Here is a 144,179-nt window from a genome sequence, read left to right as displayed (position 1 = left end):
GCATTGATGCTAACCACCATGCTACCGTGAGGCCCTAACAATTGTTGTACTAACAATGACCACTGTCGAATCTGAGTGATTCAAGCAAACAAAGGTTTCATTTGAGCATATGCAAGGGGGAGAGAATCTCAGTCACCCAAGGCATCTCTCAGTGATTCCAAGTTTGGCTACACCAAAGTCCCAGTGATCTAGGCTGGGGCTGAAACCACCATCTCGTTAGATAGAAAAATCTTCATTAATGTTTCCAATTTTCAGATTCTCTGGGAGGGGGTGTCGGTTGCAATGAAAACCAGGGTTCATCCTTTATTGGCCAACATTACTGTCTGCACCCCTTGGAATACCATTAGTTTCTGATAGCAACAAACGCAGAGACTGAAGAACAGAATGGCAATAGATGCAAGGCCGCTGCCCTCCTCCCTACATCCCACCAGTTATGTTGCATTCTTAGCATTTTGTTTCAGTTGTTGACCAAGTCATTCAATTTCCTCGCCATTCTCGTAACAAGTTTCACCTGCACCCTTCCCCTCATGATTGCACGACAGCTTTGCTGTAGAAATCTCTTGGTCGTGGCCAGGGCCCTTTCCACCACAAGCCAGGGATGAACGTGAATCCAGTGAGGATCCTGTCTGGAAGAAGGAGGTCCCCCATAGTAAAGGAGCCAGTGATATGGAGGTGTTGTCGCACTCCATTCCTCCATATAAGAACCTTGCACCGCTGTGCAGAGGAAGTTTGTACTGCCTCAAAGGCTCTTTCAGGAGGACTAACCAATATCATTATGGCAGAATCGACTCTGGTGGCTTTCAGGATATTACAGGGGCAGATAATGGAATGCCGTGTGTGACTCAGAACAACATTCTCACGTTATCTGAAGGATGCCATTCAAAGCTGGAACTATGAACCCCCCAGGATCCCTTCTTTTGCACCAACTCATCCCTTTTCACTCCGAGGGATTTAAATTTATATCCCCCTGAATAACTTACATTTGCATGTTCTTTTTGCAAAATCATCAGAACTTAATTGTATGTTAACTCTATATTAATTATGTTGTACATGAAATACAACGACTACATAAATTATTCATCCCTGTCTGGCACAAAAAGAAAAGACAAAAGGTGGCTCAACCAAGGCTTACAAAATAAATCAGGGATAATGTTAAATCCAAACATTAAAGCAGACATTGAAAGTTGCCAGAAAAAAACAGCAAGACTGCAGATTGGGGAAATTTTAGAATTCAGCAAAAGTCAAAAAATGTGATCAAGAGGGGACAAATAAAATACGAATAAAATTGCAGGATCATAGAAACTGACCCTAAAAGCTTCTATACATATATGAAGAGAAAAAGATTAGTAAAGACCAAAGTAGGTCCTTTACAGTTAGAAGCCAGGAAAATTATAATGGAGAACAGAAAAAATGGCAGAAGAATTGAACACATACTTTGGTCTTCATAAAAGAGGACACAAATAACCTCCCAGAAATTTTAGGGAACCAAGTGACAGAGTGAAATTGAAGGAGAAATTAATGTGTTTAAAGGCTGACAAATCACCAGGACCTACATCCAAGAAAACATTAAACAAAGTCATCCTGGAAATATTCGATGCATTGGTGGTCATCTTCCAAAATTCTATAGACTCTCGAGTAATTCCTACAGATTAGAGGGCGGCAAATGTAACCTTACTATTTAAAAAGGGGGGGGGGGGGGGGAGAGAAATACATAAGAGTATTGGAGAGCAGTTAGCCTGACATCAGTAGTGGGAAAGATGCTGGAGTCTATTATGCCGTGGGCGGCATGGTAGCAGAGTGGTTAGCACTGTTGCTTCACAGTGCCATAGTCCCAGGTTCGATTCCCGGCTTAGTTTACTGGTCTGTGTGGAGTCTGCACGTTCTCATGTCTGTGTGGGTTTCCTCCGGGTGCTCTGGTTTCCTCCCACAAGTCCTGAAAAATGTGATGTTAGGTAATTTGGACATTCTGAATTCTCCCTCTGTGTACCCAAACAGGTGCTGGAATGTGGCGACCAGGGGCTTTGCACAGGAACTTCATTGCAGTGTTAATGGAAACTTCCTTGTGCCAATAAAGATTATTATATTATAAAGATGTGATAAAGAACATTTGGAAAGCATTAAAGGGATTGGAATAAGACAGCATGGGTTTATGAAAGGCAAAGCATGCTTAACAAATCTACCAGAGTTCTTTTAAGGATGTAGCTAGCCGAATAGATAAGTAAAAACCAGAGGATGTGAAGGTTTTTGATCAGGTCCCTCATAAGAAGTTAGTGGGCAAAATGAAAGCATGTGAAGGAGGGTAATGTATTGGCATGGATCGAAAATTGGTTGACAGACAGGAAGCAGAGAGTGGGAACAGTACTGCAGGGATCAGGGCTTAGGCCCCAGCTGTTCACGATCCATATAAATGACTTGGGTGAGGCAACCAAATGTAACATTTCTAAGTTTGCTGACCACTCAAAGCTGGGCGGAATTCTGAGTTGTGAGGAGGATGCAAGGAGGCTTCATGATGATTTAGACAAGTTGAGTGCGCGGGCAAACACATGGCAGATGCAGTACAACGTGACTAAATGTGAAGTTATATACTTTGGTGTGAGAAACAGAAAGGGAAAATATTATTGAAATGTTGATACATTGGAAGGTGTGGGTGTACAAAGGGATCTGGGTGTCCTTGTATACCAGTCAAAGAAAGTGGAGAGGCAGGTGCAACAAGCGATTAGGAAGGCAAATGGTATGTGGGTCTTCATTGCAAGATAATTGAAATTCAGAAGTAGGGATGTCTTACTGCAGTTTTACAGGTCCTTGGTGAGACCACACCTGGAGTATTGTATGTAGTTTTGGTCTCCCTGCATAAGAAAGGATATACTTTCTGTAGAGGGAGTGCAGCAGACAATGGCGGACTGGCCAGGGTGTCAGCTTGCCCGATGGCAAGTGGGCCCCTGATGAAGTGGGCCCCCTATATCAAATAAAAATGCAATAAAGAAACAAACACAGACAACTGTTTTAGTAATAAAAAGGAATAAGAACAAAAAGAGAACAGGACACAAATAAGCAGTGCATGAAAAGGAACAAAGCAGGGGAGCATCCTTCCAAAGAGTGGAAGGATGTGGAATAGGGGGGCCCGGGTCGGGCATAATTAAGGAAATTCCATGTTTTCAGCAAGAGTGTGTGAATTTAAAGATAAAATTACAATTCGTGATTTGAGATGGTCGGCAACTTCAAAGGATATCAAGCAGTAGTCTTGGTTCAGCCGGTACATCGGTCCGGGGCCCGGAGAGCCAAGAAGGGGCCCGTGAATCTCTGAAGGGCCCTTAAAAATTATAATTAATTAGATAAATAAATCTCCAACTTCTTTCCTGAGATTTGTATTCTAACTTAATAAAATGTAATTGTTTTTATAAAGAGCAATACCAAATAAAAATGCAATAAAGAAACAAACAAATAATCACTCAGTGTATGAAGGAACGAAGCAGTGTTAAATGGATGTGAAAAGGAGTGGGGGGGGGGGGGGGGGGGGGGGCTGGTTCCCCCGGGTCGGACATAGTTGGAAATCCACGTTTTCAGCAAGAGTGTGTGAATTTAAAGATAAAGTTACAGTTCGTGATTTGAGATGGTCGGCAACTTGAAAGGATATCAAGCAGTACATAGGGTTGTGAGGTCACTGAAAAGGAGAAGCGGTACCTTTGACCGTGAATCATGAGGTCAAAGATATTGAAGTGATAAGCCATGATCGGTAAACTCAAAGGGTTGCGACTTGTAACACTACACTGGTATCAAACTGGACATGTTAACTTTGGTCGTGGGACCATTCTTAATGTCTTACTATAGTCGGACCAAACTTCTAAGTTTCAACAGTTGTCTCAGTTTCTTGCTGGTGTGAACACTGGACAGTGGATTGTCTCCTCTTCTGAAGCTGCATAGGCCACAGAGTATTGACTAATGAACATAGCCTATTGAAGTGTAAGTAAGTTATTTTATATTTTTTATCAAGTAGGGGTTTATCTGGCGTTCCTTCAAGTTATTCTTGCAATCATCAATATTCCTTTTTCCCAATGTGGGCTATTTTTAATTGGGTTTGTATTTCAGGAATATTACCCCTACCAGCATGGAAAAGAAAATGCATAAATCTGGGTCACTAAAACACAAAGAACAAAAAGAAGCAGAAAGGAAGGAATCAGCCAAGCGATGCAGGCCTATTACAGAGTTTATAATACCACAAGCACAATCCACATCAATATCCAGTTCTGCAACAAATAATCAAGAAGCAAGAAACAGTGATCATGGTGATGATGCAATGACATGCGAGTTACAAGAACAGAGAAGAGCTACTTTGAATGTAGAGACAAATACAAGTGCATCCATTACTAATCAACCCAGGCCCAATATTTCTTCTGGCTTCCTTGTTCCGGTATCTGTACTGCCTGTAGTTGCAACATCTGAACACATAGCTTCAACTAGTGACAGGGAATCAGATATTCCTTCAAGCATAAATGACTTGGTTTCTGAAGCACATCCTGTAAATGAACCTATGCAAGAAAATGAAAGATCAATTACTGGAATCTTCCAATATCCATCACGAGCAAAGCTAGAACAGTTTTTTGCTGAACATCCACTTCAGCCACTTGATGATCTGCCATTTGATGCTCGTTTGTATGAGAGGAAAATTATTAGTGACTAAGTCCCAAGAAAATGGCTAACATATAACAAAGAAAATAGATGCTTATATTGTTCATACTGCTTAGCCTTTGAGTTTCCCAACACTTGTAATCCATCACCCTTTGTACGTGGCTTTAGTGACTACAGGCGTATTAGCCAGAGCTTGACTTTACATGAATCAACAACAACACATGTCAGAAATGCTCAGCAATATATCAGTGTGGTTAATGATGGCACCTTAGATAAATTTTTTGCAGCATCACTAGTTAAAAGGAAAGAAGTATTGAAGCAGAGAAGCATTGTCATGAGGATTATAGACATCATAAAGATGTTAGGCAAGCAAGCACTTCCTTTTCGAGGTCACAGAAATGAATTGGCCTACACTCTAGATAATGAGGTTCTGAATCATGGTAATTTTTTAGCTACAGTGCAGTTGATGGCAAAATATGACCCCATTATGGCAGCTCACGTTTCTGCAGTGCAAAACAAGTCTAAACAAAGAATCAAACAATTAGAGCAACAAGGAAAGGCTCAAAGCAAAGGCCGTGGTGGACTTGTTACATACCTGAGTAAAACAACTATAAACATGTTAATCAAAATTATGAAGAATATGATACAAGAAAGAATTAGTCATGAAGTTTCGCAAGCAAAATATTATTCTATTCAGGTTGATTCAACACAAGATAATTCATCCATCGATCAGTTTAGCATTATTATTCGGTATGTGCTTAAAGGTATTATCTGTGAGCGACTACTTTCAGTTGTGCCAAGTAATGATGGTAGAGGACAGGGACTTTTTGATCTATTGATTGAAACATTACAGCATCTTAAAATTGACCCCCAAAAATGTTTATCTGATAGCACAGATGGTGCTGCAAGCTACCATGGCCAGTATAATGGTTTACAAAGTAAAATTGCTGATGTGGCTGATCAACATGTTCATATATGGTGCTATGCCCATGTCTTGAATTTGGTGATAACTAAAACAACAAAATGTTGTGTGCCTGCAGTTTCTTTTTTCAATTTGCTCCAGAATATAGCAACTTTTGTGAAAGCATCATACAAGAAAATGGCTGTATGGATAGAAGTTGTTGGAAAACATCTAGGACAAGAAAAAAATGAAATGATTAAAGCTAATTGGTGAGACCAGATGGTCAGGAAAATTCAATCCAGCAACAACTATATTTGGACGTTTTGATGATGCCGCTGCCAGCACTTTTGTAAATCTATTGACATGCTTATCAATGATACAAGATTCAGAAAAGTTTGATGCAAAAACAAAACATGAAGCAAATGTTTTACTTCAAAGTCTTCTAAAGTTTGAAACGATATTGACAGCATTTACTTACTTGTATATATTTGAAACTGCAACCCCTTTATCAAGTTATCTACAGACAAATGGTTTAGATATGTTTACTGCATGGAGTTTGGTAGATTCAGCTACAACAAAGTTGAAGGAACAGACAAGAACATTTGATAACATTCACAGCAAGGCTTTGGAATTGGTAAATAAATGTAATGACAGGATTTCACAGATGAATATGGATGAAAATCAAACATTGGAAATTGATGCGTTGGAAACAGCATTGCCAGTTAAGAGGCAGAGGAAGAAGAAAAGAATGGCAGATGAGCTTATTGATGATGAAAGAAATTCCTCAGATTCTCTAGCTGATTTTCGAGTAAATGTGTTTAACCTAATAATGGATCGCATTGTCCAGTCACTAGAATCACGCTTTGTACAACACAAACAGTTGTATAAAGATTTGTCCTGCTTGGACCCAGAAAAGTTTAAAACTATTGCAGAGAAGGGCCTTGAAGATGAAGCATTGGAAGGTATTATTAAGCTGTTTCCACAAATCAGCAAAGATCAAGTAATATTGGAATTGTTTTCTTTTGCTTCAAACTTTGATGTATTAAAGCTATTGCTTAATGATGGTGAGAATATGGATTCCAGTTGCAACAATTGTAAAATTTGCAGCACTTGCCCATCGTGTGTACTAAAAATTTTGGCATCCAACAGACTTCATGACAAGGCATATGATAACCTTTATGAACTTTATAAAGTCATCTGCACACTATCAGTTACTCAAGTCCAATGTGAGAGGACATTTTCAAAGCTAAAGATCATAAAGACAAGGTTAAGAAATTCGCTATCTGAGGAGAATTTGGAATCATACATGTTGCTATCTATTGAAAAGGAATTGTTAGATGAATTGGATGCAGAAGCAATTATTGGCAGATTCGCACAATCATCTAGCGAACACAAACGATTGCTCTTAATATAGTGGACTGCATGCAATGCTCTATTGTGCTTTTGAACTATCTGTTAATGTGTAAATTGTGCAGTAAACTATTTAAAAATATCAACCAATTACTTAAATTCAAAACAAAAATTAAAAATTCAATTATAACATTCCGTATTTACATTTGGTATCTACTGCCAGTAATATGTACAGTACATGTACACTGTAATTACTAAGAAATACACATTTTTTCCACAAAAATTTTAATTGTATCCTTTTTTCCATATGTATTTTTTGAAAATTTTATTTATTTGTTATGAAAATTAAATGATAGCATTGTAGTTGTGGGTGGGCCCCCTTTGTCTCCTGGCAACCAATATTTTTAGACCCAGTCCGCCACTGGCAGCAGAGGTTCACTAGGCTGATACCGGGGTTGGTGGGACAGTCCTATGAGAAGAGATTGGTTGGAATGGGCCTCTATTCACTAGAGTTTGAAAGGATGAGAGGAGATTTGAGTGAAACATAATATTGTAACAGGGCTGGATGGACTAGATGCAGGGAGGATGTTTTCCCTGGTTTGGGGATCTAGAACCAGGAGACACAGTCTCAGAATACGGGGTAAAGTATTTAGGACTAAAATGTGGAAAACCTTCTTCACTCAAAGGGTAGGAAACATAGGGGCTGGTTTAGCACAGCTGGCTTTTAAAGCAGACCAAGGCAGGCCAACAGCACTGTTCAATTCCCGTACCAGCCTCCCCGAACAGGCACAGGAATGTGGCGACTAGGGGCTTTTCACAGTAACTTCATTTGAAGCCTACTTGTGACAATAGCGATTTTCATTTCATTTCATAGGAAATTGTCTACCACAGAAGGCCGTGGAGGCCATGTCACTGAATATATTGAAGAAAGAGATAGATAATTTTTTCGATTTGAATGACAAGGGGTATGGGGAAAAAGCAGGATGGGGCAATGAGATAGAGGATCAGCCATGGTCATATTGAATGGCAGAGCAGGCTCGAAGGGCCGAAGGGCCTATTCCTACTCCTAGCTTCTATGTTTCTATGTTCATTCCACTCCCCCCATTATAGGCTATGTAACGGCCAGTTCCTTTCATTCTTCATGTAAATGAATAAGGTCCAGTCTTTTCACAGCCTGATGTATATATTGAGGCATTGTAGCAAATCTTATATCCTCAATATCTGACCTGACATTATCTATCAACTCCCAAGCCAACATATTATGTATCCTTCCCTTAGACTGTGAGTACGCCCTACTTCTGGCATGTTCTGGGGGAGATATTTCCCTCACTCCTTCCCCAGTCCACGATCTCCTGCTGCTGTCACTCCTCGGACCTCAATTCCATAAGCTGCCTTCACAACTCTACAATATACCTTCTTATCCCATCTTTCAATGCCCACTTCTGGTGCAATGTTTCTCTATCATTACCTTTTAACCTCTAACTGTTGAGTATCGAGTTAACTGGCACACAATATTACAACTGCCTTCTCCTCTCTATCCTTCGACTGCTTATCCCACCATACCTTTTGTTGTCCCGGCCCACTCAGTATTCCAACCTTTCTTAGTACTTTTACTGAAAGCCTTCTTATTCCAAGTGCTTGACTGCCATGTCTAATGTTCGTAGTCTGACTATTGTCATCCTCCTGTGGGAAATGTTTTTCTGGCGTGTTTTACCCTCAAGCTGTTTATTATTTCACCTGATTTACTCTGACAACAATACTTCCTCCTCGTTTAGCCAGGGAGTTGCGAGCCAGGTACCGTGCCATCTTTGGCCTGCCCTATCTAATGGGTGGTAAAATAAACGATTCACTCAGCCTCCATTATCAACATTCGATTTGGCACCGGTAACTGGGCCACAACGATTCTGCTGACTATCCAGTTGTTGTGGTAACAATGTCACGTCTGAGTGATTCAAGCAAACAAAGATTTTATTTTAGCAAACGTAAGGGGGAGAGAATGTTAGTCCCCGAATATGCCTCTCAATGATTCCAAGTTTACCATACATATTTATGTAGTTCTCCTCTTCCTGTTTTCACTACAATGTTCTGGGACAGTCATTAATCCTTAACTGTACTCCATCAGTGAGCTGGATCATTCAGGCACAACAAATGTTTCGTTTATCACAACCTTCAGCCTTGGGCCTGCTCATTTCCATAGTGACTGGAGCATCTTGTATGGCCTTTGGTCCCCTTATCTCCTTCCTCTGTATAGCAATGTATAGAATGTTTATCCAGGCTGTTAAGGCTGTTTTGCTAGCCACTGAGCCAGCATCCCCAGTGCCACATTTAGTCAAGTATCCCATCATGCCCAGGAAAGTAACCCTCATAATTACAGTGCTCATTTTAAGATAAGTAAGGGCTTTTAATATTTACCGTACTGGTATAAGTCACCTGGTCCCTACTGCAGCCCCCTAATCTCCCCACAATTACAAACTTCCCACAATTGCCTCACCCTCCCTTTCTGCTCTACTTTTCAGCTGTGCCGTTTTGCCATAAGCTTTCTTGCTTGTCAATCATTGTGTCTTATCAATCAGTTTGTCAATCAGTGTGTCAGTCAGCGTGTCAAACAGTTTATCAACCAGACTGTCAATCAGTTTATCAATCTGTCAATCAGTATATCAGTCAGCTAATCAATCAGTTAATAAATCCCTGTGTTAGTCAGTCTGTCAATCAGCTGATAGAATAATAGAATGCCTACAGTGAAGAAGGAGGCCGTTCGGCCCATCGAGTTTGCACCAACTCTAGAGCACTCCACCCAAACACACTTCTCCGTCCTATCCCAATAACCCCTTAACCTAACCTACACATCCCCAGCCATGAAGAGGCAATTTAGCATGGCCAATCAACCTAACCTGTATATCTTTGGCCTGCAGGAGGAAACCGGAGCACCCAGAAAATCCACGCAGACAAGGGGAGAAAGTGCAAACCCCACACAGTCACCAAAGGCCAGAATCAAACCCTGTCATTGTGAGGCAGTAGTGCTAACCACTGTGTCACTATGCCTCCCATATCAGTAGGTTTATCAATCAGTATATCAATCAGTGAATCAATAAGTGTGTCAATCAGCTAATCAATCAGTTTATCAATCAGCTAATCAATAAATGTGTCAATCAGCTAATCAATCAGTTCATCAATCAGCTAATTAATAGGTTTATGAATCAGCCTGTCAATCAGTTTATCAATCAGCTAATTAATCAGTGTGTCAATCAGCTAACCAATCAGTGTGTCAATCAGTTTATCAATCAGCTATCAATCCGTTAATCAATCAGTTTATCAATTAACTAATCATTCAGTTTATCAATCAGTTTATCAATTAACTAATTGTTCAGTTCATCAATCAGTTTATCAATCCACGAATTAATCACCTAATCAATCAGTTTATCAATCAGTTATCAATCCGTTAATCAGTTTATCAATCAGTCTGTCAATCAGCCTGGTTGTTAAACAGGATCTGTGGCCATTAGCACCCAGTTTCCCTGGGCTTCTGTGGCTATGACTCATCTTTCATTCTCACTCCACAGTATAAATATTTCCCACTTTCTCTGCCTCTTAGCTTTGACAAAGAGTCATCGGACTCGAAACGTTAGCTCTTTTCCCTCCCTGCCAGACTTGCTGAGATTTTCCAGCATTTTCTCTTTTATTAAGCAGGAAACCTGGTTTGACCAATTACCTGCCGTTAAGCCTTCAGATATCCCAGAGACTCACAATTCTGGGTTCTCCATCCAAAACGCTTTCCTGATATCCCTTAAATCCTTCCCCAAACTATGGGGGCTAATTATTCCGACCAACCTTAGATCGTCTCTGCCATATTGTCACTTAATACTTTTCTCTAATGACACTTATCCCAGTTTCTCTGGTCTAGCCTTATAACTAAAGCCATTGATCGCGAGGATCATACCAGCGTATCTTTGGCACTCTCTCCATGCCCGAATTTAATAGGAACATGAAGCGAAATTTCACAAACTGTTGGTGTTGCAGAAAGTCCCAGTCTCTCCAGAAGGTGGCAGTACATGTCCATGGAATGAACTTGGAGAGGATCAAGGAACCAGGAACAGATCGTAATTCTGATCCATTGTCAAAAGCATCATTAATTTTCCTTTCAATGACAGCGCCACGTTACATTTCACTGCTTTCCAGCTCCAAAATCAATCTATTTTGAACCATTGTAAATTTATGACCTGTTGAACCTGTATTGATTTCCTGCTCACTATTTTGATTCTATAATGATCTGCAAGTTAATGGTGTGTGTGTTCGTGAACACCAACAGGTGGCACCACCATCCTGCATTGTCTGACATTTCTTAATTCTACTCAAAAGGCATTAAATTGAACATGGTCAATCGGTTAATCATGGATGCACTTGCTGTCTGTAGCTTGTGAAATGTTGCGCTAGTCCCCGCTCAAGCCCTTAAGTGAACCGGTTGCATAAAGTTTCAGGGCTGCGGTGACCTTCACGGCTATGGGGAGTGAGTGTCCTCCTCCTCCACGGGCTGCCAAGTTTGTGAGGACATGGCACAAGTGCCGCATTGAGAAGGAGTCTCCTGCGGCACATGCTGTCCATCACCTTCTTGAAAGACCAACGACACGGGTACACCTTGAGCCATCACTGGCGTCCCTCTTTGGGTTCCTCCTGAGCCTGATGGGTGACCGGGTCTTCAGGGTGTGCAATGGCCCCCTGCATATTGGGTGCCGCCTCCAGCCTACGCTTACACTGTTGTCTTCTCTGATGACTGGCCGTCTGGTCTTCCACCAGCACCGTGAGGGCATTCTCTGTGGGACCAACACCACCATCCATTTTGGTATCTGTAAGGAATTGGAGAAGACGAAAACTTGACAATCAGTTAGGGCTTCCACCCTGCAACCCTCAAATCCCCCAAGCCTCCCCCACCCTTACATGGCCCGCCTTCTCTCAGACTGTCATTCAGCGAGCCGGTTGTTCTGGAAACCCTCGCTCTGCACCCTCGCCCCCAGCCACAGCAAAGCCCCTAGACCCCAGACCCCTGCTGGGAACATTAGGGAGTACGTGCTCAGGTAGCCTCCTCTGATCCACACACTCACCAGTGCTGAAGTCCCGCTTTTGCGCACCTGATTGTTGGCTGCTGCCTCTATGATGCTGACTAGGGTTCAGGCAAAGTGTTCAGGCTTAAAAGTTTGGTTTAAATGCATTGCAATAGGCATCATCTGAGACTTGGCACATGTGCCCGCGAGAAGCCACTTTTGTTTATTAGACGGTCAACAGTAAGAAAGATTTGAAAATCAACTATGTAACATTCCACATATGACACTAACAATTAAACAAGGAACCTTCACCGTTCCATACTGCCAATACAAAGCTACATCAGTTCAGTTTCACAAACAAAACAATCACCTCTCACAGATTCCTCTACAGAAACAGAGGAGAAGCCTGGAAATATGTTATCAGGTCCAGAACTTTGCCGTCGAAATGATCTGACCATCAATATGTGACTTGTTCCACATACCAGTCCCATTCTCCATCCCAGATCTGCAGCTGTGCAGCCCTCCCACAAGGCCCAATTTCACTGGAACCAATTCCTGACATCTACATATTCCAGTGGCACTCAAGGTTAAGTTGAACATCCTTGATTTCCAGCATATTTAACCCAAGGTGAAGTGCCAGTTACATACCGCACTCACCACACCAACAAACAAAAGTATCAGCAATTTGCATTAGCAGGTGGCTCATTTGGAACAATGTGGCACACCAGGTCCCTTAGTGTCTTCTTGCTGCAAACCGGATTGCTTTCTAGACTCATATGTCCCCTGCATCCGGTGTTGCAGGACCCAGGTACCTTAGAGATAAATGTCCTTCTCCCTGGCTACAGAAAAGGAAGGAAACAGCAACAGCAGCCTCCAGGCATCTGCAGCCACCAGCAGGAGCAAGCAGCAAAGACAACCTGTAACTGGGAAGTGCTCTCAAACTAACAATGGCAATTCCTTATTAGCAATAGTCTTCAGCTGTGAAGCTAGAGGTTGCTCACAGTCAAAGGAAGTTAAGGTGACCTTTAATACATAACCAAGAGCACGGTTTTGTCCTGCAAGTTTTTGGTAGGACAGACAGGCAGTGGCTGTAGTTGCCCCTACAATGGGTATCCACAATGTTTAAAGATGGCTTGAAGGCCTCACGGACGAAAAGCCCTTCACACTCCCGGCCCAGCGGTGACCCCCCGAACTGGAATGCTTCAGCCCCCTGATCAAGCCCAACCCTCTGAGGGGTCCCCCTTGAGGGATGCCCCCTGAGGGTCCGTTACCCCCCCCCCCCCCCGCCACCCCCCACGCACTGGGGTAGCAGCTCCCGTGCCCTTGCATGATGGAAAATGGAAGTGGCTTCTCAACTCCTCAGTTCCCCTCAGCAGCCATTAGTCCAGCTTCACGTTTTTTTTTAGAAAAGTACTAAACAACGGCCACATGATTTCTCGTTGGGGAGCCGGTTCATTCCCGGGAGGCCGTTACATTCGACTTCAATCTCACTAATAAGATGGAAATGCATGCAAATTAGGGTTAATGACATGTTCGCCCTATTTGAACATGATTCTATACTCACCATCAGGAGCAGTACAGTTAGATAGCAAACTGATTTGCAAACCTTGATTTTCATCTTTCCCACTATCTAACCGGCGTGCCCAGATCTGTGCCAGGCACAACACGATGGTTAAATCACGCCTTCAACCTTCAATTCCACTGACTTCAGTACAAGCTAATATTAGACCAATGTATTTGCATCTGATCCATGTTCAATGTCACTCTAGAGTGTTTCTTGTTACTGTTTTGTTAATTATATTGTTAAGATTCACAGATGATGGGCTTTGTTTAAATAAGTACTCTGAGCACTTATAAATAGGGGATTACGATTTGTTTTTGTTTTATGCAGTGTGTCTTTAAGGGTCTCCTCTCTCGATTTGTCCCTTAGTTTGTTTAGTGTAGTTTAATTGGTTATGCTAAAAGACTATAAAAAGGGGTTAAATGCCCTCTGTGCCTTTTAGTACTGCACGGAGGGGTTTCCCAGCTGCCACCGCACACCCTGCCCTTGCCTCGGCATACTTTGTTGCCGTATGGTGGCAGAGGTCCCTTGTAGAGGTCCCTCTACGGAGGAGTCCTTCCCTTTAACATTGGGACCGTGGGTGAAAGGTTTTGCACACAGCAATCTCATACAACATAGAATGCGTTGGTTCACAGACTCCCAAGAGGCCTGCATCTTTGCAGCCTTGAGGAGTCCCTGCACCTCGTGTACATAAGTTGCGATAGACTGCACCCCCATTTCTTTCATGTGGAAAACATTTTGTTACAGTTTTGTGAGCCCCATGCTCTTGATCTATGGGCACCCGATGTGGAGAGGGGTTGGAAAGGAGGAGGATGTCCTCATGAACCTGTTCTGGGCCTGGCAAAACCTGCCATCGACAGGTCCAGGCAGCAGGCGATCGAGGGGGACCGTCTGCCCCTTTACCGCACCTATTTTCACAGCTGGGTGGCCTTGAAGAGGGAGCACGTGGAGCCTGCCGGCATGATCAATAGCTCATGGTGACCGGGGTGTTTTATTGCACCCCCTTTAATCACCTTTCGTTTTAATGTTTTAAGATTTCCAAGACATTCTGTTTCTTTTGATGTAGTACGTCTCTAAGGAGCGGCTCTTTTAATTTGTCTCTTAGTTTGTTGAATTTAGTTTAATTGCTTTTTTCCCCCAAGTAGACTATAAATAGGGGATCATGTACTGTGGAGTAGGGAGAGCAGTGGGGAGGATCCCCTCATAGGTTCCTGGGCCTGGCCAGACTTGCCATAAATAGATCCAAGCAGCGAGCAATGGAATGGGTTGTCTGGCTCGACTGTCTGGCCCCCTAGTGCAGCCTGGTGTCCCTGGAGACGGAGCACGCAATTTCCACTGGTATGATCGAGCCCTTCCATGTTCGGTGAGCAACACAGGGATTGGGGTGTTCTATTGACTCCTTTAATCCATGCCGTACCGTGGGGCGGCACGGTAGCACAGTGGTTAGCACTGTTGCTTCACAGCGCCAAGGTCCCAGGTTCGATTCCCGGCTTGGGTCACTGTCTGTGCGGAGTCTGCCCCGTGTCTGCTTGGATTTCCTCCGGGTGCTCTGGTTTCCTTCCACAAGCACCAAAAAAATGTGCTTGTTGGGTGAATTGGACATTCTGAATTCTCCCTCTGTGTACCCGAACAGGTGCCGGAGCGTGGCGACTAGGGGATTTTCACAGTAACTTCATTGCAGTGTTAGCCTACTTGTAACAATAATAAAGTTTATTATTAATCACATTTTGATTTGATGTTTTAAGTTTTCTTTGCCATTTGTTTTATTTTTCATGCAGTGTCACCTTAAGAGCCCGCTGCCTTAATTTGTCCCTCAGTTTGTTTAACTGATTCATCCTAAAATAGTATAAATAGGAGGATTAGCTGATGGGAAGGGGGGGGGGGGAGAGGAGGGGGAGAGGAGGAACCCACTGTCTGCCCATTCACGGCTGGATGGGGAGCACATAGTGTCTGCTGGCATGATCGAGACTTTCCGTGCCTGGCGGGCTCCACGGTGACCGGATGTTATATCACCACCCCCCCATTAAAAATCTTTTTAAAATTTAGAGTACCCAATTAATTTTTTCCAATTAAGGGGCAATTTAGCATGTTCAATCCACCTACCTTGCACATCTTTGGGTTGTGGGGGCAAAACCCACGCAAACACAGAGAGAATGTGTAAACTCCACACGGACAGTGACCTAGAGCCGGGATTGAGCCTGGGACCTTGGCGCCGTGAGACTGCAGTGCTACCACTGCGCCACCGTGCTGCCCTACACCCCCCCCCCCCCTCCCCCCTCCTTAATATCCTTTTGTTTTAATGTTTTACATTTCCCTTGTGATTTGTTTTTTTGGTTGATGCAGTATCACTTTAAGAGTCTGCTGCTCCTTTAATTTGCCCTTCAGCTTGTTTAATTTAGTTTAATTGGCAGATTTGTTAGCTCAAAATAGGATAGAGGATCACCCGGTGTGGAGGGGGCAGACAGTGTAGCCATCTGGGATGGCCACTTCCAGAATACAAAGTGGATGATCGCAATGACTGCAGGGAAATATGGAGAATGTTAGGAAAGCAAGCAGGCACAGAACCTGTATGCATATTGAGAAGGCAACTCCTAGACGAGACTGAAACTGTAGGTCAATTAGCATATTGATGGCCCATCTCCGGGAACAAAGGTAAGACGCTCAAGCAACCAATCTAGCTCCAGACACCCCGGCGCCAGTTCCCCAAACTGAAAGCGTAAACAAAGCCAGGCCAATGGCCACCTAGGACAGGCAGCCATCAGGGCACCCACCCCTTTATTGGTCAAGATCAATACCAGTGATCAAGATGCGGCCCAATTAAACGGGGTCAAGTTCAAGGCCCGCCCAAAAGCATGCGCAGCCCCTTCGCGTATAAGAAGAAACCCCCGAGAGAGAATCGCTCTCTTGGAATTGGCTCTCAAAGCATAGAGACCCGTCCACCAGCTGCACCAGAAGCAAGTAAGTCCAAGGTCAACGCTCGCTACCAGACGGACAACCTTAGCTGTTCTCCTGTTACCTCTTCGTAACCAACAGCCTCAGATCCGAACAGCGGCCATTGTTCCTCTGACTGAGTGGGAACCCAAAGTTAAGTATAGGCGTTAGCGTTAGAGACAGTTTAGTTTGTGGTATTTTGTGCATGAGTTGATATTATTGTGTGTATAAATAAATAGTATTGACTCTGAACTAACTAACTGGTGCATTGGTTCTTTGATCAGTATTCGGGTTTGAACCTTGTGGCGGTATCGAAAGATACCTGGCAACTCTAGAGCAAACATAATTAGGATTAAGGAAGGCAACCATATTGACTGCCACATTTATAACCAGATAAATATAGCAACATTTACTGGCGACATCTGATGGGACTTGACCTAGAAGTGGCCTAGTCACTCCGAGAGAACCCAACATTTGAATTAGAATCCAATTGGAAACAGAAAAAAGCATAAGTGTAAGACCAATACTGATCAAACCATCAAAATTCGGAAGTGTGTTATTTGCATGCGTACTGACAAGGATAGAAGGTAAACCTGAAAGATTTTGTTGCGTAAAACTGTCGGGAGTTTTGTAGGTCGGAAATTAGCGTCAGCCGTACCCGTGTTTACATCGCCACTTTATCACCCCCTGTCCCAAATTCAGTAAACCCCAGAGATAGTGAGAGAAAAATGCCAATGAAGGCAATGGAACCCCTTATGAACCCCCAAGAATTCGAGGTCGCAGTGACCAGTAGAGTAGGACAGTGTCCCGTATGGGAAGAAGAAATCAGAAAGTACCTCAAAGGGAAAGGATGGCCCCTTTGGAGCGAATTCTGCGCGAATAATGAAACAGGTCCCGGAAGTATAGGGCATACTTGGTGGGAGAACCTGACAGAGATTCATAAGAAGAGCTTAGGGAAAGCTCGCAAGCCGATGGCAATCGTGTCCTGCTTGGCACAATTGCGAGGCACAGAGGAGGTCGTTAGGACGCTCCGTAGAGAGATTGAGGAGAGAGACAGGAATAGTGAAGGAAATGTGAGAGAGAGAACAGGGAACTGGGAGAGCAGTTAGCGGCGAGGGACAAGGAGGTGGCTGATGCCAAGCGGGCACACCAATCTTGTCTCGCCCATTTGAGCAGTTTTCAGTCCCAATATGACAAAGCCTGCCAAGACACGCAACGCGTGGTCTTGGTAAGACAGGAAACAGAACAAGTTGAGCAGTTACAAAAACAGTGTAATGACTTAAAAGCAGCCCTACAAGCACTCCACACTTCCAAGACGGAACAAAGGCAGAGCTCGGTAGATCACGCATAGCTCTGTGTCTTGTTTCCAGCTTCACCCAGCAGCTCGAATCCTATTGACCATTCTACTGTCCCTTCATCCCTACTTTTAGCATTTTGTTCATCTGCTTAATATTGTCCTTTATTAATATTGTGCATCCTCCTTTCTTATAGCATGAAAACCTTATAGCATGAAAACTGTAGCTTCTATTCAGACTGTGCTTGTTAGTAAGTCTCTATTCTGGTTTCTGTGTTACATCTTTTAATTGTCTGTTGTGGTTTAGTGGGTATCATTTGTGCTTTTGAATCAGGAAATCGTTGGCTCTGGTTCCACACCAGAGACTTGAGAGCATAATCCAAGTTGACACTAATGGAACACTGCCTTGTCAGAGGTGCTATGTTTCAGACGGAATGTTAAATCAAGATCCAATTTGTCATCTCAGGTGGATGCAAAATATCCCATATCACTGTTTTGAACAAGAGCAAGGGAGTATTCCCAGGCCAATATTTATCCCTCTACAATTATCTGGCCATCATCTCATTGCTGTTTGTGGGATATGGCTGTTTGCTAATTTTCTGTCACATTTGCCACTTTACAACAGGGACGAGATTCAAGAGAACCACATTGGCTCTGGAAGCACTTTGGAAAATCATGATGTCCAGAATGGCCCTACAGAAATGCAATTCTTTTTAATGCCCATCCTTAGTTACCCCAAACTGAGAGTCACACGAGAGGATAGTACAGAGTCAACAATATTGATATGGGCATGGGGGTGGGGGGTCACATCTCATGTATATCCATAAGGATGACAGGCGTCCCTCCCTTATGAGTGGCAGGGAACCCGTTGCATTTTTATGGCTTCAAGGTCATTTTTTTAACCCAAACCAAGCTCCTGTAATCCAGGTTTAAAAAAAAAACAATTTCAAATTCTCCAACTCCCATAGTGGATTTTGAACTCACATTCTCGGGGTTATTTGTCCAGCCACATAAACGCAGAGGACTCCCTTTTCTCATTCAGCTCGGTTTTCAAAGACCAACAATTTTAATTTTGAGGCAGCCCGGATTTGTTGAGGTGCAAGGGAAAGAGCCACTGAGAAAGGAAACGAAGTCGGCAACGGGTGATGGAGCGTAACATTTCAAAGATTGTTTCTTGGGAGGTTTAGAAGTTAGGCCGAAAGGTGTTAGTCTTTAGACACAGCGAGCTCAAGAATAGGGTCAAGGCAGCTGAGAGACGGAGGACCTAGTTAATTTGTCTCAATTCATCTTCCCAGCCCCAGAGTGACTTTAAACTCAAATGAAAGGCAGCATTTATGTCCCAGTGATACTGCTCTTTATCACATCAGAAGCCCGTGCTGGAGAGATCTTGCTGCTGTTTGCTGTCTTTTCCTTCAGCTAACACTGTATGCAGGGCGTTAGTGAGTATGAGGCGAGAGGTGGGAACAGAACTCCAACTACCTAAAGCAGGTTCAGTGTTTTGAAGATCTATCGGTATAATGGAAATAACAATTACTGCTACACACATCGAGGAATCTCCCAAAACCACAGCCCTCAAGTGAATTAAAATAGATGCTGTGCAAATGACTGAGTAGCAATCTCCAGACTGAGGAAAATGGAGAATTTCTTCATCATTAGAATAACAGGAGCAAGTGAGATAAACTCAGCAATTACAGGCCAATCGGCCTGATGTGAGGGAACATTGAGAGATATGGGGTGGGATTCTCCAATAATGGGGCTATGTCCCCACCCCGGCGTGAAAAGCGGCGCCAACCACTCCGGCGTCAACGGTCTCCAATAATGGGGAAGGCTCCCCTTCCTAGGGCGCAGAACGGCCGGCGAAAGTTCGCACATGCGCGGAACAGCTGGCGTATTTCTGTGCATCTGCGTAACGGCCGGCGTATTTCCGTGCATGTGCGTAACGGCCGGCGTATTTCCGTGCATGTGCGTAACGGCCGGCGTATTTCCGTGCATGTGCGTAACGGCTGGCGTATTTCTGTGCATGTGCGTAACGGCCGGCGTATTTCCGTGCATGTGCGTAACGGCTGGCGTATTTCCGTGCATGCACGCTATTGCAGGTGTAATTCCGCGCATGTGCGGGGGTTCCTTTCTCTGCGCCGGCCCCCGGGCAATATGGTGGAGCCCTACAGGGACCTGGCGCGGAGAAACATAGGCCCCAGGGCCGGCTCAAGGCACCGGCAACTCGGGCAGTCGCCCGGGGCGCCATGTGCTAGGGGGCGCCAGAGACTCGGGTCCCGCGCATGCGCAGTTGGGCCGGTGCCAACCAGCGCATGCGCGGTGGCCGCCCTCCCCAGGGCGGCCCCCCCCCTCGGACCGCCCCCCCGCTCGGTCCGCTCCCCCCCCCTCGGTCCCCCCCCGCCCCCCCTCGGGTCCGCCCCCGCCCCCCCCTCGGGTCCGCCCCCCCGCCCCCCTCCTCGGGTCCTCCCCCCCGCCCCCCCCTCGGGTCCTCCCCCCCCGCCCCCCCTCGGGTCCTCCCCCCCCCGCCCCCCCTCGGGTCCTCCCCCCGCCCCCCCCCTCGGGTCCTCCCCCCCGCCCCCCCCTCGGGTCCTCCCCCCCGCCCCCCCCTCGGGTCCTCCCCCCCGCCCCCCCCTCGGGTCCTCCCCCCCGCCCCCCCCCTCGGGTCCTCCCCTCCCCCCCGCCCCCCCCCTCGGGTCCTCCCCACACCCCCCCAAGGGCGCCGAAGTTCAGCTTGCCCGGGGCGCCAGCAACCCTAGGGCCGGCGCTGATAGGCCCCCACGGAAATAGCCTGCCCACCGATCGGTAGGCCCCAATCGCGCACCAGGCCACCATGGAGGTCCCCCCCCACACCATGGTCGGAACCCCCAGCCACCCGCCCCCCCCTCCTCCAGGATGGCCTCTGCACACTCACCTTCCAGGTCCCGCCGTGTGGGACCTGAGTAACCCACACCGGTGGGACTCGGCCGAACCCGTCGGCTACTCGGCCCATCGGGGCCTGGAGAATCGCGGGGGGGGGGATGGAGGGGACGCTTTCAATGGCCCTCGACCGGCGCGGCGGGAATCCTGCAGGTGCCCGAGAATGGGCTGGGGAGGATCGGGAAGCCAATGTTGGGTGGCGGGGCGCGTTTCCCACGTCCCCCGGGGATTTTCTGACCCGGCACGGGGTCGGAGAATCCCAGCCATTAATCGGGGACTTAATTTATTGGCACTTGGAAAAATATAAGTTGATGAATGGAAGAGCTTGGGTTTATTCAAGGCAAAACGTGTTTGACAGGCCTGATAGAATTTGTTGATGAAGTAAAAGAGGGGCTGGTGAGGGAAATGTGGCTGCTGTTGTGTTTACGGAATTTCAAAAGGTGCTTGCCACATAACAGACTAGTTGGCCAAATTAATGGCCACAGTATTGAAGGAACAGAGTCTGTGTGGACATGAAGTTGGGTCAGGGAGAGTAAACAGAGAGTAGATGAATGGTGGTTCTTCAGGCTTGTGGGAGCTACAGAGTGAGGGTTTCTCAGTATTCACACCATTGCTCCTCTGATGTACATTAATGATTTCGACCTGGATATACAGGACATAGCTGCAAAGTTTGCAACTGCCATGAAACTTAGAGATATTGCAAACAAAGAAGAGAATGGCTAAATCGCTGGTTTTGAAAGCAGACCAAGGCAGGCCAGCAGCTCGGTTCAATTCAAGTACCAGCCTCGCCGAACAGGCGCCGGAATGTGGCGACTAGGGGCTTTCCACAGTAACTTCATTTGAAGCCTACTTGTGACAATAAGCGATTTTCATTTCATTTCATTTCAATTGACTTCAGGAAGCCATCGACAGGCTGGTGAGGTGGGAAGATACATAACCGATGAAATTAAATGTGGAGAATAATGAAGAGTTACATCTTGGTAGGAGAACCTTGACAACTGGAGTAATCCGGCCAATATAAACTAAATGGTATAAATTTAAAGTGGGTGCAGGTACAGAGAAACCTGTGAGATTAGGTTGAAAAATCTTTAGAGGTAGCAGAACAAGCCGAGGGAGCTGTCAAAAGAGCACACACGGTCCTTAACTTTAATAATAGAGGACTTCGGATCAAAAGCAAGGAAATTATCATAAACCTTTAATTATCGGTGACTAGGCCTCAGCTGCAGCAGTGTGTCTCGTTCTGGGCTCCACACTTTCGGAAGGATGTTAAGGCCTTGGAGAGAGATTTGTTCAGAATGGTTCCAAGAATGAAGGACATCAGCTATGAGGAGAGACTGGAGAAGCTGGGATTGTTCTCCTGAGAGTAGAGACGGTTAAGAGGAGATTTAATAGAAGCGTTCAGATTATAAGGAGTTAGGTGAGAATAAATAGGAAAAATTGTTTCAAGTGCGGCACAGTAGCACAGTGGTTAGCACTGTTGCTTCACAGTGCAAGGGACCCAGATTCGATTCCCGGCTTGTGTCACTGTCTTTGTGGAGTCTGCACGTTCTCCCAGTGTCTGCGTGGGTTTCCTCCGGGTGCTCCGGTTTCCTCCCACAAGTCCCGAAAGACTGTTAGGTAATTTGGATATTCTAAATTCTCCCTCTGTGTACCCGAACAGGCGCCGGAGTGTGGCAACTAGGGGCTTTTCACAGTAACTTCATTGCAGTGTTAATGTAAGCCGACCTGTGACAATAAAGATTATTATTATTATTATTAAGTGGCAGGAGGGTCTGCAACAAGAGGAAAATGATTTAAGGTGATCGACAAAAGAACCAGAGGTGACATGAAAAGAAACGTGGGGTTACGGGGTTAGAGCGGGGAAGTGGGCCTATGTCGGGTGCTCTTTTGGCGTGTCGGTGCAGACTCAATGGGCCGAATGGCCTCCTTCCTGGTTCTATAAAGAGCAAGTTGTTGTGATCTGGAGTGTGTCGCCTGAAAGGGGGGAGGAAGCAGATTCAACAGAAATTTTCAAACAAAAGTGAATTGGATAAACCTGGAAAAGGAAAAGTTTCAAGGATGTAGGAAAGAACAGGGAAGTGGGACTATTTGAGTGATCTTTCAAAGAACTAGCACTGGCACAATGGGCCAAACGGCCTTATTATTCTATGATTGAATAATTCACATGGCGAGTCTGTTGACTTGTCTGGATGACATAGTTGAGAAAGATTGGGCTTCAGGTCCCAGCTGTGACAGGTGTAACAGTTAGTCAACCATGTGGAGTTCACTGAGGATGCAGTCCCAACCTCTGCACATTTCTAAATCTGGTTTGATGCTTTTAACCCCATTCTAAATGGAGAAATTGGGGCACAGAAGAATTCCTTTCAGAAGGGGGAACCTATAAACTTCCCTTGATTCAGGAATCTATCCCAGGTTCAGGGAAGTCAGGGAATCTTCCAGAAAGTTTGATGATGTCAGCAACGAGTACTTCTATGGTTCAGGGTCAAGGGTTCACTCTGTTTTCCTGCCTCTTTTCCATGGTCTTATCTGTGCCCAGGTGACCCTGAAGAGGGAGTGTGGTGATCTTCGGGCTTCTGTGATTAGTGGGCACTTCATGGAGTAGAATCTCTTTTAGGTACACATAGATGGAATCCTATGTTTCCTCATGTGCAGCCCACAGCCTGTCTACTGCCAACCTGCACATCCCTGACCTGTCCCCATTTTACAGGGGCAGGCGGAGACAATTAATGGCAACTGAGGTGCTTCAACTAACCCCTGCCACAAGGATGAGAGTTCATTCTATGGGGGTCCCCTGTGTCCATCAAATGCATTCCCCCCCCTAAGGTCATAGCCCACCCCCCCAACCTCCCCCCGACCACCCTTACTCCCCTCATGGAGGCCTGCTAGCCAGGACTTGCTTATCTTCAGTCCGGCCTTCACTTGATCCTCTTTTCCGGGGATTGGCTGTAGTCCGTACGGTAATCACCCTTGAACCACTACAGAGCCGCCAGCAAATCCGAGTCGCCCTGAGCCAATTAACACCCCACTGAACATTAAATGGTGGCAGGACACCTGATACAAATATCAGGGTGGCGGGGGGGGGGGGGAATGCATTCCCCACCAACTCTTCAGGTGACAGGGTGGGCAACCCCACCATCTGAAACATCCTGTGCGTGATAATCTCCTTACATAAAATGACCGAATATTTACAGCTCACCAGAATAGTAAATGAGGAGGGAGAGATGGAGAGACAGAGATACTTACAGAGGGAATTATAGAACTTCTGGCAGCTGAAGTAATAGAAATCGAGGTTGCTGACGAGGCCGGAATTGGAGTAATGCAGAGATATGAAAAGGGGAAGAAAAGAAAGATTTTCATTGACAACGCTTTTTACAATCACCAGATGCCTCAAAACACATTGCAGGCAGTGAACTACTTCTGAAGTGTAGTCATTCTGGTAATGTAGAAAATCTTGGTTATTTTGTTTCAGAATGCAATGCTCTTGTTAATAAATGTAGGGGCTCATTGCGTTAATGCAGAGAGAGAGAACAGCTCAAAACCGCATACATAAAAGCACACATCATTCTGAAATGAGGAACTGACTTATTTCACAATGTTATAAACACTGGACTTTACAAAACACATACTTTTAAAATTTCTCTTTTAACTTCTTTTCTAAATAATTTTATTCTCCTCGTTTTTCACATTTTCTCCCAAATTTACACCCACCAACAATAAATAATAAGCAGTAACGAATGCAATGTCAATCCCCATATCAACAACAGCAATCCTATCCTCCCACCAAACCCCAAACAGCAGCCCGCATGTTAACATAAATAAATAACAAAAAGGAATCAGGAATCACCCATAGTCACTATTAACACATACAGTCACCCTCCCCCCAACCCTCCCAACCCCCACCCCACCTAATGTTCGATGTTTCTAATTCTTGAAAGTGTATAATGAATAACGTCCAAGAATTGTAGAACCCCTCCATCCTTCCCCTCAGTTCAAACTATCTTCTCAAGAGTTAAGGATTCCAACAGGTCCACCCGCCACGCCAGGGCACAGGGTGGAGAGATTGCTCTCCATCCCAACAGGATCTACCATCTGGCGATCAAAGAGGCAAAGGATACAACATCTGCCTCCGCACCTGTTTCCAACCCCGGCTGATCCGACACCACGAATATGGCCTCCCGGGGGCCCGGGTCCAGTTTCACGTGCACCACTTTTGAAATTACCCTAAAAACCTCCTTCCAGTAATCCTCCAGCTTTGAACAGGACCAAGACATATGAACGTGATTCGCGCCCCCCTCCCCCCCGCAACATTCACACATCTTCTACCCCCCTCAAAAAGCTGTCTCATCCTCGCCCTTGTAAGGTGTGCTCCATATACCACCTTCAGCTGCATCAGCCACAGCCTCGCGCACAAGGTGGAGGCGTTCACTCTCCGGAGCACCTCACACCAGAACCCCTCCTCCATACCCTCTCCCAACTATTCCCCCCACTTTGCTTTGATCCCTTGTAGTGATGCCTTCTCCTCTTCCAAAATAGCCCCGTAAACCGCCGACACTACCCCCTTCTCCAGTCCCCTTGTCGTCAGCACCTCCTCCAGCAATGTGGAGGCCGGCTCCACCGGGAAGCTCTGTACCTCCTTTCTGGCAAAATCTCAAACCTGGATGTATCTAAACAATTCCCCCTGCTCCAGCCCATACTTCGCTTCCAGTTCCTTCAATCCTGCAAACCGACCCCCAAGAAACAAATCTTTCAGTGTCTTAATCCCATTCTGCTCCCATTTCCGAAAATTTCTGTCCCACTTCCCTGGCTCAAATCTTTGGTTCCCGCAAATCGGCATTTGCCTTGACCCTGCCCCCAACCTGAAGTGTTGGCAAAACTGCCTCCAAATTCTCAATGAAGCTATTATTACCAGACACCCTGAGTATTTTCCCGGGGACATTGAGAGTGGCGCTGTTGCTAGCACCTTCAATCCCGACCCCCTACGCAAACTCTCCTCCATTCTGACTCACCGGGAATCAACCCCTCTGACCCAGCTCCGCACCTTCTCCACATTCACCGCCCAGTAGCAATACATCAGGTTCGGAAGACCCAAACCCCCTGCCTGCCTTCCCCTCTGTAGCAGCACCTTCCTCACTCTGGCCACCTTCCCTCCCCATATGAAGGAGGTAATCATTCCTTCAATCTCTCTAAAAAATGCCTTTGGCAGGAAAATCGGCAGGCATTGGAAAATATCAGAAATCGCGGCAACACGTTCATTTTAACCGCCTGTACCCGACCCGCCAGTGACCGAGGGAGACCATCCCACCTTGCCAGATCCGCTTTCACTCTCCCCACCAAACGAGAAATGTTGTACCTGCAGAGCACCCCCCCCCCCCCCCTCCCCGCACTCCCGGGGAACCTGCCCCCCCAGGTACCTAAAGTGAGACCCTGCCCTACGGAATGGCAGCCCCCCCCCCCCCCACTCCTGCCCCCACCCCCGTCCAAGACACCACAAAATACTCACTCTTGTCTAGATTTAATTTGTACCCCGAGAAAGACCCAAACACCCGAAGCAGCTCCAGTATTTCCCCTATTGACACACTGGGTTCCAACATGTATCATGTATAACAGCAAATCTTCGGCACATAAGGATACCCTATGCTCTATTTCACTCCCCCCCCCCCCCCCCCACATTATCCCTTTCCACACTCCCGAACTTCTTAACGCAATGGGCAACGGCTCAATCGCGAGGGCAAACAGCAGGGGGGACATCGGATATCCCTGCCTCGTCCCATGGTGGAGAGAAAAGTATCTCGTGCTGATGTTATTTGTGCGGACACTCGCCCTCGGCTCCTTATACAGTAGCATTACCCAGTCCACAAATCGTGGACCAATCCCAAACCGCTCTAAAACTGCCATCAAGTACCCCCATTCTACCCGGTCAAACGCTTTATCGGCGTCCAATGCCACAACCACCTGTTTCCTTCCCCTCTGCCGGTGCCATAACGACGTTCAATACCCTTTTAACGTTTGAAAAGAGCTGCCTCCCTCTCACGAACCCCGTCTGATCCTGAACTATCACCTTCGGGAGGCACTCCTTCAGCCTAGCTACCAGTACCTTCGCCAATACCTTTGCGCCCACATATAAAAGTGATATGGGCCTATACGACCCACACTCCGTCGGATCCTTATCTTTTTTAAGCAGCAGGGAAATCAATGCCTGCCCCAATATCGCCTCCTCAAACATCCCCACCATCAGGGGTGCCAGCCTATCCTTGAATTTTTTATAGTATTCCACCGGAAACCCATCCGGTCCTGCCACCTTTACCAACTGCATCCTCCCAATCACATCTTTTATCTCCTGCTCCACTATTGCTCCTTCTAATGTAGCCCTGCCCCAGGTGGCTCTGACCTGTACTACCTCTCAGAGAATTCCTCAAGGACCTTGTTAATCTGATGCGGAGCCATCACCAACTTCCCTGCACTGTCCCGCACCTGACCAATTTGCCTTGCCGCCCTCTCCCTCTGAAGCTTTCCCGCTAACATACACCCTGCCTTCTCGCCATGCTCGTAAACAGCACCCCTTGCTCGCCTGAGTTGGCGCACCCCCTTCCTGGTACATAGTCGGTCAAAGCTCACCTGTAGTTCCTTCCTCTTTTCCAGCTTCGCTGGGTCCCATCTTCTGCATAACCCCTATCTACCTCCAACATCTCATCTATTACCTTCTGCCGCTCCAACCTCTCCTCTTTGTCCACCCTGGCCTGAAACAAGATCACCTCACCCCTCACCACCGCATTTAGAACCTCCCAGACAACTGCCTTCGACACCTCCCCCGTGCTGTTAAAACGTACATATTCCTCAATTACTTTTTCAATTTTGTCACAGAACCCTCGGTCCCCCAACAGTCCCACATATAATTTCCACCCAGGCTTCTGTAATACCACCTTCTCCAGTGCCACCCAATGCGGAGTATGATCTGATACTGCAATTCTCGAGTACTCCGACCCCTTAACCCCAGCCAGCAAAGCCTTCCCAACCACAAAAAGTTGAGCCGTGAGTGTACCCTATGGACTGCTGAGAAAAACGAGTACTCCCGTCCCCCTGGGTGCAGGAACCTCCCATTTCCACCATTAGCCTAGCCAGCGCCTTTGCCCCCCTTGACGGAACCAGCGAGCGTGGCCGTGACCTGTCCAACCTTGGCTCCTGCACCAAGTTCCAGTCCCACCCCCACAATCAGTTTGTGTGCGTCCAAGTCGGGGATGGCCCCACACACCTTCTTTGTGAATCCCACATCGTCCCAATTGGGACCACATACACTTTCCAGCACCACTAACCTCCCGTCCAGCGCCAATATGACAATCACATATCTACCCCCCTGACCTGCAACATTCTCCATCTGGGATGGTACTCTTTTGCTGACCATTACCGCTGCCCCTCGAGCCCTTCCGTCAAATCCAGAGTGAAAAAGGATGGCATGTGGCACAATGGTTAGCCCTGGGACTGCGGTGCTAAGGACCCGGGTTCGAATCCCGGCCCTCGGTCGCTGTCCGTGTGGAGTTTGCACATTCTCCCCATGTCTGCATGGGTTTTACCCCCACAACCCAAAGATGTGCAGGGTAAGTGGATTGGCCACGCTAAATTGCCCCTTGGAAATAAAAAATAATTGGGTACTCTAAATTTTTTTTTTAAATTCCAGAGTGAAACACCCTTTTTAAGTCTCAACTGGTCCTTCACGCTCAAGTGAGTCTCCTGCAGCATTGCTACATCGGCTTTCAAACTTTTAAGATGCGCAACCCTGGGCAGCACGGTGGCACAGTGGTTAGCATTGCTGCCTATGGCGCTGAGGACCTGGGTTCAAATCCCGGCCCTGGGTCACTGTCCATGTGGAGTTTGCACATTTTGCCCCCACAAACCTAAGATGTGCAGGGTAGGCGGATTGGCCACTCTAAATTGCCCCTTAATTGGAAAAAAAATTATTGGGTACTCTAAATTTCTTTTTTAAAAAGATGCGCAACCCTTGGCCTCTCGACTGGACCTCCTAGCCCCCTCACGTTCCACGTGACTACCCTAACTGGGAGTCTGTCACCAGCACCCCCCCCCCCGCCCTTTTTATCCACCACCATCAAACCACCAGGCCCTGCCCCATGAGCCTGACCCGCCCCTATCCATTAGTAACATCGAAACCCCTCCCCCTCCCAGAAACCATCCCTGCACTTACTCTCGAAAAATCTTCTCTCAGTATCGATTCCTTCCCCCCCCCCCTTGCTCGCCTCGTAGGCCCATCGAAAACTGCTAACCAGGCTCCAATGACAGCAGCCCTCCTCTCACCTCACCTCCGTTCACTAGCCGACTTTAGTTAGCTCGAAAATTTCTCTTTTAACTTGATGTAAATTTGGGAGATCTGGAAGCAAAGCCCAGAGACATGTCAATGTGATCTGGGTGCCATGGGTGAGAAACTCAAACAGACACTTATTGAAATCAAGTGATAGTTTTGACATCTTTCCATGGTAACGCACAGTAATGGGACTGAGGGAGAAAGCAACCATTGCTGTTTTGGCGGAACGCAGCAGCTACTGCTGTGGAGAAACAGGATGTCGTTTCCTGTTCCAACGGAAGGGAACGGAATAGATGGGCTATTTGGAAATTTAGGTAAGAAAGAGTCACTGAGGTAGACTTGCTGGTGGAAGTCGGATCTGGTCTCAGTCTGAGTGAAGGGACTTTCAAAGTAGACTGAAAGTTGCAACCTAGTGCGGCAGGCAGCCTTCTGGACTGCTGAGAGTGTAATGTTCTTGTCAGATCACCATATTTATAACACTTGCAGCTAAAGCTATAAACAATTTATTAACATCAACTGTGGGTCGGCACTGGTAACGGCACTTCTACCGTTCTTGCCGGCTCGGTACACCACAAGCCTGGTGGTAGTGCCGGCTTTGAGGGTGTGGGTACAGTGGCGGAAACATGTGGCAATGGAGGAAGCGTCGGTATGGGCACCAATCTGTGGCAATCACCGGTTTGTGCTGGGGGGGGTTGGATGGGGGTTCCGAAGGTGGCAGCGAGCTGGGATCGAGCGGGTAGGGGGCCTGTTTATTGACGGCAGCTTTCCCCGTGCTTGGAGGGGTTGAGCTACCAGGTGGGAATGGGTTCCACTACCTCCAGGACTTTGCATGGAGGCATTTTGCAACCTTTCCCCCAGGGGATACAGGACAAAGTAGTGTCGAAAATGGGAGTGGGGGATGGGAAGGTCTTGGATATTTATAAAGAACTCATGGAATGCGAGCGGACCCGGACAGAGAAGGTAAAGCAAAAATGGGAGGAAGAGTTGGGCAAGGAGTTAGAGGTGGGATTATGGAGGATGCCTTGAGTGGGGTCAACGGATCTTCGTCGTGTGTCAGCCTGATACAATTCAAGGTGGTCCACAGGGCGCATATGACTGTGGCCCATATTAGCAGGTTCTCTGAAGGGGTGGAGGATAGGCATGGGCGGTGTGTGGGATGGCCTGCAAATCATGTCCACATGTTTTGGGCATGTTTAGGAGATTCTGGGAAAGATTTGCCGATGTCATGTCCACGGTATTGAAGGTAAGGGTGGTTCCAAGTCCAGAGGTGGCGATGTTTGGTGTGTCAGCAGACCCGGGAGTCCAGGGGGCGAGAGAGGCCGATGTGTTGGCCTTTGCCTCCCTGGTGGCCCGGAGACAGATCTTATTGGCGTGGAGGGGCTCAGAACCTTCGGAATTGGGGGTATGGGACAGTGACATGGCCGGCTTTCTCAGGCTTGAAAATATCCCAGAGAGGATCGATGCTCGGGTTTGCCTGGAGGTAGCAGCCGTTTATTAACTGGTTTGGGGAAAATTAAGCTGTCAGCAGATACAAAAGTGGGGGGGGGGGGGGGGGGGGGTCAAGGGAAAGGGGGAGGTAGGCGGGGTTGGTTGAGGCGGGAAATAGTGGGAAAGGGGAACTGGGTTACTGTGTATGTAAGTCATGATGGCTGGGTCTGGTTGTTGGTTGGGTGGGTATTATTTACTTTGTTGTTTTTCCTCTTGAAAATTGTTGTTAAAAATTATAAATGCTTTAATAAAATATTTCTGAATGAATAACAGTATGATCGTGCACAAGCAGCCTCTCGCTTCCAGCTCTCCAGTCAGTCTGAGGTCACCTGACTCTAATATTCACTGATAACCTACTGAGACGCCTAGTGGTCAGTCGGTGAATTACAATACAACCATGATACCGTAGAGAGTAAAGTCAATGGGCGGGATTCTCCGACCCCCCGCCGGGTGGGAGAATCGCCGCCGCGGCGCGCAAATTACGCCACGCCGCCCCGACGCGATTCTCCCACCCCTGTGAAAATGGCCGCATGTGAATGGCGCCGGGCCGCACAGAGAATCGCCGCAAACGGCCGTAGTGCCGGTTCTCCGGTGGGCCCATGATTGTCCGGGCCGGATGGCCGAAGTCCCGCCGGCGCCGTTCCCACATGCTGTAAAACAGCGTCAGCCAGACGTGCTGGCTGATGCTGTGGGAGGAGGTGGGTGACGGCGTGGGGAGGCCTCCCCGGGGGGGGGGGGGGGGGGGGGGCATGACGGCGTTGGGGCTGGAGACACTGGGACAGGGAGCGGGACGCCTGTGTCTGCGGGCGTTGTGGGGGGCCCCAGGCGGGGGGGGGGAGGTGGGAGTGGCCCACACATCCGCTGCTGGGGGTGAGGGTGGGGGTGGGGGTGGCACCACACACCCACTGCTGTGGTGGGGGTGTGGGGAGGTGGGGGTGGTGGTGGGGGTAGTGGGGGCATGGAAGGCTGCGGGGGGGGGGGGGCACGGCCTGCCATGACGGCGGACACGCGGTCGTCCACCCAGCCCGTCCGCCGTCGCGGCCCATGGGGCCCCGCCGTCCTGACGTGTGCCAGACCCCCCGCCAGACCGGCGGCATCCATCAGCGGATGGCTCCAGGAGGCATACATGGCACCTCCCGTGAGGGCAGTGCCAGCGGACGGTGGCAGGGGGGACGGCCGACAGGTGCCAGGGCACCGAGTGGGCGGGGGTGGGGCATGTGCTGGCAACCGGGCCTGTCATGCTGCCCATGGCACCTGGTCGTGGAGGGGGTATACCAATGATGAAACCCTGTCTACTCCCACTCCCCACAGATCGTACAATGTTCAGCCATCTTCCAGCGTTGTTGACCCCCATGACGGGGGCTGCTGCCCTGCATGAGGCCCAGTGGGAGCTGGAGCATGGGTGTTAGAGGGAGGTGGTGGAGTCTGCAGTAGAGCAGCGGGCTGCAGTGGGGCACGTGCAAGCCACTCAGGCCGCAGTGCCGCATGCCCGAGAGGTGTAGGAGGGGCACCACGCTGTGCGGGAGCCACAGCACGGGGATGCTGAGGTGGAGAAGGAGGTGGAGGAGGAGGAGCGTGTGCCGCGGCCACAGAGGTGTCCGATGTAACACCGTGTGTACCCGCCCTGCATGTCCTTTGAGGACCACCTGGACAGGGTGTTAAGGAGGAGACTTAACACATTGGAGAAGAAGTTTGGGTTGGCGAGGGGAAACAAATTCAGGTACCTGCAGGTGCGGGACTTCATACATAGACAGGTTTCAACCTTCCCGCTCCTACTACCAAGGGGGATACAGGATAGGGTAGTTTCCAGAGGGTGGGTAGGAGAGGGGAGTGTCTCTGACATTTACAAGGAACTTATGGGGTCAGAGGAGACACAGACTGAGGAGCTGAAGAGCAACTGGGAGGAGGAGCTGGGAGTGGAGTAGGGTCAGCGTCCACAACATGTGCCAGGCTCAACCTGATACAATTCAAGGTCGTTCACCGGGCTCACATGACAGTGGCCCGGATGAGCAGGTTCTTTGGGGTAGAAGATAGGTGTGCAAAGTGTGCGGGAGGGCCAGCGAACCATGTCCACATGTTCTGGACATGTCTGAAGCTTAGGGGATTTTGGCAGGGGTTTGCAGATGTCATGACCATGGTGTTAAAAACAAGGGTGGCACCAAGTCCAGAGGTGGCGATTTTTCAGGTGTCGGAAGACCCGGGAATCCATTAGGAGAAAGAGGCAGACGTTCTGGCCTTTGCTTCCCTGGTAGCCTGGAGACGGATACTATTAGCTTGGAGGGACTCAAAGCCCACGAAGTCGGAGACCTGGCTATCAGACATGGCTAGCTTTCTCTGTCTGGAGAAAATTAAGTTTGCCTTGAGAGGATCAATGTTAGGGTTCACCCGGAGGTGGCAACCATTTGTCGACTTTTTTGCGGAAAATTAATCATCAGCAGAAGGGGGGTGGGGGTTAGTTTAGCTTAGAGTAGGGGGTTAATAAAGGTGGGACCTGTAAGGGAGGGAGACGGCTTTTGCACTGTCTTTATAGATTCATGTACATTGTTTATTTTGTTGTTGTTGCAATACCAAAAATACCTCAATAAAATGTTTATTTAAAAAAAAGAATGAGTTGTTCCTTTTTAGTATGAAGAGCAGGCTACCTATCCGCCAGCCATTTCATAACCTAGCTTGCTTATGGCTTTGTCATGAATTTCAGGCTACCAATCACTTTCAAGAAAAGTGAAACTGACAATAACATGAACTTACACAATCAGAGTCGTGCATATGTAACTGAGGCTGACAGACAGTCCCACACACATTATGTCCTCATCAAACAAACCATTCTTGGCTTTGACAGATGAGGTTCAATGTGCAATTGGGTTTACAAATTATAATTGATAAGTGCTGACCAACCTTTCTTCAGTATTAACAACCAGTTGAGTGAAACGAACATGACTTCATATTTTAACGGGCGGTTGCCAAAGTTGGTGAAGACAGTAGCAGGGTCCAAGGTGCCTGCAATGTTTAAACCTTTATTGTGACTGCCTTTAGATTTCCACAGTAACATGGGACGTTTGCAGAGCTTTACCAATGCTTCAAAGCAGTCGGGGTACAATTGAGGCCGAGAAACTGGTTTGATACGGCTCATGTCAGGCCTTCACCGAGCTTTGACTGCGCCAGAATGTCTGTGGGATCTTGCAGAAGGGGTTGCGCATGGTGGGAATCCGGCACCTTTCCTGCTGTCATCAGGGATCCATGATGTGGAGATGCTGGCGTTGGACTGGGGTGGGCACAGTAAGACGTCTTACATCACCAGGTTAAAGTTCAACAGGTTTGGTTCGAAACACTAGCTTTCGGAGCACTGCTCCTTCCTCAGGTGAATGAAGAGGTGGGTTCCAGAAACCTATATGTATATATAGACAAAGTCAAAGATGCAAGACAATGCTTTGAATGTGAGTCTTTGGAGGTAATTAAGTCTTTACAGGTCCAGACGGAGCAACTGGAGAGAGGGTTGATCACAGGTTAAAGAGGTGTGAATTGTCTCAAGCCAGGACAGTTGGTAGGATGTCGCAAGCCCAATCAGATGGTGGGGGGTGAATGTAATGCGACATGAATCCAAGGTCCCGTTTGAGGCCGTAGTCATGTGTGCGAAACTTGGCTATAAGTTTCTGGTCGGCGATTCTGCGTTGTCACACGTTGTCAGGACTCACACTCGGACCGTCCGGACTCACATTCGGGCTGTCAGGACTCACACATGGGAGTTCAGGACACACACTCGGGCCATCAGGACTCACACTCGGGACGTCTGGACTCACACTCGGGCCGTCAGGATCCACACTCGGGCCGTCAGGATCCACACTCGGGTCGTCCGGACTCACACTCGGGCCGTCAGGACTCACACTCGGGAGATCAGGACACACACTCGGGCCGTCAGGACACACACTCGGGACGTCTGGACTCACACTCGGGACGTCTGGACTCACACTCGGGCCGTCCGGACCCACACTCGGACCATCAGGACGCAGACTCGGGCCGTCAGGATCCACACTCGGGCCGTCCGGACTCACACTTGGGCCGTCTGGACTCACACTCGGGAGTTCAGGACACATAGAACATAGAACATAGAACAGTACAGCACAGAACAGGCCCTTCGGCCCTCAATGTTGTGCCGAGCCATGATCACCCTACTCAAACCCACGTATCCACCCTATAACCGTAACCCAACAACCCCCCCTTAACCTTACTTTATTAGGACACTACGGGCAATTTAGCACGGCCAATCCACCTAACCCGCACATCTTTGGACTGCGGGAGGAAACCGGAGCACCCGGAGGAAACCCACGCACACAGGGGGAGGACGTGCAGACTCCGCACAGACAGTGACCCAGCCGGGAACCGAACCTGGGACCCTGGAGCTGTGAAGCATTTATGCTAACCACCATGCTACCCTGCTGACACATACTCGGGCCGTCAGGACTCACACTCGGGCTGTCAGGACTCACACTCAGGACATCTGGACTCACACTCAGGCCATCAGGACTCACACTCGGGCCGTCAGGACTCACACTTGGGCCGTCAGGAATCACACTCGGGCCGTCAGGAATCACACTCGGGCCATCAGGACTCACACTCGGGAGTTCAGGACAGACACTTGGGACGTCAGGACTTACACTCGGGAGTTCAGGACAGACACTCGGGACGTCAGGACTCACACTCGGGACGTCTGGACTCACACTCGGGCCGTCAGGATCCACACTCGGGCCGTCAGGATCCACACTCGGGCCGTCAGGAATCACACTCGGGCCATCAGGACTCACACTCGGGAGTTCAGGACAGACACTCGGGCTGTCAGGACTCACACTCGGGACGTCAGGACTCACACTCGGGCCGTCTGGAATCACACTCGGGACGTCAGGACTCACACTCGGGACGTCAGGACTCACACTCGGGCCGTCCGGACTCACACTCGGGCCATCAGGACTCACACTCGGGCCATCAGGACTCACACTGGGGCCATCAGGACTCACACTCGGGAGTTCAGGACACACACTCGAGAGTTCAGGACACACACTCGGGCCGTCAGGACTCACACTCGGGAGTTCAGGACACACACTCGGGAGTTCAGGACACACACTCGGGCCGTCAGGACTCACACTCGGGACATCAGGACCCACACTCGGGACATCTGGACTCACACCCGTGCCGTCAGGACTCACACTCGGGTCGTCAGGAATCACACTCGGGATGTCCGAACACACACTTGGGCTGTCAGGATCCACACTCGGGACGTCCGGACTCACACTCGGGCCGTCCGGACTCACACTCGGGCCGTCCGGACTCACACTCGGGCCGTCCGGACTCACACTCGGGCCGTCCGGACTCACACTGGGGATGTTCGGACTAACACCCAGTCAGTCGGGATTCACACTCAGTCGGTCCGGTCTCACACTCAGTCGGTCTGGACTCGCACTCAGTCGGTCCGGATTCACACTCAGTCGGGACTCACACCCAGTCACTCCGGACCCGCACTCGGGATGTCCAGACTCACACTCAGTCAGTCCGGATTCACACTCAGTCGGTCCGGTCTCACACTCAGTCGGGACTCACACTCAGTCACTCCGGACCCGCACTCGGGATGTCCAGACTCACACTCAGTCAGTCCGGATTCACACTCAGTCGGTCCGGACACACACTCAGTCGGGATTCACACTCAGTAGGTCCGGACTCGCACTCAGTTGCTCCGGGCTCACACTCGGGATGTCCGGACTCACGCTCAGTTGGTACGGAATCGTACTCGGGATGACGGACTCACACTCAGTCAGTCCGGACTCACACTCAGGATGTCCGGACGCACACTCAGTCAGTCCGGACTCACACTAGGGATGTCCGGACTCGCACTCGGGATGTCCGGACTCACACCCAGTCAGTCTGGACTCGCATTCAGTTGGTCCAGACTCACACTCAGTTGCTCCGGGCTCACACTCGGGATGTCCGGACTCACACTCAGTTGGTACGGAATCATACTCGGGATGACGGACTCACACTCAGTCAGTCCAGACTCACACTCGGGATGTCCGGACTCACACACAGTTGGTACGGAATCGTACTCGGGATGACGGACTCACACTCAGTCAGTCCGGACTCACACTCGGAATGTCCGGACTCGCACTCGGGATGTCCGGACTCACACCCAGTCAGTCTGGACTCGCACTCAGTTGGTCCAGACTCACACTCAGTCGGGACTCACACTCAGTCAGTCCGGAATCACACCCAGTCAGTCACACACTCAGTAGGTCCGGATTCACACTCAGTCGGTCCGGACTCACACTCAGTCGGGACTCACACTCAGTCAGTCCGGGCTCACACCCAGTCAGTCCGGACACACACTCAGTAGGTCCGGATTCACACTCAGTCGGTCCGGACTCACACTCAGTAAGTCTGGACTCGCACTCAGTCAGTCCGGACACACACTCAGTAGGTCCGGAGTCACACTAAGTCAGGATTCGCACTCAGTCGGGACTCACACTCAGTCCGGACTCTCACTCAGTCGGTCTGGACTCACACTCAGTCGGGATTCACACTCAGTCAGTCTGGACCCGCACTCAGTCGGTCCGAACTCGCACTCAGTCGCTCCGGACTCACACTCAGTCGCTCCGGACTCACACTCAGTTGGTCCGGACTCACACTCAGTCGCTCCGGACTGACACTTAGTCGCTCCGGACTCACACTCAGTTGGTCTGGACTGTCTGGATTTGAACTCAGACTGCCGTACTCATATTCTAACTGTCCGGACTCACACTGTCCAGATTCACACTCACACTATCCAGATTCTCACTCACACTGTCCAGATTCTCACTCACACTGTCCAGATTCTCACTCACACTGTCCAGCTTCTCACTCACACTGTCCAGCTTCTCACTCACACTGTCCAGTGTCTCACTCACACTGTCCAGATTCTCACTCGCACTGTCCAGATTCTCACTCACACTGTCCAGATTCTCACTCACACTGTCCAGATTCTCACTCACACTGTCCAGCTTCTCACTCACACTGTCCAGCTTCTCACTCACATTGTCCAGATTCTCACTCACACTGTCCAGCTTCTCACTCACATTGTCCAGATTCTCACTCACACTGTCCAGCTTCTCACTCACATTGTCCAGATTCTCATTCACACTGTCCAGATTCTCACTCACACTGTCCAGCGTCTCACTCACACTGTCCAGATTCTCACTCACACTGTCCAGCTTCTCACTCACATTGTCCAGATTCTCACTCACACTGTCCAGCTTCTCACTCACATTGTCCAGATTCTCACTCACACTGTCCAGATTCTCACTCACACTGTCCAGATTCTCACTCACACTGTCCAGATTCTCACTCACACTGTCCAGTGTCTCACTCACACTGTTCAGCTTCTCACTCACACTGTCCAGCTTCTCACTCACACTGTCCAGATTCTCACTCACACTGTCCAGCTTCTCTCTCACACTGTCCAGCTTCTCACTCACACTGTCCAGCTTCTCACTCACACTGTCCAGATTCTCACTCACACTGTCCAGATTCTCACTCACACTGTCCAGCTTCTCACTCACACTGTCCAGCTTCTCACTCACATTGTCCAGCTTCTCCCTCACACTGTCCGGATTCTCACTCTCACTGTCCAGATTCTCACTCACTGTCCAGCTTCTCACTCACACTGTCCAGCTTCTCACTCACACTGTCCAGCTTCTCACTCACATTGTCCAGCTTCTCCCTCACACTGTCCGGATTCTCACCCTCACTGTCCAGATTCTCACTCACTGTCCAGCTTCTCACTCACACAGTCCAGCTTCTCACTCACACTGTCCAGATTCTCACTCACACTGTCCAGATTCTCACTCACTGTCCAGCTTCTCACTCACACTGTCCAGCTTCTCACTCACACTGTCCAGATTCTCACTCACACTGTCCAGTGTCTCACTGACACTGTCCAGATTCTCACTCACACTGTCCAGTGTCTCACTGACACTGTCCAGATTCTCACTCACACTGTCCAGTGTCTCACTGACACTGTCCAGATTCTCACTCACACTGTCCAGATTCTCACTCACACTGTCCAGTGTCTCACTCTCACTGTCCAGATTCTCACTCACTGTCCAGCTTCTCACTCACACTGTCCAGCTTCTCACTCACACTGTCCAGCTTCTCACTCACACTGTCCAGATTCTCACTCACACTGTCCAGATTCTCACTCACTGTCCAGCTTCTCACTCACACTGTCCAGATTCTCATTCACACTGTCCAAATTCTCACTCACACTGTCCAGCTTCTCACTGACACTGTCCAGATTCTCACTCACACTGTCCAGTGTCTCACTGACACTGTCCAGATTCTCACTCACACTATCCAGTGTCTCACTCACACTGTCCAGTGTCTCACTCACACTGTCCAGATTCTCACTCACACTGTCCAGATTCTCACTCACACTGTCCAGCTTCTCACTCACTGTCCAGATTCTCACTCACACTGTCCAGCTTCTCACTCACACTGTCCAGCTTCTCACTCACTGTCCAGATTCTCACTCACACTGTCCAGCTTCTCACTCACACTGTCCAGCTTCTCACTCACTGTCCAGATTCTCACTCACACTGTCCAGCTTCTCACTCACACTGTCCAGATTCTCACTCACACTGTCCAGCTTCTCACTCACACTGTCCAGCTTCTCACTCACTGTCCAGATTCTCACTCACACTGTCCAGCTTCTCACTCACACTGTCCAGCTTCTCACTCACTGTCCAGCTTCTCACTCGCACTGTCCAGTGTCTCACTCACACTGTCCAGATTCTCACTCACACTGTCCAGATTCTCACTCACTGTCCAGCTTCTCACTCACACTGTCCAGCTTCTCACTCACACTGTCCAGATTCTCACTCACACTGTCCAGCTTCTCACTCACACTGTCCAGATTCTCACTCACACTGTCCAGCTTCTCACTCACATTGTCCAGCTTCTCCCTCACACTGTCCGGATTCTCACTCTCACTGTCCAGATTCTCACTCACTGTCCAGCTTCTCACTCACACTGTCCAGCTTCTCACTCACTGTCCAGATTCTCACTCACACTGTCCAGATTCTCACTCTCACTGTCCAGATTCTCACTCACTGTCCAGCTTCTCACTCACACTGTCCAGATTCTCACTCACACTGTCCAGCTTCTCACTCACACTGTCCATCTTCTCACTCACACTGTCCAGCTTCTCACTCACACTGTCCAGATTCTCACTCACACTGTCCAGCTTCTCACTCACACTGTCCAGATTCTCACTCACACTGTCCAGATTCTCACTCACACTGTCCAGCTTCTCACTCACACTGTCCAGCTTCTCACTCACACTATCCAGATTCTCACTCACACTGTCCAGCTTCTCACTCACACTGTCCAGCTTCTCACTCACACTGTCCAGATTCTCACTCACACTGTCCATCTTCTCACTCACACTGTCCAGCTTCTCACTCACACTGTCCAGCTTCTCACTGACACTGTCCAGATTCTCACTCACACTGTCCAGATTCTCACTCACACTGTCCAGTGTCTCACTCACACTGTCCAGATTCTCATTCACTGTCCAGCTTCTCACTCACACTGTCCAGCTTCTCACTGACACTGTCCAGATTCTCACTCACACTGTCCAGATTCTCACTCACATTGTCCAGCTTCTCACTCACACTGTCCAGATTCTCACTGACACTGTCCAGCTTCTCACTCACACTGTCCAGCTTCTCACTCACACTGTCCAGATTCTCACTCACACTGTCCGACCTCTCGAGATCACAGAAACCTGAATTCGTGGTCTCCCGTTAATCTGCTTCTGGAAGAATTGGTTCCGCAACTATTCTCTAAATGTGTTTGTCATTTTCTACATTCGATGGACAGATTTAAAGCCAAGGTTTTCCGTCCTTACCTGTGGTGTGTGTTTGGAATAGGCGGGGACTGCGCCTGGAGAACACCCCCGATTGCCTGACTGAGAATAGACAGTGCTGGCTCCTGTGTGTTTCTGATTGATGCTGTTTAACAGCAACTGCTGAAGGTTTATATTCATTGAGATTCCAGTCGCTTGATGCCACTGGCGGCAGAAAGGAGCAGTTTATGAAAATAGATTTTTTTAAATTGTATCTTCGACAATCCAAGGAATTCTAAACCAAGGAGATTAAACATCGGAAAGAAAAATAAGGAGAAATTATTTGTGCTTCTTCACAGTACGTCTTGGATGAAACAATGTTCACTCCTGATCTTTAACAATTAACTGCCAATGGACGATGTATCAATTAATATTTGTAATTTAGAATTATCGATTTTCTAGCAGGGCTGGCAAAATGTGATCTGTGGAGAAAATGGTTCAACTGAAAGAGTATCCACCGAAAACATTAACCCGAAGCTGCCTGACCTGCTGAGTATTTCCAGCCTTTTCTACTTTATTCCTCTTTTCAAATATCTTCTTTTTAAAAATTACCTTAGGGGTGGTTAGCCCAGGAGGAAAAGGTGACAGAGAGACCGCACCCCCCCCCCCCCAGCAAAGAGACCCTTTACCCCGGCAGAGAGAGACCCCAATAACTCAGGCAGAGAGGGAGACCCCCTTACACAGGCAGAGAGGGAGACCCTGGGCAGTACGGTAGCACAAGTGGATAGCACTGTGGTTTCACAGCCCCAGGGTCCCAGGTTCGATTCCCCGCTGGGTCATTGTCTGTGCGGAGTCTGCACATTCTTCCCGTGTCTGCATGGGTTTCCTCCGGCTGCTCCGGTTTCCTCCACAGTCCAAAGACATGCAGGTTAGGTGGATTGGCCATGATAAATTGCCCTTAATGATAAAAAAAAAAGGTTAGGAGGGGTTATTGGGTTACGGGGATGGGGTGGAAGTGAGGGCTTAAGTGCGTTGGTGCAGACTTGATGGGCCGAATGGCCTCCTTTACACTGTATGTTCTATGAGACCCCTTTATCCAGGCAGAGAGGGAGACCCCCTTACCCAGGCAGAGAGGGACCCTTCTCTCCAGAAGAGGGACCCTTCTCCCCAGAAGAGGGACCCTTCTCCCCAGAAGAGGGACCCTTCTTCTCTTCTCTCCCCCCCCCCCCCCCTCCTCAAAATCTCCACCTTAGACACAGAGTACTCAATACCACCACTTACCCCCAGATCTGGACCTCACCCTGTCCCTCCAAGAGCTACCTCCACCCTCAGTCCGGCGATGTCAGTAATCCATTCCGTGCCCTCAATGTGGGCCGAATGGCCCATTTCTGCTGCAGCCTCTTTAATGGTCTTAATGTCCGGACCTGGGGAGGGAGACGCGAGAGCCTGAATATTTTGGCTTGTGACTGGAGCGAACCAGCCGATAATCAATAATTAATAATCAGCCAATAACTAATAACCCTCCAATAGTCAATAACCCACCAATGATCAATAATCAGCCAATAATCAACCAATAATTAATAATCACCAATAACTAATAATCAGCCAATAATCAATAAAGACCAATCATTAATAATCAACCAATCATTAATAATCAAGCAATAATTAATAATCAGCCAATAATGAATAATCAGCCAATAATCAATCATTAATAATCAATCAATAATTAATAATCAGCCAATAATTACTAATCGGCAAATAATCAATCATTAATAACCAACCAATAATTAATAATCAATCAATAATAATCAACCAATAATTAATAATCAGCGAACAATTAATAATCAGCCAATGATCACATTGAACGACTCGACCAGAATGGAAGATTCTCCTGGCTTTGTCAATTCTGTGATCTGACATTGAGTGGTGTGTAGATCAAAAAGCCAATGAAGTGGTTATTAACACAAGAGGCAGGTCAAATATTCCGGGCGGTGTGAAAGGCTTCACTAACCCTCACTAACCCTCAGCAACCTGTCAACGAGACCAAACTGATGGGTGAATTGAGAAATCCCTGCGTGTGGGACAGGAGCAAACTGTTGCTGCGCCTTGAGGACTCAACCCATTTGGGAAGGAGAGCAGACAGGAGCTGTTCCCGCATGTTTTTGATGCCAGGCAGTCTAGCGGCTCAATGAACCAGGTGGTCAGTCTGTGTGTGTGTGGGGGGAGAGATCTCAGGGCGGCTCCCATCCTTTCCCACTCTCTCTCTCTCTGTCTCTCCAATTGCTGCCAACATCAGTATCACAGTCACTGCTCGCTCTGATTCCACCCCATCGCTCTGTCCCCTCTCCAGTAACTTGATCCGGGCTCAAAAGAGAAAAAAAAAAGCGCAGAAATAAAAGCCGATGCTCCAGAGGGGGAGATTTGGAGAGTGAGTGAAGCCAGAGGCTCCGTATGATAAGCTCCGTGTGTGTTTCATCTTACCGGGGACGCAAGGCGGGGAATAAAGCTCCTTCTAAACCATGTCTGAAAACAGAGATGGCCAAGGGAGAGGACAGCGAGAGGATCACCATTAACGTGGGTGGAACCAGGCATGAGACGTACAAAAGCACCTTGCAGACACTGCCTGGGACCCGGCTGGCTGTCCTCACCGAGCCCGGAGCCCAGGGAAACTTCGACTTCGACCACAAGTCCAGGCAGTTCTTCTTTGACCGCCACCCGGGCATCTTCGCCTACGTCCTGAATTACTACCGGACGGGCAAGCTGCATTGCCCGGCGGATGTGTGCGGACCCCTGTTTGAGGAAGAGCTGGCTTTCTGGGGGCTGGACGAGACCGATGTGGAACCCTGCTGTTGGGTATCTTACCGGCAGCACCGGGAGGCGGAGGAGGCTCTGGACATCTTCCAGCCCCCCGATGGCGACGGCGCCGACAGGGACGAGGAGACGGGCGTGGAGCCCGACCCCGGCCGGAGTCTGGGTCTCGGGGACGGCAGCTCCAAGCCCTCGGCTCCTGCCAACTGTTGGAGGAAGTGGCGACCCAAAATCTGGGCACTTTTTGAAGACCCTTATTCCTCTCGGGCAGCAAGGGTAAGGAAGGGGTTAACTCTCTCTGGTCAATTTCTTTCGTCAATTTCTGACAAACAACACGGCCGAGATTGCTACAGGTTTGCATTTGAACATTGCCATTCATTGAGCAAAACGTGAAGCGGATTGTTTATACAAGCCCATTCTGGGTCAACGAAAATCATCTTTATAATTTAACTAAATAAAATTAAACGACAGAAACCCGGGCTTGGGATGGGGGAGGAGGGGAGGGGGGGGGGGCAATTGGAATTCAAAAGCTTGTTGAATCAACTCATTCCTGACACTCACCAGCCTGGCCTGAAGTAAGGAATATTTGAAACCTGTTTTAAATGAAAAGGCTGATCGATCAGCCCTTAGTTGAAGGTCTGGGAGGGCCAGTGAATGACTTCGGGGCTGAGTGTTCAGCACCAACACTCCAATGCACAACCATTCTCAATCAGAGCGAGGGAGCTCTGTCCATTATTTAGCAATACATCTCGAGTTCTTCACTACGATTCCACTTTTCGAAAGCTATACCCATCCGTTCGGTATCAGTGGCTTGAAAGGGAGTGGAACGAAGATCCAGGCACAGGGAGACACAGGTGTACACAGACACCCACCCAGACAGAGACACAGGCAGACACCCACCCAAACATAGACACAGACAGACGGACACTCATCCAGACACACAGAGACACACGCAAACAGGCACATAAAAACAGACACATACAGACATCCACCTAGAAAGACAGACACAGATAGACACACACCCAGACATACATGCAGGCAGATACACAGACAGACACACGTGTATAGCCATACACACATATAGACATGTAGATATAAGCAGACAGACATAAACACAGACACCCAGGCATGGATGTGGATACAAACATGTGCACAAACACACCAATATAAACACACACACACTATTTAAGATGTGAATAGAGACAGGGCAAATATTAGAATTCTGTACAGCTGTTTACTGGGAGCAGCCTCCTTGGTTCTTCAAAGGTTAATCTGAGAGCCAGACACACAAGCTTCCTGCCTGTGAAGATGACCAGAGATAATTGAGCCAGTTAGAGGACAAAATGGCATCAAATTCAGCAAAATGGATGGCACAGTGGCACAGTGGTTAGCACTGCTGCCTCACAGCGCCAGGGTCCGGGGTTCGATTCTGGCCTTGGATGACTGTGTGGAGTCTGCACATTCTCCCCGTGTCTGCGCGGGTTTCTGCTGGGTGCTCTGGTTTGCTCCCACAGTCCAAAGATGTACAGGTTAGTTGGACTGTCCACGCCTAAATTGCCCCTTAGTGTCCAAAACTTGGGCGGAATTACGGGGATAGGGCGGGCTATTGGGCCTGAGTAGGTTGCTCTTTCAGAGGGTTGGTGCAGACTCAATGGGCTGAATGGCCTCCTTTTGCATTGTAGGGATTCTATGAAAACATCTACTGGCTCAGAGAAATGTAGCAAGTGGTAGAATGGGGTTATCTGTTCACGACAATTGGGACAGGAACAAATGTCCACCAGACGTGTTCTTAAATTAAGATTCAGTCTGAAATTAATCAGTCAATTATTGAATAGGCTGCAAATGTTTAGGAAGAAAAGTTATTTCTGATTTTTTTTAAAAATACACTGTATATTGAAAGTGTTTTCAACCATTGAGCAGCTGTGATAACACAAGTCATGAGTTTGTTGAGTTACATTGGGCCCATGGTGCACCGCAGGGTCCCTGGCTGTTTGTAGTGTATATGAATGACCTAGACATGAATGTGGGAGGTATGATAAATTCATAGATGACACAAAAATTGGTGGTATGGTAAATAGTGAGGAGGAAAGCCTTAGATTGCAGGATGATATATAGACCGGCTGGTTTTACAAGCAGAGCAGTGGCAAATGGAATTCAACCCTACTAAGTGTGAGGTGATACATTTTGGGAGGACTAACAAGGCAAGGGAACATACAGGGAATGGTAGGATGCTAAGAAATACAGAGTGACCTTGGGGTGCATGTCCAAAGCTCCCTGAAGGCAGCAGGACAGATAGATAAGGACAGGACAGCTGGTTAAGAAGGCATTTGGGACACCTATTAGCCGTGGCATAGAATATAAGAACAGGGAGGCTATGATAAAGCTGTATAAAACACCTGTTGGGCCACAACTAGATTATTATGTGCTGTTCTGGTCGTCACACTCCAAGAAGGATGTGATTGCACAAGAAAGGGTGCAGAGGAGATTCACCAGGATGTTGCCTAGGCTGGAGCTATGCAGAGAGGCTGGTTAGGCTGGGGTTGTTTTCCTTCGAGCAGAGAAGGGTGGGCCTGATCGAGGTGTGCAAAATTATGAGGGATTGATATGGTAGATAGGAAGAAACTTTTCCCCTTAGCAGAGAGGTCAGTAATCAGGGGGCATAGATTTTAAATTAAGGAGCAGGAGATTTAGAGGGATTTGAGGAAAAAACGGTCTATTTGTAAAGTAACAGAGGTATTTTATTGTGCTTGTGTATAGTGGACAGCATGGTAGCACAGTGGTTAGCACTGGTGCTTTCCAGCTCCAGGGTCCCAGGTTCGATTCCCGGCTTGGGTCACTGTCTGTGCGGAGTCTGCACGTTCTCCCCGTGTCTGCATGGGTTTCCTCCGGGTGCTCCGATTTCCTCTCACAGTCCAAAGATGCGCAGGTTAGGTGGATTGGCCATGCTAAATTGCCCTTAGTGTCCAAAAAGGTGAGGTGGGTTGCAGGATTCAGGGGATAGGGTTGAGGTGTGGCCTTAAGTAGGGTGCTCTTTCCAAGAGCCGGCGCAGACTCGATGGGCAGAATGGCCTCGTTCTGCACTATAAATTCTATGATTCTGTGATAAAAGGACAGTCCTCTCATTGAGGCAAGACAAGGTAAGGGTTTTAACAGATGGACATAGGTCATGTGCAGGGGTATGAGTAAAGCTTGCGAGGAGGAATGGTCAAATTCGTGGTCAAAGAGCAGGCATTTGTAACAGGGTGGAGAGGTAATAAAGTGAGATTAATCAAACCTAGACTAAGAGTCAACAATAGAAAAGGGAAAGTGCGGGGTGGGGGGTGTCATGTTACCTGGGAACACCACCACCTGTAAAGTTCCCCTCCAAGTCACTCACTATCCTGACTTGGGAATATATTGTCGTTCCTTCAGTGTTACTGGATCAAAATCCTGGAACTCCCTCCCTAACAGCACTGTTGGTGTACCTACACCTCAGGGGCTGCAGGGGTTCAAGAAGGCACCTTCAGAAGGGCAACTAGGGATGGACAATTAATGGTGCCATAGACAGAGACACCCACATCCCACAGAACAATAAAAAAGTCAGACTGGAGGACACTTTGGGAGGAGGGAAATGTACAGAATGAAATAGTTCACTATCTGCCAGATTAACATAGAACATACAGTGCAGAAGGAGGCTATTCGGCCCATCGAGTCTGCACTGACACACTTGAGCAGACTCCTCACAGACAGTGTCCCAGTGGGGAATTGAACCTGGGACCCTGGCTCTGTGAAGCCACAGTTCTAGCCACTTGTGCTACTGTGCTGCCCACTATATGTCAGGCTGGGGGTTGTTTAAGGTTTGATTAGATGTGGCTGTGAGAAGTGGCATATTATTGCAGAACAGAACTGGTTAAATTGGAAAATATAGACCAGATTCTCCCTTCATCAAAACATGCTTCACAAACTGTTCCCATTCACAAAAGCTGGATGTAGGTAAGAATCAAAATCTGGTCGAAACTGCTCATTGCTTCACCTATTTTGATTCTGTAAAACAATTGGTGCAGATTTCACTTGAGAAATTGTTGTAAATAATAATATCAGATAATCCAGTAGGCATTAAAAATTTTCCAGATGCATTTACTCATTACGTGTCGGATTACATGTCAGCACACATTAGCAACTTTGAAAAGCATTTCACTTATGAGCGCAATCCTTCATTTAACAAATGCATTGTCAAGAACCAATCTCAGCAAAACACATCAACTGGTGTCTAGTTAGATCAGTCGGTGCAGGTTAATGGTGGAGACCAGGAGGCTACTGATTGGCCAAGGCAACCATGTGTCAGAGAGAGGGGAAATAGCAAGTGTTCCATCTCAGATCCCCCTCCCTGCTCAGTGACAGCCCCCCCCCCCCCCTCCCTGCTCAGAGCCAGACCCCCCCCTCCCTGCTCAGAGCCAGAACCCCCCCACCCCTGCTCAGAGACAGAGCCCCCCCCCCCCCCCCCCCCCCGCGCTCAGAGACTGACCCCTCTCCCTGCTCAGGGACAGACCCCCCTCCCTGCTCAGAGACAGACCCCCCTCCCTGCTCAGAGACAGACCCCCCTCCCTGCTTAGAGCCAGAACCCCTTCCCTGCTCAGAGCCAGACCCCCCTCCCTGCTCAGAGACAGACCCCTCTCCCTGCTCAGAGACAGACCCCCCTCCCTGCTCAGAGACAGACCCCCGCACACTGTCAGAGACTGACCCCACTCCCTGCTCAGACAGAACCCCCACTCTGCTCAGAGCCAGACACCCCTCCTTGCTCATAGACAGACCCCCTCCCTGCTCAGAGACAGACCCCCCCCCTGCTCAGAGCCAGACCCCCCTCGCTGCTCAGAGCCAGACCCCCCTCCCTGCTCAGAGACAGACCCCCTTCCCTGCTCACACAGACCCCCCTCCCTGCTCAGAGCCAGACCCCCCACCCTGCTCACACAGACCCCCCTCCCTGCTCAGAGCCAGACCCCCCTCCCTGCTCAGAGACAGACCCCCTCCCTGCTCAGAGACAGACCCCCCTCCCTGCTCAGAGACAGACCCCCTCGCTGCTCAGAGGCAGACCCCCCTCCCTGCTCGGAGACAGACCCCCCTGCTCAGAGCCAGACCCCCCTCCCTGCTCAGAGCCAGACCCCTCCCCCCAACCACAGTGCTCAGAGCCAGACCCCCTCCTCCCTGATCAGAGCCAGGCCCCCCTCCCTGCTCAGAGCCAGACCCCCTCACCCCTTCACCCTGCTCAGAGCCAGACCCCCTCCTCCCTGATCAAAGCCAGACCCCCTCCTCCCTGCTCAGAGACAGACCTCCTCCCTGCTCAGACCCCCTCCCTGCTCAAACCCCCTCCCTGCTCAGAGGCAGACCCACCCCTCCCTGCTCAGAGACAGACCCCTCCCCCAGTCATGATATGCAACTCAAAACTGCATCAAGTGGCAGCTTGTGTTATTCCAAATTATATAGCACAACAGCCCCCTCCCTGCTCAGGCCCCCTCCCTGCCCAGATACCCCCCCCCCCCCCTTCCTGCTCAGTGCTTCTCCCCTCGACGTTTTAGAGTATTTCACTGGTTTGCATCGACCACAGAACAGGGAGGAGCCAGAATTGATTCCTAATCTGAGCAGAATAACTTTATTTTCAGAATGAACAGGCTGTTATATCTGATATAACAGGGCAGGAGCAACTAGTGACCAGTGATGCTCTATGTTTATTGGCTCCTGAGGGATCTGCACATCATTTCTGTGCATGCTGTGCTGATGTGAAATAAACAATCTATTAATATATATTAACATCCAGCAATTAACAAAACTCAAATCTTTCTGGCTCCCAACTCCCCTGGTTCATATGAACCCACAGACATATGAACTGAAGGAGGCCATTTGGCCCCTCAGGCCTGCTCGGCCATTTGAGAAGATCATGGCTGAACTGATGGTAACTTCAACTCCACATTCCTGCCTCCCCCCTATAACCTTTCAACCCCCCCTTGCTCAACAGGTGTCGAGCTATCTTTGCCGTAAAAATGCCTTGTGAGGAAGAGAGTTCCAGAGACTTACAACCCTTTGAGAGAAAAAATTCTCCTAATCTCTGCCTTGAATGGGTGATATATTTTGAAACAGCGAAATGAAATGAAAATCGCTTATTGTCACAAGTAGGCTTCAAATGAAGTTACTGTGAAAAGCCCCTAGTCGCCACATTCCGGCGCCTGTTCAGGGAGGCTGTTACGGGAATCGAACCGTGCTGCTGGCCTGCCTTGGTCTGTTTTCAAAGCCAGCCATTTAGCCCTGTGCGGGACCTCTAGTTCTAGATTCTCCCACAAGAGGAAACATCCTCTCCATATCCACCCACTGAAGACCAATCAAGATATTGGGGGAAAGGTGCAAACCACTCCGGCGTCGGGGCAACCGGAAGTTGAGGAATTCTCCGCATTTCTGTGGGCTAGGCTGGCACTGGAGGGACTGCGCGAGTTAGCGCATGCGCAGACCGGCCAGCGTATTCTTACGCATGCGCAGGGTGGTTGGTGTCTTCTCCGTGTCGGCCATGGTGGAGCCCTACAAGGGCCGGCGTGGAAGGAAGGAGTGCTCCCACAGCACAGGCGGGCCAGGCCACCATGGGGGACCCTGCAGGGCCTGATCACCCCACACCCCCCCCCCCCCACACCTCCGAAGACCACACCAGCTGGCCTACCAGCCAGGTCCCGCCGTGTGGGACCATGTCCAATTCACGCCGGCGGGACTGGTCCAGAAACGAACGGCCTCTCTACCCATCGGGGCCCGGAGAATTGTCGGGGGGGGGGGGGGGGGGCACTGCCAACGGCCCCCGACCGGCGTGGCGTGATCCCCGCCCCCGCCCGAAAGCCGGCGCTGGAGAATACGGCAGCCGGCGTCGGAGTGGCGGGACGGGATTTGCACCGCCCTTCCCCCAGGGATTCTCCAACCCTGCGAGGGGTCAGAGAATCCCGGCCCTTATATTCATCAATCAAGTCACCTCTTACTCTGTAAATACAAGCCTAGCCTGTGAAACCTTTTCTCATAAGAAAAGCCACCCATTCTAGCGACTATTCTAGTAAGCATTCTCCTAAATACTGGCTATACCTGTGCACTAACCTTTTGTGATTCATGCACTAGGACACCCAGATCCTTCTGCACCTCAGAGCTCTGCAATCCCTCACCATTTCAATATTGGGCAGAATTCTCCCAAACAAATTCTAAATGTGGGTGGCATTCTCCCCTACCCGGCTGGGCGGGGGGTCCCGGGTAGTGGCGCTAACCACTCCGGCGTCGGGCCTCCCCAAAGGTGCGGAATTCTCCGCACCTTTAGGGTCCAAGCCCTCACATTGAGGGGCTAGGCTCGTGCCGGAGCGGTTGGCACCACACCGACTGGCGCCCAAACCGGCTCCAGCAGCCTTTGACGCCCGCCGCCCGACGCCAGGGCTGGCCGAAAGGCCTTCGCCAGTTCGCGCATGTGCCGGTGCGTCAGCTGCCACTGAAGTCACCACCGGCACATGCGCGCTGGGGGATTCTCTTCCTCCTCCGCCATGGTGGAGGCCGTGGCGGCGGCGGAAGAAAAAGAGTGCCCCCACAGCACTGGCATGCCCGCCGATCGGTGGGCCCCGATCGCGGGCCTGGCCACCGTGGGGGCACCCCCTGGGCTCCGATCGCCCCGTGCCCCCCCCCAAGGACCCCGGAGCCCGCTCGCGCCGCCGATCCCGCCGCCACCAGAGGTGGTTCAAACCACGGCGGCGGGAGAGGCCTCCCAGCGGCGGGACTTCCGCCCATCGCGGGCCGGAGAATCGCCGCAGGGGGCTCGCCGATCGGCGGGTGGTGTTTCCCGCTCCTGCCAATTCCCGGGTGGCGGAGAATTTCTGCCACGGTGGGGGCAGGGGTTTCGGCGGCCCCGGGTGATTCTCCGACCCTGCGGGGGTTCGGAGAATTTTGCCCATGGTCTCCGGGTGTGATTTCTGCCAGGCGGATGAGCATGACCCAGATCACAATTCCTACATTTCAAAATTATTTTGGAGCCAGGGTGATTTGCACATGGGACCCGAAGAAGCCAGCAAGGCTGGATCCTCAGAGAAAAAAAGGCGCCCTGATCTCAGAATAACACTACACCCGCCCCCCCACCCCCCAATCGCCGGCAAGGCTCCTTCCCCAATCGCTGAAAAGTCTCCCTCCCCAAATAACTGACACCCCACTATGTGTTCGCCAAAGGCCATGTCAGCACTATCAGTGTGCCAGGATGCAGCTCTCCAACAGAGCACCTGGTCCTTCTAAGGACTTCAGAACAGATGAAGCCCCAGCAGAAAGAAAACTGTGGTCAGAGACAACACTTGCGCAAAGGAGGAAGAACATCAGAATTGATGGCTGTGAAGAGCTATAAAAACAAAGCTAATCCCTGCTTTGAAATAGCCTCGACCTATCAATCAAGAGATGTAAAATGTAATGGACTATGGAATTTAATGTAAATAATGCAGTTCAAAGATTTCAGGCTTCTCAGCAATCCCAGAGGCTTGAAAAGGTTAAAAGGGAATGAAATTGAATGTGCAAAAGAATTCAAAGGGAAGACTTTTACCTTCAATTAACAGGTCATTGAAATTAACGTTCTGGGAGAGAGTTTAAAGGCTTTCAAGGATATAGAAGTAAGACTTGCCATATGACCCCCATACTGGGAAAGGCCCCTGACCTGAGCCCCTCCACCCCAGCCCAAGCCCACCTGACCCCCTCCTCCATGGAGGCACTCCCCCTTGGAATCCTGGAGGTAAGTGCTGAGAGGGTATTTACCCACTTTCACCCCCTCAGTATCCCTGGCACCTGGTTCATACGTTTAAGGACCAGTAGTGATTTGCGCTGGGGGGGCAGGAGCATCTTGGGAGGCCGCACATTCCACTTGAATATCGCTAAGATTGAAATGGATGCTAACGGATCCCGTTGTTCTGGGTAGTGTGCCAAATGTCCGATTCAATGGGCCAGCGGGAATCCCTGCGAAGTCTAACAATCCTGGAGACTCGCCCCAAATATGCATCTTCTTCATTCTTCCTGTCAAAGTGGACAATTTCACATTTTCCCACATTATACTCCATTTTCCAGATCCTTGCCCACTCACTTAATCTACTTCTACCCCTTTGTAGCCATCTTGTGTCCACTTCAGGACTTTCCTATTTATCTTCGCTTCATTTGCGGATTTAGCAACCAGCAGCAGAATTCTCCATCGGAGGGATCCTCCAGTCCGTAGGCAGCGCACCCACACCTGCGGGGTTTCCCGACAGCGTGAGATGTCCATATTGGGAAACCCCATTGGCCGGCTGCAGGAACAGAGAATCCCGTTGCCGGTGGGGGGCGGCAGTGCCAGAAAGCACGGTTGATGGACCAGAGAATATCTTTAATCCTTTCATCCAAGTCATTTATATCAATTGCAAAACGTTGAGGCTCCAGCACTGTTCCTGTGGCACACTATTCGTTATATCATGCCAACCAACCAGAAAAATATTAATTTATGCCTATTCTGTATTCACTTTGAGCTAGATAACCTTCTATCCATGTTACCTCCTATACCATGAGATTTTTTTCCCGCAATAACTTTTGATGTGGCACTTTATTAAATTCTTTCTGGAGATCTAAGTACAGTGCATCCACTAGTTCCCCTTCATTCACACACCTGTTAATTCTTCAAAGAACGCCAATAAATTGGTTAAATATAATTACCCTTTCACTAAACCATGTTGACTCTGCCTGATTCCATTGAATTTTTCTAAGTGCCCTGCTATATAACATCCTTAATAATATGTTCGAACATTTTCCCTAAGACAGATCTTAAAGTCACTGGCCTGTAGTTTCCTGCTTTCTGTGTCCCTCCCTTTTTGAATAAAAGAGTTACATTCACTGTTTGCCAATCCAATGGAACCTTCCCCAAATCCAGGGAATTTTGTGAAATGAATACCACTGCATCTACCATCTCACTAGCAACTAGGTTAAAATCCATCAAGACCCAGCCTGCAGCTGAAACAATTTGTTCAGTACCACTTCCCTGGTGATTATAATTTTCCTGAGTTCCTCGCTCCCTTTCAATTCCTAATACACAGCTATTTCTGGGATGTTACTTCTATCCTTTAAAACAAAGACTGCTGCAACCTACCTGTCCAATCCATCTACCAACTCCTTGCTTTCCATTATCACTTCCCCAGAGCTCACTTTATTAACTTGTTCTATTTAAAAATCTGTATTTTCATATTTCCAGCGAGCTTTCTCTCAAACTCTGATTTTTCCCTCCTTATTAATCTTTGAGTCATTCTTTGTTGATTTTTAGTTCCTGTCCAATCTTCTGACCTACCACCCATCTTTGTGCAATGATATGCCTTTCCTTTAAATTGAATACAATCTTTAACTTTTTTAGTTCACCACGGATGGTGGGTCCTCTCTTTGGAATCTTCCTTTCTCGTTGAAATGTATCTATTCCGTGTCTTCTAAAATAACGCCTCGATGTTGGGCGAGGACATCTCTGAGGAGGTGGAACATCCAACTCATGGAAAACCCTGGCGTGTGACTGACCAATATGAGAAGACTTATTCAGGGAGGAACTGAACACTCCGAGAGACTTTGTCAGGAATATTCAGAAGCGAAGTCAAGGAGTCGGAGAGAAAACTCTAAACGCATCTGCCCTCGCCCTCGCAGGTCCACCTGCTCCTCCATGTGGCAGAGCCCAGCATTCATGTATTGGACTTATCAGCCATCTAGGGACCCATAGAACCAGAGTGGAACAAGAGTGGGATGATATATGTCTATGTTTGTATATCTGTACGTGTATGTGCCTATGTCTGTAAGTGCAGGTATGTGTCTATGCATAGGAAGAAACTTTCCCCCTTAGGTCAATAACCAGGAGATTTAAGTTTATGGGCTGGACATTTATAAGGGATTTGAGGGAAAACCTTTTCACCCAGAGGGTGGTGGGAATCTGGAAATCACTGGCTGAAAGGGTGGTAGAGGTGAGAACCTTCACAACATTTAAGAAGCATTTAGATGATTTGAAATGCCATAGAATACAAGGCTCCGCACTAAGTGATGGGAAATGGGATTAGAACAGGTAGGCGCAGACATGATGGGCTGAAGAGCCTTTTCTGTGCTGTATGACTCTGATAATGACTCGATATGGAGGTGCATGTGTGTCTGCTTGCATGCACCTGTCTGTGCGAGTGTGCCTCTTCATGTATGTGTGTGTGTCTACGTGTGCCTTGGTGAATTCCTGCAGTGCATCTTGTAGATGGTACACACGGCTGCCACTGTTCGTTGGTGGTAGAGGGAATGAATGTTTGTGGGAGGGGGAGCAATCAAGTGGTATGCTTTGTCCTGGATGGTGTCAAGCTATTTGAGTGTTGTGGTGCTGCACTAGTCCAGGCAAGTGGAAACTATTCCATTCCACTCCTGACTTGTGCCTTGTAGATGGTGGACAGGCTTTGGAGAGTCAGGAGGTGAGTTACTCACCGCAAGATTCGTAGTCTTTGATCTGCTCTGGTAGCCATATTATTTATATGGCTAGTCCAGTTTAGGTCTGGTCAATGGTAACCCCCCAGGATGTTGATAGTGGAGGATTCAGCGATGGTAATGCCATTGAATTTCAAAGGGTGATGGTTAGATCCTCTATTGTTAGAGATGGTCATTGCCTGGCACTTGTGCGGCATGAATGTAACTTGGCACTTGTCAACTCAAATCATAGAATTTACAGTACAGAAGGAAGCCATTCGGCCCATCGAATGAACACTGGCCCTTGAAAGAGCACCCTACTTAAGCCCACACCCCCACCCTCTCCCTGTAACCCGTAACCTCACCTAAGCTTTGGACACTTCGGGCGATTTAGCATGGCCAATCCACCTAACCTGCACATCTTTGGACAGTGGGAGGAAACCGGAGCACCCGGAGAAAACTCACGCTGACACAGGGAGAACGTGCAGACTCCGCACAGACAGTGACCCAAGCCGGGAATCAAACCGGTTCCCTGCCGCTGTGAAGCCACAGTGCTAACCACTGTGCTACCGTGCTGCCCAGGATATTGTCCAGGTCGTGCTGCATTTGGACAGGGACTGCTCCAGTATCTGAGGAGGCACAAATGGAACTGAACGTCATGTAATCATCAAAAATCATTTTCAATTCTGACCTTATGATGGAAGGAAGATCATTGATAAAGCAGCTGAAGATGGTTAGGTGTTGTGGGGAGAGAAATGATTCGGGCTTACTAAGAACAATTTATTACGGCAGTCAACAATTATTCTTAGGAATTTTTGAATTTATGTAGTGTATAGTATATTAAAGCCTTAAAGGATAATTTGGCAAAGATATCAACTAACAGCTGACATGGCACCATCTGCAGCAGTCAGCATAAGGGCCAAGCAGTTTTCAGTTTCCAGTGTAACTGGTTCTCAGCGACCTTAAAATCTTGTTCTTAAGACAAAACCTACAAGTAGTAAGGATAAAGGTTAACAATATGTTTCCCTAACTCGACCTAAGGACCAGAACACCGTGGAGGAGGGGATATGGAAAAGAAGGTATCAAAGGAGCGAGGGCATAAAACAGAGAAGATGTGAAAAAATATAAAATGGCGGTGGATACAAAAGATGGGAGGTCGAGAGAAATACTGGGAGACTGGAAAGCAAGAAATGAAAAGCAAGTGAAAACAACCAGGAGCAAGATGGTGACGAGTAACTGCATGTCATCTCCAGCTTCAGGAGAGGAGAAGACTCAAAACCAAACAGTCTAAATGAAATAAAAGTACAAGTGTAGGAGAGAGGTTGCAGGAACGCAGGGTGAGTCGATAGCTGGAACACCGCATGGCTCGTAAAATCTGGAGGGAGGACGAGTAACTGAGGAACAGGAGAGTTTCACTGCTTACAATTATCTGGAAGCAGGTTAGGGGCTTCCACTTGTGTTTCTGCTGCTCTGATTTAATTTCCACAGCTCTTCCCTTATTTGTTGATTCTTCATTAGCACAGTTGCTATATAAATGCCAATCTTTCCTTTTTAATTAACGTTGAATGCAAGACACTGAAAGCTGTTAAAGAGTTTGTGAAATTGGATGTCTGGACTATTCTAGATAGTGACGTTTTTATCATTTAAAGGGGAATTTAACCTTCCTCTTGCTCAACTTCTGCCTGCTATTTTCCAGATGTGAACACTCCCTTTAAAATACCTATTTTTATTGTGAAAGAGAAGAGATCAAGGAGATTTTAATATTTATAGATTATGGTGATGAATATATTTCTTTCTCTCCATCTCACTGTATCCCCCTCTGTCTCAGTGGATCTCTCCGGGTCTCGCTCTGTGTCTCCCTCCCTGTTTTGCTCCTTGTTTCACTCCCTGTCTCACTGTATCTCCGTCTGTCTCACTCCCTGTCTCACTGTATCTCCGTCTGTCTCACTCCCTGTCTCACTGTATCTCCGTCTGTCTCACTCCCTGTCTCACTGTATCTCCGTCTGTCTCACTCCCTGTCTCACTGTATCTCCGTCTTTCTCATTCCCTGTCTTACTGTATCTCTGTCTGTCTCACTCCCTGTCTCACTGTATCTCCGTCTGTCTCACTCCCTGTCTCACTGTATCTCTGTCTGTCTCACTCCCTGTCTCACTGTATCTCCGTCTGTCTCACTCCCTGTCTCACTGTATCTCCGGCTGTCTCACTCCCTGTCTCACTGTATCTCCGTCTGTCTCACTCCGTCTCACTGTATCTCCGTCTGTCTCACTCCCTGTCTCAATGTATCGCCGTCTGTCTCACTCCCTGTCTCACTGTATCTTCGTCTGTCTCACTCCCTGTCTCACTGTATCTCTGTCTGTCTCACTCCCTGTCTCACTGTATCTCCGTCTGTCTCACTCCCTGTCTCACTGTATCTCCATCTGTCTCACTCCCTGTCTCACTGTATCTCCGTCTGTCTCACTCCCTGTCTCACTGTATCTCTGTCTGTCTCACTCCCTGTCTCACTGTATCTCCGTCTGTCTCACTCCCTGTCTCACTGTATCTCCGTCTGTCTCACTCCCTGTCTCACTGTATCTCTGTCTGTCTCACTCTGTCTCACTGTATCTCCGTCTATCTCACTCCCTGTCTCACTGTATCTCTGTCTGTCTCACTCTGTCTCACTGTATCTCCGTCTGTCTCACTCCCTGTCTCAATGTATCTCCGTCTGTCTCACTCCCTGTCTCACTGTATCTCCATCTGTCTCACTCCCTGTCTCACTGTATCTCCGTCTGTCTCACTCCCTGTCTCACTGTATCGCTGTCTGTCTCACTCCCTGTCTCACTGTATCTCTGTCTGTCTCACTCCCTGTCTCATTGTATCTCCGTCTGTCTCACTCCCTGTCTCACTGTATCTCTATCTGTCTCACTCCCTGTCTCACTGTATCTCCGTCTGTCTCACTTCCTGTCTCACTGTATCTCCGTCTGTCTCACTCCCTGTCTCACTGTATCTCTGTCTGTCTCACTCCCTGTCTCACTGTATCTCCGTCTGTTTCACTTTCTGTCTCACTGTATCTCTCTCTCTAACCCCTTCTAATTTTCCTTCACTGTCTTCGGTCTACGTAGTTGCACTCATGCAGTTTATAGGGGCTGTTGCCCGGACCCCCAACCCAGTGCGACAAGGAATTGTCTGTTAGATGTCTGGATTAATGAACTAGCACATTGTTTGATAAACAGTTCGTACCAGATGTGTCCCTGCTGTGGTGTCAATGGTCTGTTGCTGCACCTCATCTGTAAACAGGCATAGCAACACATCTCACAGCACCATAGCAACACTGCAGCGGAGACGATAATCTCATCAGACACAGCATCCACAGTGACTGTATCCAGCTCTCCCGTGAGTTTAGTTGGACACAGATTCTACTCAGCGCATTGAATAATGAAGTCGGATTTATATATTCGTATCATAAGGTTTAGGCTGACTATGGGACAGGAGAAAGAACAATCCAGAATAAGAATCGTAAGAAGTCTTACAACACCAGGTTAAAGTCCAACAGGTTTGTTTCAAATCGCTAGCTTTCAGAGCACTGCTCCTTCCTCAGGTGAATGAAGAGGTATGTTCCAGAAACATATATATAGACAAAGTTAAAGATGCCAGACAATGCTTAGAATGCGAGCATTTGCAGGTAATTAAGTCTTTACAGATCCAAAGAGATGGGTAACCCCAGGTTAAAGAGGTGTGAATTGTCCTGGCTTGAGACAATGGTTCAACTATGAACTGCTACCGTAATGAGAGTAAATGGCTCAAGGGAACGACAACAGTTGGAATAGTGACATCACTGCTTCCCCGATGAAGTGTTCATGCCCTCTTATATTTTCTGAATCCCTGCACTAACACCAAATTCTGTTCAAACCCTTGAATGAAAATGAATGTGCAAGGACAGAAAGTGTGAATGTCAGTATGTGGTAACGTGCCTGTGAAGGTGACTGACCAGTGCTCTTCCTCAGGGATCACCGTCTGAGCTGCTGAGAATTTCCTGCCTTTGCTATTTTTAATTTCAGATTTCCAGCATCCTCAGAATTTTGCTGATGCCACCCATTGCACTGAGCTCCTGAACAGTTAGTGTCTCCTGGCTGATGTGTGACTCCGGGATATACCCATAGCTCCAGCTCTTGACCCCTCTTGGCTTTTGTAAGTGAAAGGGATTAAAGCAGGGAAGAAACCAGAGGCAACCCTTGTCCGGGAACAACTTCTGCCATGCCAACCAGACTGGAAGATTGAGCTGAATGACAATCTGCTCCTTCTTCTATTTGTTCGTTTCATTCTAGGTAATTGTGAAGCTTTATCCACCTGACAACAGTTGGAGGAAATTATAATACTCCAGCTCAACTCAAAGTCAGCGCAATATTGGAGACAGGGCCTGGGACCGTCTCAGTGCCTTTCATTCATCAGGAATCGGTCTGAAAAATTCTTTAGGTTTCTGCACAGAGCTCTTTGTCCCTCCTTCTCCCGCCACCCAGCAATTCTACAGTCCTTATCCTCTCTGCCCCCTCTCTTACCACAATCTCCTCAAGGGGCTGGTTTAGCACACTGGGCTAAAGAGCTGTATTTTAAAGCACATCAAGGCAGGCCAGCAGCACGGTTCAATTCCTGTACCAGCCTCCCCGAACAGGCGCCGGAATATGGCAACTAGGGGCTTTTCACAGTAACTTCATTTGAAGCCTATTTGTGACAATAAGTGACTTTCATTTCATTTCATTTCATTTTCATTTCTCCCCCTGTCTCATTCTGTCATATTCAAACCCCTTCCTCAATTCGCCAGATCAAAATCACTAAAACGGGTAATCTGGCCATTATCTTGTTGCTGATTGTGGGAGCTTGCTGTGCACACATCGGCTGCCAGGTTTCCTGCATTGCGACAGTGACACAACTTTAAAAGCAGTTCATTAGCTGTAAACTACTTTGGGATGCTCTGGAGCCAATTTTTGCACAGTGAAATTAAATGTAACATAACCTGGAATATCTTCAAATGAAAGTTGGCAATCCCTAGGTGACATTTGACACATCCAGGCTCATATAAAGGAGAATTGTTTGATTCCCTGGTGTGTGTATCAAGGGTATAAACCATATCATTAACTAAACAAGGAACTGATCCATTGTCCATCGGTGGCACCTGTCTGCACACATACAAGGGACAAAAGAATCAACATTCTATTCATCACTTTGACATTGAATGGACTGAGTGAAATGTTCGATTTCCAAACATGTACCTGTTGTTAAGTAAATACTTAACAATGGTTTAATTGCATTGCTGACCTCAGAATTGAAGAAGTAAATAAACAAGAGCTCTTCAGGGAGCGTGCCAATGAAACATATTATTGATGGCCATTATTGATAGGGCCAACCTTTTACAAAGGCTGGTGTTCTTGTTACAAATGGAGCTGTCCATAGTTGGCCTGACTCAAGCCTGGAGCTGGAGTCAATGATACAGACAAAAACTCCGCTGCCTGCTGCCCTGAACCAATCAGAACATAAGGTCCTTGCCCTCAATTACCAGTTCCGTGAGTTACCAGTGCTGAAACCCAGCGAGGGAGTATGGGTCTGAGACCAGCAGATGGATGGCACCATTATTGAAAACACTCCACAACCAAGATCATGAAGGGTTGAGACAGACCAGGGTATCAAAAGGAGAAACCACAACACCTTAATATCCTTGGGGAGAAAGCCAAAAGAAACCTGAGCTTACTACTCAGGTCCTGATGAAGAAGAAAGATTTATCACCAGCTCTACAGTCACCCAGGAGAAGAGCATTCCCACCGACCGAAGGGAAAGTAGGAATATCCCAAACTCAACAGGAGATCAGACCAAGAACAGGGAGATTGGTCAAAGGACCTCAGAGAACAACCCTGTGAAGCCTGAGACTTTTGGAAGCGATGTAGGCTGATGTAAATATGATGGCTATAAAGAGGAGGGAGGTGTAGACTAAAGGGTTAACATCAGAAGCATATATGATACTGATGTAACAATAATGTCAGACCACATGGCTGAGAAGTAAGGATGATGTGGAAGGAGGAGATGCTCCAGTTTTGTGTAGAGGCCCAAATGAGTAAACATCGCAAATAAATAGTTCAGAACTCGGGCAGCATGCTTTTGGGAGATTAGATGATCTTCAAACCTCAGCTAAACCCTGACCACAAAACAGAACACCTGCCTCTAGGCATGGCTCCCAGTGAGGGTTAAATATTCCTCTACCTTCACCCACAAATACATTTGGAATGCAGTAATGTCAGAAACCTGGGAACCAATGTACCTTTCTTTGTGTGAAGGTTAATGTTTGTTCTTGGACGCTTCGATTACCAGTCATTCTACTGTAAGTCAGAGGTAAATCATAGAATCAGGCATCAAATGGACATGGTGTAGTGATATTTTCAGTGGATTAATAATCCAAAATCCCAGATTAATGCTCTGGGAATCTGCATTCAAATCTCACCACAGCAGATGGTGACATTTGAATTCAATAAAAAATTGGAATAAAAATGTCGAATATGGCCATGAATTCATTGTCAATTGTCGTAAAAAGACATTTGGTTCACTAATGTCCTTTAGGGAAGGAAATCTGCCACCCTTACCTGGTCTGTCCTACATGTGACCCCCTTTGAAATGACCTAGCAAGCCACTCAGTTTAAGGGCAATCAGGGATGAGCAATAAATGTTGGCCAAGCTAGTGAATCCCACATCCAATTAATGAATCAAAACAGTGTGAAATGCCACCAGATTTTAGAGAAGTTTGATGAACAATGTCACCCAATTATTATGGCAGAATTGGAACCTTTATTCCCCAACAAATATCCACCTATTTCCACTTCCATAACATTGCCTGACTCACTCCCATCAGTTCATCTCCTGCTGAGACCCTCATTCATTCCTTCGTTGCCTCTGGACTTGACAATTCCAACACTCCTCTGGCCAGCCTCCCACATTCTACTGCCCATCAACATGAGATCATCTAAGACCCCCGCGATTCTCTGCTGCCCACGACGGGTCGGAGAATAGCGGGAGGGCCTTCCCGACAATTTTCACGCCCTCCTGCTATTCTCCACCCCCCCCCCCCCCCCCACCCCCCCCACGGCCGCCCCACGACACGAATCGCTGCTCGCCGTTTTTTACGGCGAGCAGCGATTCTCCCCAGGCCGATGGGCTGAGTTCCCAGACCTTTACGGCCGTTTTCACGAACGCGATCACACCTGCTCTCACCGTTCGTGAAAACGCCCGCAAAGTGCCGTCCCGGACAACCATGGCACCGATTGGCACGGACGCACCACAGCCGTGCCAAGGGTGGCATGGGCCTGCGATCGGTGGGCACCAATCGCGGGCAGCGGGTCCGATACCCGCGCACTATTTGTTCTTCCACCGCCCCGCAGGATCAGTCCGCGGGGCATCTGAGGGGCATGATGGCCCGCGCATGCGCGGGTTTGACGCGTCTGCGTGATGACGTCATCCGCGCATGCGCGGGTTGGAGCTGTCCAACCCGCGCATGCGTGGCTGATGTCATCGTGCACGTCAGCCGGCGTGATGCTTGGTGCGCGGACTTAGCGACGGTCGTTAAGCCCGCGATGCCGTGCTTCACGGGGCCCCGCTGCTAGCCCCGCCCGGGGGGGAGAATCGGGTCCTGGGAGGGGGCGCGGAGGCTGCCGTGAAACACGGCCAGTTTCACGGCAGCCTTTACGACTCTCCGCATTTGTCCTGAATCCTGAATTTCACTCAAATTCACTCCCCTGCACCCCCTGTGCTCACTGACCTACATCGACTCCTGGTCAAGCAGTGTAAAGTCATAAAGTTTTACAGCGCAGAAAGAGGCCCTTGGGCCCATTATGTTTGTGCCAGCCACCAAGCACCAATCTATTCTAATCCCATTTTCCAGCATTTGGTCAATGGCTTTACATGCTCTGGGGTTTCAAGTACTTACCCTAAGTGTCTTGATTTTTAAATTCTAATTTTTGTTTTCAAATCCCTCCGTGTCCTCCCTATCTCAGCAATATCCTCCTTCCCCACAACTCTTCAAGATCTCCGAGCTCCTCCAATTCTGTCCCTTAAGCTTTCCTGATTTTAACACTCCACCATTGGTGGCCATACCTTCAGCTGCCTGAGCCCCAGGCTCTGAAATTCCCTTCCCAAGCCCCGCTGCCTCGTCATCTCTTTTTACCCCTTCGGGTGAGCTGGCTAAAAGCATGTCCCATGCTCATTCCATGCCTTGTGGTCCTGTGCTCTCCACTTCAGTTTCTGGGCAGGAGCCCCTCATTTTTAATTTCGATGTGCAATATGACTCGGGAATAAAGTACATGAGGTGGTTTCCCACTGCTTTCCCTATGCCGGCTTAAAGGAAACAAGTGCTTCTCTGAAAGGATCTTGCTCCCGTGAGCAGCTGCTGCCTTCTTGTACTTCTCCCTCTTCCACCATCCCCACCAAAAATTCACTGGTTCTGTTGTTGGTCATGGCTCATATCCTTGAGGTCCTTTCCTGGGTCTGAGGCGACTCGCAAAAGAACAGTGATGACCCTCTGAGATTTCAAATAATCCTGCTATCCTATCTGGAAGATACTCAAGACCTACTTTGACCAAGCTTTTAATCATCTCTCCTCCTGGTTCAAATCTTCCGTTGTCCTAGAAATAAGGCTATATTGGGTGTTGGAACCCTGCAGAAGTCTTAGAGTGTGAACACGCACTGTAAATGCCTGAGAGGTTTGAACATCCAATAGGCTGATTAGTGCTGACTGGGCCCCTCCGCAAAAGCCTCCTGACACTGAACTCAGGGTCGCAGCTTGGGAAAGATATGTGGGATTTTCCTGGATACTTGTCGAGAAATGTTACTCGGGTTGATAATGGATGTAATTCTGAGATTAGCCAGCATAACTGAACAGAGCAGCACAACCAAACCCAGCCCCCAATCACCCTCTGCAACCTGACGACTGCCCACAACCCAATCAACCCGCCACACATCCAATGAGCCTCCCAACCTGACTGCCCACCCAATCCAAACCGACTGCCCCAGCTCCCCGACTTGACTGCCCACCGCAGCCGACCCATCCACACCATGACCCGACCCGACTGGTCAATCAACTTGACTGCTACCCCAACCCAACCTAACTACCCTCCTTACCAAACTGCCCACCTGACCTATTCACCTCCTGGCCCCACTGTCCCCTCAACCCAATTCAACTGCCGCCTCTGACCCAACAACACCGACCCCCGCACTCGACTTCCTACCTGACCTAACTACCCCAACCCCCCAACCTGACTGCCCATCCAATCTGACCCAATTACCCCAACCCAACCAACCCAACCTGATTACCCCCTGCCACACCGACCTAGAAAAACTTGATTACCCCCTCCAACCAGATTTTGCCAAGCTGACCCAATCTGATCACAGACCACCCCCGACCCACCATCTCATTAAGGTCAACTCCTGCTTGTTGTGTTCTGCTGCTTCAGATAACCACAGGCTGCTACTTGATGCAGTCTTAACTAAAGGATGCTCCAGACTCTGAAATGAGTTCAACGTGTTTATTGAACTACTGTATTAACACAGTTCTCAAATGAGTTCGACTCTCTGCTAATCTAACTGTAGTAACTCAGCCTAACTGTACCAGCTTGCTCTAAGCCACGTGCTGGGGTTTGCTGCTGCTAATCAACCCTGTCTAACTCTCCAGATGTCTGTCTGTGGAAAGAGGCAGGGTGTGAGTGCCTCATCCCTTTTATAGTGTTTATGTCATGCCGCCTTGTGGTGATGCCACCTCTGAGTGTCCTGACTGCCCATTGGTTGTGTCCTATTCTGAGTGTTCATTGGTTGCATGTTTGCATATCATGACACACCTTGTGTGGTTTTATTATGCTAAAGGCATTATACAAATGCAAGTTATTGTTGGATGGAATCCTGTTGGAATCATGCCTTTGAGAAATTAGATGTCATCTGGGAACAGCCATGAGATTTTGATGTAGATTTAAACTAATCATCATCCGTTATTCCAGAATCAATCATCAAGGCCTTGGGCGAAAGCAACAACAATTCTGATAAACTACAAGCTGTCACTGTGGAAATCGGAGTCCAGAATCTGATGAGAAGAAATATTCTGCAACTTAATTAAGGAAAGAGAGACCATTGACCAGACTCTGTTTGTATAGTCAACTGATCAGAGCATGATGTTAAACATTGCAGTCAGAACAGCTCACTCAGGTGCTAACTCCATTCCAGGAACTCATTAGATTGGTCCTTCCTCATTGTAAATCTAAACTGGGGCTGTTGAGGCTATTGAACTATGAGGGGCACCACAGGTGTGCCAGATCTTGCCCCCAGTCAAGATCAGCACTTAACGTGCAGGAGTCACATTCAGACAATTTGTGATTTCTCCCCACGCTACAAGATGGCCCAAAGAGCAATGGTTCCTAATCTGTTACCTTAACTTAGACTAGATACCTCAGCACAGGCCAGCAATTAGCAGTCCAAATCCAAACAGCTCAATACCATGTTCTGGGGCGCATTGAGTCGCACATCCATCCGATTTAGTGTGATGAATGTAGGAATTTCAGATATATTGCATTATATGTATTTGGTGCAGTAAGGGTTAAAAGCCTGGGTTAGTGTGTGTATGACTGCTGCAGTCATGTTTTTTAAAACCTTGGTTTGAAAGGCAGCTAGACCTTTTGGAGACAGAGATGCAGTTAAAGCACTGTAAACGTTTGGGCTAATATACTTTTGTTTATATTAAGAGGGTTCTCTGGGGAGTAGGTAATTAGAGACATTAGGTGGGATTCTTCGACCCCCCGCTGGGTCAGAGAATCGGCGGGGGTGGGGGCAGCATGAATCCCACCCCGCCACTCCGACGCCGGCTGCCAAATTCTCCGGCGCTGGGTTTTTGGTGGGGGCGGGGATCGCGCCGGTCGGGGGCCGCTGGCAGTGCCCACCCCCCCCCCCCCCGGCAATTCTCTGTTCCCCGATGGGCCGTCGGCCGCCATTTTCGGCCATTTCCGCCGGCGTGGATTAGACCTGGTCCGTACCAGAGGGACCTGGCTCTGTGGGCAGCCTGTGGAGTCCTCGGGGTGGGCATGGGGGGATCTGGCTCTGGGGAGGCCCCCACAGTGGCCTGGCCCGCGGTCAGGGCCCACCCATCTGTGGGCAGGCCTGTGCCGTGGGAGCACTTGTTCCCGTCGTGCCGGCCTGTGTAAATCTCCACCATGGCCGGTGCAGAGAAGAAACACCCTGCGCATGCGCAGGAATCACGCCAGCGGTTCTGGGAACATGCTGGCACTCCTGTGCATGTGCCAACTCGCGCCGGTCGGCGGAGGCCCTTCAGCGGCAGTTGGCGCGGTGCCAACCCCTCCAGCGCTGGCCTGGCCCCCGAAGGTGCGGAGGATTCTGCACCTTCCGGGTGGCCTGACGCCGGAGTGGTGCACGCCACTCTTTGGCGCCGGTACGGTCCGCCCACCGGATACCGGAGAATCCTGGCCATTGTGTGGGGTGGGATTCTTCGACCATCCGCCAGGTTGGAGAATTACCGGGGGGGCGGCGTGAATCCCGCCCCTCCGCCCCGCGCTGGCTGCTGGATTCTCATGTGCCGGTTTTTCGGCGGAGACGGGAATGGTGTCTCGCCGGTCGGGGGCCGTTGGAGCTCCCCCCCCCCCCCCACCGGCGATTCTCCGGCCCGCGATGGGCCGAGTGGCTGCCCGTTTTCGGCCAGTCCCGCCGGCGTATATTACACTAGGTCCGTAACGGTGGGACCTGGCTCTGAGGGTGGTCTACGGAGTCCTCGGAGGGGGGGGGGGGGCATGGGAGGATCTGGCTCCGGGGGGGGGGGGCCCGCACGGTGGCCTGGCCCGCGATTGGGGCCCACCAATCTGTGGGCGGGCCTGTGCCATGGGGGCACTCGTTCCCTCCGCGCCAGCCTGTGTAAAGCTCCACCATGGCCGGTGCGGAGAAGAACACATCTGCGAATGCGCTGGGATAACACTCGTACACGCTGGTGCTCCCGTGCATGCGCCGACCCCGCCGGCGTTAGCCTAGCCCCTGAAGGTGTGGAGGATTCCGCACCTTCCAGGCGGCCCGATGCCGGAGTGGTTCACGCCACCCCTCGGTGCCAGTACGGCCTGCCCCGCCGGGTAGCGGAGAATCCCACCACGTATCCCTATTCGAGCATGAAATCACTCCTGGAGCTAAGTATCCTTTCCTCACAGTCATACAAGAACCTCGGGAGGACCGTCATTTTAACTGACTGCACCCTCCCTGCCAGCGACAGCGGCACCATGTCCCACCTCTTAAACTCCTCCTCCATCTGTTCCACCAGTCTGGAAAAGTTCAACTTGTGGAGGGTCCCCCAGTTCTTTGCCACCTGCACCCCCAAATACCTAAAACTTTTAACTGCTCTTTTGAAGGGGAGCCTCCCAATTCCCTCCCCTTGGTCTCCCGGGTGTATTACAAAGACCTCACTTTTCCCCAGATTTAATTTATACCCCGAAAAGTCCCCGAACTCCGCTAGTATCCCCATTACCTCCGGCATTCCCCCCTCCGGGTCTGCCACATACACCAACAAATCATCCGCATAGAGCGAGACCCGATGTTCCTCCCCTCCCCTTGTCAGTCCTCTCCACCCCCCTGAACCCCTCAGTGCCATCGCCAACGGCTCAATCGCTAATGCAAAGAGTAAGGGAGATAGGGGACATCCCTGCCTAGTACCTCGATGGAGCCCAAAATATTCTGACCTCCTCCCGTTTGTTACCACACTTGCCATCGGAGCTGAATAGAGCAGTTTTTACCCACTTGATAAATCCCTCCCCAAACCCAAACCTTTCCAACGTCTCCCACAAGTATTCCCACTCCACCCTGTCAAATGCCTTCTCCGCGTCCAGCGCTACCACTATCTCCGCCTCCCCTTCCACTGCTGGCATCATAATCACATTTAACAATCTCCGGACATTTGTGTTAAGTTGACGTCCCTTCACGAACCCCGTCTGGTCTTCATGGACTACCCCTGGCACACAGTCCTCTATCCTGGTTGCCAGGACCTTTGCTAACAGCTTGGCGTCAACATTCAGGAGGGAGATGGGCCTGTAGGACCCGCACTGGACCGGGTCCTTGTCCCGCTTCAAAATCAAGGAGATCAGGGCCTGCGACATTGTTGGGGGCAGAACCCCCCCCTCGCTGCGCCTCATTAAAGGCTCGCACCAGCACTGGACCCACCAAGTCCACAAATTTCCTGTAAAACTCCACCGGGAACCCATCCGGCCCCGGCGCCTTCCCCGCCTGCATCTGGCCTATCCCTTTAATTAGCTCCTGCAGCTCTATCGGCGCCCCCAACCCTTCTACCAGCTCCTCCTGTACCTTTGGGAACCCCAATTTGTCGAGAAAGTTCTTCATTCCCCCTCTCCTCTTCGGCGGTTCAGACCTATACAATTCCCTATAGAAGTCCCTAAAGACCCTATTCACCTCTTGCCCCTTCTGCACTACATCCCCACCCCTCTCTCTCACTCCCCCAATCTCTCTGGCTGCATCTCGCTTACGAAGCTGGTGTGCCAGCATCCTGCTCACCTTTTCCCCGTACTCATACGCCGCACCCTGCGCCTTTCTCCACTGCATTTCCGCCTTCCTAGTGGTCAGTAGGTCGAACCTGGCCTGCAAGCTACGCCGCTCCCTTAATAGCCCCTCCTCTGGTGCCGCCGCATATTTCCTATCTACTTCTAGGAGCTCCCCCACCAGCCTCTCCCTTTCCTGCCTCTCCTTCCTCTCTCTGTGTGCCCTTATGGAGATCAGCTCTCCTCTAATCACTGCTTTCAAGGCCTCCCAGACCGTCCCCACCTGCACCTCACCTGTGTCATTCGTACCCAGATAGTTCTCAATGCCCGTTCTCACCCTTCTGCACACCTCTTCGTCCGCCAACAGCCCTACATCCAGGCGCCACAACGGGCGTTGATCCCGCGCCTCCCCCATGTCCACGTCCACCCAATGTGGTGCATGGTCCGATATCGCAATGGCCGAGTACTCCGTGCCCTGCACTCTAGGTATCAGCCCCCTGTTCAATACGAAAAAATCGATCCTAGAGTACACTCTGTGGACGTGGGAGAAAAAAGAATACTCCCTCGCCCTAGGCCTACCAAATCTCCATGGGTCTACCCCTCCCATCTGCTCCATGAACCCCCTTAACACCTCTGCCGCTGCCGGCCTCCTATTCGTCCTGGAACTCGATCTATCCAGCCCAGGGTCTAACACCGTATTAAAGTCCCCTCCCATGATCAGGCCCCCTGCCTCCAGTCCCGGGATGAGGCCCAGCAGGCGCCTCATAAAACCCGCGTCGTCCCAGTTCGGGGCATACACATTTACCAGTACCACATTCTCTCCCTGCAACCTACCCCTCACCATCACGTACCTGCCCTCCTTGTCTGCCACCACCTCTGCCGCCACAAACGACACCCTCTTTCCCACCAAAATCGCCACCCCCCGGTTCTTGATATCCAAGCCTGAGTGGAACACCTGTCCCACCCACCCCCTTCTCAGGCGGACCTGATCTGCTACCCTCAAATGAGTCTCCTGCAGCATTGCTACATCAGCCTTCAGTCCCTTCAGGTGTGAGAAGACCCTTGATCTTTGACCGGCCCATTCAGCCCCCTTACGTTCCACGTGATCAATCGGATCGCAGAGCGACCCGTCTCTACTCCCTGTCGATTAGCCATGTCTTGTCCCTTGCTCGCCCCGGGTCATCCCTCCTTTTCTGACCCGCTTCCCATAGCGATGGCCCCCCCCCCCACCCCCCCGGCTCTCCCCTTCTCGTCCCTAGGTCTTTCCAGCAGCAACCCGGTGTCCCCCCCCAGCCCCCCCCCCTTCCCCCCCCTTCCCCCCCCCCCCCCCCCCCCCCCCCCCCCCCGGCTAGGACCCCTCCTAGCCGCGATGTACCCAACATCGTACTCCCGAGAGTCAGCTGGTCTCCGCTGACCCGGCTGCTCCTGCCACATTCCGACTCCTCCCGGTTCACCCCATCTGCGCCCGTGAAAGATCCCCTTAAAAACCCCATAGAAAGACCCGCATAATCAACCCGCTCCCCCCCGTCCCGTCTCCCCAACTTAACGATATAATACCCAATGGCAACTAAATACATAAATACTTAACTACATACTTAAATAACAAAATAATTAACTAGCTATCAACTAACAGTGTGCCCAACCATCACCCTCCATCAAACAGTATAAATAACCGCAGATAACCATAACCCGAAAAGAAAAAAAGAACAAAAAACCCCCCCAAGCACCCAAAGAAAAAGGGTAAGAGGGGTAAATAACTAAGGGAAATTGGAAACGGGAAGAAACACCCCATAAGAAGCCAACGACCCACAATAGAGATTTCAACAGTACAAATATACAGAAACACCCAACAACTCGAAACCTTCAAGATATTCAGAAAAGTCAACCGTTCGAGAAAAAACACCCCAAACAATCCACGAAACTGTTACCCAGTTCCGACCTGGCCTGAAAAAGAAAAGGGCCACTTGCTCAATCAAGAGTCCCCAGGCGGCTACGACCGCCGGTGCTCCCAGGTTTTAGTTCGTGTCCAACTTTTCCTCTTGTACAAAGGTCCAGGCCTCCTCTGGGGACTCGAAATAATGATGTTGGTCCTTGTAGGTGACCCACAAGCGCGCCGGTTGCAGCATTCCAAATTTGATCTTTTTCGCGTGTAGCACCGCCTTTGTCCGGTTGTACCGGGCCCGCCGCTTTGCCACCTCCGCACTCCAGTCCTGGTACACCCTTACCGTCGAGTTCTGCCACTTCCTGCTTTTCTCCCTTTTTGCCCACCTCAGGACTTTCTCTCGATCACTTAGCCGCTGGAACCGCACCAGCACCGCCCTCGGGGGCTCGTTTGCCCTAGGCCTCCTGGCCATGACCCGGTATGCCTCTTCCAGTTCCAGGGGCGCCGGACCGGCCCTTTCCCCCATCAGGGAGCTCAACATCTCCGCCACATATCCCGGGAGATCCGACCCCTCCAGGCCTTCTTCCAGGCCCAGGATCCTCAAATTTTTCCTCCTCATCCGAGTGTCCAGCTCCTCGAAGCGGCTCTGCCACTTCATGTGGAGTGCCTCGTGCACCTCCACCTTTGCCCCGATGACTGTGGCCTCCTCCTCCCTCGCGGTCATCTCCTGCTGCAGATCTTTAATCGACGCCTCTTGGATCGCCTGGGCTCCCACCAACCTGGTGGCCGTCGCGTTCATGGACTCTAAGAGTTCCACTTTCATCTCCGTGAAAAAACGGAGGAGAGCGGCCTGCTGCTCCTCCGCCCATTTCTTCCACTCCTCCGATGCGCCGCCGGCCGCCATTTTGATTTTCTTCCCCCGCTTTTTTTGGGGAGCTGCTGCCGTTTTTCTTGCCGCTCCACTCCGGGTACCGACCATAAAATCGGTCTAGTTCTCCTCAGGGGACCTTCTCCCACCGGGATTCGTTTTTTCAGCACCGTTGGGGCCCTCCAATTGGCCCAAAAAACACCTTTGTCGCAGGAGCTTCCAAATGTGCGGCTTAGCTAGTCATAGCCGCAACCGGAAGTCAGTTAGATACAGAGTTAATCTCCTTCTGCACTGTCCCCATCGAATACTCCCAAGGCAGGTACCGCTGGAATACGGCTACATCAAGCAGTTAGGGAAGCTGATGGAATGTTATTGTTTATTGTGAGGGGACTTGAATATAAAGGTTGTGCTTCAGTTGTACAGGACACTGGTGAGACCACATCTGGAATATAGACTCCTTTGTTAAGGAAGGATGTAAATGCATCAGAAGCTTTACTAGACTAATACCAGTAATGGACGGATTGCCTTATGAGGAAAGGTTGGATAGATTAGGTTTGTAGCCACTAGAGTTTAGAAGAGTAAGAGGCGAAGTGAATTTAAAATATAAGATCCTGAGGGATATTGACAGGATGGATGTGGAGACGGTGGCTGGATTCTCTGCTTTTGGGACTATGTCCTCACGCTGTCGTAAAAGCTGTGGACATACAGGCCAGAAAAACTGCCGTGAAAGGGCCGCATATTCTCCGCTCTGGAGTGGGCTAGCAGTGAACCATTGTAAAACTAGCAGCTTTTGCTGCAGATACGGGCCCCCGCACTTCAAGGTCAGAGGCCACGTATGCTCTTGGCGGCGGCCTCCAGCGGCCGAGCCGTGTTCAATGGCGGACTCAGGCCGCGGAGCTGGACCGTAAACATAGTGCCTCCAATCAGCCACGTGACCGACCCAATCCGCCCGCTCAAAATTCGGCCGGTCCTGTATAAAGCCCCCCATCCCCTCCGATCAGCTTGCGCCCGACCAGATCAGCCGCGGACTGAGTCCGCAGCTGCCACGCTCGTATCCCGACCTGCAGGACCATGTTAAATCCATGGCATCGGGACTTTGGTTGGTCGCCGGGGTGTGTGGGGGGGGGGGGGGGGGGGGGGGGGGGGAGAATGGCGGGTCGAGCCTTTAGAAATGGCTGCAGGTATGCAATATGCGGCGCGGTCGCTTTTCGGGGCCTGGAGAATCGGGGAACTGATGACGGTGTGGTGAGATAACCACTGTAGTTATGTGTACTGCAGTAGGGGGATGTATGCCTGTACCTGTAATACAGGTTCCTCCGGTCAGCCCCTGCCGGCTAGCTCCGCCCACAGGGAGCTTGTGTATAAATATGTATGAGAGCTGCTCAGACCCTCAGTCTACAGTTGCGGATGGAGGGACAACATCGTACAACAATAAAGCCTCTATTGTACTAGTCTCTCGGCTTTGAGTATAATTGTTAGCGCCACAATTTATTGCTGTACGATGTTGTCCCTCCATCCGCAACTACAGCCGGTCCCGATTCCATGCGGGGAAATGGATTCTCCGCCCCGGCGCCGGCCGCCATTTCGGCAGTGTGATGTGGAGAATCCAGCCCGATGTTTCCTCTTGTGGGAGAATCTAGAACGAGGGATCACTGTTCAAAAATAAGGGGCCGCCCTATCAAAACAGAGATGAGAAATCAGGACTGTGAGTTTCTGGAACTCTCTTCAAAAAGCATGGAAGCAGAATCCTTGAATTTAAGGTGGAGGTCGAAAAATTCTTGACTAACAAGGGGGGGGTGAGAGGTTTTGGGGGTAGGCAGGAATGTAGGGTTGAGGTTGCAATCAGCTCATTCATGATTTTATTGATTGGCACAGCAAGCTCGAGGGGCCGAGTGGCCTACTCCTGCTCCTAATTCATATGTTCGTATTAAATTATTCTTTCTGTGCTTTGTTTTCTTCAGCTATTTGCTGAAGTGGCTTCTCCTGTTTTTGAGCCAATGCCCCTTTGAGAATGTCCACCATTAATATTTCATTTCTAGTCAATGTTGCACGATGATTGGATTTCTGGACAGTTTCCATCTCTGTTCTCACAGATTACATTATCCTTCTACAACCAGAGGAACTTAAAAACCTTCAGCTCAAAATAGCTCGGCTGACATTTTTTGTTTTCCTCATGGAGGTGTTTGATAAAATGTCTCTTAAGAAGGCTTCAGAGGATAAAACTATAAATGCAAACGACATCTCTTGACTGAACTGATGAATGAGGATCAAGGTAATAAAAGTAAAAGACTGTGGATGCTGGAAACTGAGATAAAAGCAGAACATCCTGGAAAAACACAACAGGTCTGGCGGTCACCTGTGGAGGGAGAAAGAGAGTTAACATTTTGAGCTCGTGTGACTTCTTCAGGAATAAAGAGAGGAGAAAAGTGATGGACTTCATACTGCTTCAGAGGGGTGGAGCAGGTGGAGCGAAATAATAATAATAATCGCTTATTGTCACAAGCAGGCTTCAATGAAGTTATTGTGAAAAGCCCCTAGTCGCCACATTCCAGCGCCTGTTCAGGAAGGCTGGTACGGGAATTGAACCCGCGCTGCTGGCATTATTCTGCATTGAAAGCCAGCTATTTAGCCCACTGTGCTAAACCGGCACCTGGGGTAGGTAAGAGCTCAGGAGAGATTTGACAAGGATGTCATGGACACAAGGCAAAGGGAATGTTAATGATTGTGTTAAAGAATAATGTAGTGGCTCAAAGGCCAGATAGTAGAATATATTAAATGCAGGACTCTGTGAAAGCAGTACTCAAGAACAAGTGATGGATGGCATGGGGGCGGCGGGGGGTGGGGGGGGGGGGGGGGGGGGGTGGGGGCGGGGGGGGGTGGCGGAGGTAGGGGAAAAAATATTTGATTTTAAAAAGGGTTCAAGATGAGCAGAGATTGCATGGTCTGAAGTTGTTGAACTTAATTTTGAATCTAGAACCTAATGGGAAGATGAGGTGCTGTTTCTCCAGTTTGTACTGGGCCAATGTAATACCCTTATTCAAAAAGGGAGGGAGACAAAAAAACAGGTAACTATAGTGCAGTTAGCTTAATGTCTGTCATTGGGAAAATGTGAGTGTCCATTATAAAGGGTGTAATAGAACAGCAGTTAGAAATGCATAGGGCAGGGCAGCACGGTGGCGGAGTGGACAACACTGGGACTATGGCGCTGAGGACCCTGGTTCGAATCCCGGCCCTGGGTCACTGTCCGTCTGGAGTTTGCACATTCTCCCCCATCTGTGTGGGTTCCACCCCCACAACCCAAAAGATGTGCAGGTTAGGTGGTTTGGCCATGTTAAATTGTCCCTTAATTGGAATAAAATAATAATTGGGTACTCTAAACTTACGGAAAAAAAGAAATGCATAAGGCTGGGTTCTGTATCGGCAGGATTCTCTGTTTCGCCGACAGAGCACTCATGCCTGCAGATTTCCCAATGGCATGCGAGTGCCCACAACGGGAAAAGCCATTGGCTGACTACCGGGATGGGCAATCCACCTGCTGGCGTGGGTGCGGCGCATCCGAAAACGGATGCGGACTGATGGATAATCCCCCCATAATAATCTAGCAGAGTCAGCATGGCTCCATGAAGGGGAAATCATGCCTGACAAATGTATTAGAATTCTTTTGAGGTGGTAACAAGCAGGATGGATAAAGGGGAAACAGTAGATGTAATGTACTTAGATTTCCAAAAAGTGTTTGATGAGGTACTGAACAAAAGGTTACTTAATAAGATAAGAGTCCATGGTGTTGGGGTAGTATATTAGCATGGATAGAGGACAGGCTAGCTAATGGAAGGCAAAGAGTTGGGTTAAGAGGGGCATTTTCAGAATGGAAACCTGGAACTGGTGGAGTGCCACATGGATCAGTGCTGGGCCACAGTTATGTTCAATATATATTCATGACTTAGACAAGGGAAGTGAATATACTGTTGCCAAGTTTGTGGATTACACAAAAATAGGTGCAAAGTCAAGTGGTGAGGGTGAGACAAAGAGAGGGGAGTTTCCGGCCATATTCACCAGTGGGATCCTCCAGTCCCACTGGCTCCGAACCCCCGCTGCAAGGGATGTGGACATACCCCCCCAAAAGAGTCTACAGATGGATATAGACAGGTTAAGTGAATGGGAAAAAACTTGTCAGGTGGAATATAATGTAGGAAAATGTGAAGTTATGGGGCGGGATTTTTCAACCTCCCATCCTCGTGTTTCTCGGTGGCGGGAGTGGTCGCTCCATTAGCTGACGGCAGGATTCTCTGTTCCCATTGCTGTCAATAGGAATTTCCATTGAATCTACCCCCGCGCCACCGTGAAACCCACGGGAGGGGGCGCGCTGCAAGTGGGCCTTTCACGTGGCGGGATAATTCCAGCTCTGCACTTTGGCAGGAAGAATAAAGGAGTTGAACATTATTTCAATGGAGAAAGACTGCAAAAAACCGCAGCACAGAGGGATTGGAGAGTCCTCATACATAAATCGCAAAACGTTAGCATGCAACTTCAGCAGGTAATAGGGAAGGCGAATTAAAGGTTGGCCTTTATTTCAAAGGGAATGGATAATACAAATAGGAAATTCTTCCTAAAACTATACAAGGCACTAGTTAGATCACACCTGGAATACTGTGAGCAGATTTAGTTCCCTTATCTAAGGAAATATATACTTACATTGGAGGCAGTCCAGAGAAGGTTCACGATGTTGATCCTGGCTATGGAGGAATTTCCTTATGAGTAGGTTGAGCCTGTACCCATTGGAGTTTAAAAGAATGAGAGGTGACCTTATTGGGATATATATGGGTGGCACAGTGGTTAGCACTGCTGCCTTACAGCTCCAGAGACCTGGGTTCGATTCTGGCCTTGGGTGATGTGTGGAATTTGTACTTTTTCCCCATGTCTGCATGGGTTTCCTCCGGTTTCCTCTCACAGTCCATAAATGTGCAGGTTAGGTGAGGTTATTGGGATGGGGCAGGGGGCGTGGGCCTAGATAGGATGGTCTTTAATAGGGTCAATGCAGATTCGATGGGCTGAATGGCCTCCTTCTGCACTGTTGGGATTCTATGGTTCTATGGTTCTATATTGTGTCAATATTGAGAATACCAACTTTATCTTTAAGAAGGCTAGCTGGTGTTGGTTTTTAATTAGAAAATTGAAAGGGTTTGGAGTGAGTAACAATGTCTTAGAGATGGCAAATCGAAGTCCGGAAGAGTGTTTTAATATTCAACAAGGCAGTCTGGTCTGGTAACCTGGGTTAGCTGGCCTGAATTGTCAACTCTGCAGGTAAAATCACTGGTAGACAGCAAACACAACAGCTCTTGATTTATTTAACAACACAGTTAAGAGGAATGCTTTGGGCATGATTGGTGATCACTGAGCTCTTTATATAATCAATTTGAAAGTCTCCCTTTGGGCCAATGCTTTAGAATGATTGTTGCTTGGAGAAATCTGTTCAGGTCGTCTTTTGTTCCCAGTACCATAGGCTTACCACAGAACATCATGTAAATTTAACTTGCTTTTATTTATTTTAATTGCAATAGTGCTTTAATGGCAGTGTGCAATGTGTTAATTTTGTATGGAAAGGATCATGGAATCATAGAATTTATAGTGCAGAAGGGGGCCATTTGGCCCATCGAGTCTGCACCGGCTCTTGGAAAGAACACCCTACTTAAGCCTCCACCCTAACCCCGTAACCCCACCTAACCTTTTTGAACGCTAAGGACAATTTAGCATGGCCAATCCGCCTAATCTGCACAACTTTGGACTGTGGGAGGAAACCGGAGCACCTGCAGTAAACCTGCACAGACACGGGGAGAACGTGCAGACTCCGCACAGACAATGACCCAAGCCGGGAATTGAACCTGGGACCCTGGAGCTGTGAAGCAACTGTGGTACCACTGTGCTACCGTGCTGCCCTTGTATGTCATATATGCACAAATGTATGAATGTAGCGATATATGAAATATTTACTGTTTAGAACTAATGACTGTATGATATATGTTATATTGAAGGTGAAGCTATCAACACATTTTCACTTCTGCGTAGATAATAAAGTTCTAATCTAGTTCATATAGGGTTCTCAGGTGACTGGACGGGGTAGATGCTGAGAAGTTGTTTCCACTTGTGGGAGAATCTAGGACCAGAGTCCGTAAACTCAAGTAAGAGGGTCATCCATTTAAGACAGAGATGAAGGGCAGCACGGTGGCGCAGTGGGTTAGCACTGTTGCCTCACGGCGCCGAGGTCCCAGGTTCGATCCGGGCTCTGGGTCACTGTCCGTGTGGAGTTTGCACATTCTCCCCGTGTTTTCGTGGGTTTCGCCCCCACAACCCAAAGATGTGCAGGGTAGATGGATTGACCATGCTAAATTGCCCCTTAATTGGAAAAAAAAAATGAATTGGGTACTCTAAATTTATAAGACAGATGAAGAGGAATTTCTTCTCTCAGAGGGTAGAGAATCTGTGGAATTCTTCTCCTCAGAGAGCTGGGTCGTTAAGCTTGTTCAAGGCTGAGATAGACAGATTTTTAATAAGTGAGGGAATCGAGGGTGTGGGGATAAGGGGAGAAAGTGGGGTTGAAGATTATCATATCAGATTAGCCATGAACTCATTGATTCGCGACGCAGACACGATGGGCTGAATGGCTTACTTCTGCTCCTACATCTTATAGTCCAACACTGCAGCAGGACAAGCAGAGAAATGCGGGTATGAGAGTGTGAATTAAAATGGCAAGCAACAGGAAGGTCTAGATCATGCTTGCGGACTGAGTGAAGGTGTTCCTGAAAGCAGTTACCGAGTGAGTGTTTAATCTCCCCAGTGTAGAGAACATAGAACATACAGTGCAGAAGGAGGCCATTTGGCCTCATAGTGGGGTGAGGACACTGATGTCTGGAACTTCGCCCCGTTTAGACCCTTTCAAGCCTATCATAGAACATACAGTGCAGAAGGAGGCCATTCGGCCCATCGAGCCTGCACCGACCCACTTAAGCCACTTCCACCCTATCCCCGTAACTCAATAACCCCTCCTAACCTTTTTGGTCACTAAGGGCAATTTATCATGGCCAATCCACCTAACCTGCACGTCTTTGGACTGTGGGAGCAAACCGGAGCACCCGGAGGAAACCCATGCAGACACGGGGAGAACGTGCAGCCTCCGCACAGACAGTGACCCAGCAGGGAAATCAAACATGGGACCCTAGCGCTGTCAGGCCACAGTGCTATCCACTTGTGCTACTGTGCTGCCCAATGGGAAGACCTAATTGGGAGCAGTGAATGCAGTAGACTAAATATGGGTAGCATAGTGGTTAGCACTATGGCTTCACAGGGTCAGGGTCCCTGGTTCGATTCCCGGCTTGGGTCACTGTCTGTGTGGAGTCTGCACGTTCTCCCCGTGTCTGTGTGGGTTTCCTCCAGGTGCTCCAGTTTCCTCCCACGAGTCCTGAAAGACGTGTTGTGAGGTAATTTGAACAGTCTGAATTCTCCCTCTGTGTACCCAAACAGGCGCCGAAATGTGGAGACTAGGGGCTTTTCACAGTAACTTCATTGCAGTGTTAATGTAAACCTACTTGTGACAATGAAGATTATTATTATTAAATTGAAAGAAGTGTAAGTGAATGGCTGCTCCACCTGAAAGGAGTGTTTGGTGCTTTGCAAGGTGAGTGGGGGAGGTAACGGGGCAGGTGTTGGACGGTGAGGAGGGACGAGGTAAAGGGGTAGGTGTTGCACATTCTGCAACTGTATGGAGATTGCTTGGGAATGTACCATGGGAAATGGGATGAGGAGTTGGGTGATGGAGGAGTGGATCCGGGTGTCATGGAGGGAACGGTCCCTGTGGAATGCTGACAGGGTGAGGGAAAGAAATAGAGACAGTAAGGTCAAGGAAAGGAAGTGTCGGAGATGGACCATGCAAAGGTGAGAGAGGAGTGGAAATTGGAAGCAAAATCGGTAAGTTTTCCCAGGTCCAGACGAGAGCATGAAGCGGCGCCAATACTGTCATCGCTGGAACAGAGAAAGAGTTGTGGGGAGGGAACCTGAGTAAAACTGGAGAACGGAATGTTCCACATACCCCACAAAAAAACATGCGTCGCCGGGGTCCATGTGGGTACCCATAACCGCACCTTTTATCGGCAGGAAGTGAGACAAGTTAAAGGTGAAATTGTTGAGTGACAGAACAAGTTGAGCTAGGCAACAATGATCCAGGATAGTGTTGTTCAATGAGTTACATCCTGAGTGATCAAATGGGAGAATTTCACTGACAAGGATCTTAAAAAGGATAGATTGGTTCATCAATTGTTTTCAATGTGCTACTTTGCTGATTAAAGATGCTATGTAAATTCATTTTATTGTTGTTGATATAGTCGACATTCGACAATCAGGAGAAAAGTATTTAAGAAAAGGTTGCAAGCTAGTAAAGCCAGCATATCCACAACCTGTGTATATTTCTTCCGCACCTTCAGATAATCTCCTTTCACCAGGCAGTAACTCATTCTTGTGTGGCTATAGCAGATTTGAAGCTCTGATTCTGACTTTTGTCTGACCCGCATTATTTTTCTTTTGCAGCTTATTGCTTTTGTGTCCCTCTTTTTCATCCTCCTGTCAATCACCGCCTTTTGCCTTGAGACACACGAAGCATTCAACAAGATCATTAACTTGACAGAAAGTACAGGAGTTGGGAACAGCACTCAACTGGTGAATGTGTATGAAGTGGTGACAGAACCTGCGCTCATGTATGTGGAAGGCATGTGTGTCGTGTGGTTCACTCTCGAGTTCTTGGTCCGTATTTCCTTCTGCCCCAATAAACTGCTGTTTATTAAGAACATGCTGAATCTCATTGACTTTGTGGCCATTCTGCCCTTCTACCTGGAGCTGGCACTTCGTGGGCTGACCTCCAAGGCAGCAAGGGATGTTCTGGGCTTCCTTCGGGTTGTCAGGTTTGTCCGGATTCTACGGATCTTCAAGCTGACCCGGCACTTTGTGGGATTGAGGGTGTTGGGACACACCTTAAGAGCCAGCACCAATGAGTTCCTCTTACTTATCATCTTCCTCGCTCTGGGAATCCTCATCTTTGCCACAATGATCTACTATGCAGAGAGGCTGGGGGAAAACCCTAACAGTGAGAGTCCCACTCACTTCAAAAATATCCCCATTGGCTTCTGGTGGGCAGTTGTCACCATGACTACCCTTGGTTATGGTGACATGTACCCCCAGACATGGTCAGGTATGTTAGTGGGAGCACTGTGTGCCCTGGCTGGTGTGCTTACCATTGCGATGCCTGTGCCAGTCATTGTCAATAACTTTGGAATGTATTATTCCCTGGCAATGGCCAAGCAAAAACTCCCCAAGAAACGGAGGAAACACATCCCCAGTGGGCCACATGCCAAGTCTTCGGGCCATTGCAAGTCAGCCCTGAGCTCTCCACCCAACAATACCCAGGGTGACAGCAGTCCAAGTGCTGCCGAAGAGATCAAAGGGAGAAAGAACTCAGGTAGGACCTTAATTCTGTTACATTTGAGAGCTTGTGTGTGACCGTTGCTGTCCTGTCTTTGTGTCATTCCAGAAGATGTATTTCTCATTCCTGTTCAGTTGCTGAGGCTATGTGGGGCCTTCTGCGCAGCCTCATGTTAGCATAGAAACTCTTTAAAGTTACATTCCAGGTCCTGATTTGATGCTCAGGGTGACATTGCCACAAGGCCAACAGCTGTCTGAAACTGAGGCCCTTAACCAATCAAAAGAAGACAAAGGAAATGAAAGGATAGAACCATAAAATTCCTACAGTGCAGAAGGAGGCCATTTGGCTCATTGAGTCTGCTCCGATCCCCTGAAAGAGCACCCTACCTAGGCCCACTCCCCCGCCCTGTAAACCCATAACCCCACCTAATGGACAATTTATCATGGCCAATCCACCAAAGCTGCACATCTTTGGACTGTGGGAGGAAACGGGAGCACCCGGAGGAAACCCACGCAGACACAGGGAGAACGTGCAAACCCCTCAAAGACAGAATCAGCCCAGATCCCTGGCACTGTGAGGCAGCAGGTCTAACCACGGTGCCTCTCATAGAGAGAGAAGAGAGAAGGAAAGAAGAGACTGAATGAGAAGTGAAGATAGGAAGAGAAGTAGAGTAGTTTAAGGGAGTAAAAAGAGAAAAGTTAGAAATACTTTGAAAGGAACAAACAGCAAAGATTTATCAGATTGTTCCAGCGATAAGGATTTTCAGTTTTTTACAGAAAGTTTGACGAAGCTGGGATTGTTAGAGCAGAGAAGGTTAAGGAGAGATGTGATAGAGGAAGGCAATTTTTTAAAAAAAAAATAATTTTCATTCAAATTTTTCAACAACAAATTTCTTCCCAACAGTTAACGTAAACAAGGTGTAAAACTAAACAGAAACAGAAATCCCCCCCCCAATACAAAGTAATAAATTAATAACTAATAACAATACAAGAAAGAAAAAGAAAAAATATAGCAAACACACCGTCGCAAAAACAAACCCCCTTAACAAATCCTGAACCCCCCCCCCCGCGGTTGCTGCTGAGACTGACCATCCTCCTTCTCCGCCAGGAAATCGAGAAAAGGCTGCCACCGCCGGAAGAACCCTTGTACCGACCCCCTCAGGGCAAACTTAATCTTTTCCAGCCTGATGAACCCGGTCATGTCATTGATCCAGGCCTCCGGGCTCGGAGGCTTCGCATCCTTCCACTGTAAGAGAATCCTACGCCGGACTACTACAGATGCAAAGGCCAGTGTACCGGCCTCTCTCGCCTCCTGCACTCCCGGCTCCGATGCTACCCCAAAGACCGCGAGCCCCCAGCCCGGCTCCACCCTGGAACCGACCACCTTGGACAAAGTTCCCGCCATCCCCTTCCAAAACCCCTCCAACGCTGGATATGCCCAAAACATATGGGTGTGGTTCGCCGGGCCTCCCGAACACCTCCCACACCTGTCCTTACCCCCAAAGAACCGGCTCATCCTGGCCCCCGTCATGTGCGCCCTATGCAGCACTTTCAGCTGAATTAAGCTGAGAGGAAGGCAAATTTAAGACAAATCCCAAAAGAAACATATCTGGGACAGAGTGCAGCATAGCAAAATTTGCAGATGATACTAAAATAGGTGGGAAAGCAGGCAGTGAAGAGGAGATAAAGAGTTTACAGACAGACATAGATAGGCTCGGAGATTGGGCCAAAATTTGGCAGATGGAGTTTAATGTGGATAAGTGCGAGGTTATCCATTTTGGTCGAAAAAAATAGAAAGGCAAATTATTATCTTAATGGAAAGCAGATTCAAAATGCGTCTGTGCAGGGGATCTGGGTGTCTTTGTTCATGAATCACAGAAAGTCAGTATGCAGGTACAGCCTGCAGTAAAAAAAGCAAATGGACTGGTGTACGAGTAGAGAAGTGTTGTTGCAATTGTACGGGGTGTTGGTAAGACCACATCTGGGATATTGTGTCTAGTTTTGTTCTCCTTATTTGAGGAAGGATGTGATGGCATTGGAAGCCGGTCAGAGGAGATTCACTAGATTGATTCCGGGGATGAAGGGGTTGATGTATGAGGAGAGTTTGAACAGTTTGGGTTTATACTCGCTGGAGTTTAGAAGAATGAGAGAGGATCTGATCGAGGTATACAAAATACTAAAAGGGACTGATAGAGTAAATATAGACAAAATGTTCCCCCTTCTGGGGCAATCTAGAACAAGAGGTCACAGATATAGGCTGAGAGACAGTAGATTTAAAACTGAGATGAGGAGGAACTACTTCTTGCAGAGGGTGGTGAACTTCTAGAACTTCTGCCTCATACTCCGGTGCAGTCTGAGTCATTAAATCAAGGAGATAAATATATTTCTGATTTAAAATGGGTTAAAGGGAAATGGGGAACAGTTAGGGAGATAAATTTGAGACCAAGACGAGGTCAGCTATGATCTCACTGAATGGTGGAGCAAGCTCGAAGAGCTGAATTGCCTAATTCTGCATCCAACTCCTATGTTCCTCTGTGGAAAACATTTATATTGACAATGTGTTGTGATCTGGAATGTGCTGTTTGAAGGGCAGTGGAAGCAGATTCAGTGGGAACTTTCAAAAGTGAATGTGATGGTGAATGGGCAGGGTTATGGGGCAAGAGTAGGAGAATGGGACTACTTGGATAGCTCATTCAAGAGGTAGCACAGCCACAATGGGCAGGATAGTCTCCATTTGTGCTGCAAGAATCATTTTTTCTTTATTCATTTACGGGATGTGGGGATCACTGGTTAGGCCAGCATTTATTGCTCATCTCAAATTGCCCTTCAGAAGGTGGTGGTGAGCCGCTTTCTTGCATCACTGCATTTCCCTGAAGTGTACGTAAACCTAGAGTGCTATTAGGGAGGGAGTTCCAGGATTTTGACCCAGCGACAGCTTTCCAAATCAGGATGGCGAGTGACTTGGAGTGGAACCTCCAGGTGGTGGGATTCCCATGTGTCTGCTACCCTTGACCTTCCTGATGGCTGTGCACTCGGATCCTGAAACATGCGTGGCTGTGCACGCGGATCCTGACACATGCATGGCAGTGCACTCGAATCCTGACACATGCATGGCAGTGCACTCGAATCCTGACACATGTGTGGCAGTGAACTCGGATCCTGGCACGTGTGTGGTAGTGAACTACGATCCTGGCATGTGTGTGGCAGTGCACCTGACTCGGGTAAATGTGTGACAGTGCACCTGACTCATGGTACATGTGTGACAGTGCACCTGACTCATGGTACATGTGTGACAGTGCACCTGACTCATGGTACATGTGTTACAGTGCACCTAACTCATGGTACATGTGTGACAGTGCACTAGACTCGGGTACATGTGTGACAGTGCATCTGACTCCTGGCTCATGTGTGGCACTGCATTTGGCTCCTGACATGTGTGTGGCAGTGTATTTGACTCCTGACGCATGTGTAAGAGTGCATCTGGATTTTGGCATGCATGCGGCAGGGAACCCAGCTGTGGGCACACGTGTGACAGTGTAGTCAGCTCCTGGCACGCGTGTGGCAGTGAAATTGGCTCCACCTGCTGTTATTTCTCCAGCAGTTTCTGAGAAGCAATTGCATTGTAAACTGTTCTTTCCTGTTTCAATTTGTGGCTTGCCTTGTCTGGGAAAAGATAAAATATTGTTGCAGTGATGTATACAAGATACTGAGCAGAAATTCTGTATCTATTCCAAGACTCCAAACAGAATGGTGAAGCGAACATGGCCTTATCAGATGAGGAAAGTGCTGCACTGAATCAACCGTTAACACCTGATGAGAATAGGATGCAGAAATATTCCAGTACCAGGGACAGGAGCAAGAAAGGGTCAGCCTGCTTCCTACTGACACCTGGTGAGTTCACCGATGGAGGACAGAACAGGGGGGGTAATTAATGATCCCCTTCGAGGTGCATTGGGTGGCAAGGGGCATTTAGTTGGGCAAGATGGTGCTGGGTAGGGACTCTGCCTTCTTCCCATCTCTGCCGGAAGCACATCCATTGCAGGCAGGCCCACGGTTGGCCAATTGAAATTTCCAGAAGAATTCAATGCCCACTTCAGGGCCTCACCCTGTCACACAATGGTGGGCAGTGGACTCGCCATGCGCACAGCCTGACCAGCACACTGGCATATGGTGTCAGCTTCTCTGTGTGACCGGGCAGTGGGAAGATGTGAGGGGTTCTCCATTGTCACTCAGCTCCTGATCAGGGACTTGGCATCAGGGAATCTGACATTCAGGGGGGCACAACCAGGGCCAGCTTCGTGCCTCAGGGTTCACCCCAGGACCCTACTCCAGCCATCACTCGCCTGTGGTCTCGGGCCCACCATGATCCTGGCTCTTGAGTGGGTGCAATATCAGAAACTGCCACTGATCCCGCTGGCACTGACAGGCCGTGCACAGTTTAGCCTGTGATTGGCTGGCAGCACACATGTGTGAGGGGGGAGGGGAAATTACAGCGAAGTCCTTCTCTTGCCCAGTTCAGCACCTCGAGTCAACAAGAGGCTTTCACCAGCTCCCCCATCACTGTCATTAAATAGCACCACCCCACCCGTAGCACACTCACACTCGCTCACTCCTACACATATTGACCTTCACACATTCTCACGCTCACTCATGTAAACATTAACCCTCACTCATACATACTCACACACACACTCACTCATACAAACACTAGCCCTCGCACATGCAAACTCAAACGCACACTCACTCATACAAACACTAATGCTCCGCACACAGACAAAAACACATACTCACTCATACAAACATTAACCCTCACGCACACGTACTCACACACACACTCACTCATACAAAAACAAGCCCACACATATTCACACACACTCACTCATACAAGCACTAACCCTCACCCGCACATACTCACACACACACTCACTCACACAAACACTAACCCTCGCACACACAAACTCAAAGACACACCCACTCATACCAACACTAATGCTCTGCACACATAAAATAACACACACTCATACAAACACTAACCCTCATGCACACATACACACTCACACATAAACACACAAACTCAAACACACACTCACTCATACAAGCACTAACCCTCACCCACACATGCGCACTCACTCATATAAACACTAAACCTCACGCACACATACTCACACACACTCACTCATACAAACACTAACCGTCACACACACATACAAACACACAACACTCGCTCATGCAAACACTAACCCTCCACACACATACTCACACACATATCAACTTATACAAACACGAGCCATCACACACAAGCTCAAATACACTCACTCATGCAAACACTAATGCTCCGCACACATTCTCACACACACTTCATTCATACAAACACTAACCCTCACACAAACTCAAACACATACTCATTCACGCAAACACTAACCCTCACACACAAACTCAAGCCCAGTCATTCATACAAACACCAATGCTCCGCACTCATACTTAAACACATACTGACTCATACAAACACTAACCCTCACGCACACATACTCACACGCACTCACTCATACAAACACTAATCCTCCGCACACATACTCACACACACACTCATACAAACACTAACCCTCACGCACACATACACACTCACACACATAAAAAGTAACCCTCACACACAAACTCAAACACATACACACGAATACAAGCACTAACCCTCACCCACACATGCTCACATGCACACTTACTCATATAAACACTAAACCTCACGCACACATACTCACACACACTCACTCATACAAACACTAACCGTCACACACACATACAAACACACACACTCGCTCATGCAAACACTAACCCTCCGCACACATACTCACACACATATCAACTCATACAAACACGAGCCGTCACAGAGAAGCTCAAATACACTCACTCATGCAAACGCTAATGCTCTGCACACATTCTCACACACACTTCATTCATAAAAACACTAACCCTCACAAACACTCACTGACATAAACAACAACCTCCACACACACATACTCATGCGCACTCATTTATACAAACACTAACCCTCACACAAACTCAAACACATACTCACTCACGCAAACACTAACCCTCACACACAAACTCAAGCACACAGTCATTCACACAAACACCAATGCTCCGCACTCATACTTAAACACATACTGACTCATACAAACACTAACCCTCACGAACACATACTCTCACACACTCACTCATACAAACACTAACCCTCACACACACAAACTCACGCACACACTCACTCATACAAACACTAACCCACACACACACATACCCACACATACTCATTCATATAAACACTCACCCACATGCACACATACTCACACACACACACTCATACAAACACTAACCCTCCTCACACACACTCATTCATACAAACACTAATCGTCCGCACACATACACACACTCACCTCATATAAAGACTAATCCTCTGCACACATACTCACACACACACTCATATATAACACTAACCATAACGCACACATACTCACACACACACTCATATATAACACTAACCCTCACGCACACATACTCACACACTTACTCATATAAGCGCTAGCCTTCAAGCACACATACTCACACACACACTCACTCACTCATACAAACACTAACCCTCACACACAAACTCACGCACACACTCACTCATACAAACACTAACCCTCACACACACACTCACTCATACAAACACTAAACCTCACACACAAACTCAGACACACACTCACACATAAACACACAAACTCAAACACACACTCACTCATACAAGCACTAACCCTCACCCACACATGCTCACATGCGCACTCACTCATATAAACACTAAACCTCACACACACATACTCACACACACTCACTCATACAAACACTAAACTTCACGCACACAAACTCACACACACTCACTCTTACAGACACTAACCCTGACACACACATACTCACACACACACACTCATATAAACACTAACCCTCATGCACACATACTCACACACACACTCATACAAACACTCACCCTCCGCACACAAACTCACACGCACACTCAATCAGACAAACACTAATATTTTGCACACATACTCAAACACATACTCACTCACATAAACACTAACCCTCACTCACACATACTCTTTTTACTTAATATATTTTTAAAAGTTTTTGAAAATTTTTATAACGGTAACAAAAACAATAACAATGACTTTGACACGGTAAAATAAACATTTCCCCACCCGACCCAATCTTCACACACCACAACCATCTGACACCTATCCCCCCCACCACCACCCCCCTTTGGAATTCTGCTTCTCCTGACTTTTAATTTTCCCCGAGAAATCAATGAATGGCTGCCACCTCCGGGAGAACCCGACCATTGACCCTCTTAAGGCAAACTTTATTTTCTCAAGACTGAGAAACCCAGTCATGTCATTAACCCAGGTCTCTACACTCGGGGGCCTCGAGTCCCTCCACATTAATAAGAAGCGTCTCCGGGCTACCGGGGAGGCAAAGGCCAGGACGTCGGCCTCTTTCGCCCCCTGAACTCCCGGGTCTTCCGACTCTCTAAAGATGGCTGCCTCCGGACTCGGTACCACCCGAGTTCCTAACACCATGGACATTGCCTTCGCAAACCTCTGCCAAAACCCTCTGAGTTTCGGGCATGCCCAGAACATGTGGACATGGTTTGCTGGGGTTCACGCGCACCTCACACATCTATCTTCTTCCCCGAAAAACTTGCTCATCCTCGCCGCTGTCATGTGTGCGCGGTGGAATACCTTAAATTGTATTAGGCTAAGCCTGGAACATGAAGAGGAGGAATTGACCCTGCTTAGGGCATCCACCCATAGACCTGCCTCTAACTCTATTCCTAGCTTGTCCTCCCACATGCCCTTAAGCTCCTCCACCGGGGTTTCCTCCGCCTCCAACAGCTCCTGGTAAATATCCGATACCTTCCCCTCTCCCACCCAGGTACCGGACACAACCCTATCCTGTATCCCTCGCATTCCCTGGTTTAAATTAATACTCCAGTGCCTTGAAGCTGGGAAAGCTCCCGTCTGTAAATAGATCCCCCATTCCTGCCCTCTGCCAGCTCCGGAACCCGCCATCCAGCCTGCCCGATGCAAACCTGTGGTTGTTACAAAACGGGGTCCAGACCCTCCACATTCTTATGCCTCCTCCATTGCCCCCAGATCCATAGAACCGCCACTACCACCGGACATATGGAGTACCGGGCCAGTGAGAATGACAGAGGTGCCGTTACCAATGCCCCCAGACTGGTGCCTTTACAAGACGCTGCCTCCAGCCGCTCCCATGCCGACCCTTCCCCCATTACCCACTTCTGAATCATGGCGATGTTAGCCACCCAGTAGTAGTTGCAGAAGTTCGGCAGCACCAACCCCCCCCCCCCCCCCCCCCCCCCCCCAAACTATCCTCCAACCACATTCTCGTCACCCGCAGGGTTTTATTCGCCCAAACAAAGCCCAAGATAATCTTGTTCACCCGCTTGAACAGGCCTTCGGGATAAAGCTGGGGAGGCACTGAAAGACAAACAGAAATCTGGGGAGGACCCTCATTTTCACGGTCTGTGCCCTCCCTGCCAGTGACAACCGGAGCATGTCCCATCTCTTACAGTCCCCTTCCATTTGCCCTACCAACCGGAATAGATTAAGCTGATGCAGTGCCTCTCATTTCCGAGCCACCTGGATTCCCAGATAGCGAAAGCTCTTCCCTACCATTCTAAGCGGCAGCTCCCCCAGTCTCTCCTCCTGCCCTCCAGTCTGAATCACAAACATTTCGCTCTTCCCCATGTTCAATTTATACCCCGAAAAACTGCCAAATTCCCCCAAGATCCGCACGACTTCTTCCATCCCCTCCAGCGGGTTTGAAATGTACAAAAGCAAATCGTTCGCGTAGTGCGAGACCCCTGCTCCACCCCCCCGAACCAGCCCCTGCCAGTTCCGCTAAGCTCTTAGCACCATGGCCAGTGGCTCTATAGCTAGAGCAAACAGTAACGGGGATAGGGGGCACACTTGCCTCGTCCCTCAGTGTAATGTAAGATACCCTGACCCCAGCTGGTTTGTATGTAAGCTCGCTACAGGCACCTGATAGAGCAACCGCACCCAGCCAATAAGGCCCTCTCCAAACTCAAATCTTCCCAGTGCCTCCCACAGGTAATCCCACTCCACCCGATCAAAGGCCTTCTCCGTGTCCATCACTACCACCAGCTCCGCCTCTCCTCTCTCTGAGGGCATCATAATAACATTTAGAAGCCTCCGCACGTTGGCCTTGAGCTGCCTGCCCTTAACGAATCCCGTCTGGTCCCCCCACTTTTACCCCCTGAACACAGTCTTCTAACCTTGTGGCCAATATCTTAGCCAACAACTTGGCATCTACATTCAAATGCGAGATCGGCCTGTATGACCCACACTGCTCAGGGTCCTTCTACCGTTTAAGAATAAGTGAAATCAAGGCCTGCAACATTGTCGGGGGGAGGATTCCCTTCTCTCTAGCCTCGTTAAACGTCCTGACCTGGTGTGTTTGCCGCCGTCGTGAAACGGTCACGAACGGCCGGCCGCTCGGCCCATCCGGGTCGGAGAATCGCCGGTCGCCGTGAAAAACGGCGAGCGGCGAGTCTTCCGAGGGGGGGGGGGGGGGGGGGGGGTGGGAGAATCGTGGGGGGTGCCAGGGAGTCGTGAATTCCCGCGATTCTCCCACCCGGCGTGGGGAGCGAAGAATCGCGCCCACAGACTCAGTCTCTCTCACACACACTCAGACTCGCACACTCATACAAACATCTTCACATGCACCCACTGACACACACATAGTCACAGGCACACTCATAATATGGTTACTCTCTCTTTCACACACGCACACATATTTCCACACACCTGCACATACATACACGCATACACACACTCATACATTCACACTCTATCGCACACACATATTCAGACTCACACACACAGCTACTCAAGCAGACACCCACCCACATGCTCACACTCACTCACACACATGCTCATGCACACACTCACTCATGCATACATGCACAGCTACTTAAATACAGATGCTCACATTCACATTCTCTCTCTCACACACACTCATATTAATCATTATGCTCATACACACTCATACTTGCATGCACACACACACTCACACACTTACATTTAAACACATGCCACACACGCACAAACTCACACACTCACACGCACACCCACTCACACTCACACACACCTACTCACAAACATACTCAGACTCACACACACAACTACTCAAACACACACTCACAGACACACACTTTCATACAGACGCACACTATCACCCACACACATACCTACTCACACACACAAACACAGCTACTCAAACACACGTACACTGACACACACTCATACATTCACATTCGCTCTCTCACACACAAACATACATTCACTCTCACACACATTCACGCACACTCACATTCACCATTATACTCACACATGCACTAATATGCTTGCATGCACACATATTTACACACAATCACACACACAGTCACACACACACACTCACAAACTCACACACACACTTAAACACACACGCAGTCACAGTCACACATGCTTCATACCCACACACTCTCAACCACACACCTACTCACACACACATATTCACTCACACACTCACACACACAAACACAGACACGCACACACATTCTCACATTCATGCACACAGCACCCATACATTCACACTCCCTCTCTCACACACTCACACACACGTACCTACTCACACACATACATGCACAAACACTCACATCCATACGCTCTCACTCATACACGTCCACATCCATACACTCACCCATACCTCCACCAACCCCCACACATTCTCACACACATTCACGCTCTCACAAACACTCATACTCACACACACACATACACGTTTACACTCTCTCACAACAACGCACACACTTACATCCATACAAACGCACACATGGACAATCTCATACACACTCACACAGACACTCACACATGCTCTCTCTTTCATGCTGTCTTTCTCTCACACTCTCTCTCTTACACTTACTCACTAAATCTTACACATGCATACAGTGGCTGGTTTAGCACAGTGGGCTAAGACAGCTGCCTTGTAATACAGAGTAATGCCAGCAGTGCGGGTTCAATCCCTGAACAGGTGCCCGAATGTAGCGACTGGGGCTTTTCACAGTAACTTCATTGAAGCCTACTTGTGACAATTATTATTTCACACTTGCCTTGGCCTGTCAAATGACGCACCATGTCAAGCCTGGTTGGGGAGTTCTCTCTCTTTTTATCTTTGTTGTATTTTCTGCTGTTTTATTTTTGGCCCACAGAGAACTGCAAAGATGTGCTCAAAGTTAATTACACTCAAGCAGAAGTGATCACCCTCTCATAATGGCAAATAGCAGAGGTCAGAGGGCAAAGGTCGAGCTTCCATGCTTTATCCAAAATCCTGTCCTGGAGGGAAGGAATGGATGGTTCCAGACTGCTTCAATCTGGGTTGAAGATCCGAAACTCAGAATTATTGGACACTCATAATAATTAAACGTGTTGTAATATATCTATATAATCCTGTAAAAGCATGAGTGCATGGTGGTTCTGTAAAATATGTAAAATGAAGAAAATAAAAATATATATATATATAATATACATTTCTACACATAAACTATAGGCATTTGTTAACATTCTCGATCATAATGTGCAAAGATCTTTGAATTCCAGCAATAGATTAACGATCTTTATTTTATCATTATTGTTGAACATTTTATACTTGTCTATTACTGTCTAATGTTGAATTAGAAGGGACGTGTGTGAATTTTATCTCCATAAGTGCTTTATTGTGAAGACTGTTATGTTTCAGTTTGAGTTGTATCCTAGCAACAAAGTTAAAATATCAAAAGTTCTTTGAAGTAAACAATGTCCTCTCGTGTTCCAAGTCTCTTCTCTGCACTGAACTAAGTCAGGCCCCTGTTTCATGACATGAATTTAATTCTTGCCAGTTTGCAGTGAAATCAATAACCCAGCAAGAACAAGCAGTGAGCCTGAAATAAATACAAAAAAATACTGGATTTACACTGCGCCGTCGGAGTAAAGAGAGCAACAGAGAACCACAGCCTGCACCTGAAACATTAACCTGACTGATCAGTTGTGTATTTCCAGAATATTCTTGATATTCTAAACCAGAATGGACGTCAGTGGGGAAACTGTGACGTGGGTAAGTTTGATAGGTTGAGTTTCTGTGCCTGCTCCATGTGCAGTCGTGTTCCATGTTCTGTGTCTCTGGCAATAACACTTGTTCGTATGTTGTTCAGCATGAAATTGTACAAGCATACGTGTGTGGAAATAAAGAGTTATTCTTTTTCGAGTTAACATTACTGTGCTTCATGTTTTATGTCTCAAAATGGAGCTGGCTGTAAACACCCACAACCAAGGATCGAGAGAGCGCAGCTGGAGGCCATTCAGCCCATTACATCTGTGCTGGCTTTTATGAAAAGATCTGTCCAATTAACCCTTGTTCTTTCCCCACAACCCTGCCAAATATTATTTTTCAAATATTTACCCAATTGCCTTTTGAAACTTCCTACTGAATCTGCTTCCAGTGCCCTTTCAGGCAATACATTGCAACGTGTCCAACCTCCTTCAGAGGTTTGTGTATCAGCAGCCCTACAGGGCGGCACGGCAGCACCGTGGTTAGCACTGTTACTTCACAGCGCCAGGGTCCCAGGTTTGATTCCTGCATGTCTGTGCGGAGCATCTTCCCCCAGTGTCTGTGTGGGTTTCCTCTGGGTGCTCCGATTTCCTCCCACAAGTCCTGAGAGATGAGCTGTTAGGTAATTTGGGCATTCTGAATTCTCCCTCAGTGTACCCGAACAGGTGCCGGAATGTGGTGACTGGGGGCTTTTCACAGTAACTGCATTGCAGTGTTAATGTAAGCCTACTTGTGACACTAATAAAGATTATTATTATTCCCCTTTCAAATTGTACCATTTAGTTTACATTGCTTCGCCTCATTCTACTTTCCAAAATGTATCATTTCATCCTCTGCAAAAAATTCCATCTGTCACGTGTCTGCCTGCATATAACTGTTTCTCTCTGCCCTCCTGAAATGTGTTCCTGTCCCTTTTTTTTTTCCAACCACATTTCCAATTTCGTGGCAGCTGCAAACTTTGAAATTCTGCCCTGCGTATTTAAGTTGAGGCCATTGATATATTTCCGAAAGAGCAGTGTTCCCGTCCCTGGGCGAACATCACCATATACCTGCGGCCAGTCTGAAATACAGTCCTGTGCCACTGGTCTCCTACTGCTCCTGTTCCATTGACTGCAACAAGTTGAGTATGCGGTACTTTATTAAACACTCTTTGGAATTCCACATCAAACATACTACACTCCTCAAACTTTCGGCTAATTCAACAGAGACCTCGATCAAGTTCGTCAAACTTTGCCTTTAACTCCTTCACGTTGAATGTCAAAGCTGCAATGGGTGCAATGGCAACATCTCAGGGCTGTGATTGACTAGCATGAGGGTCACCTCTTTATCACTGAATGGCAAGCAATTGTCGGAAACGGAGTTTTAATTAATTAAGTTTTTTTAAAAAAGATAAAAGTTGTGCAAATATGAAGGCTGTGGAGGATTCCCAGTCAGCTGTTTCCCTGTGCTTACTCCACTTGACCACTATTCAATAAGGTACCACCTCTCACTCCCTGTGGAGGCTTCGCTGACAGATGAACGGGTGTCATCTCTCCAGGAATGGTAGATTTCCTCATTGCAAAGCCTTGCTGTGAATGCTTGACGACAAGCTCCGGGATCGGCGATGTTCAGTTTGGTTCTTGGTGTATCAATATTTTTAAGAGACCAATAACTTCAAAAGTGCTGGGAAAACTCTACAGGTCTTGCAGCATCTGTGGAACATGAGCCAGAATTAATGTTTCCAGTCCAATTTGACTCTTCTTTGGGACCCTTCTTATTCAAAATAAATGAATTTCTTAAATGACCAATGAAAATAACAGAAGAACAACATTTCACAGCTTGAGACTTTTACTGTAGCAAACAAACTAAAATCAACATAAATCAAACAATATACAAGCAGTTTAAATATCAGGCTAAAGAAAAGGTACTTTTGTATTAATTGAGTTCTGTCTTACGGCCCCTTTAGCTGTGCATCGTACTATTGGCTGCGACATAGCATAAATTTCAGCTTTCCAGCAGGCTCACTGCTCCCTTCCACACAAGTTGAATTTTGCAGTAACCTTCAGAAATCATTTCACGCAGCCTGAATATTCCAATACCAACTTCCACTAGCAAGGCCCGCCTTTGCAACTCCTCGTTCCTTACATTTCCAGTACCATTAGTTTCTGCTTCTTTTTCAACAGAGCATCAGCTCTCAGCAGCACCCGGATTGGTTGCTGACACAAAATCAGATTTTTTTTGGCTCTCATAGCAGAAGCTGCATTGTCTCACTCTCAATGTCCCTGGATCTGTTTCTGAAAAGCAGCTGTCCCTTTTATGTTTCAAGGGGCTGGATTCTCCCCTACCCGGTGTGACGGAGGGTCCCGGCGTAGGGGAGTGGCGCCAACCACTCAGGGTTCGGGCTTCCCCAAAGGTGGGGAATTCTCCCCACCTTTGGGGGCCAGCCCCGCGCCGGAGCGGTTGGCACCAGAAGACTGGCGCAAAAAACCGGCGCCCCCGGCAGCGTGGCTGGCCAAAAGGCTCTCGCCGGTCGGCGCATGCGCCGGCGGTGACGTCAGTGGCCAGCTGCCGCTGACGTCACCACCGGCGCATGCGCGATGTGGGTTTCTCTTCCGCTTCCGCCATGGCGGAGGCCGTGGCGGCCGCAGAAGAGAAATAGTGCACCCAGGGCACTGGCCCGGAGTCTGAGCGGGGGGCCCCGATCGCGGGCCAGGCCACCTGATCCCGCCGTTACAGAGGTGGTTCAAACCTCGGCGGCGGGAGAGGCCTCCCAGCGGCGGGACTTCGGCCCATCACGGGCCGGAGAATCGCCGCAGGGGCCTCTCCGATTGGAGTGGCGAGATTCCCGCCGCCGCCACTTCCCGGGTGGCGGAGAATCTCTGCCACGGCGGGTGCCGGATTTTCGGCGGCCCCAGGCGATTCTCCGACCCTGCTGGGGGTCGGAGAATTTCGCCCAAGGTGTGAAAACTGTCACTTTATTTTTGATAGGTTTCAGTTTGGATTTCTTTCCTCTTGACAACCAGATCACATGGGCCTATCTCTGGACAGAGATGTAGTTTGAACACAATGCCCCTCTATCCAGGATATCCTATTTCACATTAAGTTAAAGGAGACATTTTAAAACATAACCATCTAGCAAAGCCCGACCTTTGGAACAGCTTAATCAATAAGACACAATATCCATACTCGCAAATCATATTCTTCTCATCAGAATCAGCGAGCAATAAATTGAACATAATACATAGAAAATATAAGCAGGATAGGCCATTCAGTCCTTCACATTCATTCTGAGAAGTATTGGCAAAAATTAAATGAGCGAAATCCAGCAAGTCTCTGGACTTGATGGCTTGTACCCTGGGATTCTAAAATAGATTGCTGCAGAGATAGTGGATGCACTACCTATTTCCCCAAATTCCTTAGATTTGGGAACGGTCCCATTGGATTGGAAATTGGCGATTGCTACACTACTTTTCAAGAAAGGAGAAAGAAAAAACAGGGAACGACAGATCAGTTAGCATAATGTTACAACATTCTGGGCTAGTCAATTCGAGCCCCACAGAGTCCCAACACATGTGAATTAACCAACAATTTGTATGTTTTCCTGAACTATTTGACCCTTGCCTGCTCCAAAGACTTACATGCACCAGATTTCTAAGTAAAACATTAAAAAACTGTTTATTTATAACAGGAGAAGCGATAAACATGTAATGGTAATAATAGAACAATGGTCTAATGATCTAACTAGTCCCCTAACACTGTCCCACCCTCCACCCACACACACACAAGACAGATACACAGTGGGGGTAGGAAAGGATCAAAATAATGGGGATTAAACTGGGAATGAGTGATTGCAGTGTCTTCGCTGTCATTCCCTGCCAGGACCACATATTGCTTGGCAGGACGTGCACCCAACACCAAATCACTTTAAATTGTGCGAAAGAATATCAGGCGGGCATCCCAAAGTTATTCCGCCCTCATGCGATATTTTGGTTGACGCACAAATTGGAAGCGCACCCACCAACAATCAAAAAGCCAATTTAAATGAATTAAACAGCAATTCACTCTGATTTTACATGGGCCTTCTACCTTTATAGTTGGCGGACAGGCGGATTGGCCAGGCAGCCTTTATATTTAAGTCGATTTAGGTCGGGATGAAAAGTTAGGCCTCAAATAAAATTAACAAATGTGTCTGGGTACTAAGATCTCTATATGATTGTGCTGCGCTGACACTCATACATTTTCCGCTGGTATTTATTTTTCACGGGTCAGCAGCTCCCTGAGGGAGCACATTGGAAGCGGCAGTCTACACTGTCCTATTTCTCAGCCCGCTCTCCTCCCGCTCTCCCCAGCAGCGCTCACCCTTTGACAGAGTACATTTCACAATAGGTAGTCGTTAGTTGGCCAGTCGGGGTAATATCACATTAACAACATGATCTTGAGCGGGAGTGTGTTTCACAATCGCTGCCGCCGGCACCAACTTTGGCCGCGCCTCAAATATAAAATTCAGGCCGATGTCACATTTCACAACCTGCTCTCTGATTGGTTCCAGAACATGCTGCTCTGAGGAACCATCTCAAAAACACTTCATCCAGGATACTGCCAATCTGATTTTTCCAGTTTATAAGTAGATTGAAGTCACACATGATTGTTGCTGTTCCTGAATCAAAACCACCCACTATTCCGTCTTGTATATTTTGTTCTACATTGTGGTTACTATTAGGGGCCCTGTAGACCACTCCCACTGGTGACTTATTTCCCCTACTATTCCTCATCTCCACCCAAACTGATTCTACATCCTCATCTCCTGGATTAAGAACATCTCTAACTACTGCACCAATGCCGACCTTGATTAACACTGCTAACTCTCCACCTTTCCTAGCTTCCTATTCTTCGTGGAAGTCTTAACAATGCACTTAGCAATCCCTAGAATGATTAGAACAAGTCAACATGGTTTTACAAAACAGAAATCCTGTTAAAGTATCCTGATAAAGTGTAGTGTATGTGGATTTCCAAAAGGTATTTGATAAGGTGCCGCACTAAAAGCAAGGTAAGGGCTCATGGAGTTCGGGTGATATTTTATTGTGGATAGTGAATTGGTTAACAGATGATTATACCAAGCTGGGTGCGAGGACAAACTGCGGGGAGGGCACAGGGGGTTGCAAAGAGCTACAGACAAGTTAAGTGAGTGAGTAACATGATGGCAGATGATGTGTAACATGAAGTGTGCTGCTATTCACTTTGGTCGTAAGAATAGAAAAGCAGGATATTTATAAAAGGTGAGAGATTTGTAAGTGTTGATCTTCAAGGAGAGTTGAATGCGTTTGTACAAGGAATGCAGAAAGTTAGCATGCAGGTGCAGCAAGCAATTCGGAAGGCAAATGGCATGTTGGCCTTTATCACAAGGGGATTGGAGTACAGGGAGAAATAGGTTTTGCTACAGTTATATAGGGTTTTGGTGTGCCCATATCTGAAATAGTGGGCTGGACTTACCAGCCAACCCACTGTGCATTTTTTAGCAGAGGAGGTTACCCACCAATGGGATTTACCGACCCCGCCGTTGCCAATGGGATTTCCCAGTGACTGCACCCCTCGTCACCGGGAAACCCGTGCATTGGCATGGACTGGAATATCCCGTTGGCATGAACAACTGGTAGATCGTGCCCAGTGTGTGCAGTGTCGGTCTCCAAGAAAGGGACAACCAGCAAACGTAGATACATTGCTCTCTATCTCTTCACTTCAGTGATTAATATAGGTTGTAAATAGCTGAGGCCCAGCTACTGATCCTTGTAGCACTCCACGATTCACTGCCTATCAACATGAAAAAGCCCTGTTCAAGAAAGGAAATACTTGCACTGAAGGTGGGACAGCGGATGTTCACTCGATTGGTCCCTGGGGTGAGGGGGTTGTCCCATGATGGGAGGCTGAGTAAATTGGGTTGATATTCTCTGGAGTTTATAAGAATGAGAGGTAACCTCATTGAAATCTACAACATTCTGAGGTGGCTTGATAAGGTGGATGCTGAGAGATTGTTCCCGTTCAGGGAATCTGAAACATGGAAACAGTCTTGGATAAGGGGCTGATCATTCAGGACTGAGTTGAGGAAATATTTCTTCACTCCAAGGGTAATAAATGTTTGAAATTCTCTACCCCAGAGTGTTGTGGATGCTCCATTATTGGGATTGAAAGAATTTTGGTTTCATAGGAAATTAAGGGCTAGGGAAAGCAGGTGGAAAAATGGAGTTGAAACTGAAGATCAGCCATGACTTTATTGAATGGTGGAGCAGGCAAGAGAGGCCGATGGTTTACCCCTGCAGCAATTTCTTGCGTTCTGGTGAATGGTTAGTTCCTGATTTGATCAGGCTTTTTCATTAGCTCTGGTATTAACAGAGCCAACATGAGAAGTAGATCACTAAAGATTTTGAGCTGGATTCTCCGTTTCTGCCCCTGTGTGCTGACATCAATGGAGGATCCGTGGAGTTCCACGATGGAAGGATTCGTGCCACACCGGCACTGATTCCACTACCACTGAGGGACTGGCACCAGCGGCGAGTGAAACATCTGCGGAACATGCTAAAAATAGTGGGAGAATCGCTGGGTCCGTGATGGGCACGCACAGGGCTAACAAGCTGCAGCCGCACATACAATTACACCCCCACACACACCAACCGCGCCCGAAAAGATGGCTCCAGTTGTGCTGGACCACGTACCCATCCGCCCCAACCCCACAGACCAACTCCCACCACCCTTACTTCTCCGCCAGCCCTAGCAGAAGCTCCCTGGCCACCGGCACAACTGTTGGTAACGTATGACAGTGCTGGACACCGTCCATACGCCCTCTCCCTCTCTCTCTCTCTCTCTCTCTCAGCAGCCACCACGTCAGGCTCACGATTCTTGAGAGTACACGTGGACCGCACCGTTGGAAACACGGCCCATCGTAGGCGGAGCATCGTGGGTGGGCCCGATAATGAGGTGCGAACAGGGTGGCAACTTCAAGCGTCGCAATGATGCCGATTTGGAGGGGGCGGAGCATCGCGTCCCGGAGTTAAACCGGCAAATTGTCACGATTTTGCCGTCGGGAGCCGTTCTCCACTCGATTACCGTTCCCAATTTCGGCATCGGACTACAGAGAATCCCACCCTTTGTTTATGGAAAGCAAACTACTACTTTCCATTGGACTTTGACCAATTGAACCATTTGGGAATGGGAAAGAGCAAATCAAATTTAAAGGCAATTCCAGTGACATCAGTAAATGTCCAACTAAACTGAACCCTCAGGGATCCAATGGTCATTGTTTTGGCCACCATGAATCTGTAGATTGGACACACAGTCATCTCTGAACTGTTGGTTTGCAGTTGCTTTCTGCTTTTTATTTCTAATTGCTGTGACGCCACAGCACAAAAAACTTCCATAAGATCTGCGTTTATAGAGGTATTTCTATTCAATGGAGCATGAAGAACAACTTACTTTTAAATGGTGAATATCCCACAGCCTGAGGACAAAGAGACAGTGAAATAATGTGGGGGAGGGCGAGTGGAATCAAAGGTAAGGGTTGGAAGAGGATTTCCATCCCTCTCACAGCTCAGCAGAGATTGGCGCAGGAGCATTCAGAACTCAAAGTATTGCTTTTGGAAACCTGATGGGTGGTGTTTAATGCCCTCGGGGCAGCGCTGTAGCACAGTGGTTAGCACTGTTTCTTTACGGCTCCAGGGTCCCAGGTTCGATTCCCGGCTTGGGTCACTGTCTGTGCGGCGTCTGCACGTTCTCCCCGAGTCTGCGTGGGTTTCCTCCGGCTGCTCTGGTTTCCTCCCACAGTCCAAAGGCGTGCAGGTTAGGTGGATTGGCGAAGCTAAATTGTCCCTTAGTGTCTAAAAAGGTTAGATGGGTTACTGGGTTACGGGGATAGGGTGGAAGCATGGGTTTAAGTGGGGTGCTCTTTCAACGGCCGGTGCAGACTCGATGGGCCGAGTGGCCTCCTTCTACATAGAACATAGAACAGTACAGCACAGAACAGGCCCTTCGGCCCTCAATGTTGTGCTGAGCCATGATCACCCTGCTCAAACCCACGTATCCACCCTATACCCGTAACCCAACAACCCCCCCTTAACCTTACTTTTATTAGGACACTCCGGGCAATTTAGCATGGCCAATCCACCTAACCCGCACATCTTTGGACTGTGGGAGGAAACCGGAGCACCCGGAGGAAACCCACGCACACAGGGGGAGGACGTGCAGACTCCACACAGACAGTGACCCAGCCGGGAATCGAACCTGGGACCTTGGAGCTGTGAAGCATTTATGCTAACCACCATGCTCCCTGCTGCCCCCTTCTGCACTGTAAATTCTATGATTCTATGATCCCCCCCATGGCATGTTTTGAAACAGGTAGGGCCTTTAATCAGGTGGGAAGTTGGTGCATGGAGAAGTATCTAATGAATAGGCTGCTCTGGGGATCACCATTTATTTAGGGAGGGCGGGTGGATTGGCAAATGATTAAGTGCATGCAATTGCACGGGCGGGGGAGCAGCCTTCAGTGGCTCTGCAGAGAGAATGCTGCTGAGGTGAAACGGCCCGGAGAGGGTAGATAAAATTAAGGAGTGAAATGAGGAAACAGTAGGAACTTCATTCCATCAGCACAGTCCGTGACATCAATCTTCAGGGGACAATCACACAATTGCAAACCCCTGCCTGTGCACGGCTTCAGCTTTACTCATTTGAATCTTTAACACGCAGATAACATTTTATTTTCATGAACTTCGTACATCCTTCAGTACACTTGCCTCCTGTGAGTTCGCAAACACTGTGTGTGGCCCCATATGCCGTTAGCAGGATTTGATTACCCTTAGAAAATGCCTGCTAATTGCTTCATTACCAGCCTCAATTCACTTCCCATGGGTGCTGGGCAGGTTGCTGTCAACACTTACAATCTGCCTCCAGGAAAAGCAGCAGGAACATAAGAAATAGAACCAAGAGTAGGCAGTGCAACCATTGGACCTCTCCCGATGTCCAAGAAGATCATGGCTGATCTTAGATATTAACGCCATTTCCTGCCCATTTCCCACATCCCTTGATTCTTTGAGCGACCAAAACTCTGTCTATCTCAGACTTCAAATATATTCCCCGATGGCGCATCCATAACCATCTGGGATGGAGAATTTCAAAGATTCACAACCCTTTGAGTGAAGACATTTCTCCTTATCTCTGTCCAAAATGATCAGCCCCTTACCCTGAGGCAGCGCTCCCCGTGTTCTCGAGTTCCCAGCCAGAGGAAACAACCTCTCAGCATCCGTCAGATTGGCCGGCACCTCTCGCAGGAGGAAATTCATCCCGAGTAAGGGACAGAAGTCCCACCTGCAGCTGCTTAACACTCATTCGAGTAAGAAACGGCTGTCGGGCACTCGCCCGTCAGTGCGATTCTTTGGATGGTGGGAACCGGGAGCCAGCCATCCAAAGAATTCAGACCAGTGTTCCAGTAGTGGTCCAAAGCCCTGTACATCGGGAGCAATACTTTTTAACTCATGTATTCCAATCCCCTTGCAATAAATGCTGAATATAATTTACCTCCCTAATTGCTTGCTGCCCCTGCATGCTCACTGTCTGCATTCCTCATACAAATGCCTATTACAAAATAATTTGCTTTTCTAATCTTCTGACCCAAGTGAATAACTTCATACATCTCCGCATTATACTCCATCTGCCAGCTTGTTCCCCACTAATTTAAACTGTGTATATCCCTTTGCAGACTCTCTGTATCCTCTGCACAACTTACCTCCACACCTAGCTTTTTATCATCAGTAAATTAAACACTCCCATGACAGGGACAGCAGAGGGTTAGATACAGATTTAAACTCCATCAATACTGTCCCCAGTAAACACTCCAGGGTGGGTACATCATGGGATTAGAGAGCTCCCTTTACACTGCCCACATCAAACACTCACATTGCAGGTAAAGCATGAGGTCAGATACAAAACTAAAAGCTCCCACTACATTGTCCCCGTCACACACTCCCAGGACAGGTACTGCACAGGGTTAGATGCAGGGTGAAGCTCCCACTACACTGCTCCCGTCAATCACTCCCAGGGCAGGTACAGTACAGGGTTAGATAAAGAGTAAAGCTCCTTCGACACTGTCCCCATCAAACACTTCCACGATAGGTAACGCACAGGGTTAGATGCAAAGTAAAGCTCCTACTAGACTGTCCCCATCAATCACTCCCAGGACAGGTACAGCACAGGGTTGGATACAGAATAAAGTCCCTTCTGCACTGGCCCATCAAACACTCCAGGGCTGGTACAGCATGGGCTAGAAACCAAGGAAAGCTCCCTCTCCACTGTCGCATAAAAGAGTCACAGCACAGTTGGAGCACAGGGTTAGGTATAGACTGAAGCTCTCTCTACGCTGTCCCCATCAAACAGTCCAAGCACAGGTGGAGCACTGGGTTAGGTATGGACTGAAACTCTCCCTACGCTCTCCCCATCAAACAATCCCCAGGAAGTTACAGCATGGCATTAGATACAAAATAAAATTTCCTCTGCACTGTCCCCAGCAAACACATCCAGGACAGGTATAGGATTTTGATTGGTCCACATAACTTGTAGCTTGTAGCCTTTTGATTTTGCAGAATTCATCTCAGAAGATGCTGTCATATTTTCTTATCAGTTCCGGCAGTCCCCCTTCCTGCTCTTGAAAACTCTCGGCCCAATTCAACTTAACTTCTTTAAGGCAATTGCAACCAAGAAGGCCCGTCACTGTTATCACGGGGAGCTGGGTAGACTGTTGTCCATAATTTACAGGTACCATTGTGGTGCCTTTTACTTCTATTATTTCTATTGTATTAGTCTTCAGCATGGCAGAAGTGCTCTTCAAGTTCAATGGTTGGACTTCCTCTCTTTGGTACTGAAATGTATGTTCGCCCATCACGGTGGCTGATGTCCTTGTATCCATTTCCATTTTAAGAGGCTTCCCATGTACTTGGGAGTGTTACAGTGACAGGGTCTATCTTGCCTGGTTTTAGATTAAACAGAGTGAATACCAGAATCACTGATGCTAAGCTCTCCCACATTGTATACTTGTAACAGCTTGGTTGATTGATTACTCGGCGATCTTTACTTAGTTCTGCACTGCTATATCAAATGTCCATTTTTGTGACAAACAAAATGCTCAGTCTTCTTAAAACGACCTGATTCAGGAGTGTGGTTACCTCCATGATGCGACCATCAATTCACTCGAAGACACGTGTCGAAGTAAACAGTGGTTTTAATCAACTTACAACTTTGCCTGCCTGCGACCGGTACAATACTGAAGGCGGTCCCACAGGTCAGCTGCTCTTATACTTCCTCTAAAGGGTGGAGCCATGGGCGGAGCCCGTACATGCTCCAACATCTCCCCCTGTGGGTGAAGCCACACAATGGCCCATAGATGGAGCCCACAGGGTTAATAACATAGTATAACGTAATACAGTATACTGGTGAATTAACAGTATTTATACATTCAGCACACTCCACATCGGTAACATTCCACTTTAAGCATTACTGACGGATTGCTTATTCTGTATCTTTTTGTTTTATTGGTGGCTGAAATTGTTTCCTGCCTTGCAGCTGCTTCAGAGATTTCGGAGCCACAGCTGAATGCAGGTTACTGCCCTAAGTTTCTTTTAAAATTTAGAGTACCCAATGATTTTTTTTTCCAATTAAGGGGCAATTTAGCGTGGCCAATCCACCTAACCTGCACATAGATACACAGAAGATAGGAGTAGGAGGAGGCCTTTGGCCCTTCGAGCCTGCTCCGCCATTCATCATGGCTGATCATCCAACTCAATAACCTAATCCTGCTTTCTCCCCATAGCCTTTGATCTCATTCTCTCCATGTGCTATATCTAGCTGCCTCTTGAATATATTCAATGTTTAAGCATCAACTACTTCCTGTGGTAATGAATTCCACAGGCTCACCACTCTTTGGGTGAAGAAATGTCTCTTTATCTCTGTCCGAAATGGTTTACCCTGAATCCTCAGGCTGTGACCCCTAGTTCTGGACACACCCATCATTGGTAACATCTTCCCTGCATCTACCCTGTCTAGTCCTGTTAGAATTTTATAAGTCTATGAGATCCCCCCTCATTCTTCTGAACTCCAGCGAGAACAATCCCAACCTTGTCAATCTCTCCTCATATGACAGTCCCGCCATCCCTGGAATCAGTCTGGCAAACCTTCACTGCACTCCCTCGAGAGCAAGAACATCCTTCCTCATAGAAGGAGACCAAAACTGCGCACAATACTCCAGGTGTGGCCTCACCAAGGTCCTGTATAATTGCCATGATGTGGAGATGCCGGCGTTGGACTGGGGTGAGCACAGTAAGAAGTCTTACAACACCAGGTTAAAGTCCAACAGGTTTGTTTCAAACACGAGCTTTCGGAGCACGGCTCCTTCTTCAGGTGAAGAAGGAGCCGTGCTCCGAAAGCTCGTGTTTGAAACAAACCTGTTGGACTTTAACCTGGTGTTGTAAGACTTCTTACTGTATAATTGCAGCAACAAATCCCTGCTTCTATACTCGAAACCACTTGCAATGAAGGCCAACATACCATTAGCCTTTTTTACCGTCTGCTGCACCTGCATGCTTATCTTCAGTGACTGGTGCACAAGGACACCCAGGACCCGCTGAGCACTCCCTTATACCAATTTACAACCATTCAGGTAGTAATCTGCCTTCCTGTTTTTGCTTCCAAAGTGAATAACCTCACACTTATCCAAATTATACTGCATCTGCTGTTGATTTGCCCACTCGCCCAATCTGTCCAGATCATGCTGAAGGATCCCTGCATCTTTGTTACAGTTCACCCTCCCACCCAACTTGGTATCATCTGCAATCGTCTTTGAGATGTCACATTTTGTTCCCTCATCCAAATCATTAATATATATTGTGAATAGCTGGGGTCCCAGCACCGATCCCTGTGGTACCCCACTAGTTACTGCTTGCCAAGTTGAAAAGGACCCATTAATCCCTACTCTTTGTTTCCTCTCTGCCAACCAGTTTTCTATCCACCTCAATACATTTCCCCCAATCCCATGCGCTTTAATTTTACACAATAATCTCTCATGAGGGACTTTGTCAAACGCCTTCTGAAAGTCCAAATATACCACAGTGAGTGGCTCCCCCTTGTCAACTGTACTGGTTATATATTCAAAGAATTCCAAAAGATTTGTCAAGCATGATTTTCCCTCCATAAATCCATGCTGACTCTTACTGATCCTGCCACTGCTTTCTAAATGTTCCACTACAAAGTCCTTGATAATGGATTCAAGCATTTCCCCCACTACCGATGTTAGGCTTACTGGTCTATAATTCCCTGCTTTCTCTCTACCTCCCTTTTTGAATATTGGAGTGACGTGAGATACCCTCCAATCTGCAGGGTTCTGGGGGTGAAACCCATGCAGACATGGGGAGAATGTGCAAACTCCACACGGACAGTGGCCCAGGGCCGGGATTCGAACCCGGGTCCTCAGCGTCGTCGTCCCAGTGCTAGACACTGCACCACATGCTGCCCAGATTACTGCCCTAAGTGATGAATGGCGCCGTTCTGTGTGCCCTGCAGCCCTTGTGCCCCTTTCGCAGCGCGTTCCATGGCCAGTGCTATCTCCATTGCTCCTATACAATTTACGTCAATCTCTGCAAGCAATTGAAGTTGAAACGGGTGATTGATTACACCACAGACTAAGCTATCCCGTACCCTGTCACAATACTCCAATAATTGCTTCCGTTTAGCAATATGTGTCATGATTTATTCATCTGGGCTCTCACACTTGAATTAAATTTAAATCTTTAAAGAATGACTTATAATTGTGGTTGCAATTGAACCTTGACTATAAGCTCACCAAATGATTTGGAGTCGGGTGCACTTGGGACTATAAGACTGTGAATAAGGTTAAAGGTCTGAGTTTCACAAAGACTTTGGAGAATTGCTTTGCAATTTGCCTCCTCCCCGATTTCATTTGCTTGAAAGTAATATCCAAGGTGCTTGATGTATTTTGCCCAGTCGTCCGTGGAGAAGTCAAATGGGTCTACATGTCCAAAGAGAGGCATTCTGGTGAGTACTTTTTTTTCAGACTTCAATTAAAACAGGATGCTCCCAGGTGTCGGGCCAGAGGCAGCGTCAGGATAATTTAACATCGTCGCCAGATGTAAACATGTACTTTCATAGACATCATTAGTAAACACAACGGGTATTTATAAATAACAATTGCCTCATGGCTGTAGCTAGCTCCCAAAATGTTTCTGCCCAGGTGCCTCTCTCACCGTGGGTTAATCCTCACTCTGAGTCCCGATTGGTCACACAGGCTATATGACCCTTACTCTGCTGTGTTGTCTTTAAAGTGATAATCACCACAGCCAGGTACAGCACCGCGTTAGCTACACATTAAATCTCCCTCTACACTGTCCCCATCAAATACCTCCAGGGCAGGTACAGAATGGGGATAGATAGAGAGTTCAGCTCCCTTTTACACTGTCCCCGTCAAATGCTCCCAGGGCAGGTATGACATAGCATTAGATACAGAGTAAATCTCCCTCAACATTGTCTCCCTCAAACACTCACAGGGCAGGTACAGCACAGTGCTAGATGCAGAGTAAAGCTCCTCCCAGATTGTCACCTTCAAACATTCTCAGGACAGGTACAATGCAGGTTTCGGTACAGACGAAAGCTCCATCTACAATGTTGCCATCAACCACTCCTAGGCAGGAAGAACATGGCGATAAATGGAAAGTAAAGCTCTCCTGCACTGTCCCATGAAGTATTTCCAGGACAGGTGTAGCATGGAGTTAGATACAGAGTAAAGCTCCCTCTACACTGTCCCCATCAAACACTCCAAGGGCAGGTAAAACACAGAGTTTAGGTACAGAGTAAAGCTCCTTCTACACTGTCTCCATCAAGCACTTCCAGGCCAGGTACAGCACAGGGTTAAACACACAGTAAAGCTCCCTCTACACTGTCCTATCAAACACTCCCAGGGCAGCTGCAGCACAGTATTAGATACAGTGTTAATCTCGTTCAAAATTATCTCCATCAAACACTTTCAGAACAGATACAGCATAGGGTGAGATACAGAGTCACATTGTCCCATCAAACATTTCCAGGACAGGTACAGCACAGCTTAGACACAGAGTAATGCTCCCTCTATACTGTTCCTATCAAACATTCCCAGGACAGGTACAAAATGGGATTAGATACAGAGTAAAGCTCCCCCTACACTGTTCCTATCAAACATTCCCAGGATAGGTACATCGAGGGGTTAGGTACAGAGTAAAGCGCCCTCTTTATTTTCTCATCATGTAATTGTGGGTCACTAATTGTTTGGAATATTACAGATAACATCAATAACCACTTATATTGATATTGCCCTCTTATTGTCTCTCATCATCACAAGCACCATCCCCGGTGTATTATCAAACCCAAATTGACTCTGAGCCATATAAAGGGATATTTAGGTCAGATGACCAAGGGTTTGGTGAAAGTGTTTCCCTGTTTTAAGGAGCTTCTTAAAGGCGGGGTGGCAGGTAGACAGGGTTAGGTAAGGAATTCTACATATTCGAGTCTCGGCAACTGAAATGCAACCAGCATTGATGGAGCCATTAACACCAGGGACACTTAAGAGATCATAATTAGAGGAGTTTAGGGATATTGGAGGTTGCAGAGCTTCAGGAGGTTACAGAGACTGGATGGCGTGTGACCATGGGAGAATATGTAAACATAATAAAATGAAGGCACTGTATCCAAATAGGATTTTCCTTATTAAAACAGTCAAATTCTACCCATCACTGATCCATCACTTAGTTGGGATAAGAGTGATGAAGTTCACTTCAGTATATCATGTTGCTGTTTTCTTTCTCATATCAACCAGAAAGGACTGGATAATAATGGCAAATAGTAATGTGGAGGGCAAAGGGCAGAGGGATGGTGGGTGAATAGGGTTTGGTGCATGTTAGGACAAAAACACCAGGTTTGCCCAGGATAGAACAAGAGTCCAGGGGGATGTTGGAATGGATGGAGAGTACAAATAAATGCAAGTGTCTCGAATTGGATGGATACGGCAAGTGATGTTCCCCTGGGATTACAAGGGAATCAACTTTTCACCACATGTGTAACTGACTTGGATAAAGAAATATAAAGATGTCAAATCCAATTTGCACATGACACTTCATTAAGAATAACAGTTGTGCATATGGAAAGAGAAACGACTGGAGAGAATTGATTAAACTGTGATGGATAAAGTCCAAAATGGAGAAGGGTGAGGTCATCAACATTGGATCCAAGAATGACAAATTGAAATATTTTCTGAATGGTGAGTGACCAGAACATTTGGAGAAGCAAAGGGCGCGATTCTCTGGAAACATTTCCAAGTGCTGTAGCGAGCAGGAATTGCCACGAGATTCCCGGCTCTAGCCCAGCGAGGCCGGCAACGCTATTCAACGTTAACTGATCCACTTAACAAGGCCCCATGGGCTTCTCGCCGCAAATGAAGGCTCGCCAGCCAATTTGCCGGCACCAGGCTCGCCAGAACCCCCCCCCCCCGCTAACAAGGTTGAGCAGCCGAGCAGCACTTGAGTGGCACTCTCAGCCAACCCAGCCAGCACGCAACAATGACTCAGGGATGCAGACCTGGGGAGGCTCCTAGATGCAGTGGAGGCCAGGAGGGATGTCCTGATTCTCCGAGGGTCCGAGGGGGTTAGCCATAGGGCAAGGTGGCAGCAGCAGTGAGCGTCAGAGGTGTGACCAGGAGGATTGGCCTCCAGTGCCGGTAAAAGATCAAAGACCTACAGCACGAGTCAGTAGACACCAATGTCCCTCTCCCTCCCCACGCCGAGACCTTTCTGTCCCCACGCGAGCATCCACCCCCAACTCTCTATGCAACCCCAACCCACCCTCCATTCCCCCTCTCCCTTCAACCAACCCAAACCTTCCTTCACGCTCCCCGTTCCCTCAAACACCCAACCCTTCCTTCACACCCTCCTTTCTCTAAACCACCTTACCTCTTTCCTTCACACCCCCTCTCCCTCAACCCCCCCAATTCTTCCCTCACACACTCCTCTCCCTCAACTGCCCCACCTCTTCCCTCACACCCAGCCCTCCCTCAAACCCCCCCAACCCTTCCTTCACACCTCCACTTCCACCACTATGAATCAGGCGATGGCTAACGATGCCCTCTATGTGTCTCCTCAGGAAAAGCTCTCCCACAATCGCCAGGAGAGGACCCAGACTGGCAGTCGTGTGCCAGACATAGTGGGTGGGGTTCTCCGGCCCTGTGCTCGGTCGGAGAATCGCCGGCAGACTGCGCAAATCGCGCCATGCCACCCCGACACCGGGACCCGATTCTCCACAGAGCGGAGATCAGTGGCATTGGGGCAGGCATGGTCGGCGCGGCGCCGGTTTAGCGGCCCCCCCCCCACAATTTTCCAAACCGTATGGGCCGAGCTGGTGCTGTTCTAACCTGCACTGAGCTGGCTGGACCTCAGCGTTGAAGGGTCCGGGGGCGGCCTGTGGTGGGGGAAGGGGGGTCCGACCCCAGTAGGGGCCTCCGATGTTGCTTGGCCCGCGATCGGGACCCACCGATCGGCGGGCCGGCCTCGCTGTCTCCCGGCCTCCTTTCATCCGCGTTGGTGCCAGTACTCCTGTGCCATGTTGGATCAGGGCAGGGGCCGACAAGGGAGACATCGCGCATCCGTGGAAATTGCGGCGGTGGGACTGCGCATGCGCGGGTTCACGCCGTTCCCACTGCGCATGCAAGCATCCCCCGGCGCCCATTCCATGGCCGGATCAGCAGCTGGAGCGGCTGATGTGACCATCAATTCACAAGACACAAGATTGGAAGTGAACAGTGGTTTTAATAGTCTTACAACAGAGCCTGCCTGTGACGAGATGAACTGGCAGGAGGCTTACAACTGCTGATCTTTATACTTCCGGTTAGTGGGAGGAGCCATGGGTGGAGCCAAGGGTGGAGCCCAGTACAAACACCTCATCTCCCCCTATGGGCAGAGCCGCGCAACTGCACGTATACAGAGCTCAAAAAGACACAATACTGAACAGATGGAGGAGGAATTTAAGAGGTGGGACATGGTACCGCTGTCGCTGGCGGGGAGGGTGCAGTCAATCAAAATGACGGTCCTCCCAAGGTTCCTGTTTTTATTTCAGTGCTTGCCCATCTTCCTCCCTCGGGCCTTCTTCAAAAAGGTGACGAGTAGCATCATGAGCTACGTGTGGGCGCACGGCACCCCAAGGGTGAGGAGGGTCTTTTTGGAGCGGAGTAGGGACAGTGGAGGGCTGGCACTACCCAATCTCTCGGGGTATTATTGGGCGGCAAATGTGTCAATGGTGCGCAAGTGGATGATGGAAGGGGAGGGGGCAGCTTGGAAACGAATGGAGAGGGCGTCCTGTGGCAACACAAGCCTGGGGGCCCTAGTAACGGCACCATGGCCGCTCCCCCCCACGAGGTACACCACGAGCCCAGTGGTGGCGGCCACCCTCAAGATATGGGGGCAGTGGAGGCGACACAGGGGGGAAATGGGAGGTCTGTTGGCGGCGCCAATAAGAGGGAACCATAGATTCATCCCGGGGAACATCGACGGGGGATTTCAGAGCTGGTACAGGGTGGGCATACGGCAGCTGAAGGACCTGTTTATAGAGGGGAGGTTTGCGAGCCTGGGAGGGCTGGAGGAGAAGTTTGAGCTCCCCCCGGGAAACATGTTCAGATATTTACAAGTGAAGGCATTTGCTAGACGGCAGGTGGAGGGGTTCCCCCTGCTCCCCAGTAAGGGGGCGAGTGATAGGGTGCTCTCGGGGGTCTGGGTCGGAGGGGGGAAGATATCAGACATCTACAAGATAATGCAGGAGGCGGAAGAAGCATCAGGGGAGGAGCTGAAAGCCAAGTGGGAAGGGGAGCTGGGAGAGCAGATAGAAGACGGGACGTGGGCGGATGCACTGGGGAAGGTCAATTCTTCCTCCTCGTGTGCGAGGCTGAGCCTCATTCAATTTAAGGTGCTGCATAGAGCTCACATGACGGGGACAAGGATGAGCCGGTTCTTTGGGGGTGAGGACAGGTGTGTCAGATGTTTGGGAAGCCCAGCGAACCATGTGCATATGTTCTGGGCATGTCCGGTGCTGGAAGGGTTCTGGAAGGGGGTGGCAAGGACGGTGTCGAAGGTGGTGGGGTCCAGGGTCAAACCAGGATGGGGGCTTGCGATCTTTGGGGTCGGGGTAGAACCAGGGGTACAGGAGGCTAGGGAGGCCGGAATACTGGCCTTTGCGTCCCTAGTGGCTCGACGAAGGATATTAATTCAATGGAAGGACGCGAGGCCTCCAAGCGTTGAAACTTGGATTAACGATATGGCTAGCTATATTCAGCTAGAAAGGATCAAATTTGCCCTGAGAGGGTCGGTACAGGGATTCTCCAGGCGGTGGCAACCTTTCCTTGACTTTTTAGATCAGAGATAGACGTTCGGGGTCGAGGCAGCAGCAACCCGGGGGGGGGGGGGGGGGGGGGGGGGGGGGGGAGGGGAGGGGAGGGAAGGGAGGGGGGGGGGGGGAAGTTGTTGCTTGGGGGGGGGGAAGGACTGGTGCGCGCGAGGGGGCGGGCGAGGGAGGGATATTTGCCTAGAGGGATTGTGTTGTATATAATTTAAAAAATAGTAGGGGTAAATGTTTGTATGGAAAAACTCTTTCAATAAAAATTATTTTTAAAAAAAAGACACAATACATATAATACAACACAGTGTACAGAGCTCACAAAGACACAATACATATAATACAACACAGTGTGAATTACTAGGATTAGGATTCACATAGCGGTGTTAACCGCTCCAGCGCCTGCCGGGCCCCTCTAGGGGCCAAAATTGCTGATCCTGGGACCGTGTTGACACCGTCAGGAAACGCAACGACGTTTCCGATGGTGTCAACACTTAGCCTCAGGATCTGAGAATCCCGCCCAAGAATCCTTACCACCTTCGAGGAGCATGCCCTGAAGGTGATGGGGGTGACCAAAGACAGAACGGTCACCAACCCAGAGGCTGGTGGATGCCACAGAGGCGAGGAGCCACAAGGCCCCAGCCAAAGGACCTGTCAAACTTGAGTTGTTATAGCGTTACTGACTGACCCATCGCTCCCACTGACCACATGTCCATTCTCCCACAGGTCCTCCAGCCGACTGTGCCGGCCCATCCCGAGTGGCACCCTCTCCTGCCTCCCAGGAGAACACCTCAGAAGAGAGCTCCGAGGAAGACACGGTCAAGGCGTCACAACTGTCATCCCCACCTTCCACAAGGGCAGATACATGCACCTCAGTGGGACATGTTAATGGTCAGGCTTCTGGGGCACAATCTGATGAGCTCCACACAGCTGCTGATGCCCATCAGGTGGAGGCAGGAACCCCCAGGTGAGTCAGCAGTCGGAGGGCTACTGGATCCCAGGACTTGCTGTGTCCCAGCCAGATGCTGAGCCTGTGGAACAGGCTGTCGCAGAGCTGATGGAGGTGTTAGGGAGCGGCTGGGATATTCAGAGGGAGATGTCAGAAGCTGTTGTTCAGTCGGAGCATCCTGAGGAAGGGTACAGTATCTTAAAATTAAACTCCTGTCATTCAGGTAATCAGGAAGCAATTTTTCATGCGGAGGAGCCAATTGAAGCTTTCACGGTTGCGATTAATAGATTCTTGCTGGATATGGAGGGTAAATGGAGTTCAGGCATAGGTCAGCCATGATCTAATGTAATTTTGGAACAGCCTGAGGGCCTAGTGGCCTCCTCTTCCTGTGTTCTCTCCGCTGACTCTGCCCTGGTTTAGCCAGTCAGAAGGGCTGCCCCAGTCACACAGAATCAGCAAGAGCTCAGCTTAACCGAGTCTCCAATTGAACCGAGTAACTGATCCGATGGGCTTCGTAGTCTCTGACATGCCAGAGAAGTTACAGCAGGAAATGACCGAATGACCAAGTCATTTCAGAGCCAATATATCCAGGTTATTTTTAGCTTGAATCTGCAATTCAATGTATTTTTGTGCGGCGAGGAACAGAAATTGTTTGGTTTATCCTGTTTTACACACCCTGTGAGATGTCCCCCTCATCTGAGGGGCAGCTCCCTGAACAGTCGCTGAATGATCATTTTTAAACTGGAGGATTTTAATGAGCGAGAGGAAACAGGCAATCAGCTCCCTTTAATTGCTCAAATGGGATATTTAACTGAATTATTTAATAGCACTCAAAATTAGGTTCAACAGCAACAATGGTTAAGATTTATAGATTTTAGATTTATACAGCATCTTTAACATAATAAACCACCTTAAGGCACTTTGCAGGAGCATTCTAATACCAAATGTGACACGGTGTCACATAATAATCGCTTTTTGTCACAAGTAGGCTTCAATTAAGTTTCTGTGAAAAGTCCCTAGTCATCATATTCCAGCACCTGTTCGGGGAGGCCAGTACAAGCCAGCTGTTTAGCCCACTGTGCTGAACCAGCCCCGAAAAGCAGGTGACCAACAACTTGGTCAAAGAGGTGGATTTTAAGCAGTGTTTTAAAGGGGGAGAGGTATCGAGAGAGAGAGAAAGGGATAGAGAGAGAGAGGGGCGGAGAGGTTTAGGAACGGAATTCCAGAGTTTGGCCCCAGGCAGCTGAAGGCAAGGCCATCAGAGGTGAAGGCATTAAAATGGAGGATGCACAAGAATTAGATGGACACAGATGTCTTGGATGATTGTGGCGCTGTTGAAGGTCACAGAGCTGGGGAAGGGCAAAGCCACGGAGGGATTTGTAAACAAGGTTGAGATATTTTAAAATCAAGATGTTGCTTGAACAAGAACCAATGAAGGTCAGCAAGCACATAAGGGAACTGAATTTGTGTATCGAATCATGACATGTTTACAGAGGATAGAATGTGTGAGACCAGCCAGGAGAGTGATGGAATAATTGAGTCCAGGGATGAAAGCATTAATGAGGTTTTCAGCACTAGATAAACAGAGACAGGGGAAAATTCAGGTGATGTTACAGACGTAGAAATAGGCGGTTTCAGTGATGCCCTGAATTTGAGGTCAGAAGTCCACCTTGGGGTTGAATGTGACACCGGGGTTGCAAACAGACTGGCTTAATCTCAGACTGGGAGAGGGATGGAGTCGGTAGCCAGGGAACGGAGTTTCAAACCAATAGGTTAGGTGGATTGGCCTTGCTAAATTGCCCCTTGGTGTCCAAAGATATGCAGGTTAGGTAGAGTTAGGAGTTTATGGGGATGGGGTGGGGGATTGGGCCTCGGTAGGGTGCTCTTCCAAAGGGTCACACCCAATGGGTCGAATGGCCTCCTTCTGCACGATCGGGATTCTATGGATTCTACGGGTCAAAAACAATGGCTTCAAGCTTCCTGATACTCAATTGGATTGAAATGTTTACTCCCCCTGTACAAGATGTCCAATAAGCAGTCTGATAATTTAGAAAGAGTGGAGGAGTTGAGAGAGGTGGCGGTTGGGTAGAGCTGAGTGTCATCAGTACTAAAGCTGGGTGTTTGAATGACGTCACGGAGGGGCAGCATGCCGATGAGAAACTGGGGGAGGTTGAGGATAGATCCTTGGGCGACACCGGAGGTAAGGGTGTGGGAGCAGGAAGAGAAGCCATTGTCAGTGATTCTCTGGCTATGACTAGACAGGTAAGGGTGGACCAAGGTGAGAGAAGTCTCACTCACTTTGAGCTGGAGCCGCTCCCCGAATAGTCACTGAATGACCATTTTTAAGTTGTTTCTCATCGGCATGCTGCAAACCAATCCTAGTAAATATCGAGATCTGGGAGTGTTGTACTTTGCACCCATTTGCACTAAAACAGGGATATTGTTTATAACAGAACTGAACAATTGAAGACTAATGATAGAGGGAGGAGGGCAGACCATGTAGAGAGAATGTCTTTTAACTTCCAAATACACGGCAAACCCCTTGGGATCCCTTTGAAACAAGAGTGCAGCCCAAGAGCTTTAGCATCAGCTGTTATCAGGCAATAAGTGACTTGCTCATCGAAAGCTAAAACATTAACAGTTCGGATTAACAATTAGAATTGCTCCTTCTCAGCACTGGCAGGTATTAAATGTTTGAAAGTATGCACACTGCCTTACCCTATTCCTGCTGTTTGAACTTTCCCCCCCCATCCTGACTTCCCCCTTTAGTTTTCTGTTATTTGGTTTCCCTGGCTTGTCCCAACACAACCCCACCCCTCCTCCACATGGTTACTTGTTCAGTTTTGCTCCCACTGAGCATTGGCCTCTGTTCTCCTATTTTGTTTTTTCAAAACAATGTTTTGTTTTTTTAAAATAATTTTTATTGGAATTTTTTACAGAAAATATAAAATATAACAACAAACAATGAAATGCAACAAAATAACCCATAAAAACTGTAACACCCCCCAAACCGTATCAACGCATGTATCCCCTCCCCCCCACCCCACCCCCCCCAACCCCAACAAGAGAACTTAAAAATAAATTAAAATTAAATAAACAAACATAGTCATCGTCTCCCCCCCCCCACCTTTTCCCTCCCCCTTCCCCCCCTCCCCCCCGGGTTGCTGCTGCTGCTGTCCCAGTACCCTATCGTTGAGCCAGAAAGTCGAGGAAAGGCTGCCACCGCCTAAAGAACCCTTGTATCGATCCTCTCAGGGCGAATTTAACCTTCTCTAGCTTAATAAAACCCGCCATGTCATTGATCCAGGTCTCCACGCTTGGGGGCCTCGCATCCTTCCATTGTAGCAAAATCCTTCGCCGGGCTACTAGGGACGCAAAGGCCAGCACACCGGCCTCTTTCGCCTCCTGCACTCCCGGCTCCATCCAACCCCAAAAATCGTGAGTCCCCAGCCTGGCTTGACCCTGGATCCCACCACCCTTGACACCGTCCTCGCCACCCCCTTCCAGAACTCCTCCAGTGCCGGGCATGCCCAGAACATATGGGCATGGTTCGCTGGACTCCCCGAGCACCTGACACACCTACCTTCACCCCCAAAGAATCTACTCATCCTCGTCCCATTCATGTAGGCCCGGTGCAGCACCTTGAATTGGATGAGGCTAAGCCGCGCACACGAGGAGGAAGAATTAACCCTCTCCAGGGCATCAGCCCATGTCCCGTCTTCGATCTGTTCCCCCAGTTCCCCCTCCCACTTAGTTTTCAGCTCCTCTACTGATGCCTCCTCCACCTCCTGCATAACCTTGTAGATATCAGATATTTTCCCCTCTTCGACCTAGACCCCCGAAAGCACCCTGTCACTCACCCCCCTCGCGGGAAGCGAAGGGAATCCCTCCACCTGCCGTCTAGCAAATGCCTTTACCTGCAGATACCTGAACATGTTTCCCGGGGGGGAGCCCAAATTTCTCCTCCAACTCCCCCAGGCTCGCAAACCTCCCATCAATAAACAGGTCCCTCAACTGTCTGATGCCCGCTCTGTGCCAACCCTGAAATCCCCCATCAATGTTCCCCGGGACGAACCTATGGTTCCCCCTTAACGGAGCCTCCATCGAGCCCCCCACTTCTCCCCTATGTCGCCTCCACTGCCCCCAAATCTTGAGGGTAGCCACCACCACCGGACTTGTGGTATACCTCGTAGGAGGGAGTGGCCACGGCGCCGTTACCAGTGCCCCCAGGCTTGTATCTCCACAGGACGCCCTCTCCATCCGTTTCCATGCTGCCCCCTCCCCCTCCATCACCCACTTGCGCACCATCGACACATTGGCCGCCCAGTAGTACCCCAAGAGATTGGGTAACGCCAGCCCCCCCCCCCCCCCCCCCCCCATCTCTACCCCGCTCCAAGAAGACCCTCTTCACCCTCGGGGCCCCATGCGCCCAAACAAAGCTCATAATGCTGCTGGTCACCCTTCTAAAAAAGGCCCTAGGGATAAAGATGGGCAAACACTGGAAGAGGAACAAGAACCTCGGGAGAACCGTCATTTTGACGGACTGCACTCTACCCGCCAGCGATAGCGGCACCATGTCACGCCTTTTAAATTCCTCCTCCATCTGCTCCACCAGCCTGGTAAAATTAAGCTTATGGAGAGTCCCCCAACTCCTGGCCACCTGCACCCCCAGGTATCTGAAACTCTTCACTGCCCTCTTAAACTGGAGCCTCCCAATTCCCTCTTCCTGATCTCCCGGGTGTACTACAAATACCTCGCTCTTGCCTAAATTTAACTTATAGCCCGAGAAGCCCCAAAATTCCGCTAACAGCTCCATCACCCCCGGCATTCCCCCTTCTGGGTCCGCCACATACAACAGCAGGTCGTCCACATACAGCGATACCTGATGTTCCTCCCCACCCCGCACCAGACCCCTCCATCTCCCTGACTCCCTCAACGCCATAGCCAGAGGCTCAATCGCTAGTGCAAAGAGCAAGGGGGACAGGGGGCACCCCTGCCTGGTCCCACAGTAGAGCCTAAAGTACTCCGATCTCCTTCCATTTGTAACTACACCCGCCATCGGAGCCGCGTAGAGCAGCCTCACCCATTTTTTTTTTTATAAATGTTTTTATTCAGTTTTCATATTTTATATTGAACAAATTACAAATTGTTAGGAGAGAAAAAGAACAAAAAAAAAAAAAAAAAAAAAAAAAAAACACAACAAACAAACACGCAAAAATTAACATACATATTTACAGGTAAGCATCTTCGTAGTAGTAACTGCGCCCCCCCCCCCCCCCCCCCCCAACATGTTTATTTAGTTTGGTTTTGGGCCTTAGCTAGCCATCGAACCCCCGTACCGAACCTGTAGCCCCTCCCGCTACCTTCCCCCGACTATTCTTCCTCTTGTACATTGGCCACAAATAGGTCCCGGAACAGTTGCATGAATGGCTCCCACGTTCTGTGGAAGCCGTCGTCCGACCCTCGGATGGCAAATTTGATTTTCTCCATTTGGAGAGATTCCGAGAGGTCGGACAGCCAGTCCGCAGCTCTGGGCGGTGCTGCTGACCGCCAGCCAAACAGGATTCTACGGCGGGCGATCAGGGAGGCAAAGGCAAGGGCATCCGCCCTCCTCCCCAGGAATAGATCTGGCTGTTCTGAAACCCCGAAGACCGCCACTATCGGGCATGGCTCCACCCTCACTCCCACCACTTTGGACATTACCTCGAAGAGGGCTGTCCAGTACTCCACGAGTCTGGGGCAGGACCAGAACATGTGGGCGTGGTTGGCCGGGCCTCTTTGGCACCGTTCACATCTGTCTTCCACCTCCGGGAAGAACCTACTCATACGGGTTCTTGTTAAGTGGGCTCTATGTACCACTTTTAGTTGCGTCAGGCTGAGCCTTGCGCACGTGGAGGTGGAGTTGACCCTATGCAGTGCTTCGCTCCAGAGTCCCCACCCTATCTCCATCCCCAGGTCGTCCTCCCATTTCCTTCTTGTTGCGTCCAGTACGGTGTCGTCCCTATCTACCAGTCGGTCATACATGTCACTACAGTTCCCTTTCTCTAGGATACTTGCGTCCAGTAGGTCTTCCAGTAGTGTCTGTCGTGGCGGTTGTGGGTACGTCCTTGTCTCCTTTCGTAGGAAGTTTTTGAGCTGCAGGTACCGTAGCTCGTTCCCCCCAGCTAGCTGAAACTTCTCTGTCAGTTCGTCCAGTGTTGCGATCCTGTCGTCCGTGTATAGGTCCCTGACTGTCAGTGTCCCCCCGTCCTGCCTCCACCTTTTGAAGGTGGCGTCAGTCAGTGCTGGTGTGAACCTATGGTTGTTGCAGATGGGAGCCCTGTTCGACATTTTGGTCAGGCCAAGTTGCTGCCGCAGTTGGTTCCAGGATTGGAGGGTGGCTGTCACCACTGGGCTGCTGGAGTGTTTTTTGGGTGGGGATGGGAGTGCTGCCGTGGCAAGGGCCCGGAGGGAGGTTCCCATGCAGGAGGCCTCCTCCGCACGCACCCACTCAGCCTCTGGCTCCTGGATCCATCCCCTTACTCGCTCGGCTGTTGCTGCCCAGTGGTAGAATTGTAAGCCTCACCCATTTGATGAATCCCTCCCCAAATCCAAACCGCTCCAGCACCTCCCACAGGTACCCCCACTCAACTCTATCAAACGCTTTCTCTGCGTCCAGCGCCACCACTATCTCTGCCTCCCCCTCCACTGCCGGCATCATGATAACATTTAGCAGTCTCCGCACATTCGTGTTGAGCTGCCGTCCCTTGACAAGTCCTGTCTGATCTTCGTGTATCACCCCGGCACACAATCCTCTATCCTGGTGGCCAGGATCTTCGCCAGCAACTTGGCGTCAACATTGGGGAGCGAGATAGGCCTGTATGATCCACACTGCAAGGGGTTCTTATCCCACTTTAGGATCAGAGAGATCAGTGCCTGTGACATCGTCGAGGGCAAAGCCCCCCCCTCCCATGCCTCATTGAAGGCTCGCACCAACAGGGGGCCCACCAGATCCGCGTACTTTTTATAAAATTCCACCGGGAACCCGTCCGGCCCCGGGGCCTTACCTGACTGCATTTGTCCAATCCCCCTGACTAGCTCCTCCAACTCTATCGGCGCCCCCAGCCCCTCTACTAGCTCCTCTTGAACCCTTGGGAAACATAGCCTGTTCATTAAGCTCTCCATCCCCCCTCTCCCCATCGGAGGTTCCGACCGGTACAGTTTCTCGTAGAAGTCCCTAAAGACCCCATTTACTTCTGTCCCCTTCTGCACTACATTCCCAACCCCATCCGTCACTCCACCAATTTCCCTAGCCGCATCACGCCTACGGAGCTGATGCGCCAACATCCTGCTCGCCTTCTCCCCATACTCATATACCACGCCCTGCGCCCTCCTCCACTGTGTCTCCGCCTTTCTGGTGGTCAACAAGTCAAATTTGGCCTGCAAACTATGCCGTTCCCCCAGTAACCCCTCCTCTGGTGCCTCCGCGTATCTCCTGTCCACATCCAGGAGCTCCCCCACCAGTCTCTCCCTCTCCTTCCTCTCCCTCCTTTTTCTATGGGTCCGGATAGAGATCAGCTCCCCCCGAATCACTGCTTTCAGAGCCTCCCAGACCATCCCCACCCAGACCTCCCCCGTGTCATTGGTATCAAGATACCCCACAACACTTCTCCGGACTCTCCTACACATCTCATCAGCCAGCATCCCCACATCCAGGCGCCAGAGCGGGCGCTGGTCCCGCGCCTCCCCCATCTTCAAAACAATGTTTATTCTATGAACTCAAACTGTTTAAAACATACAGTGAACATCTTAGCAACCATTAATTCAAATACAACCCCCCAAAAACGACAACACTAAGTAAACCTTTAAGCTTTCCTTTTTAACATCCATACCACTTGAAAACGAAACCTTTATCAGAAGCACATCAAGTTAAAGTCACTACTGAAAATATTTATAATTCTGAATTCACCAAATGATCAAGAGATAGTCTTTTGATGGCAGAGAGAACACCAGTACCCTTGTTTGGTCTGGCTTCAGCTCAAACACTGAAAATGAAACTCCTCTGTTCTCCTATTAACATATTCTGCTTGCCTACTTTTTCAGTTTCTGATGCACCATGTGTTTCATGTCCATGATATGTTTGCCAATCTCCCCTTAGTTCAGACCTATCACTGATCTTCTATTCTGCCCCACCTCCTCTCGAACTATACAATGAATCACATTTCTATCCCCCTTAGTCACACAGACTCAAAACATGTTTCTCTCTCCACAGATGCTGCCAGACCTGCTGAGTTTATGCAGCATTTTCTGTTTTTATTTCACATTTCCAACATCCGCAGTATTTTGCTTTTATTGACCTTTCCTTCTTTTCTTGATTCTGAGCAGCATTGTAATCCTCTCCCTTCACTCTGGTTTTTACCTGTGTTGTTTGTAACCTAAATTATTAACAGCTACTTAACTTCAGTGGAGTTACTTTTTGAATACTATGAAATTAAGTAAGAGCTTTAAAGGTAGATAAACATTCCGCATTTTATCAGTAGGGAAGATCAGAGCTAAAGGGTAAAGCTGTGCCGATGGACAAATACAACCATCTGGTTAGACCACAGAAAGAATCGTCTGTGTTTGATCCTCTTACAGGATGAATAATAAACCTACAGAGAATTAAGGATGTGGATACACCAGCATATACCAGGAATGGGAATCTAGATGCTCGAGTAGAGATGTGAGACACTAGGAATGTTTTCACTACATAGAGACAGATAAGAGGAAATTTAAGAGAGGGTTTTAAAAGTAAGAAAATGAATACGTGTCCTGGGAGTATTTGAGGGGGACGGTGTACAGGAAGATTTACTGTGTATCTAACCCCGTGCTGTACCTGCCCTGAGAGTATTTGATGCAGACAGCGTAGCAGGACCTTTGCCTTGTATGTAGCCCTGTGCTGTAGCTATCCTGGGAGTATTTGCTGGGGACAGTGTAGAGGGAGCTTTACTCTGTATCTAACCCCATGCTGTACCTGTCCTGGGAGTGTTTGCTGGGGACAGTGTAGAGGGAGCTTTACTCTGTATCTAACCCCGTGCTGCACATGTCCTGGGAGTGTTTGATGGGGACAGTGCAGAGGGAGCTTTACTCTGTATCTAACCCCGTGCTGTACCTGTCCTGGGAGTGTTTGAGGGGGACGGTGTACAGGAAGATTTACTGTGTATCTAACGACATGCTGTACCTGTCCTGGGAGTGTTTGATGGGGACAGTGTAGAGGGAGCTTTACTCTGTATCTAACCCTGTGCTGTACCTGTCCTGGGAGTGTTTGATGGGGACAGTGTAGAGGGAGCTTTACTCTGTATCTAACCCTGTGCTGTACCTGTCCTGGGAGTGTTTGATGGGGACAGTGTAGAGGCAGCTTTACTCTGTACCTAACCCTGTGCTGTACCTGTTCTGGGAGTGTTTGATGGGGACAGTGTAGAGGGAGCTTTACTCTGTATCTAACCCTGTGCTGTACCTGTCCTGGGAGTGTTTGATGGGGACAGTGTAGAGGGAGCTTTACTCTGTATCTAACCCCATGCTCTACCTGCCCAGGCAACATTTGACTGTTTGCCCAGAACTTTTTGCACACTGTTTCAGTTCAGGTCAAACCAGTGCTTAATAAAGGTTCACCATAATCTCTTTGCTGTTGTACTCTATGTCGCTATTGATAAAGCCCAGTATCCAAAATGCCTTCTCAACCACTGCCTCACCCTATTCAACCACCTTCACTGATTTTTGTACCTATACTCCCAGGTTCGTCTGATCTTTCTACCCATTTAGAATTGTACCCTTTATTTTATATTGTCTCTCTGTTTTCCTCCTCACAAAATGAATCACTTCACACTTCTCTGCGTTCAACCTCATCTGTCACTTTTCTATCCAATCCCCGTGACCTTTAATGTCCACTAGAAGTTTAACGCTGTCCTCCTCACAGGTCACAATACTTGCCCAAGTTTTGAAATTGTACGTTCCGCACTCTTGTCAATATTAATGAATGGCCTGAAAATTGAAATGAATGAGCAACTTAACTAAAATGATCATTTTGCATTAAGTATCTGGGGATTGATTTGATCCTCAAATTGATCTGGATTACTTCCAGGCACTAGTTGGTTCTTTCCCTTTGCTTCAATTGCAGCTGATATTGTGACCGGCCAAGTAAGATCCCAGAGTGAAACCCAGCTTGATAGATCCTGGGCGGAACCCTCCATTGGTGGGATTCTCCATTCTGCTGGTAGCATACCCATGCCCGCAGGTCTCCCGACGGTGTGGGGTGGCCACAATGGGAAATCCCAATTGTCAGGTTGCTGGAACGGAACTTTGCCTTTCGTGCAACCTCTCAGATACTCATCCGGGCCAACAGGACACCACTGCTTCACCAGTCTGTAGAAAGGACCACCAACCTTGGGGCACCTCAGATCTCTGGTTTCACACTTGCCCATGTTATTCCAGGTTGACGCCTTGTCATCCTTTTTTTAACTTTGCGCCTCTGCTCCTCATGCTTAAGACCATAAGCCCATAAGACATAGGAGCAGCACTAGGCCACTGGGCCCATCGAGTCTGCTCTGCTATTCAATTATGGCTGATATTTTCTCATCCCCATTCTCCTGCTTTCTCCCCATAACCCCTGATCCCCTTAGTAATCATCAATCTATCTATCTCTGTCTTAAGGGCACTCAGTGAATTGGCCTTCATGGCCTTCTGCGGCAAAGAGTTCCACAGATTCACCACCCTCTGGCTGAAGAAATTCCTCCTCCTCTCTGTTTTAAAGAATCGTCTCTTTAGTCTGAGATGGTGTCCTCTGGTTCTAGTTTTTCCTACAAGTGGTAACATCCTCTCCATGTCCACTCTATCCAGACCTCACAGTATCTTGTAAGTTTCAATACGATCCCCTCTCATCCTTCTAAACTCCAATGAGCACAGACTCAGAGTCCTCAAACATTCTTCATACGACAAGTTCTTCATTTCAGGGATCATTCTTGTGAAACTCCTCTGGACCCTTTCCAAAGCCAGCACATCCTTCCTTAGATACGGGGCCCAAAACTGCTCACAATACTCCAAATAGGGTCTGACTAGAGCCTTATATAGCCTCAGAAGCACATCCCTGGTCTTGTATTCTAGCCCTCTCGACATGAATGCTAACATTGCACTTGCCTTCTTAACTGCCAACTGAACCTGCACATTAACCTTAAGAGAATCGTGAACAAGGACTCCCAAGTCCCTTTGTGCTTCTGATTTCTGAAGCATTTCCCCATTTAGAAAATAGTCTATGCCTAAATTTCTCCTTCCAAATTGCGTAACCTCACACTTTTCCACATTGTATTTCATTTGCCACTTCATTGTCCACTCTCCTCGCCTGTGCAAGTCCTTCTGCAGCCCCCTTGCTTCCTCAATACTACCTGTCCCTCTTTAGACCTTTGTATCATCTGCAAACTTAGCAACAGTGCCTTCAGTACCTTCTTCCAGATCATTAATGTATATTGTGAAAAGTCGTGGTCCCAGCACAAGGTTGGACTTAACTTTACTTAACAGGGCCTTTTCCAGATTCTTGTTTAATCCCTCTAACTAGAAGGTCTCTTTGGAACTTCCATCCTTTCCTTGGATTTTGGGATCTTTGTTTTGTTTAGCTTGGGGCCTGCTCTCTGTATCCTTCCTTCATGTCCTGCGAGAGAGAGAGGCTCAAACTGCTCCCTTCAGCTTAGAGCATAACCACCAACCAAACCTCAATCTGCTCTTTCTTCATCTGTGGCCTCTCTGTTACGAGGCAACAGCACACTTTTGGTGCAGACGGAACGGCATTCATGGAGGTCTCCCAGGGAATCGGAGACCCTAAGGTAGTTACCCTCAGGGCAGGGTGGCACCCTGGCACTGCTTGTGCCACCTGGGCATCCTGCCACCGCTGGTCTGGCACCCTGTCCGTACCTCTGCCAGATGGGGCAGTGCCCCGGGAAACACCTAGCTAAAAGCACTCGTCCCGGGACTTTGTTCCGATTCGGTTAGATCGCACCTCTGTTCCCACATTCCAATCTTCCTAATCCTGGACTGAACAAGTTTTGTTGAACAGCGGCTGGTTTAGCACAGGGCTAAATCGCTGGCTTTGAAAGCAGACCAAGGCAGGCTAGCAGCATGGTTCAATTCCTGTACCAGCCTTCCTGAACAGGCGCTGGAATGTGGTGACTAGGGGCTTTTCACAGTAACTTTATTTGAAGCCTACTTGTGACAATAAGCAGTATTCATTCATGTTCCTTTTCAGTCTGTACATGTTGACTGTTAAAGTTAATTCTTCGACCCCCTTTTCAGAAATAAAACTAAATCTGGGGGGAACGGAAACGAGGTGTCATCCTATTGTTGAGACTCACTAATGACAATCTCTGGTCCTGAATTAGAAGTCCACACACAACTCAGCTTCCAGTCAATGCTGAGAATAATTAAATATCCTTGCCAAGCTGCAATTACCAGATAAATATCAGCTAGTGCTCCGGGTGATAAACTCACTGCTTGTGTGTTTTCAGCACAGCACCATGGGATCACTTACACCAGAATGAGAGGGTGGATTTGCGACTGGATTCAAACCCCAAATCCTGTCACAATGACTTTTCAAATAAAACTGTCGGCTGCGTGAAAACACAGCAGCTAAAATTCTTGCTTGACCATAAGGAAAGCTAGGGAGATATTTTCTCTTTTTTTTAAACGCATTTTATTACAAACATGTATCTAAGTAGGTTACAGCAAATAAACACCCCGGGAAACATACTTCCCAACAATCAGCTATTCAGTTTGTACAGATTATTTATCCTCCCCCCCCCCCCCCCCCCCCATCCGACGAACAGCTTCTCAAACACGGTCACAAACATCCCTCACCTTTTCTCAAACTCCCCTGCTGAGCCACTTAACTCATACTTTAACTTGTCTAACCGCAGGAAGTCATACAGGTCATCCAGCCATGCTGCTACCCCCGGATTGCGATGCCGACCGCCACTCCAGCAAAATTCGTCGCCATGCAATCAGAGAGGCGAAGGTCATGACATCGGCCTTCCTCCCCTCCATGAGCTCTGGCTTCTGGACGGAAGCGTTTGTGGTCTTAGCCAGGATCGTGGAGGAGGAGGTGGACCCAGACCCTTTGGTGGCGATATTTAGGGAGATATTTTCAAAGCAAATTCCTTCAACTAAAACATGACCTTAAATTCTCAGTTGAGGCCAGAGGGAGAGCAGCATGATCCAATGACAGGAAACAAGAAGATCCTGAAAATCTGACGCTGAGGCCGGATACATGACCCTTAGCTCCGCAACCCTTCTGACACCCGCCGGTGACCCACCCAGGGGTCACAGCCCACACTGTGAAAAACCCTGATCTACAAGATGCACAGGAGGAATTCACCAAGGTTCCTTAGGCAGCACCTTCCAAACCCATGACTTCAACCATCTAGAAGGACAAGAGCAGCAGATACCTGGGAACACAACCAGCTTGAGCTTCCACTCCAAGCTACACACCCATCCTAAGATGGAAATTTATCACCATTCCTTTACTGTTGCTGGGACAAAATCCTGGAATTTCCTCCCTAACAGCACTGTGGGTAATGCACCTCAGGGATCTCAATGCTTCAAGAAGGTAGCTCGCCACCACCTTCTCAAGGGCAACTCAGGATGGGTAATAAATGCTGGCCTAGCGAGTGAAGCCCAAATCCTGTAAATGAATGAAAAAGAAACAATTATCACTACACTACAGCAAGTATGCCTTTATTAATCCAACAAATCTAAAAATCCTACTGTGAGGTTCCAATATTTATACTACAAAAGAGCTGAACGAGGAGGAAGAATGTTGCACGCTCATGCTAGACAACACATTCCATTTTAGTCAACATTCTTTGCTTTAGTCAACATCCTTAAGGTTATCCATTGTTAGATTGTAATATCTTACAATTTATCAGAGCCTTGGGGAGGTAATGTAGAGGCATCCGAGGGCAGCACAGTAGCACAGTGGAGGATGGCACGGTAACCCAGTGGTCAGCACTGTGTTGTTACTCGTGTCTTAATAAAGCTCGTAGTCTCAAATGTGGAGAAGATGCTTTATTGTGAGTTCGTTCTCTCTTCAGAGCTGTTTCCTAAGGTTACCTTCAGTGTTCCTAGCTGGTGTGGGTGTATGTGTCCTGCCCCAAGTTCTGCCCTCTGTGAAGTGTGTCCTCACTTCCTGTCCCCGTCTATTTATATGGCTCTCCCGTGCCCCCTCTAGTGTTTGCTCAGTTGTATTGCATCTAGTTAACTTGTGATCACCACATCCCCCTTTTTCTCTTTACATATTTTCTGTACATCGTTAAGGAAAATTGTACATCCTGTCCCGGTGTATTTATAGCTCTCCCTCTGGTGTTTGCTCAGTTGTTTTGTATCTAGTAAATCTACAATCACCACATCCCCCTTTTTCTCTTTACATATTTGCTGTACATCGTTAAAGAAAATGATAGAAAACAGTTACTTATGATATGCGTATCTATACAGGTGATGGTGCTATTGCATATTGTACAAAGCCAATGTAGTTATATGTCCAATCTTAATAAAAACATTTATGAGTCCAAACTTGATGAATTTGTTCAGAGCCTTTTTTTTTTTTCTTTTTGTTGTTGATGACGTGGTGATATTGATATTGCAAGTCCGCTGTGAATGTTGTTGGTGTTCCTTGTTATTTTAAGTACCCAATGCATCATCCCGAGGTGTTTGCATGGTCACCTCACTGACGTTGACTGGCATGGACTTTTTTCTGTGCCTGTGGTGTTGATTTATTGTCTCATCCGCCTTGGATGCTGGTGTGCTTGCTCGTTCTGGAGCAGACGTGAGGTTGTGCGATTCGTTGTCATCCCATGACATGTTTGTAGTCTTGTCATCGTTTTGCAGTGTGCTGTGGCAGTGTCCTTCATGTGCCGAGTAGTACCATTGTGTACAAGTCGTTGTTTCATTGCTGTTGTTTCTGTCGTTCCTGTTTTTGTTGTTTTCGTTGCCGTACTTGTTGCTGTTTTTGTCGTTTCTGTCTTTGGTGTTGTCGCTGTCGTTGTTCCTGACTTTGTTGTTTTCGTTGCCGTTCGTGTTGCTGTTTTTGTAGTTTCTGTCTTTGGTGTTGTCGCTATCTTTGTTCCTGACTTTGTTGTTTTCGTTGCCGTTCTTGTTGTCTCTGTCTCTGTCGTTGTCGCTATCTTTGTGCCTGACTTTGTTGTTTGTCTTGTCGCGCTTCAGGTTGCTTTTGTTCTTTCTGTTGTCATTCTCGTTTCTGCTGTGCTTCTTGCTATTGTTGTTGGTCTTGTCGTGCTTCATGTTGCTTTTGTTCTTGCTGTTGTTTGTCCCGTTTCTGCTGTGCTTCTTTTGACTTTTGTTTTTCTTGTTATACTCTATTCGTGTCCCGAGAGGATAATTTGAGTCATTGAGCATTTCTTCTCGAGAGTGGTGCGAATGATCTGATGTTGCATCAGTGCAGGTGACCTCAATCATTTGTGGAGAATTGGATTCCTCATCTTTGCTTTCTTGGTGCTCCTCTTCCGGAGTCAAATTCTTCTCGATTTCATTTGACGCGGTGTCTCTGGATTCTTGGCGCTCCTCTTCTGGAGTCAAAACCTCCATGATTACAATTGACGTGATGTCTGTGGACTCCTGGCGCTCCTCTTCTGGAGTCCAAATCTGCATGATTTCAGTTGACGTGGTGTCTCCGGACTCTTGGTGCTCTGCTTCTGGAGTTGAAATCTTCATGATTTCCGTTGATGTTGTCTCACTGGACTCCAGGTGCTCCTCTTCTGGAGTCAAAATCTGCATGGTTTCTTTTGGCTTGGTCTCTCTGGACTCCAGGTGCTCCTCTTCTGGAGTCAGAATCTGCATGGTTTCTTTTGGCTTGGTCTCTCTGGACTCCAGGTGCTCCTCTTCTGGAGTCAGAATCTGCATGGTTTCTTTCGGCGTTGTCTCTCTGGACTCCAGGTGCTCCTCTTCTGGAGTCAAAATCTGCATGTTTTCTTTTGGCATCGTCTCTCTGGACTGTTGGGTGGCCCGACTCTGTGCTTCCGTACAGACAAGCTGAGAACTGTCAGTCTCGCTGTGATCCTGTACGTCGAGTGCGATCACCTTGTTACTGTTTTCGCTCTGTGCTTCGGTACAGACAAGCTGAGAACTGTCAGTCTCACTGTGATCCTGTACGTCGAGTGTGACCACCTTGTCACTGTCTTCGCATGCAGTGGGTAGAGGTGCATTGTCTTCTTCTTGTTCATGTGAGCTTGTTAGACTTTCATAGTCTGCTTGTGGTTGCTCAGATACGGCAGGTTGACCTTCATGGTCTTGTGCATGCATGGTGTCATTGGTTAGATGTACGTTGTCTTCTTCTTGTTCCTGTGAGCTTGGTAGACTTTCATAGTCTGCTTGCGGTTGCTCAGATACAGCGGGTTTACCTGCATGGTCTTGTTCATGCATGGTGTTCGCCAGGGAGTGTTGGCTTGCATCCCTTTTGGAGTCTTTCATTACTCGCACTGTGGAGCCTGTCATCGCTCGCTCTGTGGAGTCTTCCTGTGCTCTCTGTGTGGCGTCGTCTTCGTCTAGGGTATTGCTGTCATCCAATGTATCGACGAGCTGCCATGGCATCATGGTGTTGGATTCATCTACCATGAGTAGAGTCGTGTTGAGCTTTGCAACGGTGTCGCTGATGCTGTGATCAGCATGTCCAAATAACTCCTCCATGTCTGAGTAGTATTCTTTGATGCCCATTTCATCTTCGTTGGCTTCTTCTACCACGAGTTGATTCGTGTTGAACTTTGCGACCGTGTCGCTGATGCTGTGAGAAGCATATCCGACTGACTCAGCTGTGTCTGAGTAGTATTCTTCGAAAAACAAATCATCCTGGTTGGATTCTTCTACCACGAGTTGATTCGTGTTGAACTTTGCGACCGTGTCGCTGATGCTGTGAGAAGCATATCCGACTGACTCAGCTGTGTCTGAGTAGTATTCTTCGAAAAACAAATCATCTTTTGTTGTTTCGGAATTCTTTTTGTTCTCTTCACTTTGGGTGGTGCAGACTGCTTTTTTCAGGGTGTTGTGCAAGTTGTTTTTAACTGTTGGTGTAAGTTCAGGCGTTTTTCTGTGTTCTGAGGCAAGAAAATTTGTGTTTACCACTTTAAGTGTCTTATTTTCAATTTTCGGGCATTTCCCTTTTAAGTGGGCGTGGTCGGGATGCTCAGACGTCATGACGTCACGCGTCGGAATGAATTGCGCATGCGCAAATCGGCTTTCCTTCCCTGTGCGGTTCTGTGTCCATTGCGCATGCGCGGCTTGCGCATGCGCATGACGATCCGCGACCAATACTTTTTTTGACTGCGCATGCGCGGCTTGCGCATGCGCATCACGATCGGCACCGTGATCTTTTTTAAACTGCGCATGCGCGGCTTCCGGTTCCGGCGCATGCGCAGACGCCATTTGTAGTTCTTTGCTTACCGGAGACTGCAAAATGTGCTCCAACGCCATTTTTTGGCGTTTTTCGCGGATTTCAGCGATTTTTCTTTCCCACCCGGACCGGTCCTCCAAAATTCGTAAGTAATCTTCTCTTCCCGATTTGGACAGGGTTTCAGCGTTTTGTCTTTGTGAGAAATTCTTGTTATTTCTTCTTTTTGATCTGTACTTTTCATTCGCGATTTCTTGTTCTTTTCGTGATTTTTTAAGTTTGGCATCACTCAGTCTCTGTGCAGTTTGGACTCTGAGCATGTCTTGCTGTTCAAATTTCTCACAGTACTCTTCAAATTTGTTTAGTAACGTTTGTAAGCTGTTTCTGTCTTCACCTTTTGAGTATTTAAATCCATTATACACTTTCCGATTTACAGGCCCTGCGGTGAGAATTGCTATTTTAATGTTGTCGGAGGCGTCTTGTACCTCATTAGCTACGAGATTCAAATCAAACATTTGTTTAAACCTTTTCCAGACACCTCTTACATTGCCAGTCAGGTCTAGCTGCTCTGGGTGTCCAAACCACATCCTCGAATTAGCGATGTCTTCCCAAGTCAAATGTCCAGTAGGAGATTTCCATGCCATTTTGAGCTTTCTGTATCTGCCACTGAGTTGTCCTGTAGTAAGCGTCTGAAGCCACTCCTGGGTACCATGTGTTGTTACTCGTGTCTTAATAAAGCTCGTAGTCTCAAATGTGGAGAAGATGCTTTATTGTGAGTTCGTTCTCTCTTCAGAGCTGTTTCCTAAGGTTACCTTCAGTGTTCCTAGCTGGTGTGGGTGTATGTGTCCTGCCCCAAGTTCTGCCCTCTGTGAAGTGTGTCCTCACTTCCTGTCCCCGTCTATTTATATGGCTCTCCCGTGCCCCCTCTAGTGTTTGCTCAGTTGTATTGCATCTAGTTAACTTGTGATCACCACAAGCACTGTTGCTTCACAGCACCAGGTAACTGGGTTTGATTCCCGGCTTGCGTCACTGTCTGTGCAGAGTGCGCACATTCTCTCCGATAGGGTGGAGTTGTGTCTTTCCAAGGGCCGGTGCAGACGCGATGGGCCAAATGGCCTCCTTCTGCACTGTAAATTCTATGATTCTATGACCATAAAGAAAACAGCTTACAATTAACAGTTAAACCGTGCTTAACAACAAAATGAAACACTCACTCCTAAATGCTATATTCTATCTCCATTCAAGCAAAACCCACCTCAGGTAAAAACCCACCTATAAATACAGTTAGCAAACACAGGGTTACCTGCTGTACACTTGAATACAGTTCCTTTCAAAACACTGATTAGAGAGAGAGAGAAATCTGGTCAGGAAACAGCTTGCAGATCCTTGTCTGTCTCAGACCACTGTTTAACCTTCCAGCTTTTGGCAAAAAGCTTCTGTCCTGTTCACAAGCAAATCTTTCACTAAACTGTTTTGAGAAAAGCTGCTGGTCTGTTCACACACATCCCATTCTTTAACTGAACTCAACATGTGATTTCTTCAGCCCCTGGCACTCCCATTAACTCGATCATCTTACTAAAGCTGAACACAATGTATCTAATTATCCACTCCCCAGGGAGCCACCTTTATACAAACAAAATTCTATTAGCTCTTACTTTTGTAATGCTTTAATTTTGTAGCTACAAAGCCTGACTGTCTTTCAAACCAGGATTTCAAAAAACATTTCCGCAGCAGTCATACACACTAACCCAGGATTTTAACCCTTATGCACCAAATGCACATAATGCAATATATATATGAAATTTCTACATTCATCACACAGGAACAGGAGTAGGCCATTCAGCCCCTCAAGCCTGCTCCACCATTTAACTAAATCATGAATGATTTTCCACCTCAACACCATCTTCCTGCATTATCCTGTATCCCTTAATATAATTGGTATCTCAAAATATTGCAACCTCTTGCAATGATTGAACTTGCACAGCCCTTTGGGGTGGAGAATTCCAGATTCATCACCTTCTGAATTCCTCCTCATCTCAGTCCTAAATGACCGGCCTCTTAGTCTGAGACTGTGGCCCTGGTTCTAGACTGCCCTCGTTCATGCAGGAGAAGATCCTAAGTGCAGCCTCAGTAGGGCACCCCTTGCTAAGGACCAGACAAGAAGTAGAATCCTGTTTAATGGTGGGGTTGTTCTCGGCGCAGCAAGCGCTGGAAAACACTCCGCTAAATACACCGAAAGCAGGACTCCGTTTCTTTTCCATTAAACTGCGGCCACCATTCGCATTTTATAAACCGATCTTGCTGGCAGAGTGAGTGGGTCTGCTGTCCTTTTCAATTTTCTGTGGTCCATGTTGTGTAAAACTCCTTTTCCCTATCCCTGTGAGTGTGAATGTGCAGAGTGGGAAATGGTGTTGCAATGTGTAAAATAATCTAACCTTCTGGGTTAATGCTGACTTTAGTTTTCTAAAGATTATTAATGAAATTGGGAAAACCCCAAGGGATTGGGAAAACACGACACAGCTTATGGCGAGGCGGTAAGAGGAACTAAGTGCAGTTTGAATGGCCTCTCTTATTTGTAACACTATTCTGCTGGTACCGTCCTTAAAATTCTCCAACAGGTTTGTCAAACATGATGGCTGGAATTCTCTGGCCGTTGCAATTCACTTTTACCACCAGCGGATTTCCTGGCGCATGGGTTGGCTTCAATGGAAAATCCTATTGACAAGCGCAGGGAGTATAGAATCCGGCCGCCAGCGAACGGCACGCCGCCAAGAAATACACGGCTAGGAAACTGGAAAACCTAGCCCAATTTCCCTTTCATAAATTCATATTGACTGCCCAATCTACCATTATTATCTGAATGTTCAGTTATCACATCCTTCTATATAGATTCCAGCATTTGCTCTATTACAGATGTTGGACTAGCAGGTCTGTAGTTCCCTGTTTTCTCTCTCTCCCTACTTTCTTAAATAGTGGGGTGACATTTTCAACCTTCCAATCTGCAGAACTCTTCCAGAATCTAAAGAACTTTGAAAGGTGACCACCAATGCATTCACTATCTCGACAACCACCTCTTTCAACCTGACGCAGATCTTCAGGCCCAGTGGATTTATCAACTTTCAGCCCCATTAATTTCTCCAGCAATGCTATTGTTTGCGAATACGAATTTCTTTTAGATCCTCAATCTTACTCCCACTATTTCAGCGGGATTTCTGTAACAAAGTGGCTGTGGCTTATTCCCTTTAACTGAGCAGCCTTTAGCTGTAGGCCTTAGAAGGTGCTACACAGGCAGCATGGTGGCGCAGTGGTTAGCATTGCTGCCTCACGGCGCCGAGGTCCGAGGTTCGATCCCGGCTCTGGGTCATTGTCCGTGTGGAGTTTGCACATTCTCCCCGTGTTTGCGTGGGTTTCGCCCCCACAACCCAAAGATGTGCAGGGTAGGTGGATTGGCTGCGCTAAATTGCCCCTTAATTGGTAAAAATGATCGGGCACTCTAAATTTTAAAAAAGGGAAGGTGCGACACTATATAGATCTCGCCCGGCCTGGGTGGGAAGGTCAGGCAAGATAGGCCCAGATAAATTTCAAGATAAACCAGTAGGAGTGCAGTGGCAATCCAGGGGCTATGGGCCAGAGTATTTGTGTACTTCTCTGCCATTTGCTCAATCAACTTCTCCTGTCTCTGCCTGTGATTGACCCACATTTGTCTTTACTGACCTTTCTCTTTTCACAGACGGATCAGAGCTTTTACACTCTGTTTTTATGTTCCTCACTTTGTTTATTTCAATATTCATATTTCACTTTCTTAGTTCTCACTTGCTTAATTTTGGAAAGCTCCCAATCCTCAGGCTGACTTTTTTTTGGCAACTTTATAAACCTCTTCCGTTGATCTAATAGAATTCTTAACTTCTTTTTGACCAGCTTTGACAAAGAGTCATCCAGACTCGACACATTAGCTCCCTTTTCTCTCCACAGATGCTGTCAGATCTGTTGAGACTGTCCAGTACTTTCTGTTTTTAGTTTCAGATTCCAGCATCTGCAGTCATTTGTTTTTAACTTAATTTCTCTTGTTGGCCGTGGTTGGATCACTTTTCCTAATGGCTTTTTGTTCTGGGTAATTTATATAGAGAATAACAGATACCCGGGAGTGATGACAGACTGGAATTTAATCGAGGGATTCATAATGATTTATATATGGAATAACAGATACCTGGGAGTTAGTTACAGACTGGAATCTAATTGAGGGGTTCAGGGTGTTTTATATATCGAATAACAGATACCCGCCGTGAGTTACAAATTGGAATCTAATTGAGGGGTTCAGGGTGGTTTATATATAGAATAACAGATACCCGGGAGTGAGTTACAGACTGGAATCTAATTGAGGGGTTCAGGGTGGTTTATATATAGAATAACAGATACCCGGGAGTGAGTTACAGACTGGAATCTAATTGAGGGGTTCAGGGTGGTTTATATATAGAATAACAGATACCCGGTGTGAGTTACAGATTGGAATTTGAGGGGTTCAGGGTGGTTTATATATAGAATAACAGATACCCAGGAGTGAGTTACAGACTGGAATCTTATTGAGGGGTTCAGGGTGGTTTATATATAGAATAACAGATACCCGGGAGTGATTTACAGACTGGAATCTAATTGAGGGATTCAGGGTGATTTGTATATAGAATAACAGATACCCGGGAGTGAGTTACGGACTGGAATCTAATTGAGGGGTTCAGATGGTTTATATATATAATAATGGATACCTGGGAGTGATTACAGCCTGGAATCTAATTGAGGAGTTTGGGATGGTTTATATATAGAATAAGACCATAAAACCATAAGACATAGGAGCAGAATTCAGCCACTCGGCCCATCGAGTCTGCTCCGCCATTCAATCATGGCTGATAATTTCTCATCCCCATTCTCCTGCCTTCTCCCCATAACCCCTGATCACCTTATTAATCAAGAACCTATCTATCTCTGTCTTAAAAACACTCAGTGAATTGTCCTCCACAGCCTTCTGCGGCAAAGAGTTCCACAGATTCATCACCCTCTGGCTGAAGAAATTATTCCTCATCTCTGTTTTAAAGGATCGTCCCTTTAGTCTGAGATGGTGTCCTCTGGTTCTAGTTTTTCCTACAAGTGAAAACATCCTCTCCACGTCCACTCTATACCTTATAAGTTTTTTTATATATGGAATAACAGATACCCGGGAGTGAGTTACAGACTGGAAACTTATCAAGGAGTTTGGGGTGGTTTATATATAGAATAACAGATACGTGGGAGCGAGTTACAGCCTGGAATCTAATCGAGGGATTCGGGGTGATTTATTTATAGAATAACAGATACCTGGGAGTGAGTTACAGACTGGAATCTAATTGAGAGGTTCAGGGTGTTTTATATATCGAATAACAGATACCCGGTGTGAGTTACAGATTGGAATTTGAGGGGTTCAGGGTGGTTTATATATAGAATAACAGATACCCAGGAGTGAGTTACAGACTGGAATCTTATTGAGGAGTTTGGGGTGGTTTATGTAGAGAATAACCTACCTGGGAGTGAGTTACAGACTGGAATCTTATCGAGGAGTTTGGGGTGGTTTGTATAGAGAATAACAGATACCTGGGAGTGAGTTACAGACTGGAATCTAATCGAGGAGTTTGGGGTGGTTTGTATAGAGAATACCAGATACCTGGGAGTGAGTTACAGACTGGAATGTAAGGAAGGGGTTCAGGGCGCTTCATATTTAGAATAACAGATTCTCGTCAGTGGGTTACAGAGTAGAATCTAACTGAGCGATTCAAGGTGGTTTATGTATGGAATAACAGATACTTGGGAGTGTGTTACATACTGGAAACCCATCGAGGGATTAAGGTTGTTTATATGAGGAATAACAAATACCCAGGAGTGACTATCAGACTATAATCTAATGATGAGTTATGATCATATGATCAATCACTAATGGAAACATTTCTATTCATAATAGCAAACAAATAGTGTGCCAATAAACAAACAGGTGTGGATATCCTCAGACAGAGCAATTATGATTTTGCGACCCCCCTGGGATGATGAATTAAATGTGACCAGCACTGTCCTGAATTAATGAGAGTGAGCCAGTGAAAGATGAAACACGTTTCTCTCTGGTTGGATGAGCAGTTTCAGCATATTTTAATGCAGTATTTTCCATTTGTTGCTAGCAAGCCTGAGCCTCCTCATGGTGACCAGCTGAGCATCACAGCTGGCATTTAAAGTGAGAAGCTGCCATACAGGAGCCAGGAGAAACTAATGCACAGGCAGACAAGGCAATCCCAATCGAAGACACACACATCATCTGTGGAGCACGAAACAAGCTTTCTTCAAACGTAACATCATGGAATCTCACAATCCTGAACGAGCCCATTTGGCCCATCGTGTGTGTGCGAGGGTGGCACAGTGGTTAGCACTGCTGCTTCACAGTGTACATACTGTTATGATTAATTACTCAAAGTTCTTTATTTTACTTGGTGTGGACTCCCCGGCTGGGATTCTCCGACCCCACGCCAGGTCGGAGAATCGCGGGGGGGGGAGGAGGCGCGAGAATCGCGCCACACCGCCCTGCCGCCTGCTCGCCGATTTCCCCAGCACCGATGTTCGGACGCCCACGGGATTACAACCATGCTGGCCGGGGGCAATTAACTGGGCCTAAACGGGCCGAGTGTAAGCCGTGTTCTGCCAAGTCCAGCCGACGTGGGTTACGTATGGTCCCATACGGCGGGACCTCGGAGTTCTGTCTGGGGGGCCGTCCTGGTGGGAGCTGGGGGGATACGACCCCCGGGGAGGGGCCTCCACGATGGCTTGGCCCCCGATCGGTGGGCGGGCTAGTTCCGTGGGGGCCTATGTTCCTCCGCGCTGAGCCCCTGTAGGACTCCGCCATAATGCTCGGGGGCCGATGCGGAGACGGGAATCCACGCGCATGCACGAACTCACGCCAGCCATGGCGCGCATGCGCAAACTTGCATCGGCAGTGGCCCGCCGGCTTTCGGGTGCCAGAGCTGCGGAGACCACTCCGGCGCTATACTAGCCCCCTAGGAAGGGGAGGATAGCTGCCAGGTGAGGATCGTTGATGCCGGAGTGTCTCGCGGCAATTTTCACGCCGGCGTCAGAACTTGGCCGCAGGATTGGAGAAACCCCGTGTCCGTATTAAAGTAACTTTCTCTTTCTCACTAATTAACTTTCTAAAAGGTACTAAGAAAAGTAGAAGGAATGAAAAAGGCAATTGGTTTAACGTAAGTCCTCTTGGTGGAAAGTTGATGAAGATGGAAACTAGTTTAATATTTAACCAACTGTCTAACCCAATGGGTGGGATTCTCCGGTTGTCGATGCCGTAATGGCGTTTGCCGATCGGCCGGACAATCAACGTCTATGATTCGTGCCGAAATCGGGGGCGGCTCCCCTTCACGATGCTCCACCTTATCGATGGCCTCAGGACCAGCCTGAGACCCCCCCCCCCTCCGCCCCCGATCGGCCGAGTTCCCGACGGCGTGGGTCTGTCATGCTATTATGTGTCGGGAACTCGGTGTGGTGGCTGCGGACTGAGTCCAGCGCCGCCACAGTCGGGGGGGGGGAGGGCTGATCCGCGGGCAGTGGGACCATGGCAGGGGAACGGGCGCACTGTTGGGGGGTGGGCCGGGGGTCGGCCAAAGGGGGGGGCACTATTTGGCAGGCCGGGTCCGCGCGTGGCCGAAGCCCTGTTGCACAGCGCGGCCGCTGCAGGCTGCTGCCGTGCGCATGCGCGGCCAGCGACCTGGAATTTCTCCGCACCGCATCAGCAGCTAGAGCCGGGTGCTCTATGCTGCCTGCCTGCCAGCCCACCACCAAACGGAGGACCGGTGGCTGTTTTGCGCCGAATGCTCGGTCGTAAAATGTCACCGTTCTCTCGCCGGCGTGAGCACATAGCCTGAAAATCGGAGAATCCAGCAACATGTTTCTCAAACTATTTTCCAATGTGACCCCTATTTTAATCTTTAAAAATGAAAACGAACATTGTGTCAGCAAAACCAAAACAGCAGTATCGAAACCTACTAACATTCAGTGTATCATTATTAAAGTTCCCTATTTTAGATCAAATTATAATACATCATACAAGTATGAAAATCAGTGTTTTCAAAGTACATTTGCACTTACAGTGTGACATCTGGAGTAGTGGGACGAGATAAACTGCACACGCCCATCCTGGTCATAACCGTTTGTCTGTGTGTTTGTGTGTGTGTGTGTGTGTGTGTGTGTCTGTGTGGGTGTGTGTGTGTCTGTGTCTGTGTGGGTGTGTGTGTGTCTGTGTCTGTGTGGGTGTGTGTCTGTGTGGGTTTCATCCGGGTGCTCCGGTTTCCTCCCACAAATCCCAAAAGACATGCTGATAGGTAATATGCACAGTCTGAATTTTCCCTCCGTGTACCCGAACAGGTGCCAGAATGTGGCGACTAGGGGCTTTTCACAGTAACTTCATTGCAGTGTGAACGTCAGCCTACTTGTGACAATAAAGATTATTATTATTATGTCAACATAGCTTGCTGACAGGTGTGCTGCTGGCCAGGGGGCCTTCTGCCAGGGCCGGGGAGGATAGCGGAGGGTGGCCAGGAGGTGGCCTGTGGGGGTTGGGGTGGATGTGTATGGAACACCGTTACCGCAGCTAGATAGGCAGCTATGCAGCTGCACATGCCGCTGACTGCCTACTGTGATTTAGGGCCATGGATCATATAGGCATCCCCCCAGGCCACCCCCAAGATATCCTCTGACCCTAGCCGACCCATCAGCTGTATGGGCGCGCTCCTGCACAACCAGTGCCATCTTGTTGGTTGTAATGTGTATATGCAGCTGCAGCTTGTCAGCCTCCAGAGCGTCATCATGGAACCAGCGAATCCCGCACCATTTTTCATTGGAATCGATTGTGTTTCACGTGGTGCTGGTGCTAGCCCCTTAACAGTCACTGAATCAGGCCAGGTTCGGCGTCCGCTTTGCTGTCATGAAAGTCCACGAATCCTATCTGGGCATCAACACTTAGGGCTGGATTCACCAATTTTCAGGCTATGTCCGGAGCATGTGTCTAGTATTGCGACCAAAAAGTCGATGCTCTGCCCGTTGGGGGGGGGGGGCCACGTCACATAAAACCCCCAACTCTCCCTGCAGATACGGATGAAGAATTATTGGATCCGTGGCCGCGAATGTGCACGGCGGCGACCGGTCGCGTCGTACAACAAGGCACAATGGCGTGCGACGGCGTACTCACCGATGATGCCGCTTTGGAGGGGGCGGAGCATCTGAAAAACGGGGCCACCCCCGATTTCGGCGACAAAAGGGATTGTCCGGCCAATCGCTGAATGCGATTGAGCTCTTAGTCTCAGGAATGGAGAATCCAGCTCTTGGTCTTTCAGGTCAGATATTAAAGCGAGATGCTTCATTCCCTCCCAGGATTGTGTAGTATCAGCAGACACACAACAGGGTTGACTAATGAAATGGCAGAGGCACAGCAGGTGCAATTTGATGCGGAGATTTATGAAGTGGAAGAAGCAACATAGGGAGCCAGTAAACTCTAAAAGGCCTCATTTTTCAGGCGAAGGAACAGACATACCAGGTGATGTACATTCACAAACCTTTGAAGATGACAGGGCAAACTGATGAAACAGTCTTGGGAATTCTGTCCCACAGCGAGTAATGGGGGCTGGGTCATTGAATATGTTTGAGGTTGCATTCGTCAGATCCTTGATTGACAAGGGGGTCAATGGTTATGGGGGACAAGCAAGAAATTGGCATTAAGGCCACAATCGAATCAGCCATGATCTAAATGACTGGCAGTGCAGATTTAATGCGCTATCACAAACACAAAGGCCAAAGAACCCCCCTCTGTCCTGTATGATTCTCATGCGACCATCAATTCACAGGACACGTGGTTGGAAGTGAACAGTGGTTTTAATAGTCTTACAACTGAACCTGCCTGCGACGAGATGAACTGGCATCAGGCTCACAACTGCAGATCTTTATACTTCCAGTTGTGAAATTGGCAAAGAGTGGAGGGGGGTCGATTTTTAGCATAACGAGGCTGCAGATAGTGAGTGGGGGCAAGGGCCCGCCGAAGCTGAGTGTGAAGCTTTTGAGGTTGCACTGGAAGTCGAGTCCCAGTAAGAGTGGGGCGCAGAGTTCGGGAAGTACATATAGCTGGAAGTTCGAGTAGCTAGTGCCCTGGATCATTAGGGTCGCGGCGGTGGGCCCTTGGAGGTGATCGGAGTGTGAGCCCGAAGCGAGGGAGATAGTTTGCCATGCAGGGAAAATAGGGAGCGAACAGCGTCTTACCAGATCTGGGTGTACGAAGCTCTCGGTGCTCCCAGAGTCAAAGAGGCACGGTGTCCTGTACCCGTTGATTTTAACGGTCGTCATCAATGAGTTGCGGAGGTGTTTCGGACGCGACTGGTCCAACGTGACCGCGCTGAGTTGCACGTAGTCGGCGGCTCGATCAGCTGTGCTGGAGTGGCCTCGTGATGACTGCCCTCTGAGTTCGTAGTCTTCGAGATGGGTTTCAGAGTTTGAAGAGGATGGATCCCAAGATGGCCGCCCCGTGAATCGCACGTGGCGGGCGGCGAGGAAGATGGCGCACAAGATGGCGGCCCCCATGAGTCGCACGTGTCGGGTGGGGGCGGAGTCGGAGTACAGGCCGCAGCATTTCAGGGCATGCGGGCCTGTGAGTTTTGGAAACGAGTGCTCTGGGCTGCGGGAGAGTTTGGAGAGGGGGATTTCTTTGCCAGGCAGACCCGGGCATATTGTCCTTTGCAACCGCAGCTGCTGCAGGCCGCATTGCGGGCCGGGCAGTACTGCCGTGGGTGCTGGGGCTGTCCGCAAAAATGGCACACTGGGGCTGCATAGTGGGTGGGTGGCCGCGCGGTGCAGGCCTGGGGCAGTCGCGGGTCGGGGGCCCAGACTGAGGTTGCTTGGTCCGCAGGGAACAAGGTGAGGCTGCAGAATGAGACCTCCATGGTAGTAGCCAATTCTACAGTGTCCTAGGGCAGCACGGTGGTGCAGTGGGTTAGCACTGCGGCCTCATGGCGCCGAGGTCCCAGGTTCGATCTCGGCTCTGGGTCACTGTCCGTGTAGAGTTTGCACATTCTCCCCGTGTTTGCGTGGGTTTCACTCCCACAACCCAAAAATGTGCAGGTTAGGTGGATTGGCCATGCTAAATTGCCCCATAATTGGAAAAAATGAATTGGGTACTCTAAATTTAAAAAAAAATAAAAAAATTCTACAGTGTCCTCCAAGTTCTGGGCCCCTTTTTCAAGCAACCGCTGGCGCACATAGTTTGACCTGAGCCCTGCCACGTACACATCTGTGACAGCGAGCTCCATATGCTGTTCGGCTGATACAGCTTGGTAATTACAGTCCCGAGCTAAAGCTTTTAAATCCCGCAGGAATTCATCCAACGACTCCGCGGGACACTAGCGGCGGGTCGTAAAAATGTGACGCGCGTAGACCCCGTTGATGGGCCTCACGTACGTTCGATCTAGCATTGCTAGGGCCTCCGTATACGAGGAAATACTGTTAAGTTGAGTAGAGATACGGTGGCTCACCCTTACATGCAGTAGACTGAGTTTCTGCTCCTCTGTAGTTTCTGATGTGCTTGATTCAGCCAGGTAGGCCTTGAAACATCTCAGCCAGTGTTGAAAGATTTATTTTGCCTTTGCAGCCTGCGGGTTGAGTTCTAGTCGATCAGGTTTGAGGGCTGATTCCATAGTCGTTTCCTTCAAGTTTCTTAAGACTATTAAATTGATGTGACCATCAATTCACAGGACACGTGGTTGGAAGTGAACAGTGGTTTTAATAGTCTTACAACTGAGCCTGCCTGCGACGAGATGAACTGGCAGCAGGCTCACAACTGCATATCTTTATACTTCCAGTTAGTGGGAGGAGCCATGGGCGGAACCATGGGTGGAGCCAAGGGTGGAGCCCAGTACAAACTCCTCATCTCCCCCTATGGGCAGAGCCGCGCAACTGCTCGTATACCGAGCTTACAGAGACACAGCACATACCATATAACACAGTGTGAATTACTAGGATTGTGATTCACCACAGATTCCATACTAGTTTCTAAATTTACACAATATCAAAGTTAATAATGATCTTTAATCCAGCCTCACATTTTAGCTTTACTGATTCCGGAGATAGAAATCGCCTTTCATCCTGTGATCGCCAAAGCTTCCACAGTTGTGCAGGTAAACAAGTGAGAAAAAACTCCACCGAATCTGGATTATTTCAAACTGATATGGAGTTGGTGTCTGAGCAAGCGTGAAAATTGATGGGATTATCTTGTCTGTTGTCAAGGAAACTGGCAGTGTGTGCGTTAACCCTTTTGGACGGCTAGGGGAGGGGGGGGGGGGGGGGGGGATGGTTTGATTGGCTGCCAGTCCAGCCTGTGGAAAAGATCTTCATCAGAACTCTTCCCCTGGCTCTGTTCTCCATTAGCAATCCTCAATGGGAGAGATTGTGACCAGCCCATAAATAAACAGCACCTGTTCTGGAGAGATTTCATTCAGCACCTCCTGCCAGACACAACACAGCACAGACAGCTCACTGTTTTAATGCTGTCTTATTATCCTTTTCAGTAACAATTACTGCTGCGTTAACTCTCCCTCAGCGCTGAGTGTGTGCTGTATTAACCCACTCAATGCTTATTGTTATTGCATTAATCTCATTGTCAATACGATGACTATATTAACCCTTTCAATACCGATTATGTCACTAAAGTGGTTCTCAACCATTTGATTTGGTGAAATTCCGCAATATATTGTGAAATTCTATGGAAGCCCAGCCCTCTCTCCCGGCTCCCCTCCCACTGTAAATATTTCATAAAACGAAAATGAAAACAAAGAAGTACTGTTGAAAAAATTAATCAAAAATGCACACATTTTAATGATCAGCAAAGGGCGAAATTCTTTGTCTGCGAGACTAAATGTTGGCTGGTTTGCCTGCGGTCGAACTGACAGAGAAATTCCAGCTAGCCAGGGGGAACGAGCTAAGGTATCTACAGCTCAAAAACTTCCTACAAAAGGAGACAAGGATGTACCCACAATCGCCACGACAGACACTACTGGAAGAACTACTAGATGCAAGCATACTAGATAAAGGAAACTATAGTGACATGTATGACCAACTGATAGAAAGGGCCGACACCGTACTGGACGCAACAAGAAAGAAATGGGAGGAGGACATGGGGATTAAGATAGGGTGGGGACTCTGGAGTGAAGCACTGCGTAGGGTCAACTCCACCTCCACGTGCACAAGGCTCGGCCTGACGCAACTAAAAATGGTACATAGAGCCCACTTAACAAGAACCCGTAGAGTAGGTTCTTCCCGGAGGTGGAGGATAGATGTGAACGGTGCTAAGGAGGCCGGCCAACAACTCCCACATGTTCTGGTCTTGCCCCCAGGCTTGTGGAGTACTGGACAGCCTTCTTCGAGGCAATGTCCAAAGTGGTGGGGGTGGAGCCATGCCCGAAAGTGGCGGTCTTCGGGGTTTCAGACCAGTCAGATCTATTCCTGAGGAGGAGGGCGGACACCCTTACCTTTGCCTCCCTGATCGCCCGCCATAGAATCCTGTTTGGCTGGCGGTCAGCAGCACCACCCAAAGCTGCAGACTGGCTGTCCGACCTCTCGGAATCTCTTCAAATGGAGAAAATCAAATTCGCCATCCGAGGGTCAGACGACGGCTTCCACAGAACGTGGGAGCCATCCACCCAATTGTCCTGGGACCTGTTTGTGGCCAACGAACAAGCGGAAAAATATCCAGGTAGCCAGAAATCAGGGGAAAGTCGCCAAAGGCGGGGGGGGGGGGGGGGGCGCAGCTAAACCTAAGAGGAAAGAAAAGCGAATCACAGGCGGGGGGGGAGGGAGGGGGAAGAGAACAAGAGAGGAGAATCAGGGAGAT

The 144,179-nt window shown here is 48.6% G+C and overlaps 1 protein-coding gene across 1 annotated transcript; it reads left to right on the top strand.

Moving 5' to 3' along the window:
• The first annotated feature begins 42,409 nt into the window (after nt 1–42,409).
• Nucleotides 42,410–92,637, top strand: kcnc4 (potassium voltage-gated channel, Shaw-related subfamily, member 4). Its single transcript, XM_038820762.1, has 4 exons — nt 42,410–43,357; nt 79,383–80,307; nt 84,006–84,161; nt 91,597–92,637. Exons 1-4 carry the CDS (start codon nt 42,725–42,727, stop codon nt 91,656–91,658), a joined length of 1,776 nt encoding a protein of 591 aa, XP_038676690.1. The 5' UTR covers nt 42,410–42,724; the 3' UTR covers nt 91,659–92,637.
• The last annotated feature ends 51,542 nt before the right edge of the window (nt 92,638–144,179 follow it).

This window comes from Scyliorhinus canicula, chromosome 15, assembly GCF_902713615.1.
Source record: "Scyliorhinus canicula chromosome 15, sScyCan1.1, whole genome shotgun sequence".
In the NCBI taxonomy this organism is placed as follows: Eukaryota; Metazoa; Chordata; class Chondrichthyes; order Carcharhiniformes; family Scyliorhinidae; genus Scyliorhinus; species Scyliorhinus canicula.
Note: the sequence above shows the minus strand (reverse complement) of the source record. Positions and strands in the feature narration are given on the sequence as shown.

Bases quoted from the DNA above. Each gene is read 5' to 3' on its own strand.
- kcnc4 (XM_038820762.1), top strand. From the start codon at position 42,725: ATGATAAGCTCCGTGTGTGTTTCATCTTACCGGGGACGCAAGGCGGGG. The intron at 43,358-79,382 runs GTAAGGAAGGGG...TTTCTTTTGCAG, and splicing joins ATTCCTCTCGGGCAGCAAGG to CTTATTGCTTTTGTGTCCCT. The intron at 84,162-91,596 runs GTGAGTTCACCG...TTTGGCCCACAG, and splicing joins CTGCTTCCTACTGACACCTG to AGAACTGCAAAGATGTGCTC.